The sequence below is a fragment of the Barbus barbus genome, assembly GCF_936440315.1.
Source record: "Barbus barbus genome assembly, chromosome: 29".
Lineage (NCBI taxonomy): Eukaryota > Metazoa > Chordata > Actinopteri > Cypriniformes > Cyprinidae > Barbus > Barbus barbus.
Genome location: NC_136757.1, coordinates 11,183,790 through 11,327,968, shown reverse-complemented (window position 1 = coordinate 11,327,968; position 144,179 = coordinate 11,183,790). Strand labels below are relative to the sequence as shown.

Here is a 144,179-nt window from a genome sequence, read left to right as displayed (position 1 = left end):
AAAATGGTTACACTTTATTTCGATAGTCCACGTTAGACATTCTACTAACTATAAGTTACTTTGTAAATACATATCAACTACATGTCAATTAATTCTCATTAATTTGCAACTACATGTCTTCTAACTCTCAGAGTAGACTTTTAGGTTAGATTTAGGGTTAGTAGAATAAGTTGACATATACTTGCAAAGTTTCTCATAGTCAGTATGTTGTATGTTGTGGACCCATCAAAATAAAGTGTTACAAGATATTAAGCAGACAGTCTACTAATACTCTAATGACTGCTAATTGACATGTAGTTGACATGTAGTTGCAAAATTACTTACTGTTAGTAGAATGTCTAAAGTGGACTATCGAAATAAAGTGTTACCAAAAATATATATTTTTATTTATTTATTTATTTTTGTCCGGACTTTTGCTTGGAAGAAAATATAGAGGCCACAACTCTTAGAACTTTAATTGAATACCACTGACTTTTATCAAAAAGAAATACTTGATTTGTATGGTTTTGTAATATCTGTGTTACATATTTCCTTATGTGTCATGGTAGATAGGACTCTTATTATAGAATTTGATTACAGAAAAACTGTTTTGAACATGGGAATGGATTAAAACATAAGTAACAGGCTGGAGGTACATTCACCTTACATCTTAACACCTCTTTTTTTTTTACAAAGCAGATCATAGATCATATATTTTGTCTATAGCCTATAAAACAGCTTCGTAAATAGGAAGATTTCAGTACATGAGGATTATGAATGGCATTTTTTTAGTGAGCCATTAAATGACTTGAGACTCGAATTGGACTTGAGACCAAAGACTTCAGACTTGACTCGGACTCCAGGTTAAAGACTTCAGACTTGACTCAGACTCCAAGTTAAAGACTCGTGAACAACTATACTGAATTGTCTCTTTTATATATTATGTTTGTGCTATTTTGCACATTGTCCATTTTTGTATATTTGTACATTATTATTTTATAATTTTTTTCATAATCTGTGTCCTGTCATTCTGTCGTACTGTGGAGCTACTGTCACTAAAACAAATTCCTCGTATGTGCAAACATACGTGGCAATAAAGCTAATTCTGATTCTGAATCTGAATCTGATTCTGATTATTAGAAATCACCATGTCCATTTGAACCAAGAGGATGGGTGCCTGCTCAGATCTTTTATCAATTTTTTCAAAAACCCTTTAGAAAACCGTTTCGGGCCGAGTATCAAAGCAAACTTGTAGTCCAATCAGCAGTAAGGGGTGTGTCTACTCGTGATGTGGAGGAGAGGCTGCTCAGTGCACATGACGGACATTAGCCGAGCCGAGCAACGACAAAAAGATAGAGATGGCGGATAAAAAACAAAAGAGGAAAACGTCTGCAGAACAAAAGAAGGCTTACACCGTGTCTAAACTGGACGCAACAGTTGTCGGGATTTGTTATGTCATGCCACGCCACGCCACACCACACCACACCGCATCCAGTGTAACATTAGACAGCATCACTGATTAAAATGAGTTATATAGTATTTTGTTGCGCCGCGCTGCTCGCTTCCGGTGTTACGATAAAGCAGGAAGTAAGACCCGTGTAAATATTGGATCAGCTTTCTAGCGCTGGAGAGAACTCAAGGAGCGAGAAGGCCTGCGACTGGATGCTAAGGTTGCTTGTTTCTTCTCGATAGGTGAGTAACATTGGTTCCTTCTCGGGAACTCGAGCTGCGTCACCACGCTTTGGGAACGCCCCTGTGTGACTGGCTCTGAATCCACTGTATAATCTGTCCAATGGAAGGGCACGACGTCACAGGCGGGTGACGTCAGAGACCAGGAAGCATAAAAGCACGTGCGGCAAAGCTGGCGTCAGCCTTCTGTCATTCAGAACTGCACTCTCTGTGTGTCTGTTCTATTCTATTGTCTTCTCAAGAACTTTCACAAGGAATACATAAAACGGCACTCGATAAGACACTAAACTGGTTTGCATTCACCAGTATCATGTCTAACAGTGGCACTAAGGGCGAGGGCAAGTCACGGTTGTTCAAGCCGTTTGTGTCTCCCTGCAAACGCTTCATCACGGCTGGAGACACACACGAGCAGTGCGTGGCTTGCCTGGGAGCGGAGCACGCGGGGGTCTGATTGCCCCCACTGTGGGCACTTGCTGCTGCGTACGCTCAGCTCCCGAAAATCCTTGTTTGTGGATGGGATTTTCACGAGTGAGCCCCGTGGTTCGGGTCCCGCTGCTGCCGAGGCAGAGCTGCGTCTGCACTCGTGGGGCTCATAGTTCGATCTGGAGGAGGAAATGGAGATGGGCGAGTCTCCGTCTCCAGATCGAGCGCCCGAGGAGGAAGAGATGGAGAGCGTCGATGAGCCGCCCCAATCCCTGCAGTATAAGGAGCTGCTGGAGGTGTTAACTCGCGCTGTTCATAAGCTTAAGATCGATTGACCAGCCGAATGTTTCTTGCGCGCTTCACCGATCTGCATACTGAGGTTTGTAGATCGCGGGGAAGACCGTACTTGGCCTGCCTCTTCATTCCCGCGTCTGACTATTATGGGAATGTCGTGGGTTTGAATGAGCGGCTATAGGGCGATGCCAAAGGTAGAACAGACGCTCGCAAGCTATCTGTCTCCTGACGTGGCATCGTCCTTGAAGGCTCTGGCCCTTGTACTCGGGGGTACTCGGCAGTGGGTCAAGCTGTGCGTGTCTGCACACAATGTCTGTGTTTACAGGTGTACCAAGCTGATCTGCTGAAAGAGCTCGATGAGCGTGAGCAGGTGAGCTCCGATGATATTGCGGAGCTCAGGAGGACCGCTGATTTGTCTCTCCGCGCAACTAAGGAGACCACCCGTGCAGTTGGGCGCTATATGGCTGATATGGTGGCACTGGAGAGACATCTGTGGCTGACCCTGTCAGACATGAAAGACAAGGACAAGGTCTGCCTACTGGACGCCCTGCTTTCGTCTTCTGGCCTGTTCGGCGACGCTGTCAACTCGGTCGTCGACAGGTTTCAGGAGGCGAGGAAGCAAGTGGAGGCGTTCCAGCGGTTCCTCCCTCGCCACTCTCGGGCTCAGGGGGCTGCTGGGCGGTCGCAGCCCTCAACGCGTACCGGCTACACATACAGGAAGGCTCAAAAAGAGAGCGCTGCCTCTCGTGCTCCCCCGCAGCGGGGCCAGAAGCAGCGCTACTCATCTGGAGCTTCGAAGTCGAAGCCGGATCTGAGGTCCGTACTTACGGCTAGGAGGTCCCAGAAGAAATAGTCCTGACACATGGGGGTGCAGGACTTCTGAGGGCAGGACCCTCTGGGGAAGAGAGAAATTACACGGTGCCTATCTCTCCCCAGTGCCCTTTATGCTGCGCTCAGTCCGACGCAAGGGGACTGAGACTCGTGTCACCCCTGAGGGGGTCTATAAAACAGATAGTTCGGGTCCCACTTGGTGGTGCGCCATCACAGGAGTCTGAGCTACCGCCTCTAACACCAGAGGCCAGCCTCGAGAGGCTGGTTCCCTTAGTAGATTATTTAGCAGCGTGGAAACTACTGCCAAATGTGTCTCAATGGGTCCTGCAGACTGTAGAAAAGGGGTATCGAATTCAGTTAGCTTTTCCACCGCCGCGCTTCAGCAGCATGACTCCCACGCTGGTGGGCCCCGAGCAGGCTCTGGTAATGGAATAAGAAGTAAAAACCCTGTTAAGGAAGGAGGCCATCGAGGTGGTCCCTCCTCACGAGAGGGAATCCGGGTTTTACAGCCGGTATTTCATAGTTCCCAAGAAGGATGGCGGTTTGAGTCCGATTATAGATCTGCGTCAACTGAACCACTAAGTCAGTCAGCTGAAGTTCAAGATGCTCACGCTGAGGCAAGTCGTGTCACAAATCAGGTCCGAGGACTGGTTTGTCACGATAGATCTAAAAGATGCTTCCATGTCTACTTCCACGTATCCATCCTTCCATGTCACAGGTAGTTCCTAAGGTTCGCTTTTGGGGGTAAAGCATACCAATATCGGGTTCTTCCCTTCGGTCTAGCACTCTCACCCCGCAACTCTCACCCCGCACGTTTACAAAAGTAGTGGATGCAGTACTAGCTCCGTTGCGGCTTCAGGGCATCCGCATACTAAATTATATCGACGACTGGCTGATTCTAGCTCAGTCGGAGATGGAGGCGGTGAGACATCGAGATGTCGTCCTCGCTCACATGAAACAGTTGGGGTTGAGACTGAACGACAAGAAAAGTGTGCTTTCTCCAGTACAGAGGACCATTTATCTAGGCGTGGTGTGGAATTCGATGCATGCAAGAATGTCTCCTGCTCGGATCGAGTCGATCCTCACGTCAGTCAAAAGAGTGAGAGAAAGCCGGTCACTCACTGTCAAGTAGTTTCAGAGATTGCTGGGTCTGATGGCAGCTGCGTCCAACGTGATACCATTTGGCCTGCTGTACATGAGACCCCTGCAGTGGTGGCTCAAGACCAAGGGATCTTCCCTGAGGAGAAATCCACTTTTCATGACCAGGGTCTCTCGACGGTGTCTGCGAGCCCTAGACATGAGCCCTCGGTACTTCTGCCTAAGTCAACCGTGACCTTTTCAACGTCATTGCGTATTACGACGTCATGAACGTGCATCACAGAACAGAGCAAGGCGAGCATTTGTGCTTATAAAACTTAAACTTTTTTATTTATTGTTTGAAATGACCGATCGTTTCGCTAGATAAGACCTTTATTCATCGTCTGGTATCGTTTAAAGCCCTTTGAAGCTGCACTGAAACTGTCATTTGGACCTTGAACCGTTTGGGTCCCAATGAAGTCCATTTTATGGAGAAATGTTTTCATCAAAAACCTTAATTTCTTTTCGACTGAAGAAAGAAAGACATGGACATCTTGGATGACATGGGGCTGAGTAAATTATCAGCAAAAGTTTTTTTAAAAGTGAACTAATCCTTTAAATCAGAGCCCGGTGCTAGGAGCTCCGTATCGCCAGTTATCGTTAGCGTCGGACGTGTCTCTCACCGGTTGGGGAGAAGTCATGAGTGGCCGCTCAGCCCGTGGTCTGTGGAGTGGTCTTCTTCTCCTATGGCACATCAATTGTCTGGAGATGCTAGCAGTCTATCAAGCAATGAAATATTTCCTCCCAGACCTGAGAGGTCACCATGTGTTGGTGTGCACCGACAACACAGCGGTGGTCTCTTACATCAACCACCAGGGGGGTCTGCGCATGCGCCCGTTGTACAAACTGGCACACCAGATCCTCTTGTGGTCCCAGGACAAGTTCCTCTCACTGAGAGCACTGTATATACCTGGGTACCTTAACGTGGGAGCAGACATACTGTCGAGACAGGGGCAGAGGCCCGGGGAATGGATGCTTCACCCCGAGGTGGTGAAGCAGATATGGAGAATATTTTATCGGGCAGAGGTGGACCTCTTCGCGACTCAAGTGAATGCGCAATGTCCCCTCTGGTTCTCTCTAGCTCCTCCAGCTCCCCTGGGACTGGATGCCATGGTACAGACATGGCCGAGGCTTCATCTGTAAGCCTTTCCCCCGATTGCTCTGCTCCCGGGAGTTCTGACGAGAGTGCGCCGAGACGGTGTTCGCCTACTGTTAGTATCCCGTTCTGGCCGGGCCGATTATGGTTCTCGGACCTGATTTTCCTCCTAGATGCCTAGATCTAGATCTCCTCTCACAAGCAGGGGGCGCCATTCTGCACCCCCGCCCGGAGTTATGGAAACTGTGGGTGTGGCCCCTGAGGGGACACAGCTCATAGCTTCTGATCACCCAACTGAGGTGGTAGAGACCATTCTCAAATGCAGAGCTCCCTCTACAAGGAAAGTGTACGCCCTGAAGTGGAAGTTCTTCACTTCATGGTGCAGAGTTCGCCAGCAAGACCCTGTTAACTGCCTAGTTGGTACAGTTATTGAGTGTCCGCAGGCTAGATTCTCTGCAGGGGTATCCCACTCCACAGTGAAGGTGCATGTGGCAGCATTATCGGCTTACCACTCACCGCTCAATGGAAACACAGTGGGCAAACACCCCCTGGTGATACGCTTCCTCCGCGGTGCGCTGAGGATGAGGCCATCAGTGCGTTCTCGTGTCCCCACGTGGGACCTGGCGGTGGTGCTAGAGGCTCGGTGTAAGCCACCTTTTGAGCCCGTAGAGGTGATTTCAGATCGTCATCTTTCCCTTAAGACTAAGTACTTGTTAGTGATCACTTCTCTGAAGAGAGTGGGTGACCTTCAGGCCCTATCAGTGGCCCCTTCCTATCTTGACTTTGCGACTTATCCGGACTGGCGAAAACATTCCTGTACCCTCGAGCGGGTTACACCCCTAAGGTCTCCACTACTGCACCATGGCCAATAGTACTGCAGGCCTTCTATCCTCCTCCCTTTTGGGATTCAGACAAGGCAAAGCTTAACTGTATGTGTCCTGTGCGGCCACTTGACACATATGTTCACAGAGCTGCCCTGTGGAGAAGGTCGGACCAACTGCTTGTGTGCGTAGGTCCGCCTAGGAGGGATCTCCCTGCTACCAAGCAGACTATCAGCCGGTGGATTGTCGAGACAATCACGGCCTGTTACGAGTCCTCTGTCCTCCCCTTGCCTTTGGGGGTCAAGGCACACTCCACTAGAGGTATGGCGGCCTCTAAGGCCTTCTCTGCAGGTGTCCCTGTTTTGAACATCTGCAACGCTGCGGGTTGGTCCACCCCTTCCACCTTTGTCCGGTTTTACGGCCTAGACATCGGTACTAACCCAGGTTCTTCAGTCCTCTCATCCTAGTTGTTTATGTTGAGACACACAGGGCAGGGATTTGTAAGTCTGGCGGCGTAGGCATCTCTTTCCCAAAGCGTGGTGATGCAGCTTGAGTTCCTGAGAAGGAACGTCTCAAGGTTACGCATGTAACCATGGTTCCTTGAGGGAACGAGACGCTGCGTCACGCTGCCATACTTCCGGCATCCTTGCCAGCGCAGTTCTTCATGATTTGAGGCTGACACCGGCTTTGCCACACGTGCTTTTATGCTTCCTGGTCTCTGACGTCACCCGCCTGTGACGTTGCGCCCTTCCATTGAACAGATTACACAACAGATTCAGAGCTGGTCACGCATGCGCGTTCCCAAAGCGTGGTGACGCAGTGTCTTGTTCCCTCAAGGAACCATGGTTACATGCGTAACCTGGAGACGTTTTACTTTGTTTCACAGGACTAATCACTGCCTGGGTTGTATATGTACTGTATGTGTGGGGCGGAGCTATTAAAATAGGGGCGTGTTTGTTTTGGTGATTTGAAATATCAATATTGGCTACCAGAAATAATTTACCCCATCTTTAATGCAACTTAGATTTTATTTTAGTTTTTTCAATTTTCATTTGAATCTGTGGTAGAAATCAGACCTGTTAACCTTAAGAGGAAACAAAAAAAATACAGGCTTATTGGAAAAACGTGCTTATGACTACATTTTTCCATACCTCCAGAACTTAACTATAGACAAAGTTTACTGTAGTTTCCAGCTAAATAAATGCTAATGACAGTAAAATAATAATTATTTTTATTCCTTTTCACACAAAAATTATGATGGACAGATTATCAATTACTAAATATTTATTTTTGCGTGGTTCTTTAAACAATATATTTTGACATCAAAACTAAGTAATTTGACATTTGCTTCACATCTTCATAAGTTTGGTTTTTCTGACATAGTAAACTTGCTTGGTAGCTAACCTGGTATAGCATTGCACTTGTGATGCAAAGCACTCAGATACGAGTCCTGTGAAACAAAGGTCATTATAAAATAGCTCAAAAGCTTATAGACACACGCTAAAATTAGATGATAACTTCAGCAAATGTGTTTTTATCTCCTTTATCAGTTAGGTTTAGGGTATGGTTTAGTGTAGTTGATGCGTTATGTTTTAACGCAATAGAGAATTAATCTTTTAGTGCCACTCACTGGACATTTCATATCTGAGCTACGGTAGTCAAGTCAAGTCACTATTATTTGTATAGCGTTTTTTACAATGAAAATTGTGTCAAAGCAGCTTTACATCAGCTTGAAATAAAGCTGGGTGGCTGTATATCAGCTTTACAGTATTTAGACAGGGAAATAGTTTGCCGATACATACAACAGCCATAAAATGTCAGATTCACATTCATCTGTTTTGGATAAAACAGAACATTCTTTTAACACAACTCACTCGTCAAATCACTTTGAAAGTGCTATGAAACGTGCAATAAGCAATTCAATATTTTGCTGAAATGTTGCCACAGGCAAATTTTTTCAGTGACCCTATGCTGAACAAAAATTTTACACAGTCACAAAATCTGTTTTGCTTTATTTTAATTTTATATTTCACTTTATTCACAATAATTAAATTCTACTGCATTTAGGTAAATGAGTAACTTTTAAATTTGATAAAAAAAAGATTATTATAATTAAATAAAATGTTTGTCTAAAAGGCCTATTCAAATGTGTAAATTTGGTCAGCCAAATCAAGTTGCACCTTCCACAGATCATTTTACTTCACAATTGCTATTTTCCATGCCACAAAAATGCATGGTGATCACTAATATTTTCATGTATGTTTTAGTTTCAGATTATTCTTGCTAGCTATTTTAAAACTACCAGTACTCAAACATATCTTACACATGTATGATGGGTTACTATGTTTTTAAAGGTGCCATAGAATGCATTGATACAATATTTTAAGTTGTTCCCTGATATCTTCATAGAAGGTTTAGGAAAGGGCAAAAATTCTCCAGAAATGGTTTACATGTGCATTTACAACCCTAGGATTTGTTCCTAGAAAGAAATGGTCTGTTATTGGCTTATTTGGAATGGTCATGAAAAATAATGTTGAGCTCTGCTCTGATTGGGTTTTTCACAGAGCGGCTCATTTCAGTAGCTCACAGGAAGGAAACATAGGGAAAATATATATTTCAATACTTTCTCTTGCAGTTATATCGTCGGGTAATCATACTGTATATAAAATGCGGGCATCAGGGAGCCGCTATTAATTCTGTTTATACTATGGAGCAGCAGTACTTACCACACATTTTACAAGATCAGATGCTTGTCAGTGGTGCTCAGGCCTTGCTTTCCATGCCTTTCTGAATACAGACACCAACCCATCCCTGCACATTACATTCCCTGCACAGCCGGAAACATAACATTTACTTCCATGATCTGCCATTTTCGCTGTTGTCCTCGCTTGTTTCGTCACAATACCTGCAGAACTTCTGATGGTTCGGTTGATGGCTGGCCTGGAAAATGGGTGGGTATATGCAAATGTTGGGGGCGTAACTATTAGTGATCCTGACTGTTACGTCACAGTTGGTGTTATGTTCTGATTTGTATGGAAGCCCGTTTCCGCCACTGAACAAAAAATTAAAAAGGTAATTGTGACTTTTTATGTTACTTTTTTTCTGAGAATTGTGTGATATGAACTCGCAATAGCGAGTTAAAAAGTCATAATTCTGAGATATAAACTCGCAATTCTGAGAAATAAAGTCAGAACTGTGGGATATAAACTCACAACTCTTTTTTTTGACTTTTTTTTCTTAGTATTATGAGACATAAACATATCCGGGGGTTTTTTTCTCCTCAAAACTGGACTTTAACTCGCAATTGCGAGTTTATATCACGTAATTCTGAGAAAAAAAAGTCAGAATTGTAAGATAAAAAGTCGCAATAACCTTTTTATTCAGTGGCAGAAACAGGCTTCCCTAGATTTGCCTATTTTTCAGTGGTCTTTTTTATTCACAAGATTTACATAAGAATGAGGAAACAATGGTGTTTGAGGCTCACGATATGTCATTTCCATGTATAGAACTCTTATTATTAAAGTATGCCAAGGTAAATACAGTTCCTCTTCAGGAACTCGAGCTGCGTCCGAGAATGCTAGGGGAATTCCTTCAGCATGAGCGGCTCTGAATATTGTGTGCAACCTATCCAATGGATGGGCGAGATGTCACGGACGGGGTGACATAATGACCACCTGGTATAAAAGCACGTGCGGTGAAACACGATATTCAGAGCCGCTCACGCTGAAGGTGTTCCCCTAGCATTCTCGGACGCAGTGTCTCGTTCCCTCGAGGAACTAGGGTTGCATATGTAACCTGAGACGTTTTCCATTCTATGGCACCTTTAAGTCTTTGTTTATGTCTTATCTTGCCAAATGCACCAAATGAGTCTAATTGCTTCCGATGGCCCCTCAAATAGGAAGAAGGTGACACACACATGTGTGACTATATATAAAGCCAAATGATGCCTGCATGCCAGTTTGATTCAGTAACCCATCATACATGTTCTCTGCTTTAGTGCCAAACATCAAAGCACAGGTGCTACTGAACAAATGAAAGCACCGACCACACTAGAATAGAATCATATAATCAGGCAAAAACAGTTTGGTTTTCCTAAGGTGTCTACTTAAGGCAGTGTGGGCTTCTGCACAGATTAGGCAAACTGACAGGGTTTGGATTGGGTGGTATGTGATGGGTCTTTGTGCAGGGGGACTCATGCTTGTCACAAACTATTTGGAGCACTTGAACTGTGCTGATGTGGACTGAACTAAAGGCACAGTAGAAGATATCATTATCTGTGTAGGGAGCTGCTCTGAGTGCCTCAGATGGTCTATTCGGTTTATGCCATGATGTGGATTCAACCAGGGAAGAGGCTGTGAGTCACAGACAGGCTGTAAACCGTGGCAGACAGAATATAGAGAGCGAACACCTGTGATGGTGCGATATGTGTAAAATGTGTACTTAAAAAAATAAATTAATAAAAAAGAGGCAAGACAGAAATTCTGCTCTGCTACATTTTGTCAGATGGCTTGAATACAGCTGGCCTAGTTTTGACATTATATTAACAAACATCTGAATGTGTTTATGCCTGTTGCCTCTGATTAGGATGTTGCGTTTAGCTGAACACACCTCAGACATTGTTATACATTAAGTTCCCAGTTCAACATTTCAAATGTTTTGTCTGTTACTCTCTGAATATAAACATTTTACTCTTCTTGACATGTGTATAAAGGAGTTCAAGTTCAACTTCAAGTTTATTTGTATAGCACTTTTTACAATACAAATCGTTGCAAAGCAGCTCTACAGGAAATTAAGTTTCTGCAATATATTTATATATTGCAGAACCTTAATATATTTAACTTATGGCAAAATTTGGTAATTCTGTATGTTGTCTGAGCATTGGCATCCTCTGAGGGGTTGGCATTATCTTTTCTCAGGTATTCGGTCATCTCGGATCATTTAAGGGTTGGATCCAGACTGAAGCTTCTGTAATCCCGTGGCAGAAACAGAGAAACAAATTGAGACATAATTAGCGTAGCTGCTGTTCCATCGAAGCAAATATGATTTGTTCAACCCAAGCTAAAGAATAATAATAATGTACATTTGATCAGATATAACTGCAGTACAAGATTATAAGATGCATTATGTGATTGCTTGGCTAAAGAGATGTGTCTTTAATCTAGATTTAAACAGAGAGAGTGTGTCTGAACCCCGAACGTTATCAGGAAGGCTATTCCAGAGTTTGGGAGCCAAATATAAAAAAGCTCTACCTCCTTTAGTGGACTTTGTTATCCTAGGTACTACCAAAAGTCCAGAGTTTTGCGACCTTAGGGAGCGGGTTGGATTGTAGCGTGGTAGAAGACAAGTTAGGTACGCAGGAGCTAAACCATTTAGGGCCTTATAGGCAAGTAATAATATTTTGTAAATGATACGGAACTTAATAGGTAGCCAGTGCAGAGACTGTAAAATTGGGGTAATATGATCATATTTTCTTGACCTGGTAAGAACTCTAACCGCTGCATTTTGGACTATCTGTAGCTTGTTTATTGAAGATGCAGACAACCACCTAGCAGTGCATTACAATAGTCCAGTCTAGAGGTAATGAATGCATGAACTAGCTTTTCTGCATCAGAAACATGTAGCATGTTTCGAATCTTGGCAATGTTTCTAAGATGGAAGAATGCTGTTTTTGTAACATGGGAAATATGATTTTCAAAGGACAAGTTGAGAACGTAACAGTACATCCGTCTAGTTGCAAATTGTAATCCAAGAGATTCTGTGTACTGTTTTTTTGGTCCAATAAGTAATATCTCTTTCTTATTTAAATTTAATAGGAGGAAATTATTGGTCACTTTTTTATTGGTTAATTTTTTACACAATCTATTAGCTTAGATAGTTGAGAAGTTTCATCTGGTCTTGTTGAGATATATAGTTGAGTATCATCAGCATAACAATGAAAACTAATCCCATATTTTCTAATAATATTACCAAGGGGCAACATGTATATTGAAAATAGCAGAGGACCTATGACAGATCCTTGTTGTACTCCATACTTTACTGGTGATAATTTAGATGACTCCCCATTTAAATTAACAAAGTGGTAGCGATTGGACAGGTAGGATCTAAAAGCTTACCCTTGAATAACAGTATAGTTTTGAAATCTAATAAACTAATTTGGGATCTAATAAACACGTTGTTGGTTTAGATGCACTGATAAATTTATTTAGCTCTTCCTGTCCTATAGTTGTAATGCACTGCAGTTTTTCTTTGGGTGCTATGAATTAAGCTGAAATACTAGACGCAGTAGAATCTACATTTGATATTGTACTTCTGATGTTATCTATTTTTATCAGTAAAGAAATTCATAAAGTCATTACTATTAAACTGTGAGGGAATATTTAGATCGGGTGGCGTGTGTTTATTTGTTAATCTAGCCACTGTGCTAAATAAGAACCTTGGATTGTTTTGGTTATTATCTATGAGTTTGCAGATATGCTCTGCCCTGGCAGCTTTTAGAGCCTGTCTATAGCTGGACATACTGTTTTTCCACGCAATTCTAAAAACTTCTAAGTTAGTTTTTCTCTATTTGCTCTCAAGTTTACGAGTTTCTTTCTTGAGAGAATGGGTATAACTGTTATACCATGGCGCAGTACGTTTTACTCTAACCTTTTTCAATTTGAGGTGGGCAACAGCTTCTAATGTATTAGAGAAGATAGTGCCCATGTTCCTAGTCATTTCGTCTAGTTCATGTGTATTTATGGGTACACAGAGCAGTTGAGATAAATCAGGCAGGTTATTTGTGAATCTGTTTTTGGTGGCTGGAACAATAGTTCTGCCCGGATGATAACGCAGAGCCATATAACTAATATCAATAATACGCAGCATGCACGATACAAGGAAATGATCAGTAACATCATCACTTTGAGGTACGATATCTATATTGGTAAGATCAATTCCATGCGATATAATTAAATCTAGCGTATGATTAAAACGATGAGTGGGCCCGGTGACGTTTTGCTTGACTCCAAAAGAGTTTATTAGGTCAGTAAACGCAAGTCCTAACGCATCATTTGTATTATCAACGTGAATGTTAAAATCTCTGACAATTAGCACTTTATCAACATTAACCAATAGATCTGAGAGGAAATCTGCAAATTCTTTTAGGAAATCTGAATACGGCCCTGGTGGTCTATACACAGTAGCCAGAGCAAGATACAGGAGAGATTTATTTTGCATATCTAACAGTGTAACATTAAGCAGAAGTATTCGAATGAGTTAAACCTCCTGTATCCTGTTTTCTGAGTAACATTGAGAATATCACTATATATTGTTGCAACACCGCTGCCACAACCAGTCTGACGGGGCTCATGTTTATAACAGTAGCTTGGTGGAGTAGACTCATTTAGACCAAAATATTTATTTGGTTTCAGCCAGGTTTCAGTCAGGCAGAGTACATCAAAATTATTATCTGTGATCATTTCATTTCCAATAACTGCTCTGGATGCGAGTGATCTAATGTTTAGGAGCCCAAGCTTTAAAAATTGTTTTTGTTCATTTATTTTGTGTTTTTTTGGTTTAATCATGATCAGATTTTTTCTAGATCCTGCATTAAATTTAGATTTTGACCTCGCTATTCGGGGAACAGACACAGTCTGTATAGATTGGACAACGCAAGTACTTCTATCTTTTAAGTGGATAGAACAAAAGTCATCATAGTAGTTATTTGAGAACTGGCTTACTAGTCAGATGGAGTGTCCTGGAGATGTTGTCCGACAGGAGTTCCGCTCCGACTCTAAAGGATTATTTAGATTCAAGGTCTGGGCGGTTCAGTGAATCAAAGTAACACAAACTACAAAGCATCTCATTCCCTGTATATGTGATGACTGATTTTTTGTTGTACTACTTTTGAGATCAAACCTTCTCTGCAGGTAAAACACGAATAACAACATCTGCATTCCAGCTCAGTTCGAGTGTGATTTGTCAGCACGGAGATGAAACCATGTTGTGAGTATCTTTCACTTCAAAGCAAACACAATCAAAAGATCCTCTAGAATTACACAGTTAAACTGATCTAACTCGTAAATATATTTTTGTTATTGTTGTTGTTGGTGTAATTTAATGAAGTCAGGGTAATTCAGTGATATCAAATCAGTTATATTTGTCTTGAATAAAGTATTTTATATTGACAATTGTTTTTACTCTACACTTTTAATTACATTCCCATAGAATCATACTTACGTCCTTAAATAAAGTGTAATTTCATTTCATTTGGAATACATTTGATCATTTCTATATAACAATTTTTAATTGCATGATTTATTTCCATGATTCGATTAAAATATTATTTTAAATATAAATTGATTAAATATTGAAATAATTAAGTTTCAATTAATTAAATTACAATTGTTTTCAGTGGATCGAGGAAAATGTAAAAAAATCACATAATTATATTTAATGTATTTAAGGCTATCAGTAAATTAAGTTATTTTTGTTAACTAATGCGAAAAAACTTTGTAATCAAATAAGGCATATAAAATATTTGTAATCTTTTAAAATGTACACTGTATTTTTTCACATTTGCAAAAACAATTAAAAATAATATTTCAGTTTTTCTACTTCAAAATGTAATGTTTAATTCAATGTGTTGCTTGCCGTGTCATGTCTTTGTTTGATAAATTTACTAGCAATTTCTGAACTGTTTCTATGCTACATTTGTTTTTCAGTGTCGCCAGCATATTTTAATATCAAGTACTTTATTTTTGCAGTCTGAATACACAATTCAGATTATATACGGTCAGTTACTACCTAGCACTGCTCTGCCTTCACCGTGTGCTTTTTAGTAACAACTGAAACTTTGACTCGAGAAAATCGAAGATCAAACAACAATGTTTGTGATTCCATTTTCCCTCTGGCTGTCAGATGAACTGTGCATTCATTTTACTCCAAGAGATAACAAGAAGGTCAGAGACCGTAAATTGAAATTCATCAGAGTCCTTCCACATACACAAAGAGAGATAGGCAGGATCACAGAGGTCCTCCATGTAGGAGCACATACAGCAGCAGCTGTATACCTGACATGACCTTGTTTGTATGTGCAGTCCTGCAGAGGAGGACAGTTCAAGAGAGGATCACAGTTCTTTATCCGTAGAGTAGAGAGGGTGGGTGTTACAGTAGTTTGTGTGATTATGACTCTAAAAAGGAGTCTTAAGGTTTAAACCTCTGGGGAAAACAAAGTGAGAGCAGCACTTCTAAATTAGGGAGAAAAGTGCAAGGTTATTACAATTCAGAAAGAGTTGCAGAAGGAGAGTTTTCTCAGTTTCTCATTTGGATATTTTACTAATTCTATCCTTTGCTCCAGTACAGCCATGAGCATTAAACCCAGATCTCTCTCTGAACAAGCTTAGCACAGCTTGAGGACATATGCTCTCTCTTCTCTAGTTACAATGCAGCCTGATGTTCACGTTAGATCATTTACAGTAGCAGAACCTGGTTTAATCCACCATCATGGTCTCCTGCCAAATCGAATTCCTCTTATTTAAGAGAACCTGATTGCATTTTGCCTTTATGAAATTACAAAATGATTATATTGGTCTGGTGCAGGACTGGTTAAGAGGGGGAAGTCGTGGCCTAATGGTTAGAGAGTCGGACTGGTAATCCAAATATTGCGGGTTCGAGTCTCGGGCCGGCAGGGATTGTAGGTGGGGGGAGTGAATGTCCAGCGCTCTCTCCACCCTCAATACCACGACTGAGGTGCCCTTGAGCAAGGCACCGAACCCCCAACTGCTCCCCGGGCGCCGCAGCATAAAATGATTAAGATTAGCTTATGGCTCAAGTCATTTTTTGTTCTCTCTTAAATAATTTCTTCAATAAAAGTTTAAGTAGTTTGGCATACTCATTTATTATTATTATTATAATAAAAGACATCACTGAATGGACCCCTGCAGATTGACCACTGACTGGGCATCTCTTAAAATATCAGATAATATACAGTAATTTGACAAGGAACTGTTAGTTTAGGTTGTAAAATGTCATGTAGCATTATATTTATGAATTAATAATTCATTACACAAGAAACACTTTTTTTCTTTGAAGATTTTTACAACATTTTAAAATAATGGTTTAGATCGTTTCTACTTACTCTACCATTCAAAAGTTTGGGGTTGGTAAGATTTTTACAAATTTTGTAGAATTATCTTGTGCTCACCGAGGCTGTGTTTATATGATCAAAACTACATTACAATTTAAAATTAGAATACACTACATTTTAACCTCTTAAGACCCGAGAAAAAAAAGGAAGATTTTAGGAATTTAGGAAGAGAAAAGGATTTTAGGATTTTTTTTTTTTTTTTTTTTTCATGTCTTTAAATTGTTTAGAGCATTTAAAATAGTGTAAAAAAAAAGACATTTCATTCATAAGCTATGCTATGTCCTCGATTGAGGACATCGGGACTCAATTTCTTTGAAAAGCTAAAAAGACATGAATGAACATGCATGGGCAAAAACAATTGAGTTTTTAAATCACCAATACATTTTTAGTTTAAGATTTGTTTTACCAAACGTCGTATAAAGATGATTCTCAACTATGTTATAACAGAATGATTCGATACACCTTTTTTCTTTATGCTAAATGTGTGTAAACGGATTTTCTAATTATATACAATGTATCTATAAACTAAATCTAATTTTTATATTAATGTGTTTTGGGGCAACATGTAATGAAAACAGAAGTGTAATAATGGGAGTAATAATTGACCAGATTTTCATAATAATATAGAGTATTTCATAGAATATTGAAAGATAATTTCTTTCCCTATTCATTTGTTATGTCTCCCAAAATGGGTAATAAACATGCTTTTAGTCCCGGTGTCCTCATATGAGGACATGTATGAAATCAACATCCTGTTTCGTATAAGAACATATAAGAGTATATTTTGATTTGAAACCCCATAACATTTTCTTGAGATGTTGATTTATGAAACACAGTTTAAAAAATTAGACAGATTCAAATGATAATTACAAAATATTATCATATTTCCATAAATAAATACATTTCAGACATTTTTGAAGACCAAGGAGAGGGAGTGGTCATGGTGAAACGTCCAATCATTTGGTATCACTGAAAAACCCTGAATGTGCTCTGTGCAGGACATCCAGACTTAAAACTGTGGCATGTATAGTCTCAGAGAAATTCACTAAAATATAATGTCCTCATATGAGGCCGCAAGGTCTTAAGAGGTTAAAATGTGCTATTGTGATATATTTTAAAATGCAATTCGTTACTGTGATGGCAAAGTTGATCCTTCAGAAATCATCTAATTTGATCTTTTGCTGCTTGGGAAATATTACTTATTATTATCAATGTTATAAACAATTGTGCTGCTTCATATTATTGAGGAAACCATGGAAATGCAAGTTTCTCTGATGAATAGAAAGTTGAAAAAATGCATATAAATAAAGTTTTTTGTTTGTTTTTTTCCAAGAAAAATCTTGAGAAGTACTGTACATGTTTTCAAAGTATCCAGAAACTATTTTACTTTTTTTACTTGGTTACACCACATGCTATTTTTGCATTTATTTATTTTTTCTTGAAAAAAAGTGTTTAAAAAAACAACAACAACACATGCTTCCAACATGACTACAAACTGTATACTTCTATCAGCTTGTAACTTGTTTTAAATTCGATTTTTTAAATTACTTTTTTGTCTTCTTTTTGGACGTCATTGGCCCATATATGGATAGTTGACAAGGCCTCTATAAATGACTTTGAGATGGTGGCAGGTCAACAGCTTAGAAATTATTATATTTATATTTATATTATATATTTATTATTATTATTATTTAGTCATTTAGCAGACGCTTTTATCCAAAGCGACTTACAAATGAGGACAACAGAAGCAATCAATTGTAGTATTAAAACAACTAAAAACAGATCCAAAACTAAAAGCTAAAACTTCATAAATACTACCTACACACATTTAAAAAAAAAATGTAAGAAATTAAATAAAAATGACAAATGCATACAAAAAATTTCAAAAACGTAACATTTAAATGAAAAAATAAATAAATAAAGCTAAAAACAATTCAAAATATTAAAGAACAAAAGGTATAAGAGTATAATAATGATTCTAACATAACACTAAGCCAAACACAAAAAAACAACTATATATATGTATATGTACAACCACACACATGTACATAAATACATATACATACAGTTTGTTGAAGTTTTAAAATAACTCAAATTAAATAAAACTAAAACTTAATAAAAGACCTTTGCAGACATAATAAATTCAGACATTATTTATTTAAAATTAAAATAGATAAATACAAATCACGACAGTATAGTTTATAAGTAATCCTAAGAAATAACTGCCAAACACACATGCTAAAAACAACAACTTACACATAGTAAGAAATGGTTATAAAAACCGAAACAGAAGTGAAACAAGTAGTTGAAAAGAGGAGAAATAAAAAGTGATACTTCTATCCTTTGCCGGTGTCCCGAGCGGTCGATGGTCTTTACACTCTTCGGTCATCACACAAGGAGGCCTTCACACGACAACCGCCAGGGTAAACTAAGCTTTTTTATACCCATCTAACACAATACTAATTGAATTTAGCTGAACACACTTTCCTTATTTTTCCACAACAAATGGCCAAGCAAGCGCAGACACTGACAAGATAAGATACGCGAGACATATTCTTCTAAGAAATATGATACACATAGGAATACGGGTGTCTGTTTACATGCTCTCTATTTTTATCTGCTTTCAAAAGCTTGTGTAACACAGATTTGATATCCAAACCAAAGGCATTTTGAAAACATTCCTACTTATCTGCAGATTAAACTAACCCACTGACTGGGATGCCGCTAATGTTTCTGGCCTGCTAGCAGCTGTTCCAACATTAATATACAACAGATTATTCCCAGTGCACCGACTACATTTTGGGAAATTCTCACTGAGCGTGCCTGCTTGTAAACAAGCTTTGCCATTAAGCTGAAAGTCCATTCGCACCCAAAAACACACCACAGAAATATAATAAAACTGATTGCCCACAAATACTGCTATACAGCCAGAAGATGTTTTCTGCAATATCAAAGAACATCTACTTTCCCTCTTGGCGGTGTGTAATCCCCTTGTGAGTCTACTGGCATAAATTTGGCTCGGTGGCTCACTAGACCCATCAGAGGCTTAATGGCACCAAATTGGTGGTATTCTTACCATGCTGAAATGAAGGACATTGGCCTAACCAAGGACACTGCTAGCCTGACAGATTAGACTCCAGAGGGATTGAAACGAGACAGTAATTAACATAAAAAACCAGATGAACAATGATGCAGCAGGTCCAAACCCAGAACTGGCCATGCCAGCTTTAGCTTCTCATTGCTAGAATCTGTGAAAAGAGCAAATTCCCAGAGTGACAGCCAGCCCATCAGTCAGACTGAACCCATGGCACTTTTGCTACTGAACTCAGAAGACAACTCGAATATTAGAAAAAGGGGCTTGACAGCAACATGTACATGTCTTCATCATCAACTTATAGTCGGGTCATTTTTCACCAGTACGTTGTCTTGTCTTTCAGCAGAGCTGCATTGTGATTAATGAGCGGTCTGGAATGTGTTCAGCCAGTGACATACAGTGAGACTATTATGCCAAGTGATCTTTACAGCCTTTGATGAACAGCCTTTCCTCCCACAACACTGGGAAATTCCATTTTATCTTATGAAATTTTAGGACATGAAGAGGTTATTTTAGCGTTATTATCTAATCCTTCAGCCAATGTTTGTTCTCGTGAACTTCTCTCTGTGATGGGAGCAACTGAACAGGCAATGAACGATAACTTTAACAGTACACCGCATATGCTGCCTGCTGCTGGAGAGGTTAATCTGAGCACACACTCTCACATAGAAACAGCACACTAGTGGTTTTTACTCGGCACCACTAAAACTTTGCTCTAGTTCCCATTTCAAACTTTTCTAATCACTTTATCCAAGGAAAAACTTAAAAATGTTCAACTGAAATTAACGACAGTTCTATTATTTCTCATTAATTAATCATGTTTTGGTTGTATGTGGCACCTTAAAGGAGTTGAATGTCCAAACGAAGGCTCTAAAACTGACAAAAACACATAAAAGTATCCTAAAAAAAATATATGTGCACTATATTCTTACCGGTCACAATAGTGACAGTGAAAAAAGTTTTTCATTTATAAAGCTCTAAAAACCGTACCGACTGACGTTTTAGTGAACTTCCTGCAAATATGGAAAAAAAATAAAGGGTCTCAATTAAATATGTGCAGTTTCACATGATTAGTGCAAATTGTCACATGACCAGAGTAGTTTATTTCCTGTTTGCACCTTGAGAAGATGATGGTTGCATCAAAGCTCCGAAACGAAAGGTTAAAGTATGTTAACATAAAGATATGACAAATATTTTTGGTACACATTATCTTTAGGGTGTTTAGTATTAATATATGCATTCACATATATTCAGTTTTGTTGAGTGTGGTCATAGAGTGAGTAAACATGTTGATGGTCACAATAGTGACCGGTGGGATAACAGTGAACTTTATTTTACAATATAATCCAAAGGCAGTTGCTAGTGGAAATTACAATAAAATGTGGCAATGAAAAAATATTGCACTAAAGTAAAAATTGAAATTTTAGAAAAAAATTACAACAGTGATTTTGTAATACTCGTAGCATTGATATAAAAATGTGATGCTATATTTTAGAAAAAAGTAACAATGGTGATGGTTGAATTTTTTTGTTTTTTATCTCAGTGTTCCTATCAATGTTGCCTTCCTTTTCTTTATGCATAATAGTAACCCTAGAATGTGATTAAACAGTTTAAAATAGCTGAGCTAAGATATATAACAATTTTTATGACTGCAGAAATATGTGATTTCAGTACTCACCTTATCCCATTGGTCACTATTGTGACCGAACATAAAATACAATTTCTCACACACTTTTCCCCAAAACATTCAAAAAATAATTATTGATTATTTCAAAGGGTTACTAATGACACATCAATTGGATATTTTCATGTCTGAGAAAAATGTGGGATTAAATGGGTTAACAACAAGTATAAACTAAAACATGATGCAGCTAAACACACTTTAGTGTTTTGTCTCAATACTATTTGAAGATTTGTAAATGTTTAAGAGGAATCCTCTGAGGGGGGAAATGTCACAACATTGGCATTTCGAGAGCACAGGATAAAAGTTGCCAGAGTGACACTTGCTTTAGGAGATTGCCCTGATCTGAGAGACAAAAATGGGATTTTCACTTAAGATACATAGAAGTCTGTATTTCTATATCTAAATGCATATAAATGCATTATAATAAAACTTTTAATTTTTTTTTTATTTTCTTAAGCTTGTGTTTCCATTATTCATATGGATTATAAATGCCATCAGTGAACAGGCAGTGGTTTGTTGTCAAGATCCTTTGAAGGGGGGGGGGGGGGGGGGGGGGGGTCTTTAAATTAGGTAATCGTTGTTTACCTAACTTAAATGTCATAGAAAGAAAAGAATCGGTAGAAATTTTAAAAGCTCTTATAACCTTATAAGTGACTTAGAACTCAAGGAGGTCAGTAATACCTGTTGAAAGCCACCCATTAACACTCCCATTTATCTCAATGGCACCAGCTCAGCTGGTCCATGGCCCTCCAGACGTACGGTATGCAGTTTGAAATATGGCATCTTTTTGCCTAGGTACTCATTTCTGCCAGACTGTTTTTTTGTTTTTTTTTTGGAGCCAAAAAAATCCGGCCCATCATCTGAACTACACAGTAAATGCTACCTGGCAAATGCATCTAGAGATACAGGATAGTGCCGGCATGACAGTTTTGATTGGTTGATGGCACCAAGAATGTTCTAGATAGATTCTTTCCAAAAATAAATATAATAACTGTCCATTTCACATTATTAAAGATTATTTATTATCTACCAACAGGGCCTAACACTAACAGGGCCATGTTAAGCAGTGAAACCTTGAGTCCTTAGTATAACCAAACACTGCCGAGTCATCGAAAGAATAACAAACTATACTCTTATCTTTGGCCAGGGTTCACTGACTTGTGAAATCCATATTAATGTAACCAGATTCAATGAACAACTGTTTCTAGGACTGAAGGCACATTTTACATGACGTCAGGTTCTCGTCGCCCAGCAATATCTACATCAGACTTGCAAATAGCCCAATTATGATGTTTTCCCACACTGTGTGTCTAATTATATCAGATGATTATGTGCATTAACTTGTCGTGATGATGATAATGATATGACATCTCTCTAGAGATCTGTGAATCTTCAAACCCATGACAAGCATCTGTTCCTAAATAACTTATCTTAATAATCCAGCCGGAGGAGCTAAAAATTGCCCCAAACCCCTTTGAAAACCAGCCACACATCAGCCAAGCCAGGCAGAGAGACCATGAATGCTTCTTGAATGCTAGGTATCCTTCAAATTGTGTAGCAGCTGCTCAATTGCAAGAGCAGTTACTGACCTCTTGTCAAAAGTTGCATTTATCCTTTGCCTTAAAACTTATTAATTAGCCATAGTGTGTTGAGTCAGCTTGACTCCCTGTTTGTTCGCGCTTTGATTAACTCATCCGTCGCCAGATCATTTAACATATGGGCTGGAGCGCGTAACAGGGGCACGTGCGCTCGCTTATGCCTCGCTTCTTAGGAGCGCACTGCCTCCGCCAGAGACAGAAGTCTGTCCGTAGAGCTCCGTCGTCTGAAGTTTCTTACTGCCGTTGCTTGGGAATTTCATTTCGGAGATAAACGGGAGCGGGAATATCCTATAGAGGAGCGTTGCTATAGTGAGCCAGACGTTTCAATTGTGCGTCCTTTGCGAGAGTAGAACATCAGCATTGGGAAATATGCGTCTGTCCACACGAAACCACCACGAATAAACGGTTTCTACGGAAACCTGGGGTTTAGTTCCCATCCTGAGCGGAATAGAGAACTTTCCCTCTTTAAATGAGGCTTTGGATTATTTAGACGGGAAAAGGAATCATGGTCCGACAAACGCTGGATACAATTTGGGATTTTTAAGGTCATAGAGCGTTTAGGGCAGCATCGGTATTTTAAGAGGACTAAGCAGAATACAGTCTTTTGGAGGGAACATATGACAGCACCTTTTAACGCACGCGGACTCTCCATCAGAAACAGAAACATGTATATCTATATCTACGGCTTTCTGCTCTTTTTAGGTAAGTTTTTGTTTATATTCACAGCCTTTTTCAGACGAACTGAAAGCAAAATCTCCTCATGCTATTTAATTCATTTAATCTTTAGGTCAATTTTATTTAAATGGACTTTTCTCCAGTGAGTAGCCTACGATAATGAAATTAGGGAATTGCATCATATATTTGATACCATGATAGTTTATGAAGGTGAAATTAAGGTGAGGTCAAGTTCGATAACGAGCAGAAAAACAACGATAATCATTCATTAGGCTACATTTTTCATTTATGGAGATGGGAATTGAAGACATCTGAACTTGTCACTACATGAAACTCGCATATTTAAATGTATGGTAATTATTTAATGCAAGTAACATGAGCTGCGTTTCATTCCTTCCGAATGAAGGTAACTGATCACGTTATTTTATAGTTTTACATGACGGCTAATTGTGATTAATTAGTATCCTATAGTTCAAATCCCACTCATTAAGAGTCAGTGCATAGAAAATGACTCCGTATAGAAAATGTTTCAGTAAAGGTGAGATTAATCAAGGTCACTTTGTATATTTATCACTGGCCATTGCACGCTGACAAGACTTGATCCTTTCTGCGCACCAAATGATGAAACTTAAGCTGAATATTTAAAGAGTCTGCCGAACATATTAACCATTCAGGCATTCTGATATAGATAGGCTATTCATCCGCCAACAATGCTTTAAATTAATTTTAATTTTGTAGTGTAATTATATAAATGATGATGTGAAATTTCCTTACTACAGTATATTAATATATAATACAATGTAATGTAAAGTGTTATCTAACTACTTTTCAGATTTTCACATTTGCATTCTTAGAGCATCTTGCAGTATTACTTAGTGTTTTTATTTCTGAAAAAACATGCAAAGCATTCGCCAGTGATTCGTTGTCCAAGGGTGTGTCTGAATCTTTCATTCTGGTTCTGATGTGCTCTGAACAGTTTTAGGAAAAAAAAAAAAAGCGATTGGTAAGTATGCTGATGTATTTACACCTGTAGGTGTCACTGGTGGGTTGCACCTCCATTATAATGACCCCATGACCAAAAAATTAATTTGCATACATGTACCAAAAATTTCCTGTTGCACTCAAACACAGAAAGAAGTGTAAAAGGTTATTATTGTGAAAAAAAGCAATAATAAAGCATTAATATGAGGAAAGTATAAAGAACATTTGCCAGTTGCTAATTAAATCCATTTTTAACAAATTCTATAAAAAAGACTGTTATTTACTGGTGACTCATGTCATGCTAATTAGAAGTCTTTCGTGTGGTGTATATGATATTTTACTCTTCAAGGCATGTTTTTCATACTTTGACAGCATTCTGAGCTGTCAAGTGATCCTTGTGAGTCATTAAAATGCTTTCACAATCATCTGGTCTTTGCTACTGGCTTGATGGTCTTTAAATTGCACTGTATGGCTGTATTAGTCATCGACTAAAATAATATTTTTTAATGACAATATGAGTGGATGCAGTCACTGATGTCTTTATAGATTCATTTGTCAGAGATATTTTATTTGTTAAACTTTTACCCTGTTATTCTGTTGAAGACTAGTGTTAGTTGGGCATCAGTCCATACAGTATGTAAAAATAAATAAATAAATACCTGAACCTCCATTCCTCTCCACCCTCCTTCATAGATGAGCTTGTGTTCTCCATGTCGGGCTCTTCTGCTCTATCTGAGTCTGGGCACCAAGAGTCAATGGACTGTTTAAGAGCCACCGAGAAGTGTAACCAGGACCAAAAGTGCAGCCATCGCTTCAGGATCATGAGGCAGTGTCTGGCAGGCAAGGACAGGAACACCATGTTGGCCAATAGGGATTGCCAGGTAGCCCTGGAAGTGTTGCAGGAGATGGCTCTGTTCGACTGCCGCTGCAAGAGGGGAATGAAGAAGGAAATGCAGTGTCTGCAGAGTTACTGGAGCATCAACATAGGCCTGACTGAAGGTAAGAGCTCTGTGGGATAACAGATCCATGAACAAATAGTCTGGTAGTTACACATGATTGATCCCAGAAAGGCAGTATAGGGGAGATTGAGAAATATTAATGTGTGACTAGTACTAGCCTCAGAGTAGATTTATTTTATGGTGATTTTCTGTATAGACACCAAAGTCTTGCCTACATCAAAGCTACTGAACTGAACTGAACATTTCCAACTTTTTTATTTATCCAGCATTAACAAACAGGGCATGTTGTTAATTAGTAGCTTGTAATAGGGTTTCCACAGAAATTTTAAATTAAAAATATATAAATATTGTTCTGATAGAAATAATAAAAAATTATAGAAATTACATTGATGAAGAACTACATATATTGAGGGCCAAATTACTCTAAATTAAATCATTAAATAAATGTTGAAATATATAAATAAATAGTTAAATACAAAATTAAATGCATGAATAAATACATAAATATTCATTAATTCATTCATTTGTTAATTTATTCGTTCGTTCATTCATTCATTCATTCATTCATTCATTTATATATGCTATGTATGTCCCGACAACCGTAACCCTGAAAATGAAATGTGGAGGAAATAAATTAATGAATGACTGAATGAATGAACGAACAAATGAATGAACAAATGAATGAATAAATAAATATTTATGCATTTAATTATTTAATTATGCATTTAACGATTCATTTATATATTTCAACATTTATTTAATGATTTAATTTTGAGCACGTGGCCCTCCATACATATAAAATATACAGGTGCATCTCAACAAAGTAGAATATCGTGAAAAACTTTTTTTACTTACTTCAAAAAATGAAACTTTCATATATATTTTACATTCATAACATGTAAAGTAAGACATTTCAAAAGTTGTTTTGTTTTTTTGTAATTTAGATGATTAGAGCTTACAACTCATGAAAGTCAAAATCCAGTATCTCAATATATTAGAATATTTATATTTGAGTTTCTTTAAACAACCATCTCTACAGTATAAATTCAGGGTATCTATTGTTCTTTGAAACCACAATAATGGAGAAGACTGCTGACTTGGCAATGATCCAGAAGACAATCATTGACACCCTCCACAAAGAGGGTAAGTCACAGAGGGTCATTACTGAAAGTAGTGGCTGTTCACAGAGTGCTGTATCAAAGCATATTAAATGCAAAGTTGACTGGAAGTAAGAAATTGGGTAGGAAAAGGTGCACAAGCAACAGGGATGACCGCAAGCTTGAGAATACTGTCAAGCAAAGCTGATTCAAACACATGGGAGAGTTTCACAAGGAGTGGATTGAAGCTGGAGTCAGTGCATCAAGAGTCACCATGCTCAGATGTCTTCAGGAAAAGGGCTACCAAGCCACTTCTGAACCAGAGACAACATCAGAAGCGTCTTACCTGGGCTGTGGAGAAAAAGAACTGGACTGTTGCTCAGTGGTCCAAAGTCCTCTTTTCAGATAAATTTAAATTTTGCATTTAATTTGGAAATCAATGTCTGGAGTCTGGAGGAAGAGTGGAGAGGCACAGAATCCAAGCTGCTTGAAGTCCAGTGTGAAGTTTCCACAGTCAGTAATGATTTTGGGAGCCGTGACGTCTGCTGGTGTTGATCCATTGTGTTTTAACAAGTCCAGATTCAACGCAGCCGTCTATCAGGAGATTTTGGAGCACTTTATGCTTCCATCTGCTGACAAGCTTTTTGGAGATGCTGATTTGCTTTTCCAGCAGGACTTTAGCACCTGCCCAAAGTGCCAAAACCACTTCCAAGTGGTTTGCTGATCATGATATTACTGTGATTGATTGGCCAGCCAACATGCCTGACCTGAACTCCATATGGAATCTATGGTATATTTTCAAGAGAAAGATGAGAAACAGTCGATCCAACAATACAGAGGAGCTGAAGGCTCAATAGTGCCTCAGCAGAGCCACAGGCTGATTGCTTCCATGCCATTCCTCACTGATGCTGGAGTTTGTGCTAAAGGAGCCCTGACAAAGTATTGAGCGCATAAATTAACATACTTTAAAGAACTTGAACTTTTCTGCTTTGCTGATACTGTATATATATATATATATTACACAAAAATATTAATCTAAAAATATAATTTTTTTCTTGCCATCAAAATAAACTACAATTTGAAATACATTGAAATTTATTATGAATTGGATTATTGTGTGTGTTTGTGCGTGTATACACACACACACACACACACATATATATATATATATATATATATATATATCAGAATGAGCTTTATTGGCCAAGTATGTTTACACATACAAGGAATTTGTTGTAGTGACAGAAGCTCCACAGTGCAACAGAAAGACAGCAACAGGACACAGCAAAGCAGCAAAAACACAATATATAATATAGACAACTTTGTATGTACAGGTCAAGTATGTGTAAATCAGAAATGAGAAAATAAAAATAAAATAAGTGAGTGTGGTGAATGGATAATGTATTATAGTTGTGTGTTCTACGTTTATTGTTGAGTGTTCATGAGATGGATTGCCTGAGGGAAGAAACCTGTGTCTGGTCATTCTGGTGCTCAGAGCTCTGTAGCGTCGACCAGACGGTAACAGTCCAAAGAGGGAGTGTGCTGGATGTGAGGGGTCCAGAGTGATTTTACCAGCCCTTTTGCTCACTCTGGATAAGTACAGCTCTTGGAGAGTGGGGAGGGTTGTACCAATGATTCGCTCAGCAGTCCGGACTACCCTCCGTAGTCTTCTGAGGTCAGATTTGGTAGCTGAGCTGAACCAGACAGTTATTGAAGTGCAGAGGATGGATTCAATGGTGGCAGAGTAGAACTGTTTCAGCATCTCCTGTGGCAGATTGAACTTCCTCAGCTGGCGAAGAAAGTACAACCTCTGCTGGGCCTTCCTGACAATGGAGTCTATGTGAATATCCCACTTCAGGTCCTGAGAGATGGTGGTGCCCAGGAATCTGAATGACTCCACTGCAGTCACAGTGCTGTTTATGATGGTGAGTGGGGGGAGAGCAGGGGGGTTTCTCCTGAAGTCCATGATCATCTCCACAGTTTCGAGTGTATTAAGCTCCAGGTTGTTAAGACTGCACCAGACAGCCAGCTCCTTAAGCCCCTGTCTGTAAGCAGACTCGTCACCGTCCTGGATGAGGCCGATCAGTGTGGTGTCGTCTGCAAACTTCAGGAGCTTGACAGAGGGGTCTTTAGATGTGCAGTTGTTGGTGTAGAGGCAGAAGAGCAGTGTGGAGAGTACGCAGCTCCAGTGCTGATGGTACGAGTGCTGGATGTGAATTTACCCAGCCTTACTAGCTGCTGTCTGTCTGTCAGGAAGCTGTTGATCCACTGACAGACAGAGGTGGGGACAGAGAGCTGGGTTAGTTTATTCTGAAGGGTTTCCGTGATAATGGTGTTAAAAGCGGAGCAGAAGTCCACAAACAGGATTCTTACATAAGTCCCTGGTCTGTCCAGATGCTGCAGGATAAAGTGCAGTCCCATGTTGACTGCATCATCCACAGACCTGTTTGCTCTGTAGGCAAACTGCAGGGGGTCCAGTAAGGGTCCAGTGATGTCCTTCAGATAAGCCAAACCCAGTCTTTCAAATGATTTCATGGCTACAGACGTTAGAGCCACAGGTCTATAGTCATTAAATCTAGTAATTTTGGGTTTCTTTGGGACGGGGATGATGGTGGAGCGTTTGAAGCATGAGGGGACTTCACACAGCTCCAGTGATCTGTTGAAGATCTGTTTGAAGATTGGGGCCAGCTGGTCAGCTCAGGATTTCAGACAGGCTGGTGACACACCGTCTGGGCCTGGTGCTTTCCTTCTTTTGTTCTTTCTGAAGACTTGGCACACATCTTCTTTTCTAAGAGGTGTTCAGGGGGGTGTGGGGTGATTTTTCAAAACGACAATAAAACTCGTTCAAGTCGTCTGCCAGTTGTTGATTCTCCAGAGTGCTGGGGGATAGTGTCTTGTAACTGGTGATATCTTTCATGCCTTTCCACGCTGAAGCAGGATAACTGGAAGATAATTTTTTCCTTAGCTTGTCAGAATAATTCCTCTTTGCCACTCTGGTCTCCTTTTCCAGTGTGTATTTGGCCTGTTTGTACAAGACTTTATTCCCCTTTCTGTAAGCATCTACTTTGGCCTGACGGAGCCGTCTGAGTTTTGCAGTGAACCATGGTTTGTCATTGTTGTAGAATAGATGAGTCCTTTTAGGAATGCACATATCCTCACAGAAAATTATATATGATGTTACAGTCTCTGTGAGCTCGTCCAGATCGATGGCAGCGGCTTCAAAAACAGACCAATCAGTGAGAGAGAAACAGGCTTGTAGATCCCGCTCTGTTTCATTTGTCCATCTTTTAACAGATCTTAATACAGGCTTTGCAGATTAAATTTTCTGCCTGTAGGTTGCAATAAGATGAATCAAACAGTGATCAGAGAGTCCTAAAGCTGCTCGTGGAACCGAGTGATATGCGTCCTTTATTGTTTTGTAACAGTGATCCAATATATTACTGTCACTATATTATATCACTGTCATATACACACACACACACACACACACACACACATGTTGTTTTTTGTGGTTTATGGGGACTCTCCATAGGCATAATGGTTTTTATACTGAACAAACTGTGTGTGCTATTGCCCTACACCAACCCTACACCTAAACTTAGCCCTCACAGGAGACTTTGTGCATTTTTAGATTTTCAAAAAAACACCATTTAGTATGTTTTTTAAGACTTTTGAATTATGGGGACATAGGCAGTGTCCTCATAAACCACCTTCATATTGTAATACCTCTGTCATACCCATGTCATTATACAAATTTGTGTCCTCATAAACCACATAAACATGCACACACACACACATATGTGTTGTAGATATATATAGTATATAGATATATATTATATGCAGAGCTGGGTAGATTACTTAAAAATTGTAATCCGTTACTGATTCCAGATTACATGACAAAAATTGTAGTCAGTAACGTAATCCGTTACATTACACATTTTAGGTAATATAATCAGATTACTTTTAGATTACTTTTTAACTTATCACATTGATTTAAATAGCATTATCTTGTACCATAATGATGTAAAAAATTATAATTTACAACATGAAGTGCATTAAACATTATATTTAATTAAGGTCTCCCAAAAGGGTTCGTAAAGGAACTGCAGGGGGGTTGTGAATTTAATGAAAAGCTGACAAGTAATTAAATCTTAAAATATTACAATTATAATAAATCATTTTAAAACAAACTCCCTTTCGAGGAAAGCCTCTTCACTCGGCAGCCATATTTTTAACGCCTCCGGGCAGCTCGTACAAGACCTTCATAAATGGGGGAATCCTGAAATCTCAAAAACTTCTCGCTGAACTCACCATTAAATTACATATGTCGAATCAGCAACAAAAATCTAAAATTAATTGCCCCATGAATGTTGTCTCTTATGCTCAAATAGCGTTTAAAAAGCTTATTTTTCAGGCTAGACCAGCCAATGCGCATGCGGAGTCATAACGTGCTTAAGACTGCGCATGTGCATTGACTGGTTTCTATGGGAAATTTGGCTCTTTCATTTAGAAGATGGGACTATTTCTCCCATTCATAAGTATAGGAGTGAACCGTCTTTGTATTTCTAAAGTCTTTGTTTTAAAATAACAATTAAAATAAAACACTTACTAAGAAAGATGCCGTGTGATCATTAATCAACATCAAAGAAACCGTAAACATGCAAATGTGATACTTAATTATTGAAATATTTATTTTAAAATCTCAGGGGTACTTAAAGCAAATACATTTGGTAAACAAAGTTTAGATGACAAAAAGTTTTGGAATGCCTGCATTAAATGTAACTAAGAAATAATGTGAATATGTGCATTTTAATTAGTTAGCCTATAATAAATAAGACATGGTTAAAAAACCTGCAGAGTAATAATTAAAATAAAAATTAATGTGTTCATCAGTAGTTGAAGCAATGTTGAAACACTACTTAAACCTGAAATTATTTTTGTAAATCCAGTGGTCAAAACTGTAGCCGCCTGACTAATGACTGATCCACTATAAAAAAAAAAAAAGAAAAAAAAAGTTGAACCAACTTAAAATTGGCTCAACTTTTTTTCTTTTTTTTTTTTACAGTGTGTGAATATCCATAAAACTGGACTATATATGGTAGCTGACAAATAAAAATTGGACTGTGTCCTATGGTGTGACATAGCAAAAATGAAAAACAAACAAACAAAAAAAAACATACAAATAAAATGAGAAAAATGTATCTTCATTCTTAGAGTTACATGAGAGAGGTTTATTGTCAACGTTAGAGTTTGTCAAGTACCCATATACATATATAATGAGTATATAATCGGTAGGCTATTTTAGAAAGGAAAATTTTAAAGATGAAAAAGAGAAATTAAGGAGAATCAATGAATTATGAATTATTTATTGTTATTGTGTGAATAATATGTAATCATGTAATCCATAAAAAAATAACTGTAGTCTGATTACGAGCATTTTAAAATGTAATTTACTCTAATTACAAGTACTTAATTTTTGGAATCTGATTACGTAATCCAGGTTACATGTAATCAGTTACTACCCAGCTCTGATTATATGTATATAGATATATATATAGGAGTTGTAAAATTATTCTCATTATTCAAGATTCTGAGCTAGCTTTCTGAATCCACTGCTAGAGAAAGCACGTTTGTGAAGTTACTAATGTCCCCACATGACAAAGCAACCCCGGTCTGTCACAGAGTGTGCAAAGTACATCAATATTCATATATACAGTGCAATTTGAGAAAACTAGAGTCCAGTGGCAGTGGATGGGATGTACATTAGCTGGTAGTGCTGTCAGCCCATGAATGAGAGAAAGCTGTCCTTGTGTACTGACATTACTCCTCGCTGGGGTAACAGCCAGAAGTAATGAAGCGCAGGCAGCATGAGGAGGGTGAGGACACAGCATTGTGGTGTCATGTTTGCATGAGCTGAATATATATGACTTGATCAGCATTAGCTAAACACCTCAATGTGATGCTGCCGTGCTGCTCATTATTCAGTTCTAAAGCAAACACAATCCAGTTTGCATCCTTTTTTTAGTTTTGATATTCACTCAACATTACTTGTATGCTGGAATGTAATTTCTGATTTGTAGTCAAGCAAGATTTGGATGTACGAGAGTGTTTCCAATATTCTCACTGATGCATTTTTTCATGAATATATTATGATTTCGCCTATTAATTTTTTTTTGTCCACTGTCAAACTATCCATACATTAGAAAGCACTGCAGTAAGACTGCTTGGAAATCATTTTGGGCCTGAACAGAGGAGTCATTCAATGCCAGGATATAGCAGTATGACTCAACTCACAGCAAGTTAGCTGTGCGTATATTCACTGTGATGAATGCACAATGCCATTCCCTCTGGTTATGTGAAATGCAATGCAATGATCAATTGCATTTAATCTAAAGCTGCATAGCAAGAAACATTGCAGCCACTCTGAGCAGTTATACAGTTACCGACACTTTCACAGAAAAAGAGTCATTCTGTTTTGGTAGTATATCTCATGTGCCCTGTGGTTATGGAATATTCTTTATGTCTGCACTGATCATGCAGATGGGAACTGAGCCGTGCGGAGTCAAACCGATTAATTGACCTCCTTTTGAGCAGCCGTGCATACAGTACCAACCCCCATGTGAGCAGAGCGTTCCAAGCTTATTGGCTTTACTCCCTCAATACTGTTAACAAGATGTTGTTATAGATTGTTTATGAGATGAAGATGCATCCCTTAATGCCTTGTTGTGCACTGCTCTTGTCCTCTTCCATTTCATCAGAGGTCATATCCTAGTGCAAGCTTACATTATAAATATAAGCTAAATCTTTCGGATGGGGATATGAAAATATCCAATCAGTAACCTAAATGTTTTTCATCTGGCAACATTGCACAAATAAATGGATTAATTTGATTTCTTTTAATTCTATAATGAATAAAAATATTTTTTAAAATATATTATAAAAATACAAATATATTTTAGTTATTTTTTAAGGAAGTTTCTTATGCTCACCAAAATTGCATTTATTAAAAATAAATAAAGAAAGAATTATATATTATTATTATTATTACAATTATTATTATTATTATTATTATAATTTTTTATATATGTTTATGTATGACATTTCCGGATTTCGGGTTGTATTAGAAATAAGTGCAGGGTGTTTATCTGCAGATTCCCCATGTCGGTTTGGAATTATTTGAATAAACAGTTTTGTTGTCCCACTTAAGAACTTAGTTGCTGAGTGTTATCATTACAGCAGCTCATTTTCTGCTGAATGTATTTTATAAATCTTATTTTTTGCCATGACTTCATAGGGACATTTCCCAGCAGGGCAAAGCAAGTGAAACATGTTGAAAATGCAGTCATGTGCAGCATTATGCACAGGGGTGAATAAATGTAGTCTAAACCAGAGACATTATAAAAGGGAGGAAATGGACCACTTGTAGAAAAACTAATGGGAGAAATCTTAATTTGATAATAATTTGATTGCTGAATTCAAATATGTTACCTGCATAGAAAATAGCTGCCCGAAGGTGTTGCTTTACCATAAACGTCTTTGTTTGAACATAGTGCTGAAAAGAATATGTGCACATTTGTCAAGTTTCACTCATTATTTGTTTTTCTCACTCTCCATGTAGCCATCTTTACAGCCATCCATCCATTCATCCATCATTGTATCAGCTAAGCCTTAATAAGCATGAGAACACTCTGTGCTAGCGTAAAAGGGAAGTGTACTGTTTACCTTTGGGTCCTGGAGAGCCGAATTCATTCGATTCTCCACCAACATCATAACAATAGATTAGATAGTTGACAAAGAGTAATTGCTTTCTGCGGTATGTGTGCAATGGTGAGGTGGAAAAGCAGTACAGAGGTATGACCTGATATGGGAATAGTATTCGATTTCATTTAAAGGCTCCAGTGTTTCAAGGCTGCGTATTCTCTGTAGGATGAATATGTGTGAGCAGTTCAATGGTACTGGCAAAAAGCTCCCTGTTGCTATGTAAGGTTATGTAAGCTCTGTTCTCTTGTATGCGGTTTATCATGAATACCTTAAATTTAAACACTAGGAAGTGTGATGTTTGCATACAGAACAAGCGTGTCTAAATATCTCCAAATGGCATCACATAACTACTCAGTCGAGTGAAAGCTATCTGTTAGCATTCCCATTCATCTCAGTGATGGAAGAACATGTGAATTTTATGTTTTGTGCAGATATTTTCATGAATACATTGGCCATCAATGAAGAAAGATGTTTTTTGTTGTTGTTGTTGTTTGCTCCCAGAATGTATAGAGAATCTTATCTCTCCTTCTAACCAGGCATTAAGAAATTCCATGATTCTTCCATAACTTTTCAAGTGGCTTATGATGGATAAGGATTTTTAATTAACATCAATTTATAGCCTATTCATGTTCATTATCAAAATTTCTATTCCTTTTTACAGGCCTGAAAATGACAATTTTCAAATGACTTAAAATGAGACAAATTTACTTCATCATCTAAATAGAGTGCTGCATGCATGATGTATATTTGCAAGCTAAAACCCAGAAATGAGTTTTAGTACTTTAGCACTTCCGATTTTTTGTATGGATTTTGGTTAAATGCCTAAAATAAGGCGTGTGGTTAACACAAGCACAAGATATGCTCACGTTTTATTCAACAACATAAAATACATCAGTAATACTCCTTTGTAATTTTTAAAAAGTTTCTACTTGTCTTGAAAAAGGCATTCCTAACAAGTAGCTAAATGACATGTCAGATGTTGTCGAGGACATAAAAATTTAGGAACAGAAAGATTCATCTACTCTGCACACACCAAAAGCGAAACGAATATTTGCATGGCGTTTACTCACTCTAGATTACACGCAGAATGTTTTTCGTGTTTCTTGCTTGATTAAAAACATAAAAACAATAAAAATTGTTTTCTGATACAACCGGACGTGTCAACAAGCTCTTCTCTGATTGGCTTGCGTGATAATGTGCCATGCAAATTTTCTACTTGAGTTAAACATTTCTGAACTTGTGCGGATTACGTGATTGAGGCAAATATCGTGCATTCACGGCAAATGTGCCAGCCAATTAACGTCGCCTGATTCGAATTCGCGTCTATTCCGTCTTTGCATTGACTTTGTATATAATCTACTCGCGCAAATAATTCAATTCGCTTTTGGTGTGCACACCGCATTACAGCCTTGTTGCGTTTATAATCACACTCTTGCAAGCTATTCTAACTCTCAGGAAAAATGTTTTTAAATAAAGATTGAAAGAGGGAGCTTATTGGTCATGTGACAGTGGTGTAGTTTGTTTATAGTCTACTGAACATTTAGCTCAAAGACAAAGCAGAGTACTACAAATAAGTACACAATTGTGATCAACATAGCATGCATTATGTGTTTTTTTAATTAAGACTGAATATTGATTGAGTACAGTTATCACCCACCGCTGCTTGAGTTGTGCACTTGTGGACACTGTCAGTATGGCACGGAATCAGTTGTAATTAATTTTGAACCGTTGTGCAGTGAACCAGGTTTAACTTAACAGAAGGCTAATTGATTTTGACACAAGATCCCTCGGTTGTCTTACCAAAGACAAACACTTTGTAAGTAATTTTACCATAGGGAAAACTAAAGAAAGCCACTGAGCGGTAGAAAAGGCTTGTGATCTGAGTTTATACCTGAAGGAGATTCTGTCTTAAGATACAGGCGAATGGGGTTGAGGGAGTTACTGAGATCATAGTACTGTTCTTCAAAGTTGAGAACCTTAGTGAGAATCTACTAAATGTTACATTAAATTATTATATAACATGACAAACTTACAGATGCCAAGAAGCTATAGAGAACTGGAGAAAAAGTGAAGATTTAAAGTTCAATTCAATTCAAGTTCATATAGTGCTTTTAACAATACACAAAGCAGCTTTACAGAGAATGCTTGTTTCAGTGTTACCATCAGAAAATCAGCCACAGATGAGTGTCAAAGTAATATGTCAATAATATGCTGTTATAAGATAATATGTTATGTGGTTAGTAAATATTATGTAGTCAGTAAAGCAAAATCAACAATGTAGCTCATAATGTTTGACAGTTTTTACAGTGTCGTTCTGGGTGTGCAGTCTAACAGTTCTTTTTAACTGTTTTGTCTGGAAGTTGTTTATCTTTAAACAGATAGAAAACGATACAATTTATTAAAATACTAATTTATTTAAGGACCGATTTATAAGAAAAGCTAAAACATATATTTTGGCATTATGTGATTCCAAAGTGCCTCAAAGTTTAAACTCTATGACATGAACATAATATGCTTCATTTGAATGACATATACAGTTCTGGAAGAATTCCATAATTATGTTCCAACTTCATAATTATGTTCCTTTGATCTTTTGTTTCAATTTTATCGAACCTGACTTCTGCTCAATTTAAATGTCAGTGTTAGACTTAATTTTATCCTGGTTCCCATGGATACTCTTGATTCTCTTTGTATATGTATTACATATCTGAGGAGACGGCATCACATCTTGTAAATTAAATATCTTTAATTTCCTGTAACTGTCAGGGAACTGTTGTGTGTGTGTGTGTGTCATGTGTTCCCGCCTAATGTTTCCTTATTTGGTTTGTTTCCTGTCCTTGTTAAATGTAATCATTAGTTAATTCTTGTCTAGCCGTGTTTGTCTCGTTAGCTATGTTTTACCTGTGTATATTAGTCCTGTCTGTTTAGTTAGATGTCGTCTGGTCGACTCGTTACTCCCCGGTGTTCCTGTTGATGTCTGTGTCTTACCCTGCCTTGCCTTGCCTTGCCTTGTCTTGCCCTGCCTTGATGTCCTCAGTAAAGACATATTTGAGTTTATATCCTCGTCTGCGTGTTCCTGGTTCCTCCCTCGTGTGTGCACCGTGACAGAAGACCAGACCAAAACAGTAAGCGGCGCCCCTTCACCTTGTTTTGTTTTCCGTTTTTGAAAAGTTTTTTTTGTTTGTTCCTGTTTTGTTTGTCCCTCGCGGCATGGAAGTCGCCACTCGACATCCCGCTTTAGCCCACTGCAAGTCGGCGTGGGAGTTCGGCAGGATTACCGCGAGTGCCGCGAGTCCGCTGGCCGCGAGCCCTGCAGTCTGACGATCGCGGGAGTTCACGCCGCCGTCCGCGGCACACCGAGCCCGCCATTCGCGGGAGATCACGCCGCTACTTGCGGTTCACCCAAGTCCGCCGTCCGTGGGGAAAGCCAACCCACCGTCGGCGGCTTCACCGAGCCCGCCGTTCGCGGGAGATCAACGCTGCCGTCCGCGGGGAAAGCCAACCCGCCGTCGGCGGCTCCCCCTATTCACGCCGCCGTCCGCGGCTTCCCTGTGCACGCCGCCGATCCGCCTCTGACTCAATGCCCGCCGGCCAGCCTCTGACTCAATGCCCGCCGGATTGCCGCTGACTCAAGCCCGCCGGATTGCCGCTGACTCATGCCCATCGGCCGCCGATACCCTCTCCGTGGATCAAGTCCACATGTCACGGCCAGGAGTGCCGTGTGTACGTCTCGTTGTGCCCACAGGAACATTTTAACTTGCCTTGTCTTGTCTTGTCCATGGAGACTCGTCTGGGGCAGGCGGCTCGTTGAGTTGTGGCCATGGAGGCCAGTCGCAGCCGCTTGCCCCCCCTGTCGCAGAAGTGGAGGAGGTTGCTGAGGGACCCTGTGAGGGCCCCTGACTCCTCGTCATGCCCAGAGGAAGACTCAGCTTCCTAGCCAGCCCAGGAGGGCTTCTGGTTCCTGTGGGATGTCCTGTCCTGTTTGTCTGACCCTGGAGGGTTTCTGTCGTGTCTTTTCGTGTTTTGTCTGTCTAGCCCCGGAGGGCTCCTGATACCCCCTGGATTCCCCATGGAAATTTTGGGGGGGGGTAGTAGAGCTCTGGGTGGAGTGGGTGGGCCGAAGCAGGATGCCATGGCCTCCTGAGCTCCCTGCTCTGCCATGGGTCCTGTCTGTCTGTTCCGCTCTGGAGGTCCCCGTCCTGTGGTCCGTGTCTGTTCTGAGAGGCCTCCAGAGCGCCCACCCCCCCTCCCTGATGGAACTGTTAAGGCTCGGGACGAGCCTTTCGGGAGGGGGGAGTTATGTCAGGGAACTGTTGTGTGTGTGTGTGTGTCATGTGTTCCCGCCTAATGTTTCCTTATTTGGTTTGTTTCCTGTCCTTGTTAAATGTAATCATTAGTTAATTCTTGTCTAGCCGTGTTTGTCTCGTTAGCTATGTTTTACCTGTGTATATTAGTCCTGTCTGTTTAGTTAGATGTCGTCTGGTCGACTCGTTACTCCCCGGTGTTCCTGTTGATGTCTGTGTCTTACCCTGCCTTGCCTTGCCTTGTCTTGCCCTGCCTTGATGTCCTCAGTAAAGACATATTTGAGTTTATATCCTCGTCTGCGTGTTCCTGGTTCCTCCCTCGTGTGTGCACCGTGACAGTAACCCACTGGTCCATAGTAATAGATCCATCACCAGAGGGGACGTCCAAGACTAGATGGAAGGACATCTCATGGCTTCCTAAATATTGTTTATGAGATGTACGTTCTAGTTCATTTTAAATTTCAATTTGAAAGTGAAAGATGGATGACTTTTGCTCCAAGGTCACTGTATTGAGAGGTTGACAGGTACCTGAGCAGGTGAAGAAGCCGTGTGAGCAGCAAGGTTAAGCCACAAGTATTGAGTGCACATTCAAGGTCGAGGTTACAGGATTGCAATGGAAATGTAATGGCATAGGGTTCCCACAGTCACACTGTATTTTTTTATCAGCATTCTTTATCTTGTTTTGAGTATCAATATTGAAAAATCATATAACACAAGCAATATGTAATAAGATATTGAGACCTGTTTATAGAAAATTATGGAAGCCTGTTTCCGCCAAAGAGTAAAAGAAAATGTAATAAAATAAGTAATGTAATAAATGTAATAAAACGTAATAAAAACACATATAAAGACTTTTTTCCTGGCAGAAAATTGCCAGTACTTTTTATTTTTTATTTTTTTATCATGTATAAACTCACAATTCAGAAAATTGTGAGATATAAATTCACAATTGCAAGAAAAAAAACTAAAAAGTCATGATTACCTTTTTTATTTTGTGGTGGAAATAGGCTTCCACAGAAAATAGATCTTAAATCAACATTATTTGCAACAACTGGTTAATTGTTTTGTTATTGTTGTTTTTGTTTAATTTAATATATAATTAAATTGCCTTGCACAAATTTTCCTCTTAAGTAAATATCGCTTCTTTGAATGATGTTTAGATACTGGTAACTATGAAATATCAAATCATTTGAATATTGCCATTTCCAGGCCTGGAAATTAATACAATTCTTAATAAGCTAAGTGAAGGTTATGGAAATCTCTATAATGAACATACATTTTTCTATTTTTGTAAAATATTTAATAGGCTAGAAATTGCTCTGTGTGAGTGCAGTCTCTATAAAATTATTATTAAACATCCTTATCCATCACAAACTGCTGAAAAAATCATGCAAATTAAAAATTCGTTGATTAAAAATGTATGGGAACCGTGACAGCTGGAGACTTGTGAGTTCAAACCCTAGAGGGTCTGTGGGACCATAGCAAGTCAAAGAAAAAAGCAAACAAACAAAAAAAAAAACATACAGTATGTATTGCTTTCTGGCATTTTTTCTCTCTCTCTCTGTATGCAGGCTCTCTGGAGCTATGATACCAACACCAAGCGCAAAGTATCTTTCGCCAGAATCTAGCTATTAACTCTATGACCGATAGCAGCAGTCAAAGTCTATTACCTCAGTCATCCACTTTCATAAGGACAGGCTGGCCACAGGGAGGCGATAGGACGCCTCACCCCCACCTGCTCTATTTGTCCTCTGCTCCCTCCCTTCTGCCCCGACCCCCTGCTCCCCCTCTCCCCCGTCCACAGCTACTAAATCATCAGTGCTGGCCCTAGGGCAGCTCAATAGCTCTACACTGGATCACAGACGGTTTCTAAAACTGCCAACCAACCGGGTGGACCCACATCCACACACACACTGCCACATTTTCCCTACAAACATTTCAGTGTGTGTGTGTGTGTTTTTGTGTGTACAACAGCGGAGAAGAAATATGATGACAGGCACAGCACTTATATCTTCTTGTGAATCCCTTTTTAATGATTTCCATTACTGTAAGTACAGATGCAGTGAGACAGTACTGTAAGATTGATGAGGCTCTAGGTGTAATGTTAAAACAGTCTGGGCGCTGGGCTAGGACTCGGAGTGAAAATGCCAGGGTTTAGACTGGGGAAATACCTTATGACTGTACAGCACTGTGCATCCAAAACCAGCAACTCCTGCAAAACTACAGTCATAGATAGAAGAACACATTATATTCCCTACTGAAAAGACCAGCTTAGACCAGCACCATTATCCAGACAATGCTGGTTAGCTCTTATTAAGTGCTGATAGAGTTATGTTCAGTTTTATATATATATATATATATATATATATATATATATATATATATATATATATATATATATATATATATATATATGAATGAAGAATTCATTTGCAAAAACCGATAAACACCACTTTATAAAAAAGGAGCTGAGTGCCGTACATTATAACTGAAGCAACTGAAGTGACATACTGCCAAGTATGGTGACCCATACTCTTTCGTGCTCTGCATTTAACCCATCCAACGTGCACACACACAGCAGTGAACACACACACACCGTGAACACACACCCGGAGCAGTGGGCAGCCATTTCTGCTGCGGCGCCCGGGGAGCAGTTGGGGGTTCAGTGCCTTGCTCAAGGGCACCTCAGTCGTGGTATTGAGGGTGGAGAGAGCGCTGGACATTCACTCCCCCCACCTACAATCCCTGCCGGCCCGGGACTCGAACCCGCAACCTTTGGATTACGAGTCCGACTCTCTAACCATTAGGCCACGACTTCTGAACCCAATCTGAACCCTAAACACGTTTTGTCAAAAAAGCCGATATTGTCCACTTTCAAGGCATCTTAAGTTCACATTTTACTGCAGAAGCCGACAAGCGCCCTTGTTGTCTTTGAACAGAAGCCGATAAGTCAATATTAGCAAATCAGTGCGCTGTATTCAGGTCAGGTGACAAGGCTACTTTCACTTTGAAAAGACATACTAGGTGAGAGGAGTTTCATCAAAGCTGACTAAAAGTGATCAAGGATGGATAATTTCAACGAACTTGATGAACCTGTGATATCTTCTTAAAGGAAAATAAAAGCTGAAACGTTTTCACGGAGACTTGCAAAAGCAGCGTGTTACAATGGTGAGGGAAAAGCTCCATGTATTGTGTGTAATCACATCATAATCTATGATCACAACAACAACAATGTTTATCAGGCATCTACATTGTCATCTAAAGATTAACAAATATTAAACAAGTTTTTTTTTAAAACATGAAATGTGGAGTTATCTGCTTTTGCAACAAAACAACTGTTGGAGTTATCTGCTTTTGCTATAAAACAAACTTTTAATATATATAAAAAACATACTTTCAATGAACTTTAATTTTGTAAATTACCTGTTTTTGTATGTTATTATTACTTAATCAAAACAACCCAACTGCAGTTTGATTGATATTACCTGGAATGCGCAATAAAAAAACGTGATTTCTGAAAAAAATAAAAATGGAGTTATCGGTTTTTTGCAAATTAACCCTTCATATATACACTCACCTAAAGGATTATTAGGAACACCATACTAATACTGTGTTTGTCCCCCTTTCGCCTTCAGAACTGCCTTAATTCTACGTGGCATTGATTCAACAAGGTGCTGAAAGCATTCTTTAGAAATGTTGGCCCATATTGATAGGATAGCATCTTGCAGTTGATTGAGATTTGTGGGATGCACATCCAGGGCACGAAGCTCCCGTTCCACCACATCCCAAAGATGCTCTATTGGGTTGAGATCTGGTGACTGTGGGGGCCATTTTAGTACAGTGAACTCATTGCCATGTTCATGATTCGAGCTTTGTGACATGGTGCATTATCCTGCTGGAAGTAGCCATCAGAGGATGGGTACATGGTGGTCATAAAGGGATGGACATGGTCAGAAACAATGCTCAGGTAGGCCGTGGCATTTAAACGATGCCCAATTGGCACTAAGGGGCCTAAAGTGTGCCAAGAAAACATCCCCCACACCATTACACCACCACCACCAGCCTGCACAGTGGTAATGGCATGATGGATCCATGTTCTCATTCTGTTTACGCCAAATTCTGACTCTACCATCTGAATGTCTCAACAGAAATCGAGACTCATCAGACCAGGCAACATTTTTCCAGTCTTCAACCGTCCAATTTTGGTGAGCTCGTGCAAATTGTAGCCTCTTTTTCTATTTGTAGTGGAGATGAGTGGTACCCGGTGGGGTCTTCTACCGTTGTAGCCCATCCGCCTCAAGGTTGTGCATGTTGTGGCTTCACAAATGCTTTGCTGCATACCTCGGTTGTAACGAGTGGTTATTTCAGTCAAAGTTGCTCTTCTATCAGCTTGAATCAGTCGGCCCATTCTCCTCTGACCTCTAGCATCAACAAGGCAAGTTTTTCCCTTTTCACACCATTCTTTGTAAACCCTAGAAATGGTTGTGCGTGAAAATCCCAGTAACTGAGCAGATTGTGAAATACTCAGACCAGCCCGTCTGGCACCAACAACCATGCCACGCTCAAAATTGCTTAAATCACCTTTCTTTCCCATTCTGACATTCAGTTTGGAGTTCAGGAGATTGTCTTGACCAGGACCACACTCCTAAATGCATTGAAGCAACTGCCATGTGATTGGTTGATTAGATAATTGCATTAATGAGAAATTGAACAGGTGTTCCTAATAATCCTTTAGGTGAGTGTATATATATAAGTGCTGTCAAATGATTAATCGCGATTAATCGCATCCAAAATCTAAGTTTTTGATAACATAATATGTGTGTGTGTGTGTGTGTGTGTGTGTATATAAAACACAGTAAAACCAGTAGTAGTAATGTGAAATAGTATTACAATTTAAAATATATATATACCTATATATTTTTATATTAGTTATATTAATTTTAATATTTAAAATTAAACTGCATTTTATTCAGATGCAATCTGAATTTTCAGCAGTCATTACTCCAGTCTTTAGTGTCACATGATACTTCAAAAATCAGTCTAATATGCTGATTTAATGCCCAATAAACATTTATTATTATGCGTCATATTTTTGTGTTATCCTTACTATTGTTTTATTATTTTTGATGAGTAGAACGTTTTAAAGAACATTAAATGTATTTAATACATTCTTGCTAAAAAAAATAACTTATTTTCAAGAAAATTACATTATTATTATTATTATTAAAATCCCAATCCCAAAAATTGGAACAGTGTTGGGGTAGTTTTTTATATTGTTTTTTTTTACATATTTTATTTCAAAAGGTTATCATTATACTGGTCTTGACCAATTGCTTCATTTGTGATCATGGTTTCAAGTACTTGTTTCAATAAACACTAATCTCACACACCATTCATGAACATTTATGCTGTTTGGTGTAAAGCAGTTTTAAGGAATTACCTTACAGGCAGCTGCAAAATAAACGCTCATTAGTGTACACTAGTGGTGTATTTAATGACTGAGACAACTGGAAGAACTTTATCCATCAAATCACCAAGAGTTGGACACGACTAAATGAATAAAACAACAACGACAATAATATATACCCACCCGTGCCCCCAACATAGCGATGAGATGGGAACTCTTGTTTGCCAGTTAAAATTTCCTATTTCAGTTATGCCTTTTGGCACTTTCCATTTCAGAGAGTCTCCCTCCTGCTGTTCAATAGTCCCACTCATCTGGAATGATGTAGTTTGAGGAACAAATGCCACCACAACACGAGTGAACATGGTTGCCAGGCAAAAAGGACAAGAAATCTTGCTGGGAGGAATATAGGCTCACAGGTAGAGGATTGTTTTAGCTCCATTAAACTGGAAATGGATGTGCTCTTAGAAAATGTAATGAAAGAAAAAGGCAATTATTCTGCAATATGCTGAGGGTTATTCTTCACCTCACTATGCAACTCCTATTTGAAAAAATGTGGAATGTGGAAAAAAAAAGAAAAAGAAAATGTTTAGTAAACAAATGAGAAATCAGTGTATGAACATGCTGCTCTGAAAGGAGCATTGAAACCCAACTCAATTATACCTGCTGGCCAAAGGTAGATGTTAGTAGGTGGCCTAATTATGGTTTTGAATAGCTGAATTGTTTATGTTTTTCTCTTTTTTATTTATATGGCCCCATTATAAAAGTCTTAATCATGAAGTTATGTAGTTGTGGTGTTTGTATTTTGGCAGGTAACATAATGTTAAACACTGGCTGTCAATCATATCAAAGGTCTGAAATAGTTGGTCTCATGGTGCAACAACTGTTTTGAGTTTTTAAAAACAACAGCAAATACAGCCAAATCCCATATTTACTCTTTCCAAAAGAACCATGTAAAAGCAATTGTACTTTGTGTTTCCTGTTTTAGATTTTAGTTTAGAAGTAATCTTCTAAAGAAATACCTGCAATGCAGTTCTTCAAGTCAATACAAGAGAAACTCATGTAAACTCTATCAACAATGTTGAAGTACAACATTATTTTTTGAAAATAGTTGTTTTGAGATTTGTGGGCCTAGGTTTTTTTATTTTGATTTATTTATTTATTTTTTAACCGTTTGAGTGCTTTCACAATATTATTCATTTTTAATACACCATTGCTTGTAGAGCATGATTAAATATGCCCCAGAGTTGCGTACTACAATGAAATGAAAATGCCATGAATAAATAAAACATGTTAATCAAAAATGTCATGATGTTGCCAACCCTTAGTGTGGTTAAGTACTAATAAACAGCTAATATTCTAGTAATACACATGCTAATTAGCAAGTTAAAGGGTTAGTTCACCCAAAAATGAAAATTCTGTTATTAATTACTCACCCTCATGTCGTTCCAAACTCATAAGACATTCGTTCATCTTCAGAACATAAATTAAGATATTTTTTATGAAATCCGAGAGCTCTCTGACCCTCCATAGACAGCAAGGGTACTACCAGTCAAGTCAAGTCACCTTTATTTATATAGCGCTTTTAACAATGTAAATTGTGTCAAAGCAACTGCACAATATCAAAAAAGGAAAATAGTGTGTCAATAATGTAAAATGAAAAGATAAAAAAAAGATTTTCAGTTAAAGGCCTTTCATTATTGAATTCAGTGATGTCATCATCCAGCTCAGTTCAGTTTAAATAGTGTCTTTGCAATCAGGTCGACGATATCGCTGGAAATGAAGTGTCCCCAACTAAGCAAGCCAGAGGCGACAGCGGCAAGGAACCAGAACTCCATCGGTGACAGAATGGAGAAAAAAAACCTTGGGAGAAACCAGGCTCAGTCGGGCGGCCAGTTCTCCTCTGGCCAAATGAACCAGCAGTTCAATTCCAACTGCAGCAAAGTCAGATTGTAAGGACTCAATTGGTTCCAGTGGTCTTTCCTGATGGCTGTCTAAGTTGCGGGGTCCTCACTGGGGATCTGTCTCTGGCGCTCATCTCGGTGTCCTGGTCTCCGCTGATGTTCAGGGCTGTAGAGGTCATCTCTGGGTGCTGATCCACCATCTGATCTGGATACTAACTGGATCTGGTGACTGCAGTGACCATTTGGGCTGGATACGGACCGGATTGGGTGGCTACGGTGACTGGGGATATGTCCCCGGGGCTCATCCAGGTGTCCGGCCTCCGCCAACGATCAGGGCCACATACATCATCTCCCGGCGCCGATCCACCATCTGATCCGGACACGGACTGAGAAACAGAATAGAAACAGACAAATGTTAGTGTAGATGCCATTCTTCTTATGATGTAACGAGTACATCATGTGTTATGGGGAGTGTTCCCGGTTCCAGTTGATCTAATTAATGCAGCCTAACAATCCTTTAACGGATTTGAATAATAGAAGTGTATCAGTGTGTTATGAGTAAGCCAGGTTAAAGAAATGTCTCTTTAATCTAGATTTAAACTGACAGAGTGTGTCTTCCTCCCGAACAGTATTAGGTAGATTGTTCCAGAGTTTGGGTGCTAAATAGGAAAAGGATCTGCCGCCTGCATTCGATTTTGATATTCTAGGTATTATCAAATGGCCAGAGTTTTGAGAACGCAGCAGACGTGGAGGATATGAGACGTGGACCATAATGTGATAAGAGCTCGCTCAAGAACTGAGGAGCTAAGCCATTCAAGGCTTTATAAGTAATTAACAAGATTTTAAAATCTATACGATGTTTGATGGGAAGCCAATGCAGTGTTGACTGAACCGGGCTAATATGGTCGTACTTCCTGGTTCTAGTAAGGACTCTAGCTGCTGCATTTTGGACCAACTGTAATTTGTTGATCAAGCGTGCAGAACAACCACCCAATAAATCATTACAATAGTCTAACCTTGAGGTCATAAACGCATTAATTAGTATTTCTGCATTTGACATTGAGAGCATAGGTCGCAATTTAGATATGTTTTTGAGATGGAAAAATGCAGTTTTACAGATGCTAGAAACATGGCTTTCAAATGAAAGATTGCTATCAAACAGCACACCTAGGTTCCTAACTGATGAAGAAGAATTGACAGAGCAGCCGTCAAGTGTTAGATAGTGTACTAGGTTATTACATGTGGGGTTTTTAGGTCTGATAATTAACACCTCTGTTTTTTCACAATTTAGCAGTAAGAAGTTACTCATCATCCAGTTTTTTATATCGACTATGCATTCCATTAGTTTCTCAATTTGGTGTTTCACTGGGCCGCGAAGAAATATAGAGTTGAGTATCATCAGCATAACAGTGAAAACTAACACCATGTCTCCTGATAATATCTCCCAAGGGTAACATGTAAAGCGTGAAAAGTAACGGCCCTAGTACTGAGCCTTGAGGTACTCCGTACTGCACTTGTGATCGATATGATACCTCTTCATTCACTGCTACGAACTGATGGCGTTCAGATAAGTATGATTTGAACCAAGCTAATGCACTTCCACTAATGCCAACAAAGTGTTCTAGTCTAATTAAAAGAATGTTGTGGTCGATAGTGACGAACGCAGCGATAAGATCCAGTAGAACTAATAAAGAGATACAACCACAATCAGATGATAGAAGCAGGTCATTTGTAACTCTAATGAGAGCAGTCTCAGTAATATGATACGGTCTAAATCCTGACTGGAATTCCTCACAAATACTATTTTTCTCTAAGAAGGAATATTATTGCGAGGATACTACCTTTTCTAGTATCTTTGACAGAAAAGGGAGATTTGAGATCAGTCTGTAATTAACTAAATCTTTGGGGTCAATTTGTGTTTTTTTAATGAGAGGCTTAATAACAGCCAATTTGAAGGTTTTGGGGACATATCCTAATGACAGCGATGAATTAATAATAGCCAAAAGAGGATCTATGACTTCTGGAAGCAGCTCTTTTAGTAGTTTAGATGGAATAGGGTCTAACATACATGTTGTTGGTTTAGATTATTTAACAAATTTATACAATTCTTCCTCTCCTATAGTAGAGAATGAGTGAAATTGTTCCTCAGGGGATCTATAGTGTACTATCTGACGCAATATTGTAGCGATATTGCAATAAAAGTTTGCAGAATTTCAACACCACTAACATTAATTCCATGTGACAGTATTAAATCTAGAGTATGATTTTGACAATGAGTAGTTCCGGAAACGTGTTGTCTAACCCAAATAGAGTTCAGAATGTCTATGAATGCTGATCCTAATGCATCTTTTTCATTATCGACATGGATATTAAATTCGCCAACAATTAAGACTTTATCTGCAGCCTGTACTAACTCAGATAGAAAATCAGCAAATTCTTTAATAAGGTCTGTGTGGTGCCCTGGTGGCCTGTATATAGTAGCCAGTACAAACATCACAGGGGATTTATCACTACCACATGTTTCTCTAGATAATGTTATACGCAGCACCATAACTTCAAACGAGTTATACTTAAAGCCTGCCCTCTGAGAAATACTGAGAATATTGCTATAAATTGTAGCAACACCTCCCCCTTTACCTTTCGGACATGGCTCATTTTTATAGCAGTAATCTTGGAGGGTGGACTCATTTAAAGTAATGTATTAATCTGGTTTTAGCCATGTTTCTGTCAAACAGAGCAAATCTAGATTATTATCATTGATCAAATCATTTACAAAAAGTGCTTTTGTAGAAAGGGACCTGATAAGCTTTATCAATTGTTTCTCTGTATTGTAAACATTTTTTATTTGTTGAACATCAATTAAATTGTTACTCTTAATTTGGTTTGGACGTTTTCTGTATTTTCTAGTTCGGGGGAACAGACACAGTCTCTATAGTGTGATATCTGGGTGAAGGAGTCTCTATGTGCTGAGAATTAACTGACTTCTGTGACGTAAGACGGCTTACAGACGGTCGGTTTAGCCAGTCTGTCTGCTTCCTGACCTGGGCCCCAGTTAGTCAAGTACGAACTCTAAGACTATGTGCCATATTTCTAGAGAGAAGAGCGGCACCCCCCCAGGAGGGATGAACACCATCTCTTTTCAACAGGTCAGGTCTGCCCCAAAAACTCGTCCAATTGTCTATAAAGTCTATGCTATTCTGCAGGCACCACTTAGACATCCAGCCATTGAGTGACGACAGTCTGCTATGAATCTCATCGCCATGGTAAGCAGGAAGCGGACCAGAGCATCTTACAGTGCCTGACATTGCACTTGCAAGTTCACACACCTCTTTAACATTATTTTTAGTGATCTCCGACTGGCGAAGTCAAACATCATTAGCGCCGACGTGGATAACAATCTTACTGAATTTACGTTCAGCATTAGCCAGCACTTTTAAATTTGCCAAGATGTCAGGCGCTCTGGCTCCCGGTAAACAATGGACTATGGTGGCTGGTGTCTCTATTTTCACGTTCCGTACAATAGAATCGCTAATAACAAGATCTGAAAACAAAAGACAGACAGGAAGAGAAAGGCACAAAAACAGTGAGCATCTCAATTAAAGACGTTTTGGACTTTTTTGTCTCGTTCCCGTGATCAAATAGCCTCTTTTTTTCTTGCATTCCTGGTGTCTACAGTGAGCTTAGACATATCTCCTGTAAATCCTGACTTGAGCCTGATTAATACCCCAGCTGTGAATGAATCGGGGTGGAGTAAAAAATTATCACTGGGTTGAACAGGAGGAGCGGCTCGGTGAAATTAAATTAACTCAAACATGTCAGCCGCAGAGAGACTGATTATTGTCCTCACCCCTCTCACAAATCTCTCAGTTGCCTCTGTTTGCTGCAAACAGAAAAATGGACAAAGGGGTGAGATTCCAATTTAATCCTCATCTCTCTGGAAGAATGTAAAGACCCTGGTATTGTTGAGGTATTTCATGAATCCATAATGTATTACTGAATATAATGCAGTTCACCCTTAATGAGGTTTAGCTGATCAAAGGTAATGCATATTAATTTTCACTTCAAATCGAAACAATGGTATAATTTTGAAATTAGTTAGATGAATACACTTTTGAAGTACTTTGAAGTACTTATAGTGTGAAACATTATTTTAATATACAGTATATAGTGTTTTCATGATTAACTCTCTTTGTTTATAAATATAATCTTGTCTGGCCATTTGAACAAAATTCATATATTAAGGGTTAAAGAACACAATTTGGATTTGAGTTTGGAATATGATGGCCCTGTGGAGATATTTGGGTTAGGAAGACAAAAAGATTGGGAAACACTATGCAATCCTTTGAAAAGACACTGCAATGCCTTACTCATAGTGAAGTATAACTCTGATTCATGAATACTTGTCTCCAGAGGGAGTACACAATATAGTTTAGAACTACTGAGTATGAATCAATCACATGTTTATGTTGTGTTTATTGATGCAGGTCTTTAGAGTCACTCTGTACTGTGTGTTGCAGTGGAAATGTGGCGGCTGCTAGTGATGCGCGGGTCGTCTCGTAACCCGCGGACCCCGCGGGTAACCCGCGGGTCGGGTTGGGGCGGGTAAAGAAATTGTCACTTTATTTGCGGGGCGGGTTGGGGCGGGTCATAAAAAAAAAAAAAAAAAAATCCATGTATGTTGCGTGCAATTCCCTATAGCCTATATTAAATATTTGGGAATATCTATTTTCATGTTTTATTAAGTTCTTTGATAAGGTTACGTCACGTGACAAGTCACGAAAGCGCCAAGCAGCTACCGCTGCCAGTCACAACAAAAACTTGTATCCCAGCCACAAGCGCATCAAGCGAGCGCACATTCAGCTCTGCTGGCCGGGTGCTGGAGTCCAGGCGAAATAGATTAAACCCCGGTACAGTGGATGCCATTCTTTTTTTGCACAGCGAACGTAAAAACGCTAAATGAACATTTCCGTGTGATAAATGAAAAAAAAAAAAAAAATGTCAGTGGTTATTTAGCGTAGGCTGTAAACTGTAGGCCTGCCCTATTCAAATCTAAAATAAAAAATTGTTTAGCCTAGATTACAAACGCTGCTTTGTAAATGTTTAAAATGTGTATCATTATCTTGTTATTAATATGACCTGATTTATCGTTCATATTCATAATCATATGTTGTTGCCAGTTTACAGGGCGATGTTTCCAAGCACTTTCAGGCTGAAATAAAGGCTGTTTTCATTTGAATTACAGTGCCTAGTATGTCTATTTAATGGTCGCGGGTGCTGGGCGGGGCGGGTTGTAAAAATATATACAGTGGTGCGGGGCGGGCCAAATAATTTCATAAAAGCGGGACCCGCGGGTTGGAAAAATACCCGACCCGCGCATCACTAGCGGCTGCACTATTCCTCAAGAACTCTCTGATCTTTACCTCCTAATTACCATCTTGATTTCCCTAGAGGAGTCTTGGCTGAAGTGCCTAAATGCTCTTGATAAACAGAGGTTTGCGTCTTTAATTAATGTACAGATTTTTGCAACACACAATAGGCATTAATGCAGCTGTGATAGTGGTTCTTTCGATCGTCTCGCAGGACTTTTCGGAAGTCTGTATTAATATAAGCTTACAAGTATTTTATAAGTGCAATTTATAGGAAATTCTGCCTTGTCTTTTATGTTTAGTCAGCTCAGTTTAGTTGCTTTTTTATCTATACAGTGCAGTCTGGGATTTTATTTTTTATTTTATTTTCAGAATTTTGTTCATGATTTTAAAGAATGAGAGGATGTCATGAAAACTCTACATCTTGGAATTTGGATACTTTTTATGAATTTAGATGAATTTGCACTATGATATTGTAAAATTTATTTTCAAAAGTGTATATATTCGGTGTGTGCTGTTATATGTTTAGATTAATTTTGATATTTGCATTTAAAAGTGCTTTTAAAAATTGAGGACATAATATAGACTTAAATTGCCATATATATATATATATATATATATATATATATATATATATATATATATAAATCTAATCTAAATATTTTTCATTATAACTATTGTAAGTATAATTACTAATTTTTGATTTCCAATAATAATAATACTAATAGTAATTCTACTACTAATACTACTACTGCTACTACTACTACTACTACTACTACTACTAATAATAATAATAATAAAATATTTACTGTATTTATTAATAATATACACCATTTATAGCAGCGGTGTGGAATGTTGATCCTGGAGGGCCGGTGTCCCTGCAGAGTTTAGCTCCAACCCTAATCAAATACACCTGAACAAGCTAATCGAGGTCTTCGGGATACAGGTAGGTAGGTTTTGTTTTTTAAGTTGGAGCTAAACCCTGCAGGACAGTGGCCCTCCGAGATCAACATTCCCCACCCCTGATTTATAGCGTATTGTAATTAATGGCATCTTTGTATGTCCCTCAAGGGGGTCACCGTGATTTTTCCAAGTAAGACATGTTCCAGGATCAACTTCTTTGTCGATCCTGGATCAACATTATTGTCTAAAAATACATACCTAACCCTATTCATACCCCTAAACCTAACCCTACCCAAAATGTATCCCTAAAATCAGAGGGAAATTATGTTGAATGTCATTGTTTAATAACAAGGGTGTAGAAGCACCTAACTCTGGTTGTAAGGCTAAAATTGACATTTCCTGTAAACTTATTCCTCAATTCTGATTGGTTGATTGGAATGTTGTTCCAGGATCAACATGGACATTGATCCAGGAACATGCTGCACTTGGTGAAATCACGTTCACCCCTTGCAGGGATGTTTTGCCAGTTTTAGCTCACTTTAGGGCACATTTTTACTATCCAGATGAAACACACACACACACACGCGAAAAGTGGGGACATCCCAAAGGCATAATGGTTTTTATCCTGTACAAACAGTATGTGCTATTGCCCTACACAAACCCTACACCTAAACTCAGCCCTCACAGGAGACTGTGCATTTCTACTTTCCCCTCAAAGAACTCACTCTGTATGATTTATAAGCATTTTGAAAAGTGGGGACATGGGGCAATGTCCTCATAAGTCACCTCCTTGTAATAACTTTGTCATACCTGTGTCATTATACAAATTGATGTCCTCATTTGTCACAAAAACGCACACACACACACACACACACACACACACACACACACACACACACACACACACACACACACACACAAACATAGGTTATGTAAATTCAGGAACTTTGTAAGTATCCTAACAGGATGTCTCTAAAATAAACTATTGGACATTGTGGATTGAATCTCAGTCTGTTTCTGTATCCCGTGTCTGTTTTGGAACCAGAACAAAGGCTTTGTTCAGTCAGGTTGGTATTGAATGTCTTGGCTGATGCTTTAGAGACATTAGTGCTTGCTTTGCTTGAATTACTTGTATCCTGCTGACCTAATGGAGTATTAACAGGATAGCCAGGGCTTATTAGACACAGTTTGTGCTCCAAACATCAGTGTTGTGAACAAAAGCGGTGGTGACAGCACTGAAGAGAAATGTGTTGCGTAAGGATAGCTGTTAGAGTGTTAACTACATTCTAATGCCATTGAAGTAAAAAAGAAAATAAAAAAAGAAATGGATTACAGCTAAACATACAAGGAACCAAGCAAATCTGTTGTTTTAGTATAAACTCATTTCAGTATTTGTATGAAAAGGGTCTGCAGTGTCTAATGGCGTGACATTATTTGAAAATGTTGTCAGGAGATGTTGTAGAGGTCACACATGTTTTGAATGTCTAAGGATAATGGTGTGGTCTCCTCATTATTTGGTCCTTCACAAACAATTATACAAAAGCAATTATCCCGCATACATCAGTGAAGCGTACCACACTGTGATTTAGCTGCAGAAATTCGGAGCTCTGCTGCTATCATCATTTTGTTCCATTCTAAAAATCTCACTGTCTGTATTTTTACGACTAACTACACAGGCGAATCACCCTGTAGTTGAAGCCTGACTTCAAAAATTAGTTTTTGTGATAAGTGCTCTTTCAACAGAGGAGCTGATTCTTGAGCTTACTTACTCCATTATACTGTGCTCATCGATTATGTGTTTAGTTTTCACAGCGAACAGACTAGGGTAGAAAGTAGACTGTGGAGGAATGATTATTTACGGTTATGGTCTTCCAACAAATATCCATCAAAGTGGTTGCTCCCTGCGCAGGAGAGATTTTATATATTCATCTTCATCACCTTAGGAATTTAGCTCTTTTTTAATGGTTTACAGTGCATATCTTGAAGCAAGGAAAGGCAAAACAGTACAGGGAATCCAAAGCACAGGATGAGCCTCACCTGTATCATGGTATATATATCATGTTATGTATGCATCCATATTTATATATATATATATATATATATATATATACACACACATACTCACTGGCCAATTTATTAGGTACACTTTGCTAGTTGGACCCGGTTTTGCCTTCAGAACTGCTTTAATTCTTCGTGTGCATAGATTCAACAAGGAGTTAGAAACATTCCTCAGAGATTTTGGTCCATATTGACATGACAGCATCACACAGTTGCTGCAGATTTGTCAGCTACACATCCATGATGCAAATCTCCCGTTCCACCACATCCCAAAGGTGCTCTATTGGATTGAGATCTGGTGACTGTGAAGGCCATTTGAGTAAAGTGAACTCATTGTCATGTTCAAGAAACCAGTCTGAGATGATTGCATGGTGCATTATCCTGCTGGAAGTAGCCATCAGAAGATGGGTACACTGTAGTCATAAAGGGATGGACATGGTCAGCAACAATACTCAGGTAGGCTGTGGCGTTTAACCGATGCTCAATTGGTACTAAGGGGCCCAAAGTATGCCAAGAAAATATGCTTTTTTTTGCATATTTGTCACACTTAAAAGATTCAGATCATCAAACTAATTTTAAAATTACACAAAGATAATGCAAGTAAATACAAAATGCAGTTTTTAAATGATGATTTCATTTTTGAATTTTTTGCCTACCTGGCCCTACATAAAAATCTATTTCCCCCTCCTGTTAAATCATGAAAGAACTGTGATTACTACATTATTTTAGAAAGCCGCGTTAAATTTCACAAGCGAAACCCAAGCATGATTACTGCCAGACCCGTTGAATCAAGAAATCACTTAAATAGAAAGAGCAACACATCATGCCGCGATCTAAAGAAATTCAAGAACAGATGAGAAACAAAATAGTTGACATGTATCAGTCTGGAAAGGGTTATAAAGCCATTTCTAAGGCTTTGGGACTCCAGCGAACCACAGTCAGAGCCATTATCCACAAATGGAGAAAACTTGTATCAGTGGTGAACCTTCCCAGGAGTGGCCGGCCTACCAAAATTATTCCAAGAGCGCAATGACATCCAGGAGGTCATAAAAGAACCCAGAACATCTAAAGAACTGTAGGCCTCACTTGCCTAAGTTAAGGTCAGTGTTCATGATTCAACAATAAGAAAGAGACTGAGCAAAAACGGCATCCATGGGAGAGTTCCAAGGCAAAAGCCACTGCTGACCAAAAAGAACACAAAGGCTCGTCTCACATTTGCCAAAAAAAATATCTTGATTACCCCAAAGACTTTTAGGCAAATATCCTGTGGACTGATGAGACAAAAATGTAACTTTTTGGAAGGTGTGCGTCCCGTTACATCTGGTGTGAAACCAACACAGCATTTCATAAAAAGTCATACCAACAGTCAAAAATGGTGATGGTAGTGTGATGGTCTGGTGCTGCTTTGGAGCTTCAGGACCTGGATGACTTGCCATAATTGATGGAACCATGAATTCTGCACTCTTATGAGAAAATCCTGAAGGAGAATGTCCGGCCATCAGTTTGTGACCTAAAGCTCAAGCACACTTGGGTTGTGCAGCAGGACTATGATCCCAAACACACCAGCAAGTCCACCTCTGAATGTCTCAGGAAAAACAAAATCAAGATTTTGGAGTGGCCAAATCAAAGTCCAGATTTAAATCTGATTGAGATGCTATGGCGTGACCTTATACAATCCATTTATGCTCAAACCCTCCAATGTGGATGAATTAAAACAATTCTGCAAAGACGAGTGGGCCAAAATTCATCCACAGCGATGTGAAAGATTCATTGCCTGTTATTGCAAATGCTTGATTGCAGTTGTTGCTGCAAAGGGTGGCACAACCAGTTATTAGATTTTAGGGGGCAATTACTTTTTCACATAGGGCAAGGCAGGTTTTGACAGCTTTTTTCCCTTAATAAATGAAATCATTATTTCAAAACTGCATTTTGTATTTACTCGGGTTATCCTTGTGTAATATGAAAATTAGTTTGAGAATCTGAATCATTCAAGTGTAACAACACAAAAAAACAAAAAAAAAAACAGGAAGGGACAAAAAGTTTTTCACGCCACTGTATATACAATATACACACACACACATATTTATATAGCATGTGTAACGGCACCGATGAGACGAGAGACGTGTGGATCCATTTGCAAGGTTTTATTAATAAACATAGAAAAATAACAGGCAGGGTCAAAACACTAGCAAACAGGTATGGCATGGGCAAGACAAGAGTAATCCTAGGGCATGAGAAGAGGGTTAGTCCGATAACCTGAGCAATAATCCAAACGAGGTATACACAGAGTCCGAAACTGTGAGACAAGGGTTAATCCACGATACAAGGGCAAGAAACAGGAAATGAGACTATAAACAAACTAAACTAAATTTAGACTTAGACTTAGAGAACACAGAATGACTCAGGCAGCTAAGACTTGGAGAGTGTTAAACGCAGAACCAGACTCGGAGCTAGACATAAACACAGAAGGCTCGGTAAGGCAGCTAACACTTGGAGAGTGCTAAACGCAGAACCAGATTCGGAGCTAAACATAAACACAGAATGGCTTGGTAAGGCAGCTAACACTTGGAGAGTGCTGAACGCAGAACAATACTCGGCAGAGAGGAAGAGGAAGTCCATGGTTTAAGTAGGGTGAGTGATTGTGTGATAATTCTCAGGTGTGAGCGTGATTAGTGTAATCAGCTGTATATGTGTCGTCAGTGCAATGGATGATGGGAATTGTAGTCCGAGGGTGAAGTGCAACAGTAGTGTGGTGACCATGGACCGGATTCGTGACAGTATGTATGGATGCATTAAATCAGCGGTTCTCAATTCGAGTCCTCGCGTCCCCCCCGCTCTGCACATGTTGTATGTTTCTCTTATCGCTTCAGACGTTTGTTCTATTCGAACATAAGTGCCCTGCGAAGTGGACATCACAGGATATTCCGCCATGATTCCAGTTCGAAGCGAACGTATATGTTTCATTCAAAGTGCATTAAAGTGTGCAAGACGTGAATTTCAATTGTATTTATTTACAGATGTATATGATGTCCACTCGTCTGTGTGTGAAGACGCTGCGTAGCGCAAATCCATGAATGAATGTTCCGAAGTGAAGTAAACTTCAACCGATTTCCCCTGCTCAGGGAGTAGGGAGCAATGGACACTGTGTAGGGATCATGTAAATCGGAACACAGTTCATGCAAGGAGCTCACTTCTAACGAGCAAATTATCTGAATCAGGTGTGTTAATTAACTAAGAGAGACATGCAAAATATGCAGAACGGGGGGGGCGCGAAACTGGAATTGAGAACCGCTGCATTAAATTGAACAAAAGTGACAGTACAGACTTAATAGAATGATTTATGAAGGATCATGTGACACTGAAGACTGGAGGCCTTCGGAACACTTGGAATATGGAAAGAGTTGCATGGGATAGTTTTATGCTTGTAAAAAGATTGAAAAAGTTTACAATATATTAAATGGACAAATGTAAGCTTTTTTTTTTATATTCTTTTGTGAAAAACAAAAGGTAGCCTAATATGTTAGAACAGCATCAGGTAGACTAATCACTGGTTGTGAAGGGAAAAAGACAGTATAAGTCATTATAATCAGTAATTATGTCCCCACTGGATGCAACAAATGCCTCGTTTATAATGGGTTTTATTGTTTTTGTGTCGTTGCGCATGGCATCACAATGCGGTGAGGGACGTAACATTTCCTTCTCGCGCTTGAGGTATTCGGCCAATCACAACGCACTGGATAGCTGGCCAATCAGAGCACGTCTCGCTTCTGAAACGCTTCGATATTTACTAAGCTCATCATCTTTGTAAATATTGAAGCGTTTCAGAAAGGCGGGGCATAGAGGTGCAACAATAATGTAAAGTATGTGGAAAATAATGTATTTTTTTTTACCTTAAACCGCATAAACACATTGCATTACACCAAATACACAAAATAATGTTCTTTTTAGCAACGCCATATGACCCCTTTAAAGGATCTTTATGAAGCCATTTAGACAATTAGACAGTGAGATATTTAGACTTCTGTGGCATCGTTAAGCACCTTTATACTTTAGAAAGCGCATTTATACTTAAAGATAAATTCTTTTAAAAAACTGTTCTTAACAGAAAAAAACATTTGACACTAGGGCAAAGATGGATAAGTGTCGAATGATGTGAGAATGATTAGCTAATGTTGAGCAAGAAACCTTGAGAAACCATCGCTATGTTTGCCCCATTCGCTCTTTTATGTCCACTCGCAGTGTTGAAGCAGAAATCCAAATCTGTAGTGGAATGCTGTGTTAAAACTCCTGCCAAGATTGGCCGCGTGCAGCTGTGGAAGCCGAGAGCAGTTTGGCATCCTTCACCTGGCGCTACAGTGAGATGCAGAGTGTTCTCTAGTAGAAAACCATCAGACAACGTTTGCCTGTTCAGCTGTCACCTCGGCACTCCTGAGCTGGGCTTTCTGACAAAAAGAGATAGACACATAACAGAGACAAAGAGACAGAACACAAGAAAGAGCGAGAGGGAGAAAGACACGAGGGGAAAAACAGCGACAGACTCCCTGTGGACTCAGGTAATAGGCTGTCTCTCCAAATGACCATCAGAGTTCACTTCACATTGCGATGATTGCAGGTGAAGGATCGGCAAACGGAGAGTGAGTGAAAGATGGAGCTCTTATTCAGATCGAAATGTCACTCGGGAAAGACATATGCTAATTCAGATGTTCTGTGCATTTAGTAAGTGCTATTTAAAACAGCTTCACACTGTGCTTTGTGTTGTCAAGTTCAAACATAACTATGCAGTCACAACAAAGAAGAAAAAATAAGAGTCCCAGAGGAAAAGCTGATTGCTTGGTGTTTGCTTTGTCACAACTCAGGATATATAATGGAGTTCTCATGTAACTCTGGAGTATCAACTTCTCAGATGCTTCTCGTAAAATTACTTGGGGAGAAATAGAAATAGACACAAATGAGACCATTGTTGACATGCAGTAAGTGTAACCAGATATAAAATGAATCAGGAAAGCATAACTAATATAATTTATATATTTTAGTTCATGTTAAGTCTGCCGTTTGGTTAAAGCCTTGAAGTTTTCTTGACATGTGACATTTTATTTTTTATTTTTAGGAGAAACATCAGAGAAAGCAAATGTCTCTGTTTGTTCTCCATTTAATCTTAATGTCTAGGAGAAACAATTGAGATATTAAGGAAAAGATATTTGTGATTTTTCTTCCCTGTGGGATGTCGCTTACTCTTGTGGTTTCTGGAGTGTCTCTGACACAAATTATAAAAGGTCTTCAGTCATCCATGCTCTGCTGATATTTAAGACTTTTTATGACCTATCATGTCTATTATAATTTGGCTAAAAGTAACTGATTTTCCATAATATTTTTAAATAATGCCACAACTCAAACCCTGCAGATTATGTTTAATTACAGTTTTCCAAAATATTTTATATCAGAATAAAATTGTTGGTATGCCCTTGTATATTAAGCTTTAGGGTCAATGACATGACACATTTTTGTCTCGATATAGTAATTCATTTATCAACTATATGATATACTAATGTTTTTCATTTCTGAATTAAAATTCAGATTTTTTTTTTTTTAAATAATGACTAAAATGTGTTTTCACAAAATAATGATTAATATGTTGCTACATAACATGATATTTTTAGAGTCATTTTAGAGTCAAACGATCTTGACATGTTGTATTTGTCATTGACCCTTTAATATTTCACATTTTCAGTTTATCTGCAGTACTTTCTTGTGACTTTGAATAACTGGAATGACAAATCTAAATGGGTTTCCAATCCTTTTCAAATTTATAACTAACTCTTTTTGCTTTTTGACTTTACTGTTCCAGACATTTTATACTGTGGTCTGTTCATTTAAGTTAGGATAATTCACGCCGTGCTGTCTGTCTGTCTAACTGCAGAGAGAGTCCTTGACACTCGGTCAGCAGGTGGAGTGATGTTTAATATGCACTGTTCCATGTTACTGATCTAATGTGAGTTAGGGACAGTCTGAAGATATATGCCATCTGGTATCACATCTCTACATGTGCACGCGTCCACACATAGCCCATCCGCCTCAGAAATCGCTGTGTGACAGTTGAGCTCACGGTATGATAAAATGAAACTGACACAGCTTAAATACTCCAATGATCCGCATTCCCAAACAGAAAAGAGGACCCGGGTGCCCCCTGCTAGTGTGCAGGTGGGTGAATCACATGGAATGATTGTGAATTTTAAATTCTGAATTAAAGCTCCCGGAGTCAGAAGGGAGAACCACAGGCAGAGGCTGGCTAATTTTTAATTTTGACAAAAATTAAGCTTCACACACTCATCGCTGAGGGTTTTCTCTGCCTCTCTCCAACTCAGTTCAAGAGTCAAAAAACTTGCTTTGACAACTAGTATTCACAGAACGTCCAGTAAAACAGAAAAGTTTGACTGCACTGGGTTCAGTTGAATATACAGTTTCACAATTTTTGAGATAAAGGTTTTTACAGTTTTTACATAATTACCTTACCAGAAATATGGTATAGTCAACCTTGTGAAAAAAAATGCACTTAATTTTATTGCATGTGCACTTTTAGTGTACAGTACTTCAAATCTTTATATATTTACATATATGCATATATATATATATATATATATATATATACATATACATACACATATATATATATATATATATATATATATATATACATACATATACATATATATATATATATATATATACATATATATATACATATATATATATACATATATATATATACATATACATATATATATACATATATATATATACATATACATATATATATACATATATATATATACATATACATATATATATATATATATATATATATATATATATATATATATATACCCTCTGGAATCCCTTTGTCTAGCTTTACAGTAGACTAAATGAACACACTATCAAGCATAATAAACACAGTCTTAAATTCGTGATTCCTAAAAAGACAGTGAAGAGTTGGGAGAAAATCAGACATTTTAGATCCACGACATGTGCATCAGGTTTTAAAGAGACAGCACTGCTTTTAAAGTGAAACCTGCTGCATACTGTGTCATTTATGTAAATAAAAGAACAAAAGAAAAAGAGAAATCACTCACTGCTCTTTGCCGATTAATTTTGTCGTTTGAAAAAAAATTGTATCTATATTCTAAAATTGAGGGGGAAAAATGCATTTAATAAAGGCATTAAACATGTATTTAACATTATCTACATTAATTTGGAGATTCAATATGAAATTATGACAATATAAACTACATAGTATAAATATACAATTAATCTCGATTAATTACAGAAAAATGTGTGATTAATTTATTTTTTTAATCGATTGAATGCACTAATTTAAATACACGACATACGTTTGAATAAAAACTAAATTTATGTATATTTTAGTTTACCAACATTTTTGTCAGCACATTTGGCAGTACATAAATTTTAAAGACTATAGAAGTCATTATGAAATTGCATAAAAAGATGCTTTTACGTCTTAAATATGTGGGTCAAAAAAGTTTGATAATATTACATTATTAAATAAACAATATTTTTATTTAATTGTAATTAACATTTAACAATTAAGTATCTGAAAACATTACATCTGTTTCATGCTCAAGTATATTCATTTAAAGTATATTTAAAGTACTCCTTTTTAAGTATAAAATGTACTTTTTCATATATAACGACACTACTTGTTTTATTTCTACACTCTAAAAAATGCTGAGTTAAATACAACCCAGCGGTTGGGTTACTGTCCAAAAGGTTGGGTTAAACATTTAATATAAGGTGGGTCCTAATTCACATACTTTTGCGCAATTGTATACCATTTGCACTATTGTACAGTAGGAGCAAAGGCGTAGTACCTGGATGATGTATTTCTTCAATGGGGGGAAAAGTGTGAAATGTTGGACACCCAATAGTGTAACTAAACATGCTAAAGCTACCAGCAAAACAAGAGGTGCCTTTGAAACACTCTTCCTGCAGACAGAAAAAGGCACCTGCTTTTGTGTAGTAAAAAAATAAGTTCTCCATTTGGTATGACACTATCCTCTAAAATGTATAAACTCTAAGTACATACTGTAGTATGTAACCCACAATACAATGCACTCTACTTCCATTTTTAATGTGATGAATGAACTGTAAGCAATACTTGTTGAGATTATTGTTTTTGGCTCATTTTATCGGACAGCATTTTTAAATCGGATTCAAATGCAAAACTCTCCCCGTTGATAATTGGATGTCAATCACTGCACTAAACATACAGCATAATGAGGTCACGTGACAACAATGTAGCATACAATGCCATGTAGCATTTATAGTCATTGTATAATATGTAGTTTTACACACTATTTTTAAGAAAGAAGTTAAAGGTCAGAGGTCATACAGTGAGTATGTACAATTCTAAACTGATTTTAATATCTTGATTTTGTTGTTGTTTTTTAGGTGAGGACTTTTATGAGCCGTCTCCTTACGAACCCATGATGCCTCACCGACATTCAGATGCATTTCGCCTGGCGTCAATCATCTCAGGTAAACATCAACATTTTCATTACGATCTATTTTTGTATTATGTATACATGTTTTTTTGGGGGGTTTTTTGCAATGCACTGCACTGTTTGTTGTGGGCTTCTTTTTCATTGCCCTCTCTTATATGAAACTCAGTAAATCCAGCACTAAATGAATTATTATTATGTTCCAAGACCAGTAAAATAAGTTTATTTTCTCTAATTTTTGCTTTTAGCTCATTCCAAACTATGTACAAAGTGAAATGAAGATAAATTAGTCTTTTTTCCTTTCTAGGAAAAAGAAACAGGAGCAAGTAAAATAAAAACCACTCTCGGCATTTGTCACCTCGGCATGACTTAAGTTTAATGTTTAATTCACTGGCAGCAGTCATTACAGACAGTAGAGGACATACATATTGCCTCAAATCCATTATCAAAGCCTCACAGAGTCAGGGACAACCAGAATATTTTTATTCAGATTTGGGGAAAAAAATAGCCAGTGAATGACGAATCTCAAGCGCATTACAGAAAATAATGGATTCAATAGGGTTGTCAGATCAATCTTCTTGCCAATTTGTTGCATAATACCATTTTTGTATCTTGAAAGGCCTGCTGTGAGTAGCAGCTGAGGTTTAGAGTTTGCATATTTTCCTTCTTTCTTTATACAACATAAAAACATCGCAGCTGGGAAATGTGGACACACAAACAACCTCCATTAGCTGCTGGTGTAAACATTAGATGACCGTGTAATTCCACTAAGAGGTGAGTTAAGTAGCATTTAATGTCTTTGTTGCATACTTGTATGTATTGTTATGGTTATCACATCTTCAGTTGATTAAATATGACAACATAAAAGGGGAAAATGAGTTTTGGATAAATTAAAGACTGATTTAATGGGATAGTTCACCCAAAAGTGAACATTCTAGTATCATTTACTCACCGTCACACTTTTCCAAATCATTTTTGGATTAACATTTTTTTCATAATCAGGACCATTTCTTTAAATCAAGACAGTGATCCAAAGGCTGTGGTTTCTCTGTAATGAAACCTTTAAAATAGTTTCAGAGAAAAAGGAGGCCTGAGATACATCTCATTCCGTTTCGCTCACAGCCCTCACAGATTGAGATGGCACCTTTTGATTTGAAGTGACAACTCAAGTCATTATTCCAAACCGGCTGTGTCTGTTCATTTACTACAGAGGGTGAGAGGAACAAGTGAACCGCAGCACTAACACTGACATATTGAGGGTAAAGCTGGTGGACCAACTCAGCCTGTATCCGCTCCCTGGCGGGAATCTCTCCCAATCTGGAAGTGGAACAGCCTTGTGTGCCATATTTAGAATCAGGCAACATTAATTGTTGTCCCTTTGTGGTCCGGCTGCTGCGATACAAAGCCTTGGATTAATATAACAATGGGGGTCCTACTGATGTTTCTCTATAGTTAGAAAGTTGATCGTATTGGCAAAGAAAAAAAAAACTTAAACCCACATGGGGGAACTGAAAAAGAATGAATTGTGCATTATTATTATTTTTTCATTAATATGATGAGATATGAAGTTAAATTACAAGAGACAATTACAAGATGTAGTTACACTGTGATCACAATAAGGAGAAACAAATTAAATTTTTGATATGCAAAATCATATTGAGAAGAAACAAAGTCACATTTGTAAGATATAAAGATACAATATGATTACTTGAAAAAAAGAAAAATTGTAATATTAATATTAAAATATTATAAGTCATTTTGAGATTGTACACATTGGTTTGTTGTAAAAACACATTCTGAGATATGAAGTCAAATTACAAGGAACAAAGTCACAGTTGGGCCCTAATTTAATGATCTAAGCGCATTGTCTGAAGCGCATGGCACAGTTGCATTTAGGGCGTATCCGAATCCACTTTTGCTAGTTTAACAACGGAAGAAAACGGTCGGTGCGCCAGGTGCATGGTCCAAAAGGGTTGTACCTATTCTCTGAATGAGTGTGTTTTAGGTGTAACGTGCAAAAAACCAATCAGAGTCTCATCTCCAATTGCCTTTAAAAGCCAGTTGCGCCCGTGCCATGACGGATTTACATGGCGGAATTTGACTGAAGAATGAACGCTTCTCCAGAGAGGAAACAGAGTTGCTCGTGCGCGAGGTTAAAGCATACACAATAATAATATTTTACATTGTTTCCTTTCATTTTTAATAATTGGCATGTTTGTGTGCTGTTGCCCGACCCTGTGTGTGTAATAAGCAGAATGTATTCACGTTGTGCACCCACCTATAAATCACATATTACTAATGTGCCCTTCAAACGAATAAAAAAATACTGCGCCTTTGGGCCCTATCATACACCCGGCACAAGTGTTTTTGCTAGTTTTCGCGTTGTTTAAATAGCAAATGAATTTGGTGTGCTGGTCTAAAAAAAGAGGTGTGTTCAGGCAGCACACAAACATGCCAAATATTAGGCTACATAAATATAAAAATGTTATAATGGATAGTCATTGCATGTATCAGAATTAGCCTACCTATTTGCTCGTGCATGAGCAGATCCGTTTCCTCTCTGGAGACGTGTTCAGTCTTTGCACCTTAAAATTCCGCCGTTTAAATAGCGAATCCGCCACGGCGCGAGTGTAACAGACGTAGGCAAGTAAGTGCTGGTGCGTGTAAACCTCACTCCCCTGATCTCAAAAAGAGGCGCTCTGGCAACTGACGCTAGAGGCCGTGGCCTTTAGCCTCCTCGTTAGAGCGCCCGCCTCCCGTGCCGGAGACCGCGGTTCGAATCCCGCTCGGAGCGAGGCGAAGTAGAACTGGTTACATGAGTGCAACTCGCTCTTAAAGGGAATGGGAGATGAGACTCTGATTGGTTCATTGCACGTTATGCCCCATGTGCTAAGATCATAAAAATAGGGCCCTTTGACCAGGTTTTAGTTGGTCGATGGTGAAATCGTTTTCAGTTGCTTCAAAATAGCAACTCGCCAACAATGCGCCTGAAAACACCTTGTTTTCAGACCAGTACACCCATGGGCGAACAGATGAATTTGCTATTTAAACAATGTGGCACTGGACGAGAAAATGTTAACTGCATCGGGCTGAAACTAGCAAAAAACACTGATTGGGCCCATAAAGTTACATTGTGATTTATAGTCGCAATGACATGAGACAAATCGCTATTGTGAGATTAAAAAGACACATTGCACTTTTACACACTGGTTTGTTAATCACATTTTAAGATGTTAAATCAAATTACAAGAATACAATTCAAAATTGTTAAATATAAAGTCACATTGAGATTTTACACATTAGCTTGTTAAAAATCACATTCTGAATTATAAGGTCAAAAGATACAAACCAAGTCACAGCTGCAAGATATAAAATTGTATTGTGATTAAAAAGTTACAAGTAAGAAATAATAAGTTCACAATTGTGAATTTAATAATTGGGAATTTTGGGAAGGCACATTGAGATATAAAGTAACGATTAGTAGAACTAATATTGCAGTTAACTTATTTATTTGGTTACATATTTATTTATTTATTTAGAAGCTAGCAGAATCGGGCTTCCGTATAATTAATTACTTCTAAACGAATAAGATCAAGAGACTGATTTTCAGCTGTAAAATTGTCCCATAATGCTTTGAATTATATTTGTTGTGTTGAATACACCTGTAAACATTCCCTGTAAACGTTCACACTCTGTGTTCAATTTGATAGATATCTGGCCAGGGTGAAAAATATTTGTCTGCCTGAAATATGACTGCTTTTTATGACATGACATAAGACTCTCTTCATGGGTCATTTCAGGTGGCGATGAAGACTCTATTAACAGGAGAATCTTCTCTCCAGCTTGTTCACTTTCTTTTTCACTTCTTTTGACAAATCCCTCAAGCCTGTCAAGCAGAAACACTTTCAAACAGAACCAACCACTAGAAAAAGAAAAGCAGATAAATAGAAGAATAGAAAAAAAAAAGTAGATTATAAATTAAATGAACCCTTTCAGGCACAGTGGTCTGTGAGAATATTTTTTTTCATCTTTCAGTATGCTTCATAGTTTAAAGCAGGAATCTTTCCATTTTGTGAAATTTTGTTTCTGTAAAGTTGGGTCTCTTGGAGCTTCTGAAAAAGAAAAGAAAATAGTTAAACTATTTCTGCATGTGTTATTAAAGAAAACTTGTTGAACAATCAGAATTGATAAAGACAATGATAAACGGTTGCAATTTTTATAAGAGAAATAAGGTGGTTTTGCATAAAAACCACTGTGGATATACAAGAAATACCAAATCATATGACAAAATGGTGGTAAGCATTCTGTGTTTGATCAAAATTAGCAATGTCAAACTATTTTTATTTGTATGCCACACATTTGAAAGATCCCAGCCAACACATCCATGTGGGGCCCATAGGGGTTGCAATTGGGCCGATATCTGGGGCCCACCTGTGCTAAACAACTGGGACCCATCTAATTTTGTCCTCAGTTTCTATGGTGGCCCTACATGGCCCAACCCAGATGGGCTGATGATGGGCTCCATATAGGGCCCATATGGGTTAACCAGGTAGCTCACATTTGGTGCCTACATGAGTCTGCCTACATGGGTTAGTGATGGGACCCAGCTAGGTCTTATGTAGGTCTCTTATGGGCCATAACAGGTATTCACATGGGCTAACATATTTGTCTGCTTGGGTTACCTTATTTTACAGTAAACCCCTAAACACAAACATTACATTAAATCCACTAAAATGCTAAAGGTATTCAATAAACAGGAACCAGTACAGTAGTTCATGCTTTTAAGCAAAGTTTTTTGAGAATAGTTTAAACATGACTATCATAACTTGTACATTTACAACTTTATAAAACACAAGTATCTATTAAAAAAAAAAAAAAGTTATTTTTAAACTTCCTGAAAAATGATATAACTTTTATTCTGAATGCTTTAAGCAAGGTTTCGTTGGAATAATTTGAACATGACCATTAAAACTTGTATATTTACAACTTTGCAAAATATAAGTAGGTTTATACTTAAAATAAATCTTTAAGATAGAGTTTTCATTTGTCCATTTATGAGCCAACAATAATGTAATAGGAAGAATGACACCGTGACTGTCTACCACGGTTGCCTCTATCAGCCTGTAGGCTCAGTTGTGTCTGGAGGAGTCGGGTCCGAATTGACATGAAAATTCACAAAATGTGACGTCATGCGCGTTCTCGTCTACAGCGGAAATCGCTAGCGGTAGTGTTTGAAATGGACTCTGTGGACGGAAAGAAGCGACCAGCCTCCAGCACAACCCAGACACCCACGGAAACTCCTCGTAAGCTTAAAAAATAAATAAAAAAGCCTTATCTAGTGCGCACCGAGAACGAGCATGAGACTGGCTGCAGTTCCTCTAACGGCCACTAGTGTCAGTAACTGTTAGAAATTTCAGAACTGACGCAGTGCTCCTTTAAAATTAAAGTGAAGCTCCTGACAAAGATTATTTGGCATAACTTGTATCGTTTGTATATTCATATCTGAAAACTCTAAAATGCATTTCACAAACAAACAAACCAACAGTGCAGTCCCTCACTCCTCTGTCCTCGCTCTCACAACGGCCCTTTGAAAAGACAACAAATAATCAACCGCTGTGCCACTTTTTCAGTTAAAACAGATGTTTCTTGTCTTTTAAAGATTGTATTTCCATTTAAAAATCAAGAATATCTTAAGACTTACCCATCTTGCTCTCCACTACGTGACTTCGCAGAACAGTTTCCTCCCGTCACCGATTAACCACTTTGACACTGACGGATGTAATATTCTATCATAAACAAAAGATTTCTGTGTAAACAAGGGCACAGGGCAACATTTAAAGGCATAGTTCACACAAAAATTAAATGCCTCATTTAATCACAAATGTAAAAATCTGTTCATCTGAAATTCTTTTAAACAATTATAATTTTAATCAGGCAAATATAGGTCCTTCTCATTTCCATTACAGTGAAATAACTGAACATAAACATCAGAGCCTGATCAAAATGTTTTTAGAAGAAAATTTCAGATGGGTTTTCATCAGATATCTTCATTTATTCTTATTTTAGTATCACTTCACTTCTATTAGTGTAGACTCAAAAAAATGCTTAGTTAAATACAACCAAGTGCTGGGTAAATATTGGACAGAACACATGCTGGGTGTAACCCAACCGCTGGGTCTAAACAACCCAATCACTGGGTTGTATTTAACCCAGCATTTTTTTAAGACTGTACTTGTCTTTAATAAAGTTTGAATTGTATTATTTATTATAAACTGAGTATTGTGATCGGTACACCACACATTAGCAGTTACTTATCATTAAAATAAGCAGTACACCTGGTCCATATTCTCATAATTTGGGGTATTGTTTGTCCAAGTATGGACAATTATTTGCATACAGTCAAACTCTCGCTTTCCATGCCAGCCAACAAAACTGAACTCTCTTGATAAGGGGTGGTCCAAAAGGAAGGCTATCATTCTTCTTGTGGCTTCATCCACAGTACTCCCTCCAATTTCTGCCACCACAGCAACCTAACGGAAAACAAGATTATCATTATTATGGGAGACAACACAAAATAATTAACCCGAATAATTGCAATTACATTTCCCCTAAAATCGTGCAGCCATAGGTTAATCGATGGTGCACTGCTATTTTACACTGGAAGTTGTAATCTACTATGTGCAACGAGTCCATACATATATATATATTACTCACAATTCATATGGAACACTCCTATAATTCCTATGCAGTTGCCTCTGTAGCAGAAAAGCTACAGGACTGTGAAAATGTCTTAGGCCACCATTATATTTGTTGTTTTAGAAATGGTATAATGACTATATAATTTTATTAGAAAACAACCAAAAAATACAGGAAATTTTTAGGCAGTTTTAAAAAACAGAAAGAAACAAAATGGTGGCCTGGACTTATGCACAGTAAGTTACTGTAAGTGCAAAACCGTTAACATTCAGCCCTGTGAACCTACTAAATGGTCATGTTAGAACATACCTCTTGTTTATGGAAGGTGGGGTCTGCCAATTTCTGCTCCACTGCATCAACATCCGAGACCGGCCAATTACTTTCTGTAAGAAAAATGCGTATTACTTATTACTATATAGCGCGATCTGAGTATGAAATATAACGACACAAAAATGCAAACTATGTTTCGGTTAACATTATGGTTGGTAAACAATATAATTATATTTTCAGTTTTAATTTCTTACCTTTCTTCTCTGGAAAATTAGTGAGTAGTAATGGCGTCAGCGCGATGCAGCGTGTGGGGGATGGGAAATGTTGAATGAGATCTCGCGGGATCCACCCTGCGTGCAGCTTGAGGCAGGGCTGCATCTCGTGGTAGTTTGATGTCGTGGGGGATGGGATCTCACGAGAAACTCGCGTGTCAGCACAATTAAAGTGGCTGAATTTTATTTATTTTATTGTATTTTTTCCTAAATGTCAGTGTAAAATTGGGTAAAAATGCATGAGTGTTGGAATCATAGACTGTAAAAAAGGAGGGGAATTTTTAGATTTTGATTAAATTAAGTAATCCAAGTGTCAAAACAACAACAAAAATAATTTTAAAGACACATGTGCACTATAAATCCATGTAATCACCCTATATGGGATTAATTATGTTATCACTTGTATATTTGATAAAAACAAATAGGATCCCATGTGTAGCCCATTTTGAGCCCATGCACACATTTCCCATTAATTACCCATCTGGGAACCACATGGAGAGCCCACCTGGATTCACCCATGTGGGTCCTAGCTGGGTCACCCAAGTGGGCCCCAGATAAAATGCCCATCTTGAGCCCATGCCCACTCTGTACCCCTGTAGCCCATGTGAAACCCATGTGGGCCCCACATTCACGTGTTTGCTGGGATATTTCAGTCAGTGCACAAAATATAGCAAATGTAGTGTTTTAGACCAAGAAACCACCTCAAAAATGCCTGCATTAATCAAATCCAACATCATGGATTTTAGTTTGAAGGTTTGCTACTCATTCAACCCCATACAATTGAATGTTTGAAATAAATTCAGTGACTGTGTCTGAAAGGCTAGTTGCAAAATAGCAGAAAAGAGATTATGGTGGCATGAGACCATAATCTCTGCAGGTTCAGAATAACACAGTCACAGCCATTTTATTATACTGATAGTGTGTCTTCTAGATTTACACTGGCTCCTGATCAAATATTCTGTGCCAATAAAACAGCGTTTGGACTGACAGGTTGAACGATGGCGGTCTCTTTCATAAACATTCCTTGCATAGTGTCTCCGTGTAGTGATTATTCGCTGCACTGTGTTATAATGGAGGTCCACTCTTATAGTCACTGCCAACCATTACTGTCAAAACAGGCCGAAGAAGAAGGTAATAATATAGTGAGTAATAAAAGCGAGACTTTATGAGATTTCTGCTCATAATCAGAACATGCAGTGCCTAAGTGCACACATGCACACAAATTCACACCCCTATATGTGTGTAAATGGAATTGGGGCAATGCATGAGTGAGATTGATGATTTTATGATAATAAACTTTACTTTACGCATAATGGAAAATGTAAACAAGAAATTTAAATATTGCTGTTTGTTGTTAAGTTTGTGTTGTGATTGGATATTTTATGCAATTTACATGTTAAATACACCTTATAATATTTGGGATTCACTTTGTCCATATCGCCCCAAGCATTTTTCTATTCTGAGTTTAGCATTGGAAATGATTGGGTGTATTTGCCAGGCTAAGTCCTTAGGGGAGATGAAGCGATAGCTACATGCAGCGATGCTCTGAGACAGCATGCAGAGCCAATGATAGCACTGAGTTCCTCACACCTGGCAGTGAAAGCTTTCTAGAGATTTCTAGCTGAAATTAGCATAGACTATATGTTCAGTTCCTGTAGCTTAAAAAAAAAAAAAAAAAAAAAAAAAAAAAAAAAAGTTGAATATCGAGCTTATAAAATGTTGATTTTAAATTAATTTGTTGTTATTTTTTTGTGTTTTTTTTCACTTTACATTACTAGTAGTTGGACAACTGATGTATGCATGTATGTATGTATGTGTATGTATGTATGTACTGTATGTATTTGTTCATTTATTCATGTATTTATTTATAATTAAGAAACCGTTAAGAACATCTGTAATATCAGTGACAATATCACCAGTGAAGAGTTTCGTTAAATAAAAAAAGACATAAATAAAAGACATAAAATTACCTTAAAACACTTAGATCTGATCAGATTATAATTAAATTATATTCACCAAGTAATTTTGCTTTTAAAAAATCACATTGTTGGACACGTTTAAATTTATCATATATTTAAAAATGGAAAATAATAACTCTTTCAGCATGGTGAGAAAATTGCCATGTATTTTTATTGTAATAAAATTTTATTACACTAATAAATATTATTGTAATAAACCATTATTACAATTATTACAATAATATTATTACAATAAAAAAATCAATTTTAATTTTAATATTATTACAAAAATCCAAAAATGGCAATTTTCTCACCATGCTCACAAAGGTTACATTTATTTGATCAAGAATACAGTAATAACAATAATATTGTAAGTTAATTATTTAATAAATATTACATACATATTATAATATATATTAAGGGGGTTCTACTGTTACAAAATTATGTCTTTTATACTGAGTTCTTGACTACCATATTTAATGTACATTTAAATAATTCATGTCATGACTGAAAAGTCAATATTTTGATGACCTCAAAAACGTGGAAATGTGTATTACACTTCTAATTTTCATTCTTGCAGCATGCATATAGTGCTACAGAACATTACGTTTTATGAAAGCACAAGCGTTCTGGCAAACTTGTGCAAAACTGTAAAGATTTTTACAAGTTAGAGTGTAAAACATAACCTTCAGCCACTGAGACCAATTCCCTCTTTCTCGCCACTGTTAAACACATCCAATGCAACCTTAGTTCAAGACATTGTTATCTTCTCTCTTCTTCCTATTACCTTACGCATATATTGTTTCTTTCCCTTTACTGCTGGCTATATTAACTGTAAAAGCACATTTGAAATTCATACTTCACTGTTGCCTTTGTGCCCCTTCAAGGGAGAAATGTAATGAGACTTTGTTTACCATGTGGCATCCCTGTCAGTAGGGAATGAGATATGGTCGGCATTATACAAACAAGCCTGGGTCATAGCCGCTGATTATTAAACCAACAACAAGACTGCGGCTTTGCGGTCCGTGCTGATGGCTATAGTTTGAAAGTAAACAGGTTTTAGACTTCAGAAGTGTCCACGCAGAATCAGATGAGTCACATAATGAGAAATACATTTTTCCTAGATGTTTTGGGATAAAATAAGATCATTACTGTAACTTCCAGCAGTCAAAACCTCCTCCCCAATAAAAAAATAAATAAAAAAATCAAGACAGTTTAGCCTACTGAAATTCACAACAAAGGCAACTCATTCTGTACTTCTGCAACAGATGAATCCATTTGAACACACAATCACCTACCTTTTTTACCTCAACAACACCTACTCTTTTGGGAAACTCAGCCTGTATCGTCAGTGTGAGGTAATATAGAGGAAGTAGGATAGATGCTATTATTGTACTTGACACTGTGTAGCACCTACAGCTCTGCAGATTCTTCAGAAGGATCCCAGTATCCTTTTACCAGGTACAGGTGAATCTCAAAAAAATTGAATATCGTGAAAAACATCTCAGGTTACGTATGTAACCCTGGTTCCCTGAAGGGAACGAGACGCTGCGTCTAAACGCTAGGGGAACGTCTTCCACCGCGCTCTGAATCACGTGTGTAATCTGTCCAATGGAAGGGCGAGATGTCACTGGCGGGTGACGTAATCGACCAGGAAGCATAAAAGCACGTGCGGTGGAACCGGCGTTTGCTTCTAGGAATGAAGCAACCGCTCGCAGGGATGCCGGAAGTATGGCCTTGAGACGCAGCGTCTCGTTCCCTTCAGGGAACCAGGGTTACATACGTAACCTGAGACTTTCCCTTCAAGGAACTTGAGCTACGTCGAAACGCTAGGGGAACGAGATGCCCATGCCTCCAGACTTCCAAGTCCCTGCCCTGTGTGTGTCCCTCAGGAGCACAACGAGGACGAGAGAAAAAAGGCCTGCGCTTTCCCAAAGGCCAACTTCTGAGAAGTGAGTCTTGATCCCGAGAAGGGGGAGAGCAGAGGACTCGAGTCTATGTAACAGCATCCTGATCCACCACATAGCATAAGCTCTCTCTCAGCCTCTGGAGGAAACATGTAACTAGGGGGTGCCTACCCACTGAGAGGCCACCGAGAAGGGCGTGGTAGGCCGATAAAGCCGCCACGTAAACCTTCAGGGTGGAGTGGGTTACCCCTGCAGAGAAACGGGCCTGCAGAAACTTCAGCACTGCACCAATCGGGCAGTTAACTGGGTCGAGGTGACGGTCTCCGCACCATGAAGCGTACAGTTACAGCTCTGGATTGGAGGATGGTCTCAGCAGCCTCGGTTGAGAGACCAGAAGCTATGAGCTGTGCCTATAAGCTATGAGCAGCCCCCCACCCCCCACCTATGAGAGGAGATCTCTCTTGACAGCAATCTCCCATGCAGAGCCGCCGAGGAGAGAAATCAGGTCCGAGAACCATACTCGGCCCGGCCAGAACGATGCTACCAGTAGTAGAATGACCTCGTCCCAGCGCACTCTCGCCAGAGCTCCCGGGAGCAGAGTGATCAGGGGAAAGGCGTACAGACGAAGCCTCGGCCAAGTCTGTACCATAGCATCCAGTCCCAGTGGAGCTGGATGACCCCGGGCCTCAGCCTGTTATTACATGTAAAGTAAGCCATTTCAAAAAATTTTCGTTTTAATTTTGATGATTAGATCTTACAGCTCGTGAAATTCAAAATCCAGTATCTCAAAATATTAGAATATTTCCTAATATCAATCAAAAAAAGGATTTGTAAAGCAGAAAAGTTCAAGTTCTTTAAAGTATGTGAATTTATGCACTCAATACTTTGTCAGGGCTCCTTTAGCACAAACTCCAGCAACAGTGAGGAATGGAATGGAAGCAATGAGCCTGTGTCTCTGCTGAGGCACTATTGAGCCTTCAGCTCGTCTGTATGGTTGGATCGACTGTTTCTCATCTTTCTCTTGAAAATATACCATAGATTCCATATGGGGTTCAGGTCAGGCATGTTGGCTGGCCAATCAAGCACAGTAATATCAATATAAGATGGCTGCATTGACTCTGGACTTGATAAAACACAATGGACCAACACCAGCAGACGTCACGGCACCCCAAATCATCACTGACTGTTGAAACTTCAAACTGGACTTCAAGCAGCTTGGGTTCTGTGCCTCTCCAGTCTTCCTCCAGACATTGATTTCCAAATGAAATGCAAAATTTTTATTTATCTGAAAAGAGGACTTTGGACCACTGAGCAACAGTCCAGTTCTTTTTCTCCTTAGCCCTCCTTGCTTCTGACGTTGTTTCTGTTTCAGAACTGGCTTGGTAGCCCTTTTCCTGAAGACATCTGAGCTTGGTGACTCTTGATGCACTCTTGATGCACTGAATGAAGGGGTCCGGGAGGGAGGGGGAAGGACAGACTTGATGTGGTGCATGACGAGCCGTTCAAAGCACTTCATGAGGATAGGAGTAAGTGCGATTGGATGGTAGCCATTGAAGCAGGATGGAGATGACTTCTTAGGGACTGGAATGATGGTGGTAGCTTTGAAGCATGTGGAGACAACGGCCTTATTTAGCGAGATGTTGAAAATGTCTGTGAAGACATCAGTGAGTTCCACTGCACAGTCTCTCAGTACACGCCCAGGAATGTTGCCAGGACCCGGAGCTTTGCGTGCATTGATCCTGCTGAGGGATCTCCTCAAACTGTCCGGGGACAGTGTCATCACCTGGTCGCCGGGAGGAGGTGGAGTCTTCTGTGCAGTGGTGCTGTTTTGTGCCTCAAAGCGAGCAAAGAAGGCATTCAACTCGTTCAGCAAGGGGATGGTGTTGTCACAGGTCTGTGGTGGGGGCTTGTAGTCCATAATGGTCTGTATCCCCTGCCACAGGCTCCGAGTGTCTCTGCTGTCGGTGAAACGATGAGCTATCCTCCTGGAGTACTGTCTCTTGGCCTCTCTGATGCCGCGGAAAAGGTTGGCCCTAGCTGTCTTCAGGCCCTCCTCATCCCCAGCTCTAAAGGCAGCGTTCCGAGCCTTCAGAAGTCTGTAGACCTCCCCTGTCAGCCACGGCTTCTGGTTGGCCCTGACAGTGATGTTCTTTGTGACTGTTACATCATCAATGCACTTGGTGATGTAGGCAGTGACAGTCTGTAGTGTTGTTGTATGTGGCAGCCTGTTTAAACATATTCCAGTCAGTGGTGTCAAAACAGTCTTGAAGTGCCTCTGACGACCCTTCCGGCCACACTTGTATCTGTTTGTGTATTGGTTTGATGACTTTAACGAGCAGTCTGTATGCAGGCATTAGCATGACAGTGATGTGGTCTGAGGCAACGAGGTGGGGGAGGGCCTTGTAAGCTCCTCTCTGGGTGGTGTAAATAAAGTCCAGAGTATTTTTTCCCCTTGTTGGAAAGTCTATGTGTTGGTGTATTTTTGGGAACACACTCTTTAAGTCTGCGTGGTTGAAATCCCCAGCCAAGATGAGAAAAGCATCTGGGTGGGCTGTCTGCTGCTCACTGGTGTGCTGATACAGATCATTTAGTGCCTCACTCCTGTTGTTGTAGTTGGAGCTGGGAGGGATGTATACAGCAACGAGCAGTATGGCTGTATATTTCCTCGGTAGATAGAACGGCCGGCACTTAATAATCATAAACTGCACCAAGGGTGAGCAGTGTTTGCAGACCACAACAGCGTCGCGGCACCATGCATCATTGATGTAAACACAAAGCCCACCGCAGCGGATCTTACCTCCCTCGACGACAGCTCTGTCAGTTCGATAGCATGTTAGCTGGTCGAGCTGTATGGCGCAGTCTGGTACGCTGTTGTTAAGCCATGTTTCCGTAAACACAAAAACACAACAGTCTCTTACAGTCCTCTGAGTAGAGCGAAGTAGTCGGATGTAGTCCAGTTTATTGTCCAAAGAGCGTACGTTCGCCAGTACGATGGTGGGGATAGCTGGCTTGTGTGGGTTGGCCGCTAGCCTAGCTCTGATACCTCCGCGCTTACCCCTCTTCTGCTTCCTCTCATGCCGCTTGTAGCGCCTCCACTGTGGGCGAGATGTAGTAGTGGGGGTCGGTAATGGAGTAAGCTTTCGGAGCAGACCGAGGTCCCTCAGCTCTTCGGCGTGTGCTGAGTTTAACTCTAAAAACGTGATTCTGCCGACATCGAGCAGAAACTCACGAAACTTAAAGACAGGTAGACTTGATGAAGATGTACAAAAACATTGCGATTTACAAGACAAAAAACACAAAAACACCGTTCTGTCGGGAGATAGAGGAGCTGCTGCGTCTGTGCGCGCCGCCATGTTGTAAGCCATGTTGTGAGCTGTAAGCTCTAGTCATCAAAAACTTTTGAAATGCCTTACTTTACATGTTATGAATGTAATATATATATGAAAGATTCACTTTTTGAAATAAGCTACAAAAAAATGCAATTTTTCACAAAATTTAATTTTTTTGAGATGCACCTGTATTACTGACTGAAAATTTATTTTTAACAAGGTCCCTGTACACAATTTGTGCTCTGCATCTGAGTATTTGATTTTGAGAATTAGCACAGAGACTGTTATTGAGGGACCCAGAATTTGCAAATAAGAGTAATTTCACATAAAAAGAAAACGTTTACACAGTTATTTTCACGGCATGGCAGCAATACAATTAATAAACAAAATAAACATGTTAGTGTAGCACATATTGACATATGACTATTTGTAACACTTTACAATAATATTCTGTTTGTTATCATTATTAGTTAACAAGAAAAAATATTTAAAACATTTATTAATCTTACTTACTATAGTTACAGTAGCCATACTTTAATAAAAAGTTGTATATATTAATATCTAATGTACCTGACCTAACATGAACATTTTATTAGCTATCATTAACAAATATTAATAAATACTGTAACAAATTAATGGATTAGTTAAAGGAATATTTCACTTTAAAATTAAGGTTTTCTTTTTCTCACTCTTAGGCTGTCCAAGATGTTGATGAGTTTATTTCTTCATCTGAACAAATTTGGAGAAATTTAGCATATCATCACTTGCTCACCAAATGATACTCTGCAGTGAACTCATATGTAGCCTGAATCAACTATTTGAAGCTGAAAACATCTTAATGGCAGATTTGTTTATTACAAACACACAACTTGTGGGATATTTACATTTAATGTGGATTATTGTGATGTTTTGATCAGCAGTTTGAACTCTTATTCTAGTGGTTCCGATTAGAGCCCATTTATAATATCAAGATATCATGCTAAAATGTATTGCATGCCACATTTCTCCAAATCTGTTACGATAAATAAACAAACTCTTCTACATCTTTGATGGCCTAATATTTCAATTTTTGGGTGAACTGTTCCCTTAATGCATTGACTAATGTTAACTAATTGGACCTTATTATAAAGTGGTACTCATGCATTTTTTGAATTGTATAAAAAAATGATAAAAGCTATTAAATTCCTCAGGTCAAAAAGATGGTAGAATCTGCTCATAAAAAGCGTATTATGAGGTCTTTGTTGCAGAATTGTTTTACTAATATTAAAAGTATAGCAGACTGAAAAAGTTTGGATCTCTCTTTCTATCGCTTCTTCTCTCTCTTCCTCTCTCTCCCAATAAGTATTATAATAGAAGGAGATAATGAGTAATGAGAAGTAAAGAAAGGCTTCCCATTCTCCTCGCAGTAACAGTAGAAGCTAAAGACTTTCTAACGAGCTCACGCACCTCAGAGGAGATTACATCTAAGCTGTGGCACTTCTCCTAATTGTAATCAACGCAGGCAGTGCCAATAGCTGTGAATAACCCAGACTGAACCTGCTGTCCCTTCAGCCATCCATTATAAAAAACAGCATATTATTCACACATTATATGCCTGTGAGTGAAAAGGATACACTATATAAAAAAAAAAAGATTAATGGAGTATGTTTTACAGACTAAAATACTATTTTAGTCTTTCTATTTTGAAATGTCATGTTTAATTTGATGTGTTACTTGCCTTTTGTTTGTAATTATTCGTTTAATTTACTAGCAGTTTTTGAGTAAAAATGTACTAAATAAATCCTACACCAGTGTAGTAGATACTATATGCTTAGCACATTAAATAAACCCATATGCCCTATCAACTCACACTAGTTCATCAAACTGTACTGGTTCCATCAGACAGAAATTGTGAACTGTGAGCTACCAGTAGGGTGTATTGGTCACAATTTGTTTTACAGGCTGTGCCCCCATCCAGAATTCTTGCTGAGAGGAAGAAAAGAATGAAAAAAATGTAAATCCTTTTTATTCCTTTGTCACTTTCACTTTTTGTTTATCTGACTGTGGAGTTTTTGTGACCCAAATGGTCCTCTGCAGATATCACGGACAGGTTTATGGTTCTCTATTTCTCTCAAATAACATTCATAAGTAACAAATAAGTGTGTTATTTGATTAGAATTTAAGAAATCTTTTCATTGAATTCAAACTTGTACCACTTTTATTGTGGACTTTGGGCAACTGCGAATCACTGTCTATAAAATATTACAGGATATCTGAACATCTCCCAGTATTTTGTCCTGTTTGCTTCTGTTTGGTTCCTATCCCTTCTTTAACCAAGCAAATATTTGTGCATGCAGAACGCAGTCTGTGCTGCAGCATCCTCTGACCTCCAGACGCTGGATGTTTTTTTATGTACATTCTCACCATCCAATTTCATACCTCATTTACGGCTTCTTCCTCTACTGTGAGACACACCTAAAATTGCTCTCTCACAACACACACACAGACTCACACACACAGGACAAGAGAGCTTGAGGACTACTGAATCAAATTTAGAAACACTCTAAAACCACACAGTATTTTTAGATCCGGGTAACCTTTGCTTGCCATGCATTCAGATCGTTGCAAATAGCTTTTGTCGACTGAGAGAAAGAACTTTTAAAGGAATATTATTATTATGGAAATGCAAGATTGCACCAATACATTTCCAACATTATGTCATCTCACTCTAAATAGCCACAGGTTGCATTGCAAAATAATGTTCTTAGTTGATATTTTTCTGAGAAAAATATTTGAAAGAGGGCCTATTATGCAAAATTTACTTTTACATTTGAACATAAATGTTTGTTGGCAGTGTGTGTACACAACCACCCTATAATGATAAAAATACACTCGCTCCTTTTTTTTAATCCCCATAAATCATAAGCAGTGTCTTAAAGCAAGCCAATCACAGAATCCGTAAATCCGTCAAATGTGACGTAACATTTTATAAGACCCACCCATGACTGTTGATGTACACTGCCGTATTATAGATTATACATTTATTATTCATCAACATATGTTTGTTTTTAACATAAAATTGTGTGTATTTGACAGTTTAAGCGCAATAAGACATGAAAGAGATTAGCACTTACGTACCGTGTGGTAGACACTTTCTGTGCACATGCTTCAGATTTGTGCGCTCAGGAAACCGTATATCAGATGTTTGAACTACTATTGCTTTAAAACACATGATTTCAGTGCGATAAACATGATAATCTAAACCAAACAGATGTTTTTTTTTAGCAGAGTATCTGAGGTACATGCTGTAAAGGCACAGCCCTATCCTGAAAAAGGGGGCGGGGAGCAACAGCTCATTTGCATTTAAAGAGACATGCACAAAAACAGCATGTTTCTGCTTCCCCTCAAAATAGGCATTTTCAAAATGATATAATATATGATCTTTGGGGTATTGTGAGCTGAAACTTCACAGACACATTCTGGGGACACCTGGGACTTATTACATCTTGTAAATGGGGGCATGATAGGTGCCCTTTAAAAAAAAAAAACATCTAAACAATGTATATATATATATAAGTATATATATATATATATATATTGCTGTTACTCGTGAGGTATTTAGTGGTGGTTGTATTTTCAAATTTATTTAAAATTCAGAGAGAATATTTAGATGTACTTCTGTAGTTTTTGGTCCTCGGGGAGCAAAACTTTTTAAGCCTATAAAAGCTCAGGGAGTGACGTTACCAGGAAGGGAGGCTTCACTTGCTCTGAATTGTATTGATTCCTTGGAGGAGTCCCTCCTGTATTTAACTGTAGTGATACTTGAGCTTGGAGGCAATCTATGTTATTTCATGATAAAATATATGACAGATCCTTTTATTTGCATCAAGCAGGGATGCTGAAGGTAAAATCACAAGTCCAGATCTCCATAAAGTATATAAATCCGTAACACAGATGAGGCCTGTCTTTACTGAGGAAGGATTTTTGATGTAAATGTAAATTTCCATGTCTTATTAATGATAAGCATCTGAACATGCGTTATTAATCATTACTTTGTAAATACACAACCTCTGAGCAATGATGTCTTCTCTGAAACCAAGATAACCCCTACAAACATCAAGATAGTTATTAATATCAATCAGTCTCAAAATATCTTCAAAGGACTTCATAAAAATCCCTAATGTTTCTCTGAGTTCTTAGCTGCCATAACACAAGGTAATTTATATGCCTACTCCCTTTTTATTTACATAACTATTATATTTCCACTCATTTAGAGTAAACAGTTTCGACATTTAGATCATTAGCACTTTATTCATAAGTAACAAAAACCCGTTCGGAATGAAATTCATCTTTTAGTCTCCACAAGGGGTCTGATAAACCATCTGTTCTCAAAGTTATACCAACACCCACTGGGTTTTATTAGTTTCTCTCGCTCCCTCTCTCTCTCCAATCACCAGAGCAGCCGTCAAGGCTGGAGACGCCATTAGGGCAACATATCAATGCCGACCTTCATAGACTTTTAGAGGTCCAGAACTTCCCCACTGTCTCCAGCTGATAGTTCCCCAATCCCCTGAACGCTTCGTTCAGCTGCCTTCAACGCAACACTTGCAGACGTCGCACAGCTGGATACATGCCCCTGTTTCCCATTTCCCACTTTTTCTTTATCTTGAATGTACTTATCAGTCGTTTGCACTGTACACTATTACAGTATATATACACCACTTGAGGGATCAGTAATGCTAAAGTTTACAGCTAATGATTCATAGCCATTCTTTTGTCAGGACCTCATTCTGCAAAAGGTCGGGATTACATGGAATTATCCACAGTGAAAGTGCTGTGCCCATGTAAACTCAAAATGAATTGGCACATTTTTGAGCCAGAGGAATTTTGAGTGCAATTTATTTATATATATATATATATATATATATATATATATATATATATATATATACACATACACTCACACTGGGGTTGACAGATTAGCATATTAGAAAGATTTCTGAATTTATTTAATGAGAACACCATAAAAAGAGTAATAATGTGAAATATGATTGTTTAAACAACTGCTATTTTAATATAATTTAAAAGTTATTAATTAATTTATTTTAATGTTGAAAAGAGTTTTTGCTGCTTAATATTGTTGTGGAAATTGTGATACATATACATAAAATTTGAGAAGATTCAAATTAAAAAATTAAAAGATTCTTTCAGCAAGGACTCATTAAATTGATTAAAAAAACAATGTAAAGGCAGTAAAGATATTTATAATGCTACAAAGAATGTATCATGGTTTCAAAATGTGTTTCAGCATTGATAATAATAAGAACCATTATTAATTTAGCACTAATAATAATTGATAGTCATTGAGCAAAAATGTGCATATTAGAATTATTTCTGAAGGATCATGTGAGACTGCAGACTGAAATAATGATGCTGAAAATTCAGCTTTGCCATCACCCCCCCCCGCCAAAAAAAAAAAGTTTATATAGCACTTTTCTTATTATTATATAATATTGCTGTTTTTCTATATTTTTTCAGCCTTGTTGAGCATAAGAGATTTAAAAAACAATAAAAAAAATCTTGGAATTTGTGTATGTGTGTGCGCATGCTTGTGTGTTTGACCTACATTATGAGGGCCAGTGAATACAATATAGCGTGTATTCAGGTTTCAGGCTAGTTTCCCTAGATTTCGAGGACATCCAGCTGTCCCATAATTCAATTTTCTCAATTTTTTTTTTTATTATTAAAAAAAGTATAAATGCTGAATGTTTAGGGTGGAGTTATGGTTAGGGGAAAGAAAATATAATTCACTCAGTATAAAAAAACATTACGCCTATGGAAAGTCCTCATAATATGTGTACCAACATCTGTGTGTGTGTTTGTGTGTGTGTGTGTGTGTGTGTGTGTATTTCGAAAGCGTCCCAATCGGCACACTGACTTGGAAACAGATCTAAAAGTTCATTGTTGTGCTGGAGTTGTCCTATTCATCTGACAAGGAGTGTATGTGGGACATTGCAACTCATGGTCTCTTTTTTCCTATGCACACCCACTCTCAATTGCCCTCTCGCTCTCTTTATATCATTCTCACAAACACCCTTGCGTTCAATCTCACTTATCTTTTCCTGCTCTCTTCTCGTAGGCATACATTCTGGCACAAGTAAAGGCCAGCCACACTGCTCAGATCCCAGCCGCCCATGCAACCCCTGTCTGGACGCCACCAAAGCCTGCAACCTGAATGAAAACTGCAAGCGTCAGCGCTCCAACTATATCTCCACCTGCACCCGTGCGCAGACCCAGGGCCAGCAACCCTCACAGCCTCAGTCACAGGACAGCTGCAGCAGAAAGCGCTGCCACAAGGCCTTGCGTCAGTTCTTTGAGCGTGTTGACTCACAATACAGCTACGGGCTGCTCTTCTGCTCCTGTAAAGACCAGGCCTGTGCTGAGAGAAGGAGACAGACCATTGTACCCTCCTGCTCCTATCAGGACAAGACCAAACCCAACTGTCTTCAGCTGCGCAGCACTTGCCGTCTTGACGTGCATTGCAGGTAGGCGAGTCAATGCGTTTCATGGTAGTCTTGAAATAAATTTACATTTATTCATTTACCAGATGTTTTTTATCTAAAACCACTTACCATAGTGATTCATCTTAAGAAGACCATATCACAATAAGTTACAGTTTCCATAAATCTGTAACTCTTGAATCTTTATTTATAACCATGGCTTTTCCACAAAGTCGCCATGGAACAGCAACCACAAACTAATTACAGAGAAAATTCCCTTGGATCTGGGGTTATATGTATAGTTCATCCAAAAATGAATTTTCTGTCATCATTGACTAATGTTATTCCAAATCTGAATGACTTTCTGTCTTCTGTAGAACACAAAAAGAGACATTTTTAATAATGCGCTAGTCGCTCTTTTACATGCAATTACAATGAATGAGGACAGATGCTTTTAAGCTTAAAGAAGACATAAGAGCAACATAGAAACACAAACGTTTAGATTTACATTTTAAATGTATTTTAAAAGTACACTGAAAATGATTTACAAGTTTATCTCAGTTATTTAAAGTAAATTTCACGAACAATTACAAAATGCTAAGCAACACATTTTGAAGCAGAAAACCTGAAATAGTATTTTTTTTACCTCAATAATCTTTGTTGTATTTATGCTGAAATACAACTTGTGTGCCATATTTGATATTATGTATTATACTTTTATAAGTGTTACCAGAAGTCATTATTCACTGAAAATCTTATAAAATAAATAATGTCATATGGCTTCATAAGATGGCTTACAATTTTAACTCTGTTTTTATATTTGGTGCTTTTGTTTTCTTTTTGTAGCTTGAAAGCTCCAGTTCTCATTCTTTCAAGCTTCAAAAGTACACAAAAGCACAGTAAAATTATTATAAAATATCATCCTCCATTCTTCACATAAAACAGCTGTATTGACTTTAGAAGATATGGAGTAAAGACACTTTAGAGACACCTTATTCACTTTCATGATATTAAAAAAATCGGCCAGTATATTGTGCAAAAAACTGCCCTCTTAGGTTTTAAGGAAGAAAGAAAGCCATATGGGTGTGGAAAGTCTTTTTGGATGAACTGTTTCTTTAAGTGCTTCGCTCAGGGGCTTTAGTAGTAATGTGCATTGTGCTCAAGGGTCCAGTGGTGTTGGCTCATGGCTCACCCTTTGCTGAACCAGCCACATTCCAGTTAACTGCTCTGGACCTTAACCATTACAACACCCCAGAGAACAGACACTACATTTGAATACCTGCTAAATTGGATGTAAAGTTTATATTTGGTGTTTGCTTAAGCATACCTTGCACTCATTTTCCATTTAATTTTAAGGTTATACACAATGCATTTAATGTTGCTTTGAAATTAAAGCAGGCTCTTTCCCTCCACCATATTCTATTAGGGCCTTGAGCCTTTGCCAGGAAAGTAATTGCAGACATTTTAAGAACCTTCTATTAGAAACAGAAGACACTTTCTGCTTAATTGACAAGACAGTGTTCAATTAGGCTGAACTGAACATTAGTACATCACTTTTACTGTGTTTCCCTGTGATTTAACAGCCAACCATTTTATTAACACAAGCTTATCCACTGCCACTTACCAGGGGACCATTGCTGGATTACTCTGTCAATACCTGTCAAGAAATCAGGCCCACACACAAATGAATATAGTTATGTATTTTCTCATTTCAATATTTCAATTTAATATTTATTTTAATTTTAGTATTAGGACAGCCATTGTTTGAAAACAATTACATTGGTTGTAAAAGTTTCACAATTCTGTTTTGTTTCTTCAAATAATCTTTTATATTTTGAAAGATGTAAAATCTGAATTTATTTTTTCATGCAATTCCATTTGTACAATTCTAAATTAACATTGCAATGTTGAATTTATATATAGTGTACCCCCCCCCCCCCCCCCCCCCCCCGCAGAATTGCAAGTTTATATCTCACAGTTGTTGTGACATGAAAATAAGAGTTTAAATCTCATAATTACAAGGAAATTCTAAGGTATAAACTTAGAATTGCAAGAAAAAACATCCAAAATGTGATAATTTTTTTTTATTCTGTGGCGAAAACAGGCTTCCATAGGTTTCTAATATATCAAATATAATATATATATATTTTTTTTATTTTATTTTTTTATTAATACGTTATTTTTAATGTCCATTTTTATGCATTTTAGTTCGTTTTGGAGTCATAAAAATGTATTTTTATTTTAAATGCTTTTAGTTCAATATTTGGTGCTGAAACACCAAAGGAACAGAAGCCTGATCATTCACAAACCTGAAAGGGTCATGCATGCAAATTACAGAAGCAGCATCGAACATTGATTTGCTTTTAGTCTACAGATAATATGAAGCATCCCGACGATTAATCCGTGGCTACGCTGGTAGATGTGGGTAGACGAGCAGTTATCTGTAATTTTCGGCTATTTCAGAATATTGCATTTCAAAGAAAACTATTAATTCGATTTGATACACGTTAATGTCTTCAAATTCTGAGACAATTTGCTCTTGTTAACATGGCCTTTGGTAGTAATGTGCATTTAGCAGTGACTGATAGGTTCATTGAACACATATGCATAACCAAATAATCGCTGGAGCATTAATGGAGACCAATTATACAAATACTCCCTCGAACGATTGAAAATAAATAATCACGCAAGGACACACATGCACACATTTATTATAGGACAGAACACACTGTTCCTGTTGTTTCTTTAACAATAAGTGGATGCGTAGTTCAAGTGCTCGATCTGGGAATCATCTGTACGGCATGTATCACTGCTGATTTTTGACTTTGAAGCGGTATGAAAGCACTTTGAAGGAGAGATCAGAGATATAAGTTAACTGGAGATATGAAGCAGCATTAATGAGGAATTTTAAGAGGACTGATTGGTTCTTGTGTGGCATAAATGTGCTATGTTTAGCATTAGGCTCTTTGGTAATGAATCTGTGCTGCTCCTGATGTATGCAAGCAGTCATATAGTCTCCATGTTTGTGTGATTTCAAAGGATGGACATAAATCTCTTCTTTGCTCTGTGTGGAGGCACGTCTGTGGCGGTGTTGACGTGGGTATGTGTTTATGTGAAATAGAAAGACAGATAATGTAGGCGAAAAGGCATCTCTTCCCTCTGATGACTGCTTCGTGTTTAGGATCGATATATCGCAGGGTTTACTTTTTCACACTGTTGTGCAAAACATTAGTGCTGCCAACTATATGTATAACGTCTCAGGTTACATATTTAACCCTGGTTCCAAGAAGGGTACGAGACGCTGCGTCAAAACGCCAGGGGAGCGCCTTCAGCGTGACCACGCTCAGAATCACACGTGTAATCTGTCCAATGGAAGAGCGAGACGTCACAGACGGGTGACGTAATCGACCAGGAAGCATAAAAGCATGTGCGGTGGAAACTGCGTTTACTTCTAGGAATGAAGCAACCACTCGCAGGGATGCCGGAAGTATGGCCTCGAGACGCAGCGTCTCCTTCCCTTCAGGGAACTAGGGTTACATACGTAACCTGAGACTTTCCCTTCTAGGAACTTGAGCTGCGTCAAAACGCTAGGGGAATGAGATGCCCACGCCACCAGACTTCCAAGTCCCTGCCCTTTGTGTATCCCTCAGGAGCACAACGAGGGCGAGAGAAAAAAGGCCATGAGTGGCTAAAGTGAGCGGGCCTGCGTCTCAAAGGCCAACTTCTGAGAAGTGAGTCTTGATCCCCGAGAAGGGGGAGAGCAGAGGACTCGAGGCTATGTAATAGCATCCTGATCCACCACATAGCATAAGCTGTCTGGCCGGAGGCCTCAGCCTCTGGAGGAAACATGTAACTAGGGGGTGCCTACCCACTGAGAGGCCACCGAGAAGGGCGTGGTAGGCCGAATAGCCGCCACATAAACCCTCAGGGTGGAGTAGGTTACCCTTGCAGAGAAACGGGCCTGCAGGAACTCCAGCACTGTACCAATCGGGCAGTTAACTGGGTCGAGGTGGCGGTCTCCGCACCATGAAGTGACAAGTTTCCACTTCAGGGCGTACAGTTTCCTCGTAGAGGGAGCTCTGGGTTGGAGGATGGTCTCAGCAACCTCGGTTGAGAGACTGGAAGCTATGAGCTGTGCCTCCTCAGAGGCCACACCCACAGCTTCCACAGCTCCAGGCGAGGGTGGACAATAGTGCCCCCTGCCTGTGAGAGGAGATCTCTCTTAACAGGAATCTCCCATGGAGAGCCGTCGAGGAGAGAAATCAGGTCCGAGAACCATACTCGGCCCGGCCAGAACGGTGCTACCAGTAGTAGACTGACCTCGTCCCGGCACACTCTCGCCAGAACTCCCAGGAGCAGAGCGATCGGGGGAAAGGTGTACAGACGAAGCCTCGGCCAAGTCCGTACCATAGCATCCAGTCCCAGTGGAGCTGGATGAACCCGGGACTCGGCCCCTGCCTCGACAGGATGTCTGCTCTCTTGCGCACAAACACATGGTGGTCTCTAAGGTCTGGGAGAAAGTGTTTGAGTTCTCAAAGCACGGCCAGCATCTCCAGACAGTTGATGTGCCATGTGAGATGGCGACCCCTCCACAGATCGTGGGCAGGGTGGCCACTCATGAATGCTCCCTAACCGGTGAGGGATGCGTCCGTCGCTAGCATTACGCGGCGACCAGGAGCTCCCAGCACCAGGCCATGAGACGAGAACCGAGGACGTCTCCACATGTCTAAGGCACGTAAGCATTGCCACGTGATCTTGAATGCGAAGTGGGTTTCCCCTCGGGGAGAACTCCTTGGTTCTAAGCCACCACTGTAGGGGTCTCATGTACAGCAGGCCAAAACATATCACATTGGATGCAGCTGCCATCAGACCCAGCAGTTTTTGAAACTGCTTGACAGTGAGTGACCGGCCTTCTTTCACTCTCTTGACTGACGTGAAGATTGACTCAATCTGAGCAGGGGACATGCGTGCCTGCATCGTGGTCGGATCCCACACCACGCCTAGATAAGTGGTTCTCTGTACTGGAGAAAGCACACTTTTCTTGGCGTTCAGTCTCAACCCCAGTCTTTCAAGTGCGCGAGAACGACACCTCGATGTCGAATCGCCAGCTGCTCCGATTGAGCTAGAATCAACCAATCGTTGATGTAAAAGTGCGGGGTGAGAGTGCAAGGCCAAAGGGAAGAACCTGATATTGGTAAGCTTTGCCCCCAAAAGCAAACCTCAGGGACTTCCTGTGAGTGGGAAGGATGGAGGCGTGGAAGTGTGTCCTTTAGATCGATCATGACAAACCAGTCCTCTAACTTGATCTGAGATACTTACCTGTTTGAGTTTTGAGCATCTTGAACTTCAGTCTGCTGACTGAGCGGTTCAACTGATGCAGATCTAAAATGGGATGCAACCCTCCATCCTTCTTGGGAACTATGAAGTACCGGCTGTAGAACCCGCACTCTCTTTCGTGAGGAGGTACCACCTCGATGGCCTCCTTCCTCAAGAGAGTACTCTACTTCTCGTTACATTACTAGAGCCTGCTCGGGGCCCACCAGAGTGGGAATCACCCCGTTGAAAGGCGGCGGTGGAGCGCCAAACTGAATATGATAGCCTTTTTCTACAGTGTGCAGGACCCACTGAGACACATTTGGCAGTAGTTTCCACGCTGCCAAATAGTCTACTAAGGGAACCAGTCTCTCGAGACGGGCCTCTGGTGTACCTAGAGCTGCTAGCTCGGTGCCCTGAAGAGGAGGACCGGCAGGAGATGGCCAAACTAGCTACTCTAGAGACCCCCCGCAGGGGTGGCGAGCTTCTCCTCTCCGGGCAGAAATAACTGAGAGAAGTGCTCACTGGAGCCAGCTGCACCCTGAAACTCTGGCAGAGTTGGCAGACTGGTCTCCCGAGGGCACTGGTGGGAGACGGACACCGTATAATAAGGTGTATCCCGCTCTTCCCCAGAGGGGCCTGCCCTCATAAGTCCTGGGCCATGGGCACCAGGACTGCCTCAGCCGTAGTCTCCTATTGAAGCGACTGTCTTCAGACCTCCATCTTCTTCAAGGAAGATTAGACTGGTAGAACCGGAGCCTGCAAGGCAGGACCCAATGAGACACGCTTGGCATGGGCTCCCACATCGCCAATTGCCTACTGAGGGAACCAATCTCTCGAGACTGGCCTCTGGTGTACCTAGAGCTGTTGGGGTCACAACGCTCTGATTCTGTGCCTCTCTGATGAGGAGCTGTCACACGGCGAGGGCTGCTCCGGCCCCCTGAGCTAGAGATTGGTAAGGAAGGACCCGCTGGAACGCCGCCACTTGTGTACGGGCCTCCTGGTACCTGTCGACGACGAAATTGACGGCGTTGCTGAATAGGCCAGAAGGCGAAAGCGGGGCATCCATGAGGAAGACTCTATCTTCTCCTTCACGTCAGATAGGGTCAACCACAGCCATCGCTTCTACAGAGCTCAGAGAGAGCAGATTTGAGCTCCTCTCCCTCATCTAGCTCTTTAAGCAGGTACGTCGGCTTGGTACGCCTGTAACACCGCCATGGTGTGCAGACATGCACCAGCCTGACCTGCAGCCGCAAGCCTTCAGAGATGACGCCGCGCCAGGGGACAGATAGCTTGCGAGCATCTGTTCCATCCAGGACATCGCTTCTGATATGAATGAGAAAGACGTAATGCACATGTTGCCTCGGCGCTGCAACAGCGAGCTCTCACTCAAAGGGGGAAGAACTGCACCACGGGCTTCCAGCCCCGAGCGAGAGCGCTAGATCTGGGGAATGCAGGAGGAGATAAGGCGAACCATCTCCAACCCGTCCGCCAGATCCATGTTGCGATCCCAGCGATCTCACCGAGATCGTACGGCAGGGAGAAGCACCATCAGCCCTTTATCTTGAGCTGACAGCGCGAATATAATGATGTCGTCATTCATAATACGCTTGTGCAAACACTGCAGCTTTACAAAGCTCACCGACATCCATCACGTCCACATCCTCAGCTTATTTCAAGTGATTGTGCTTAGGGACAAACAACACTAAATAAGACTCACAACTAGGGCTGGGTATCGAGTTCGATACTTTTTAGGCACCGACCGAATTGCCTCGATACCACCGAGTATCGAAAAACGTCTTGTCGTTCGGTACCAAATTTCGATACCTAAGGGGCTAATCTCATTAACGTCAGTGAGCCAATAAGCCTGCAGCACTATGTGTGTTTGACTAGAAGTGACGCGGTGCTGATTGATCTGTGTTTGACATCCGCGAGAGCAATTCGAAAGCATACGGAGCAGTCTGCTCTCTATATCACGCAGTTTCGCTTACTAAACACAGACTGAAGCTCGCGTGACATTTCAGCGTCACTAAATGAGGACATAAACACATGAACAACAGCTCTAGAACTGCTCTGAGAGTCACTTCATGAGCATTTTACCCTTTGATTTGAGTAAAACTTGCGTCATATCATATACACACAGAACTGTAAAGGTATTCCCGGAAACCCGTCAAAATAAAAGTTTGGATTAACTTGGAAGACACTGCGGCAGAAATATATTAATATTGTTCAGCAGAGTGTACATACTGCTACTACTAGGCTACTATTAAAATTATTAAAACTCTTATTTTTTAATTAATGATCACACAACATTTCTTCCATGTTTTAATTTTAATAGTAAAATTTTGTTTGCCAAAATAAATAAAGTTTTATTTTCAATAATTTAAAAGAAAAATGAAATTAATGTTTTATGCCTTCATTTGAAAACCAGATACAGAACACAGAATTTCTGAGGAAAAAGAAAACATTTCATAAGCCTGTTTTAAGAATAAATTTGAATAAACTAAGTAGTTTTTATGCATTCAAATAATTAGACATACTACAACATAGAATTGAATAACAATAAAACATATTGTGAAAGAAAATAAAACATCCACTTATGAAAGTGGATAAAGATTTTACATTTCTTGAAGTCTTTAACAACCTAGAATAAATGAATAGAAATGATGATTCTGTCTGAGCTATGCGTTTTAAAACAAGCACGCACTAGTGTAAACTGAAAACTATTTGAGCTTTATTAAAATTATTTGTACTGATTTATTGTGTTGGCTATATTTTGTTCCTTTGTGCAGTGGCTCAGGAGATGAGTCTTTGAGTCTGTATACATGTCAACAAGCTGAAAAAATAAAACCAAAGTTTTCTGAGATAATGTAATCTTGTTAAAACTGTTTTCATAAAATTGGTATCGAAAAAAGTATCGTTCAGGAACCAATATCGAACTCAAGGTATCGGTATCGATATCGAACATTTTTGAACGATACCCAGCCCTACTCACAACACAGATAGACAGACAGACACACACACAGAGTAGCGGTTGCTGAATGACAAAAAGCAAACGCCGGTTCTACCGCACGTGCTTTTATGCTTCCTGGTCGATTACGTCACCCGCCCGTGAGGTCTCGCCCTTCCATTGGACAGATTACACATGTGATTCAGAGCGCGGTCACGCTGAAGACGTTCCCCTAGCGTTTCAACGCAGTTCGAGTTCCTGGAAGGGAACTATTAATTACAGTAAAAAAAGGTCAAAATTGTCGTGCATTATGGGATAAGAGTGTAAATGGCTGGGTTTTGTTGGAATTGGGAACCATTATATATATATATATATATATATATATATATATATATATATATATTCACTACTGTTCAGTAGTTTGGAGCCTTTTTTACAGTGTGACAATATATATGTGCGACTTTCATAGCAATACAAAAGATTTCTATTTTAAATAAATGCTGTCCTTTTGAACTTTCTATTAATCAAAGAATCCAGAAATGAAATATAGCATGGTATTCACAAAAAAAAATAAAAAAAAATAAAAGAGTATCCAATCATATGACACTGGAGACTGGAGTAAATGCTCCTGAAAATTCTGTTTTACCATCACAGGGATGAATTACATTTTAAAATATATTTGAATAGAAAAATTTCTTTTAAATGTAATAATATTTCATTTATCCAAAGCATCTTATTGCTTAAAAATATGCAAAGTTCTGGCATGAAATGCTTTATACCGCAGGCCGATAGATCTAAATTTGATATCACATCATTATTCACATAGCGCAATTGATTTGTTTCTTTTTACATCTGCAGCCAATGAGCTCACTGCTCAATATTCAAATAGTCGGCTAGTGCTTGCTGTAGCAGTTGCAGCACACTTCAGAAACCCTCCACCTTCCCCAGCTCCACCTGTATAGATATGCTCAGAAGCAATGTCATGTAAGTTAAATATGGGGTTATTTCATATGTTACATGTGCAGCAGCAGAATTTCCTACATTCTCACAGCAGCATGTCTATATTGGCAGTAGAAAGCCTTGGTATTTGCTCTGCAGCTGCAGCATTGCAGATATATTCCGCCAAGACCCTCATTAACATTGCCATGTATATTACTATGCTAAACTCTCAGAGAGTTGTCATGATAGAAATATTTTTGTAAAATTTGACTGTGAAAAGCAACTAGCAGCCAGGACTATTCTGGAAAATCACAATAATATTTTACAGTGTAGCCTATGCATTTGTGTGCGTTCACACAAAATTTCACATTTTCCATTTTTATCAGTTCGCCCATCTTGAATGACAGATTTCTGTTTGGATTGACGTTATTAAACATGAATGTCACAGTCAGCTTAATACAGTGCTTCAACTGTACCGGGCTGACTAACAATAAGCCTGCCTTCCCATCCATCTCCACAATCCCCATCCGTCCTCGCCTCATGACTTGAATCCATTGCAGTGGAAATTGGCCTCACATCATCTCTCATTGGCTGCGGCTGCGGTCGGAACTGTGAGGGATGGCATTGTCTGAGCAGAGGAATACATGATGAACTGGGTAATGAATGACACTGCGGCCTTATACAGGGCTTGACTATTTAAAGCCACAGGAGGCTCCACGAACTCACTGATTCAACACTGTTTGAGCCAATCTCAATAGCCTTATTCACTGTCAGTATCTCATCCCAGTCAAATGTCACTAGAGGTCAGTGGCTTTGGGCCTTGGCAAGGAGCATCAGAAATGTATGTACATTGTGTTAGGGTGACATGAGTTTGAATCTGGTTTCTGGTTTCATTCCTCTTTCTTCTTCCCCTCATTTTCTGTCTTCTCTCAGGGCTTAATTTGTCGGAACAAGCCAGATCTGGATTTTAGTTTATTCCCCTCCTCATATGCCTCTGAAGGAAACTTAACTTATAATTACTCATACATATGTTCAATGAAAAATAATGCACACTGTATTATAATTTATTATAATATTTGTCAAGAACTTTCAAGAATTTTCAGTGAGCAGTTTATAGTGTACAGTATATTTAACAAAGTGACGAAAAAAAAAAAGAATAAAATAAAATAATCAGAATCAACCAAGTCAGTTAAATGGCATTACATGTCTTTCCTCTCTTTTTGTGAGTCTGTTCTCTTGCTTTCATAAAGCATGTTGAGCTTGAGTTGACTGCCCCTAACCATGCCCTATTTATGTCAATATGACACAACAAATGAATCCATTTGTTTTGTTAGCCCAAATCCTAGTCCTGGTATTATCCATCTTATGTAATAGTTTCCACAGCAGAATAACTGAGCTTTTTAGCTAAACTTATTCTTTATTTGGAGTTTCATTCTGAGCAGTTCAGCCGAGTGAAAGTTCATGGCGTATTTAATTTCCAGAAGCAGCATGACTACTGATGGGATTTGTTTGCTAAGTTCTAATGTTCAAGTTCAAGTGAAGAAGTGAAGTGACATACTGCCAAGTATGGTGACCCATACTCAGAATTCGTGCTCTCCATTTAACCCATCCAACGTGCACACACACAGCAGTGAACACACACACGGAGCAGTGGGCAGCCATTTTATGCTGCAGCGCCCGGGGAGCAGTTTGGGGGTTCGGTGCCTTGCTATTGAGGGTGGCGAGGGCGCTGGACATTCACTCCCCCCACCTACAATCCCTGCCGGCCCGAGACTCGAACCCGCAACCTTTGGAATACAAGTCCGACTCTCTAACCATTAGGCCACGACTTCCCCAAGTTGAGCTTTATTGTCATTCCGCTACATGTGGGGACATACAGTGGAACGAAATGTCGTGCCTTGCAGGACCACGGTGCTACATAAATACAGACATACAACAATGAAGTAAAAAAACACTATAAACCTATACACAACTAACCTACTGACAGATTTTAACTATAAGTATACTATATATTAGTATTTCCCCTCTACAAACTAAAAAATAAAAAATACAAACTATACAAATGCTTCACATAAATATGTACCCTATACAAACTAAAAAATAAAAGATAAAAAATACAAACTATACGAATGCTTCACATAAATATTTACCCTATACAAACTAAAAATGTATGTTCACATACTGTCTCAATGCCACTTATTTTCAGTGCTGTTTTATTTAGTGTTAGTCTCTGTAATATTCAATGCAAGTTATCATGGTTTTATTAAAGGCAAAACCACCCGACTTTTAAAGTCTGTAAAGTAGTCACAGTCCTGCTTAAGTGAGAAAAAATAAGACTGCTGGCTTGAACTGGTATAATCAGCCTAAAAAGTTTGGATAATATTCTGACAAGGTTCTCTCATATTTAAAAAAAAAAAAAAAGAAAAGTGAAAATTGACATGACAAGTGGCCCGGACTCAGAATTTGTGCTCTGCATTTAACCCATCCTAAGAGCACACACACCATGAACACACACCCGGAGCAGTGGGCAACCATTTATGCTGCAGTGCCCAGGGAGCAGTTGGGGGTTTGGTGCCTTGCTCAAGGTCACCTCAGTCATGGTATTGAAGGGGGAGAGAGTGCTGTACATTCATTCTCCCCCACCTACAATTCCTGTGGACCTGAGATTCGAACCTGCAACCTTTGGGTTATGAGTCCAACTCTCTAACCATTAGGCCACAACTGCCCAAACAAGCTAAATATACCTCTTATTGTTAGGAGTTACCCAGAAGCTGGTTGTTACAGCCATGGCATGCCCCAACTGGTTGTTTTTTGATTAAAGCAACAATTCATGAACAAACTTTTCTCCAATTATATTAACAAAACGTTTGATCAAAGTTATCAGGTCTTTAAAAATGTTCTCAAAATATTAACACAAAAACATTATTTATACATTGTTCATGGAGTGTTTTTTTCCTCTATGCATTTAAGTTGTATGTACATCTAAAAAAAAATATTATACTACTTGTTACAGAACGGCCAGAAAATATTCAAATGTAACGTTCCCATAATGTCTGCAAAATGATCAAATGGACTGTTCCTTTAACATTCCAAAAAACTGTTTTTAGAACATTTAAAAGATGGTTTGAACATTCAGAGAATCTTCAGAAATAAAGTTTTCATGACTTAACGGGAATGTTAACAGAACGTTTTTAGACCATATTTTTGTTACTGGGTTAGCAGACTGGTCTGTACCTCAAACCCCTCTAAAACCAGCAAACCAAACCAGTCTGACCAGCTTGTCTTTGCTTAAGTCATTCCGTCAGGTCAGATGTTTCAGTGTCTCCACTTCTGATGGATTCAGAGGTCTGTTTTCAGGATGATTGTTGTTGTAGCTTATGCTCTTTGCTGTTGTGATTGGGAGCATTTCAAGCCTGCCATTTTCATTTCATGTTTGAATTTGTGTCTATTGTGATGCTATACCTTTGCGACAAGCCGAATCAGAAACCAACTGTGACATTTTTTTTTTTTCTTTTTAGAATGAAGAATGTAGCTTAAGGATATCCTTATAGCACCATTTGCACTGAAGCACTTGCTTGAGTCATCCCCCCCAAATACACGCAAAAATGTATAGCTCTGATTTATAGTACAGGAATGTTGTTTATCTGTTTTGATGGGGACTGGTGGGAGGCCAAATATAGGAGCAGACTGGATTGGAGCATACAGCCCAGGCAAATAAAGCACAGACTGACAGGGTTAGCTATCGATCCCTCCACAATAGGAGCCGGGTCAGGGTTCTGCTGGAGAAGTATATGGATCTGACAGGCTTTCGTGCAGTAGGATGTGGTTTGTTTTCCAAATACGGGTAAAGCCCGGCTCACACTGTGCGATTTTGGCCACGATTTGGTCGTCTGAGACAAATTTTGAAAATCCTAAAATCCTAAAAGATTCCTATAATCCTAGGCTAAAATCAGTTGTCTAGATCGCTGGTTTGACATGTTCACCGACAGCCGATTAATGGCCGTTGCGATCAATTTTTTCCTCCGATTAAATTCTGGCAGTGTCAGAAGATTTCAGACACTTTCCTGCAGTGTGACATCTCCTACGACGACCGTCAAACCAAGAACCAATAGGAGCATTGAACTTGATGACGCAATTAGCATGACAACTTCAAACCATTCATTATTTGTAAAAAAAAAACAATATAAATACAAAGTAAAGTTTACTTAAAGTTTATTTATCAAGGGGCAGGATGTTTAAACTCGAATAACAAAATTACCTCAAGTTCGCTCTGTAGAACTGGAAGTCCATAAAGTCCTCTTTTGCCCAGCCATGACTTGCTCCACACACGTCGTCTTTTTCGGTTTTTTTTTTTAACATCAAGGCATGTAATTAATAAAACTAACGCTACACGTTGCTATTGTTTGCTAGCTACCATTATAGTGAGAGAACGCAGGTCACGTATTGATGACGTAAAACTCCGGACAAGTCTTCTTGAGTACGTCCGTTTTTATCGCGTCTTGACTGTCGTACAGTCTGACATTAAGACAACTGAGATCCTACAGTCTGACATGGGGATCATGTTCGTACAGTGTGACAAGCAACAATCGCAAAAGACTATTAAAAATCGCACAGTGTGAGCCCGGCTTAACATGCCAAATGAGCAGTCTGTCCCACTGCTGAGTTTATTTATCTTTGTGCAGTAATGCCAGATGTGAGAGAAATGTGAGAGGTAAGTGAATAACAGAGGTATCAACACATTTTCAAAGTCAATTTTCTGTGTTGATCCTTGACACACTAAAATGCCACAATCACTCCCAAGAAATTGCATAAATGAGATGTGTGCCAAAATGTAGAGAGGTGCCTTGATGCCTATTGTCTACATAAGGGACTTTTCACAGAGAATGTTTTCTCGTGTTCATAAATGTGGGACGCAGCACAGCTGAATAAAAATAAGTTCTTGAGACATTTTAGCTTGTTTAACATAAAAGTGATTCTCTCGCAGCCCTTGTGAAAAAGAGGTTTAACATGCTGTACTTTGAAAAAAAAAAAACAGTTCTTATAGTGTAATATATTTAAAAATATACTTTAATTTGCTAACTGTATTTTTTCAGACACCGAATTGCATGATAATTGCAATTATATAAATTGGATTGGATTGGATTGGATTCAATTTATTGTCATTGCACATGTAGGTACAAGGCAACGAAATGCAATAGAGAAGAAGAAATACAGCATAACATGAGGAAGGAGAGGAGAAAAAAAAGTGTCCTCGCACTGCGTTCTTGGAAGAGAACACAGCGCGAGAACAGACAAAAAACCTCAGCATAAAGCACAATCAACACAGGAACATAACTTGCATAGTAATCCTAGTTCAGACGAAACAGCCATCCGGCCAGCAGCCATTCAGCGCAAACACACGGACCCGTTATCACCTGACAGGATGAAGCGACGAAGGCGTGGGATGGGGGTAGGAAGGTGTATGAGTGTGTGTATGTGTAAGTTCGTGTGAGTTCGTATGCCTTGAAATCCGTTTCGCCAGCACTCCAAACCAGTCGACTCAGTTCGCAGGTTGTGATGCGACATAGCAATTGCCATGGAAACGTCCTTGGACAGAGCACAAGCGCCCGACAATAACAAGGTGTTTTTGGGAGGAGGGAATGGAAGAAAGAGCGTCTCCCTGCAGTATTCACTGGAGAGTTGATACCAGAGCGGCCTTGCCAAGCCGATCTGTTGTGGGAAGCCGGAAAGAGATAAGATTGTTTTGTCTTAGTGCGAACAGCTGTCTTCCAGTTTCACAGCTAATTCTCATTGTCCATTCTGATCTCCATTTCCGTCGATTTTTCTTTCCAAAGCCGAGAGCTTAGCCGTGATTAAATCCATATTGCGGTTAATCGCCTCAGTCTCCGAGGCGACCGCTCTGCCCACAGACTCCATCATGACGGGCAGCCGTGAGAGGTTTTGGACAGCCAGTCCCGTCTCCTTAATTTTCTGATAATTTAGGGCAACGCCTAATCCAAATAGCAGAAACCCAGTTATCATTGTTCCGAATAAGAAGATGTCTTCAATGTCCTCCACGGAGAGAGCCGCTAGGCACACGAACCGCCATCTCTCCCATGCGTCCATCGTGTAGCCAGCAGCAAACGTCCCAGCGGGACATTCCGGTTCTCCAGATCCCGCTTTCCTAGTCGAGAAGATGGTGTCAATTGCATTTAGAGACCAGTTGATCAGATCCATAATTTCGGTTTTGCAAATAGTGCAGCGAGAGTCTCTTAAGAGGACAGGACAATACAAGAGAGCAAGCAGGGAAGTTCAGGAGGGAGGGAGGGAAGAAAAATGCGACCGCCTTCGAACAGAGCCAAACGAGAATGTAATATAGTATGTAATATAAATGTAATATAGTTTAAAATTACATTAAATTAAATGACCTAAACTTTCAAGTAAATTTTTTTAATAATTTACTATAGGTAGGACTTGCAGTAGATAAGACTTTTGTCTTTGAAATATGGTACTGCTGAATAAAGTCATTTCTATTTACACCTCCATGTCATGAATTTAAATATATTTGGCTATAATGAAATGTAGTACATTTAAAAAATATATTAACCCGAAAAGTTCAAATAACACAGTTGTCAGAGAGTCAACACAGTCACCGCAGTCTCCACCAACGACACTCACCAGATCCCAATCCCCTGATTTCTGCCACTATAATTAATTATTTGATACTTTCTCTTCCCACTTCATGGAGGTGTTTGGCCTATCTACCGGCTCGCTCTCCATTGCCGACCAACTCATCCGCCTCCATCAGGGACATTCTTTGGCCAGTGACTATACTCTGCAGTTCCAGACTGTGGCAGCCTCGTGTGGATGGAACGAGGCAGCGCTACTCACTGCTTACCGTCAGGGCTTGGATCCACAGATCAGAGCCCAGATGGCGATCTGTGATGACACTGTCGGTTTGGAGAGCTTTATGCAGAAGACCGTTAAGATCTCCCAACATCTCACGGCTTGTCAGCCGGACATAACCGCTCATTCTCCGTCCTCACCAGCTGCCTGTCCTCCGGTACCAGAACCTATGCAGATGGATATTAATTGCCTCTCACGCACTGAGCGTGCTCGACGTCTCGCCACGGGGCTGTGCCTTTACTGCGGAGTTCCGGGGCACTTCATTCGGGTGTGCCCCTCTCGTCCCCCACACCCAGCGGTGAGTACCCTCAAATTGGAGCCTGCTATCTCTACCCTACCACTGCTAATGGTACAACTGCTCACCCCACGTCATTTCATTTCAGTACCCGCCCTCGTGGACTCGGGATCCTCAGGAAATTTCATCTCACAAGCCCTCCTAAAACAGCTTGATTCACCCTGCCAGAGACAGGCCGAGCTGAAGATGGAGACCATACAAGGAAAACCGCTCGGGTGTGGGTTCCATCAAGTTCCGGTCTCCGCCGATCACTCTGCAAGTAGGCTGTCTTCATCAGGAGAGGATTTCCTTTCTGGTACTGGAGGGATCCACCGTCGATATCATCCTGGGATGCCTCTGGCTATCTCAAAATTCCCCGAAGTTAGATGGGATACCAGCGAGTTCCTCCGATAGAGATAAGAATGTCAAGGCAGATTCCCTCTCACGTATCCATGCCCCCGACGAACCCCCCACACCTGAACCTATACTCCCTCCAACCGTCCTTGTGAACCCCATCTGGTGGGCCCTGGATGAACAGATCCGCATCGCCTCCATCACCGAACCCGCTCCGCTGGGAGGCCCGGAGGGCAAAACCTACGTGCCCTCCTCCTTGAGGACTTCCCTTCTGGGTTTCCTGCATGCTTCCCCCGGGCTCTGGACACCCAGGCAGCCAGCGTACACTCTCTCTCTCTCCTCCAAGCTCGGTACTGGTGGCCCAGTATGGCCCAGGATGTCTCCCAGTATGTTCGTGGATGCTCAGTCTGCGCCATCTCCAAGACTCCACATCACTTACCCGCTGGAAAATTAGTCCCATTACCCATTCCACGTCGCCCCTGGTCCCACGTCGGAGTCGATTTCATCCCAGATCTCCCCAAGTCAGAAGGTTATACCTGCATACTCATTGCAGTTGACAGATTCTCCAAAGCCTGCAAGTTAATTCCCCTCCAGAGTTTACCCACAGCCCTCGAAACTGCAGAGGCCCTCTTCCATAATCTCTTCTGCACCTTCGGCATCCCGGAAGACGTCGTCTCCGACCGTGGGCCACAATTTGTCTCCCGCGTCTGGAGAGCATTCTTCAAACTCCTCGATGTCACCGTCAGTCTCTCCTCAGGGTATCACCCCCAGACTAATGGCCAGACTGAGCAGAAGATTCAGGAGATTGGGAGATATTTCCGGGCCTACTGTCATGACAACCAGCATAGCTGGAACCGCTTCCTCCCGTGGCCCGCTTATGCACAAAATTCCCTCAAGGCCTCACCCCTTTCCAGTGCATACTCTGCTACCAACCCACTCTTTCCCTGGACAGAAGAGCCCTCCGACGTTCCAGCTGTTGACCACTGGTTCCGAGCGAGAGAGGTTGGGACTCAGCTCATGTTCAACTCCAGAAGGCAGTGCGGAGACACAAGACCTTTGCAGATGCCCTTCGGTCTGCCACCCCCGTCAATCTTCCTGGAGATAAGGTCTGGCTCTCCACCCGGGATCTGCGTCTTCGCCTGCCCTGCCGGAAGCTGAGTCCCCGCTATATCGGTCCCTTTTCCATCGAGAAGCAGATAAATTAGGTCACCTTCCATCTCCAACTCCCTGCACGGTATCGTATAATTCCAGCATTCCATGTCTCACTCCTTAAGCCTGTCTTTCCCTCTGTCACAGAACCCAACAAGCCTGCAGTACCTCCTCCTCCCGAGATTATCGAGGAGCCCTTAGTCTACAGGGTTCAGGATATCTTGGACTCTCGGCGACGGAGTGGTCGTCTGGAATATATTATTGACTGGGAGGGATACGGGCCAGAGGAAAGACCCTGGGTGGCCCAGGATGATGTGCTTGATCCTTCTCTTCTGGCCGAGTTTCACCAGAACCACCCAGTCCGTCCTGCACCCAGAGGGCGTGGCCGACCCCATCGCCGTAATAGGGCATCAGGAGCCGCCCCTGGAGGAGGGGGTACTGTCAGAGTCACACCACTAGAGACATTCCCATTCCCCTCCTGCTTACCTGGACATTCTGCTCATCTCTTTCCCCTCTGCTACTACTCAAAAAACCTGTTGATTGTATTGCACTTACCTTTGTGTCTATCTGCTGACAACAGTACAGTAGAATTAATTACTTTGCATGTGCTTTAGTATGCTAATCACCACATCAAAACAGTGTCGTTTTTGCAGTGATTTAAATGGGCACCAAGAACTATACAATCAACTTTTCTCTGGCGTCTTCTACTGATTTATATATGTACTAAGCACATCACAGTGCATTCTGCTGAAGTATGGAAAGATTTCTTGACCTGGCCAAGTGAAATGCCTTTTATGTGGAGTGATAGGAAACCTAGACAACCAAATTGGATGTAGCCAGTCACATCAGTCTGAGTGTGGTATACATTGAGGTAATGGATTGCAGGTAGAAGGGCACCAAGCCAGTGACTGCATTGGCTGAAAACAGTGTCTTGAATATGACTTTGGCAGCAGCTGCCAGCGCAGAAACTTGAGTAAAGATGTAATGTGAAAATAACTGGAGGTTTTAATTCAAATAAAGTCAAGGGTTTAGGATGCAGTTGATGGATCGTGGCGTAAATGCAGTTTTGTTGGCGAGAAGTGAGTTGCATTAAACCACTCACAGAATAATAACCACCTGGACAAGGAGCTGAATTAAAATAGTGTCATTGAAGGATCTGGTGGTATTTCTGTTGTGTAAGCAACATGATTCAGCTGTTGCCATAATGTGCTCCACAAAACCAGGTCACCTGTGATAATGCAGGGATTTTACACACCTGGAAGCTACTACTGGGGAAGTCGTGGAAGTCGTGGAAGTCGCTACTACTGGGGAAGTGGGGAAGTCGTGGCCTAATGGTTAGAGAGTTGGACTCGTGATCCAAAGGTTGCGGGTTCGAGTCTCGGGCCGGCAGGGATTGTAGGTGGGGGGAGTGAATGTACAGCGCCCTCTCCACCCTCGATACCACGACTGAGGTGCCCTTAAGCAAGGCACCGAACCCCCAACTGCTCCCCGGGCGCTGCAGCATAAAATGGCTGCCCACTGCTCCGGGTGTGTGTTCACGGTGTGTGTGTGTGCACGTTGGATGGGTTAAATGCAGATCACGAATTCCGAGTATGGGTCACCATACTTGGCTGAATGTCACTTCACTACTGTGTACCTTTAACTAAGATGGAGAGACAGTGAGAAGGTAAGGCCTTGGGAGAAAGAGAAGCGTCCCTGTCGAGGTTGAGATTGTTTGACAAATGTCTCAAATGCTTAAGTGGTTACAAATAAGACCAATGAAATGGTTACATGAGACAAAGGGACTGACATTAGTTAACATTGTTATAACTATGATAAGAAACATATGTCTGTTCCATAACCTGCCTCTCTACCTTATTGTCTACAAAGGATGTCTTAGAAGGCAGCATTAATCTTCTATCAGGGAGCCTATAAGTAAACAATTTGTTCTAGCTAGGTAGGCTCAACACGCAATTTCAGTGTAGTTTGATGTTATCATGTTGCTAAGCTTACAGTATTATATTCTAACAAGCTTAAAAATATATAATAGCCACAAATTGCCATTGTTTTAATTAAAAGTATTTTAATACTATTCAGTGTTGAGAGATATATGTTCATTCTAATTCAACATTGTTCTCAAATTGGAGTTGAGGCCCGTTCACACCAAGAACAGTAACTATAAAGATACCAATAACAATAGCAATATTATCATCCACGCCAACAGATGACAGACATTCTTTTATTACAATAAAGAGTCATATCTATTCAGTTCTATTTTATCTGACTTTTAATTATAGCTGATTTATTGAGTAGTTGTTTGTCTTATGGCTGAAATTTTGGCTGACAGCACATTGTTCAGCCATTGTTGTTATATAAATAAAGTTAAAGTAGTTGAAGCATGCGGTGCAGTTATGTCTGACACTTTTATTCCTCAAGTGGGTTCTGACAGACTGTCAATATATACAGTATATATATATAATTTTATTTTATTTTTTTCATCAACTAGAAAAAGTGATAGGATTGTTCTTTCTAAAAGTGATATTGACATTGTTCCTCTGTAGACTTTACTATTTCCCACAGAATTAGAACAATTGTTCAAACGTTATAGTTATTGGTATTGTCCTTGGTGTGAACAGGCTTTTAGGCATAATGCATTTTGGGATTCCTTCCACAAAAGATGTGTGTGATGGTTCCCTAAAATTTACAATTCTAACATTCCAAAACTAGGTATCTGCCATAGGCTAGATGACTAGAACAGCCTTTGTGTTGGGAGTGTTCCAAAAAAATGAAATGCCTCTGTAGGCAGCTCACTAGGTTTTGGAGCAGAGCACATTAAATGACAGAAGCAAGTGATTTGGTGTAAATATAGAATAATGGAGTAAGCATAGACAAACCAAGAAAAATATCTCTGCCACCATGAATATCAAGAGTGACTGGCCAAAACAGACATGTCCAGAACTATGGACCATTTAATAATCATTCTTCATTACTTCAGAAGGGAATACCTGAATTATTTAACTACAATCTCTGTTTGGGCATTAAGGCTGTGTTAAAGTATCACAACAGATGAGTAAGAAGACCCATAAAAGACACAAAAGACAAAGGAGGCACTTTAGCATCAAATCATTTGGCTTGTTCAGCTCAGAAGCTCTTTCGTGTATAGATGTGAAGCAGGATCAATGCGACATATCAAAATGTTTAAAGTCTCCACTTTGTTGTTTTTCCTCCACCGTATCTGATTTGTCTGAGAGATTTGGATAGGCTCTCATAGGGAGAAAGCAAAGAACAGATCGATTTTATCACAGGTACCCTGACCCACTTCTCTGCTCTAACATAACCCTGACTAGGATGAGCAAGATATTTGTAAGAGTCAGGACTTCATATGGAGAGATTAAGGATTAAGTGAAGCAATGTGTTAGTGGCAGGGATATCTTTGGTAGAATAAAAACCTGAATTTTGAAGTGGCTTTGTTGCAAAGTTTTGTGGCTTTGAATAGAATAGAATAGAATAGAATAGAATAGAATAGAATAGAATAGAATAGAATAGAATAGAATACAATGGCCATCTGTCCAGTAGGAGGTATAGGAGGGCATGCAATTTCAGAAGCAGCCACTGTCTTTATGAGTGAGCCACTGAATTATTCACTCAACTGATTTGTTCCGAAACACTGTGTTGCTCAGAGATGTGCAGTGGTTAATTTTAAATTCGTGTCAAACTATTTTGAATCTATTTCACTTGTAATTGTGCTATGGACAGAAAGAGTTGAAATGTTCTTCATAATCAGAGTTGGGGGTAATGCATTGCAAGTAACGCAAGTAACGTAATCAGATTACTTTTTTAAGTAACTAGTAAAGTTACGCAGTACTTTTTAATTTAGAAGGAATTATCAAAGTTACTTTTTCAAATAAGTAACGCCGGTTACTTTGTTTCCAATGTCTTACTGACAGCTCTTGTGTTGCCATGTTGAGATAAATTTGGACTAAGTGCAGAGGTGTTGTGTGCGTGTGTGAACATGATGCTTACTGTAGTTCTAGACTAAATATGAACATGTATTTACTCATCTCACTAGCACAAAAATTCAGTATTCCTCAAAATGAATCAAAACAGTCAAATGCAAAAAACTCAGTATATTATTCAAACCTGCAGCAATTAAATATGTTACAAAAGACAAATATAATTTATGTATTTAATTCCATTTTATTAACCAGTTTGCTACTGACCTTCGATGATCCAATTCAACCATACTCAGCAAAAATTACACATTTGTGTTACATTTTTGCTATTGCTGAATAGTATTGAACTTTCTTCTCCTGCGTCAAATTCTTCATGCAATTTGCTTGAGCTGTGCCCTCTACTGGACAGACGTGAATTTACATTTTCTTTAGCTTGCGGTGTATTAATTTCATTTTTGTTGTGAAAGGGCTTTTACATTTGTTAAATAATGCATTTTTTATATTAAAAACAAACAACCAAGCCCTGCCCAGATTTGAAAAAAGTAACTCAAAAGTATCTCAATTCCTTACTTCCCATAAAAAATAACCAAGTAACGTAATTAGTTACTTTTTCAAGTAGGAACTCAATGTTGTAATGCATTACTTTTAAAAGTAACTTTCCCCAACACCATTCATAAAAACTTATTTTGTGAAGAGACAGAAACACAGAGGTAATGTACTTCTATCCCCATAGCCTTGTTTCATTTGTGTTTAATTAAACATGCTGTCTACTCTACAGTTTCTTAAGCCCACAATCATCTAGACTGCAAAAGCAGCACTGTCTCCTTTTAAGTTAAATATTTAAAGTTTACTATATACAATGTATGAGGAGAAATGTTTCTCTTTGAGGTGAATCAATAAATCTGAACATGCCCCCCTCATTGCTGGAAGATGAATCTAATGTAATAAGGCCCAGTAATGGCCCTCAACATTGATAAGTCTGAAATTCAATAGAGATTGGACCATTTCAATTGCTTTCTTTGAGAAAGGTGCTGGGCTCTTTTGTTTGTCAGTGTCAATCATTAGTATCAAAGTGGCTCAGCTCTTTGTCCTTCAAGCCAGCATCAGGAGAGCTCTTACAGGGTGACTCCATCATTTGCCAATTGAGAGGCATAGCTTCAGGCGCTCCATGTGCAATGAAAGCAGATTTTAATCTTTATTCACAAAACAACTTCAAAAAGTTGGAAGAAAACCTGGCCTCTGTGCCATTAGATTACGTAATTTCTTCTCACTGTTAGATAAACAAGTACTGTTTGACCCTATTAGGGATAAACATGCAGTATGTGCAGTCTGTTCAATAGGATGTACTGCTGCCAGATATTTTGAGGTATGTTTAAACTGTTTTTGTCTATACAACGAAAGTCAATGGGGTCCAACACACTGGACAGAGTGCAAATTTACGTCTGTCCTTCACAACCTCATTTTCATTCATGTTAAATAGCCAACAAAGGTCCATCAAGCACAAGAGTAAAGCAAACAGACATACATATTCTAGAAATTAAAAATAAGTACAAACTACTGCTCCGTTTTAATTCCTGTACACTTTGAATTCTAAGATAAATGCTACTTTAGTGTTGTCCACAGCAACCAAAAGTATTGTTATAAAGATATCCATTTGCCTGAAGAGCACGGGATCAAAATTCATTATCACAAAAACTGACCAAATTACAGTATTTGAAGCATCTTTTTTTTTTTTTTTTATGAAAGAACTGTTAGTGGTGCTCATTTTGGGGTTTTCTCAGAGAATAGAGAATCTAAAAGGACCTTTCTAACCCTTCGAAGGTAGACAGGCAGTAATTTGAGCAGTGAGTGGTCCGCTCAGGTATAATAGAGGAGTCCTAGCGAGAACTGAAATGTGCTTTATCTTGATGCCAGAGTACTTTCTGCCCAAACAATCGTAGACAGCCTTTTCTAAACTCAAGTGTGCGGTAAATTATAGCAGTTATATTGTCCTCACCTGAAAGGCAAAACTTGCTGCTACAACCTTTCTATCTTGGTCTATCTTGTCTCGCTTTTGCCATGAAAAACAACTGTTTGGTAGGTACTTGCATATCCTCTGCTAATAATATACATTTCAGTTACCAACAGCTCAAATAAGACGTAGAACAAATAAGACAAGCATTATTTGCTTCATTAGCTGGTTAATGCAGTAGAAACTAAAAGAGGTCCAGTTTCAGAGTCTTTTGTCCTCTGATAATGTTGTAGCTGTAGGTGAGGGAATAAGAAATATTACTATTGATTGAGTCTAAGACAGGCAGCAATTTCAATTCCTGATCACATGGGGGGAAACAGTGTTCATCACTTGTCATTATGCCTGTGAGCATCAGAAGATGAAGCAGAAGAACAGGATTGTTGTTTCCCAGAAGGATATATAGGTAAAATAATCAACAATACAAAAATAAAACAAATATTATAAAATAAGAGATCAAACAATGAATAAACCACTCTTTTCTCTAAAATAACACTCTTTCAGAGGGAGACTGCATCTCTGTTGCCTCTTTTTGTTTTCTTACTGAGGAGCATAGGCCAAAAATCAGTGCATCCTCGTTTTTGTGATTGGCTACATTTTAAAAGAAGAAGAAGAATCTGTTCGTTTTTATGGACATTTCCATGAAGTTTGAAACACAACAGAAATAAAATGCAACATCTGTTGTTAAAAAAAGGAAATATGGAAAATTCCTACAGGTACATACAGGCGCATCTCAGAAAATTAGAATATGGTGAAAAAGTTAATTTTTTCTTGTAACTTATTTCAAAAAGTGAAACTTTTTTAGATTCATTACGTGTAAAGTAAAACACCTCAAAAGTTTTTCTATTTTTTTTTATTTTGATGATTAGAGCTTACAGCTCATGAAAGTCAAAAAACAGTATCTAAAAATATTAGAATATTTCCTAAGATCAATCAAAAAAAGTATTTGCAAAACAGAAAATTTCAAGTTCTTTAAAGTATGTTCATTTATGCACTCAATACTTTGTCAGGGCTTCTTTAGCACAAATTCCAGCATCAGTGAGGAATGGCATGGAAGCGATCAGCCTGTGGCTCTGCTGAGGCACTACTGGGACTTCAGCTCGTCTGGATTGTTGGATCGACTGTTTCTCACAGGGGCGTAGATTACGCGGGGGACGTGTCCCCCCCACTTTTTATAAAAAGTAAATATCGTCCCCCGCACTTTTTCATCAGACAGTTGTGTTCTCGACATGTTGAGGTTTTAAATGGAGCAATGTATATAAATGCAGAATTATTTAAAATTCAAAGAGAGAAGATATACATGACGTTTATGTTTCCATGGCAATCAGTCACTCAGTTTGTGACGTCACGACATGCCCAGGCTCGCGCCCGCGGTCCCGCGCTGTATCCATCATTCATTAGAGGTCGAGATGAGTTCAAAGCGGCAAAAAAACTCTTCACTCCTCTTTTAGGAAGAAGTCAAGCAGCGTAAGTTGGCATGTGGGATCCGAATAGTGTTGCACAATGTTGAGTGACTCTGCTTATTGCTCTTGTTGAATAATTAGCAAGTTTTGATGTTCGTTATATGGAGGGGAAAAAAAAAAACTGCCTGGACAAACATGCACTTATTTTTTCAGTGTATTTTTCCGTAACTCTTTTGTAACGTCTTTTATTTTAAGACGTATGTATGTTATCAGAACCCTTCAAATAAGAATAAAGATAATGTTGAACTGAGATTTTACAGCGTTTGCAGCATTGTGACACTCTGCCAAATCTACATGATGTATTTCAATCAAGTATGCAAGCACTGATCTGATACAGGACCGATCTTCATTTAGGGGTGCTCTGTCATTATTGCACTAATTTGACGTTTTTATGTGTTGTCAAGAATGAACAAGAAATGAACAAGAAACAGTCAGCCTAGGTTTGTTAGGACAGAAAGCAAATCAGCATCTCCATAAAGCTTGTCAGCAGATGGAAGCAAAAAGTGCTCTAAAATCTCCTGGTAACACGGCTGCATTGACTTTGGACTTGATAAAACACAATGGACCAACACCAGCACCCCAAATCTTCACTGACTGTGGAAACTTCACACTGGACTTCAAGCAGTTTGGATTCTGTGCCTCTCCAGTCTTCCTCCAGTCTCCAGACCTTGATTTCCAAATGAAAAGCAAAATTTACTTTTATCTGAAAAGAGGACTTTGGACCACTGAGCAACAGTCCAGTTATTTTTTCCTTAGCCCAGGTAAGATGCTTCTGACGATGTTTCTGTTTCAGAAGTGGCTTGGTAGCCCTTTTCCTGAAGACGTCTGAGCGTGGTGACTTTTGATGCACTGACTCCAGCTTCAGTTCACTCCTTGTGAAGCTCTCCCAAGTGTTTGAATCGGCTTTGCTTGACAGTATTCTCAAGCTTGCGGTCATCCCTGTTGCTTCTGCACATTTTCCTACCCAATTTCTTCCTCCCAGTAAACTTTGCATTTAATATGCTTTGATACAGCACGTATGGTCATTTATTGAAACTCAAATATAAATATTCTAATATTTTGAGATACTGATTTTTGACTTTCATGACCTGTAAGCTCTAATCATCAAAATTAAAACAAAAGTGTTTTACTTTACATGTAATGAATCTAAAATATATGAAATTTCACTTTTTGAAATGTTACAAGAAAAAATGAACTTTTCACCATATTCTAATTTTCTGTGATGCAACTGTACATTGTGCCCTATTTTTGCAGTGTTTAAAAAAAAAAAAAATGTGTGTGTGTGGAATTAATTAATTATGAATGTGATAAAGACAGTTGATTTATTCACAATGTTGAAACCACATGATGAAATGTTGAAATGCATGGATTAATACCCAATGAGTATAAAAAAAACATTTTTTTTTTATATGTTTTATTTAAAAAAAATGGAACGTTAATATAAATACGTAATAATATTCTAATATTAATTGCTTGTTGTAGTACACTCTCAAAAGAAAAATTACAATTGTCGCTAGGGTGGTATTCAAAATGTACTAATGTATACTGTACAACTATTTCGGTACTAATATGTACCTTTAAGGGACTAATAGGTGCGTAGCATTTAGGAGTAAATAAGGTACAAAGATGTATCTTCTAGCTTTTATACCACCACAGTGACAGGTCTACCTATTTTTTCTGAAAGCGTAGTGTAAGATAAATAGTGTTCCATGCACTATGTACCTGGGAACTTTGTAAAATATCAAATGTAACCAATAAATTAATTTACACTGGACTGAAGATAAAACAAACACTGAGAGGGAACTTTGCCTGTGAATTTCAGAAGTTTAACAACACACACCGCTGCTGAGCAATGTGTTTCAACTTAAAGGTTCATTCACAACAGACTGTAGCACTGTTTTTGTTTTGTATTGTCTCAGGGCAAAGAGTAAGGCTTGATTTTTCACAGAAACCATTACAATAATTTATTTAGGATATGGGCTTTTGCATTATTTATAAGTGAATGCATTGGAATAAACTTAGCTTTTGCCAAAATTGTGTCAAGTATATATTTCATTTGACATTCTTGGTTTTGCTTTGAAAAACAAAAACATTGTAAATGTATTGCAGGATATAAAACATCTTGCCTGTTTATTATATTGTGCAATAGTAGAAAAAAAAAAGTTAAAACAAGGAGCTTGGAAAGTTTTGTGAAGTTTTATGACTTCCAGCCCCTATTCTTTCAAGTATTTATATCATGTTGGGAACCCAACTGGTACATCAATATTTTTTGCACTTCTCCATTTGATTCCAGCAGCGAACAGATGTAATTAGACATGTAAATCACAGCAAGGTTTTTAGCTGTATGCTAATTAAAAGGTGCATTTACAAAGGAGGGAGGGAGTATGAGTTAAATACACACCGGATGCCATTGGGACCGTATCTGTGATTAGTAGTACTACATTCCACAGAGACCCACTTCTAACTGTACTTTCAGTCTGACTCAAAGTTTAGAGTGCAACAAAGGGCACTCGAACAACATCGTTTGCCAAGTGGTTTTTGAAAGAGTAGTTTTTAAGACTGGAGATAAAATACAATAATGATACTCTGATTCATGCAAACTTTTGTAATCACATTTTAATAGTAGGGTTGTTTGAGAAACCATTCTTCTGTGGCGATACCTTAAAATGAATGACACAATTGCAAGGCTGATAAATCATTTGTGCAATTTTTATTTTCAATGTGACACTTTTGAAAAATAGTGCACACAGTTATAGTATACAGTACTTATTACGGATTGTGGTTGTAGACAAAAGGAACAAACGATCAGGAGAACGAAGTAGCATCAACTCACGAAAATCCATTTATTAAACATTAAACTCGGACAAAGACAAGGGCAGAACTGAGGACTTATAAAGGAAATGGAACTGCGGGTGGGATACTTGCGTTGGCCGCTGATGGCGGCTGTCTTGTGTTGGCCACGAGCGGCTGTTGGCTGACGTTCCAAGTGCAATTCATGCAGGGAACTAACCTCAGCCTCATCTTCAGTATTGGTTAAGGTTAGGTTTAGGGGTAGGCTCAGGGTTAGTACCTAGTTATTACCTAGTTATTGTAATTACTATAATAAGTACATAGTATGCACATGAGAAACTGTAAAATAAAGTGCTACCTAAAATGCATTATAAACATTTGGACATCTCTATCATCATCGCTGTTTTAGAGGCTGTCTATATGTTATAATATATGCGTTAGTCTCTGGGAAAATGTATGGAAATGTATGTGCACTGGAACAAACAATATATACAGTATGACTACTAATGCAGAGTTCTGTTATAAACTGTTCAGATAAGCAACCAAACAGCAAAGAAATAGCTGTAAATGTAAAGGTCAGATGATTATGTGTTGTGTGTGTGGTTGGACCGGTGATGTCTGTGGGTGTTGAGAAACGTCCGCTGTGTCTGTTCAATTGTTGGGCCACACAGCAGTGCTCCCAGATCTCCTGTAGGAGGCGGACAGAAATACTGCACATCAACGGCATCTGTAAACTTGTCTGACAATGTTTAAAATTCTCTGCAACAACAAATTGCCAGTGGTTTATATATTGCCTTAAACATAGAGAGATTGGAAAGCTAAACTATAAGAAGACAGTTGAAGTATTTGTGGAAGCTCTTGTACTGTCTCATGCTACAGAGAGGATGTCCTGTCTTCTGCCTGATCCCAAAGATGCCTCTGAACCACAAACATGCTGTGGTCACGGTCAGCAACGATGACTAAATAATGGACAGAGGAAAAATGAAAGAGAAAGAATGAAAGACAGCAAAAGAGAGAGAACTGGTCATGATTTCGCCTTATCTTGAAGAAAAAGCAGTGATGTGTGAAGCTGAAGATGCCTCTGAACATGCACAGACTCAAACTCTGTCCTTTGTGGATTGCAGCTGGCATCTTCAGGCATAAACACATACGCACAAACTTTACCCAATTTTTCACCCCTAGGCAAAACTATAGACTGACTGCACTTTGTTTTTCATGGAAATTAGTTTCATGTTGGCATGCTGCTGTTGTGTTTTTGTGCCAAGGTCACGACTGGCTGATTTCCACACAAACTGTCAGATGACCCCTCACTCCATCAGCAGCTGCCTCAATGATGACTATCAGGCCTGCCTTGCATCTTACACCAGACTCATCGGTGAGCTGAAGAAAGTTTTATTTTAGTTTGGGATACACAACATAAATAAATGCAGTTAATCATAATTTATCTATCTATCTATCTATCTATCTATCTATCTATCTATCTATCTATCTATCTATCTATCTATCTATCTATCTATCTGTCTGTCTGTCTGTCTGTCTGTCTGTCTGTCTGTCTGTCTGTCTGTCTGTCTGTCTGTCTGTCTGTCTGTCTGTCTGACCTCAATATCTAATATTTATCAATTGATAGATTAATATGCATCAATGATGCATTAAACTGATCAAAAGTAAAAGTAAAGACCTGTTACCAATAATTTCTATTTCAAATAAATGCTGTTATTTTGAACATTCCATTCATCAAAGAATTCTGAAATAAATGTATCATGGTTTCCACAATAATAATAATAATAATAATAATAAAATGATGATAATATTAATAATAAAAATAAATAAATATTAAGCAGCACAACTGTTTTCAACATTGATAGAACATTGATTAAAAACTATGCTGAAAATTCAGCTTTGCATCACTGGAATAAATTGCATTTTAAAATATATTAAAATAGAAATCAGTTATTTTAAATTGTAAAAATATTATTGTCTCCACAATATTAAAGTACATTTGATTAAACAAATGCAGCTTTGGTGTGCATAAGATATTGCTTTAAAAAAAACAATCAAATAATTTTTACTGACTTTTGAACGGCAATGTATTGCATAATATTAAAAATGCCAACAGAACATGAAAAAAGTACTATTTTAACAAACTTTTGTGCACCATCTTTAGTAAATATAAAGAGTACATCAAATATAATTAAACTGAACAAATATTTGTTTTTTGACTCATTCATTGATCAATAATAATATAGACAAAATAGACAATAACAAAAAGACAAAAATATTCTAAATTTTACCCCTGAAAAGTAATGCTGATGCTCATATTCATTTAATAATTTACTGTGATACATATTATTCAGTAACCTACAATGACTTATTTCGTTTGATTTGTTCTCCCTATAGGCACAGACATGACTCCTAACTACATGGACTCAGGTCACTCAAACTTCACCATCTCCCCCTGGTGTACCTGCAGAGGAAGCGGGAATCAGGAGGAAGAGTGTGAGAAATTTCTACAGGACTTCAGAGAAAACACCTGTCTCCGTAAGCCTTTCTTCTTTTGTTATTAAAGTCTTTCTTCTGTAAAGTATGTCCCTTCCAGCTTCACTCACCACTTAGCTTTCAGCATTCGCATTCAATTCAGAATTTATACTTTTTGATAAGTAATTGAGGATGCGGGTACTTATATAAATATGCAGTTGTTTAGAAATAGGTTTATTTTTACCTGAATGCTGCACCTACGGTGACAGTGTTTGAAACCTACCATGTTTTGTGTTTACTTTCCATTACAAAATTCATTCCATGTGTGGAAGCTCTACCCACCTCCAGAATCATAAATGTCTGATTGTTTTGTAACTAATGTCATGCTTGCTAGCAGAAAGTAAACATGTAGGCTGAGGCTAAATAAGGCTTCCAGCCTGACTTGTTAGCATGTGGTGCAACAGGACTTCGTTTTTGGCATTTCATAGTGATTTTCATGTGTCAGTCCAGTCATTTAAACAGACTTGTATGGCTTATTTTGAAATGCTAATCTAATTAATTAATTAATTAATCATCTAGATTTAAATATTTTAGATTTAGTTTAACGTGTTCATTCTTTATCATTAAATACAAATTTGTTTTTTTTGGCTTTTAATCTGTGTTAATAATTTACCTTTGTTCGACAATTTTTTGAGGGAGAAATCCAGTCATTTCAATAGGAATGCAAGCAGCTGGGAATTTTATGTGAGGGCGATAGATTTTGCCATGCAGATTTTGCAAAAGGTTCAAGTTGGTTAAGTTTATTTGCCTTGTTGACCAACAGAAATTTGTTTGGTTTGAAAGAGACAATTGACCATTTTTGTCCACAGAATTCGCTAATGTGAACTCTCTAGTAAAAATGTAGTATATTAATTATAATTTTTATATCAGTAAGTCTCAAGCAACATGCCAGTAAATATGTTAACAGATTTGATTTATACTTAGAATGAAATAAATGCATTTTTAAACTTTATTCAGGGCATCACTTGTGCACAATGCACAGTTCTTAATATTAAGCCTACAATTTCTACTGTCGGGCCAAAAGTGGGCGTGCTAGTGAGGGCCAGTCGCAGGGGTGGTGCCAGGGCACCTCAGTCGGGGGTGGGGGGCATTTAAATTTATGGGGGGGGGGGGGGGGGTAGAGGGGGGGGCAAATCACGTTGAGTGGGAGGTGGAATGCAATCTGTGATCGCGTGCAGTTGCTGACACTCGCGAAAGCGTGCAATGGCTTTCGTATGCGCACTATTTTTTCCGATTTCACTTTCACATTCGAACACGTTCAGCAAGGAGGGGAGAGGATGGAAAGGGATGCCCCACAAACCATTTCTCATCGCGCTTTGTGAATAAAGAATGAACGGCGACTCAAAACTGCTGTATGAGCATATGATACGCAAACTACAGCTCTCGGCTGGAAAAAAGAAGCCAATGTCATACCAGTAGCCTAAAGTTTTGATGGACGACGATTGTAATCTAGGAAAAGATTATTACAGTAACATACTGTTACAGAAGCAGACAGAACACTCGGGATGTAATAAAAGGTAAGGTTTATTATACAGATGAGTGAAGGCAGGAGATAACAACAGAAGTTTCAGATGCAGAGATGATGTATGCTGGGATTGAGATTCTCACTGAACCGTGGTGTTCTTCGACAGGAGCTCGTGGAAGAACGGGAACCACACACCTCGACGCTTCGTCTTGAAGCTCCGGGACTGACAAACTGGGATCCAGGACAAGGACGACAACACTCGGAGGAAGGACAAGAGGTAAGTTCACAGGCAGCTAAGTAACAGGTAAATATCAGCATATACTTGCAGGAGTCCACTTCGGATAAACGAGACCGGAGGAGTGGCTGTGGTGAGGTGTGTGGTTTTATGGGGAGTCTTGATGTGGTGGAGATGATGTGCAGGTGTGTCTAATCAGAACTCGGGTGAGGGTGCTCGCTGTGATTGTCTGGGGTGAGAGCCTGGTTGATCTGTGACATTACCCTCCTCTCCACGGCCAGCTCCAGAGGGCCGAAAACCCAGACGTCGTGGTGGCCTACCCCTTCCCCTAGGGGCCGGACGGTCAGGATGGGTCGCATGGAATTCCTCCATTAATGTGGGGTCCAAGATGTCTTCTCTGGGGACCCATGACCTCTCCTCAAGGCCGTAACCTTCCCAGTCTACCAAGTACTCCAGGTGGCCACCACGGCGCCGGGATTCCAAGATCTCCTTCACCTTATATATCGTGCAGTCCTCCAGAATTAGTGGGAGAGGGGGTTCCTCGCTCGGACCAGGCTCTGTGGAGGAAGAGACAGGAGAGTGATAAGGTTTAAGGAGTGACACGTGAAAGGTGGAATTGATACGATACTGTGGGGGTAATTGCAGCTGGAAGGTGACCGGGTTGATTTGCCTTAAGATGGTGAAGGGACCAACATATCTGGGACTCAGCTTCTTGCAGGGCAGGCGCAGCTTGATGTCCCTTGTTGACAGCCAGACCTTCTGTCCTGGTTGGTATTGCGGGGCCTCGGACCTTCAAAGGTCTGCTGTCATTTTGCGCCTGCTTACTGCTCGCTGGAGCTGATGGTGAGCATTGTCCCAGACCCTCTTGCTCTCCCGGAACCAGTAATCCACTGCAGGCACTTCCGAAGGTTCCCCTGACCAGGGGAATAAGGGTGGCTGGTAGCAGAGCACGCACTGAGTCCAGTAGCAGCCTGACATAATGAGTTCTGGGCGTACTCGGCCCAGCCAATAAACAGGTTCCAGGAGTCCTGGTGGCTGTGGCAGAAGGTTAGCAGGAAGCAGCTGATCTCCTGGATCTTCCTCTCCGTCTGCCCGTTGGTCTGGGGATGATAACCTGAAGACAGACTCACGGGCACATCTAGGAGTTTGAAGAAGCCCTTCTATACTCGAGAGACAAATTGTGGACCACGATCCGACACAATGTCTTCAGGAAAGCCAAAATACCTGAATACATGATTGAAGATGAGTTCCGCCGTCTCCATGGCCGTGGGGAGACCCTTAAGGGGGAGTAGTCGACAGGACTTGGAGAATCTGTCCACAATTACAAGGACACAAGTATTACCATCCGATGCTGGTAGGTCAGTGACGAAATCAACTCGATTTCGACCATGGACGATTGGGAACGGGCAGCAGGAGGAGTTTGCCTGCTGGCAAGTGGCGAGGGCTCTTGGTCATGGCACAATCTGCGCATCCCTGGACGAACCGTCTCACGTCCCTAGCCATGTGGGGCCACCAGTATTGATTTTTCAACAGCGAGAGGGTACTGTTGGTCCCTGGGTGGCCAGAGCCCAGAGATTCGTGAGCGGAGTGGATGATGGAAGTGCGTTGTAATCTGGGAATGTATTGTTTACCCGGAGGACAGCCTGGCGGAGTGGCGGTGGAGGCATTGGCAGGAGTGGCTGGTTCAGGGATCCACTGGATGGGGCAGGTGAAGATTTTCTCTGGGATGATGGTTTCGGGAATTCGGGACAGGGCATCTGCTTTGGTATGCTTTGATCCAGGATGGTACGAGATTGAAAAGTTGAAACGGGTGAAGAAGAGGGCCCAACGTGCCTGACGGGGGTTGAGTCGTTTGGCCTTCTTCAGGTATTGTAGATTTTTATGATCTGACAGGACAGTGAAAGGATGCTGAACACCCTCCAACCAATGCCTCCATTCCTTGAGGGCGAGCTTGATTGCCAAGAGTTTCCGATTGTCGATGTCATAGTTCCTTTCCGCCGGGCTGAACTTCTTGGAAAAGAAGGCAAATGGATGGAGTTTGATCGGATTCCCCTGCTGGTGAGAAAGCATGGCTCCTACTCCTGAAGTGGAGGCGTCAACCTCCACAATGAAGGGTTTATGAGGGTCAGGATGCACGAGGATAGGAGCGTGGGTGAAGGCTTCTTTCAGTTTCTCGAAGGCCTCCGTGGCAGCTGGAGTCCAGGACAGAGACTTGGGCCTATTTCTGAGCAGGTTAGTTAGGGGACTGGTAATGGTGCTGTAATCCTGGATGAATCTTCTATAAAAGTTGGCAAAGCCTAGGAATCTCTGGAGCTCTTTAACAGTGGAGGGTACCGGCCAGGTTCGGATAGCCTCCACCTTTCTCTCGTCCATTCGGATGCCACCGCTATCGATGATGTAGCCCAGGAAATGTACAGAGGGTTGGTGGAATGAGCATTTCTCGGCTTTGAGGAACAGATGAAATCTCCTGAGTTGCTGTAGGACCTACGCAATGTGGTGGCGATGTTCGGCCAAACTCCGGGAGTAAATGAGGATATCATCGATGTAGACTAGGACAAACCTGTGGAGATACTCCCGGAGCACCTCGTGCATGAAGTCCTGGAATACGGAGGGGGCGCTGACAAGGCCATACGGCATCACCAGGTATTCGTAATGGCCGGTGGGTGTCACGAAGGTAGTCTTCCACTCGTCCCCCTCACGTATCTGGATGAGGTTGTCCCATACAGGATTAGGCATGCGTTGTGTCCATTATAATGATGCGCAAACGAACCATGTATGTGCGCTCTCTGTGCACTGATCACTATAACAGATTTCTACTTGAATACAGCTCAGTATATCCACGTAGTTGAATGCAGCGAGTGTTTTATAATGGATGCTCGCGTGTTTTGGAGAAGTTTGCGAGGATCAGTGGTGTTTATGTACATATGGGTATCAGCGTTCTGACAGAGGAACTGTGGTGTCAAGTTCAGAATGGTTTCATTTTTCGTTTGTATTTTGGTGTGTTTAATGATTCTGAATAGACCCATATGGACCGTATTTTATATGCAGTCCTTTGGAATCTCCCTGCGGTATTGTTTGGTATGGCTTGTTGACTCATGCTTATATTTTAAAATGACTGTATAATTGAGCTTTACATACTTTTAAGTTGTATAGAATATCTGCAGTGACATTTTAGCAAAGTATATTTGCAAAAAAGAACGGAATATTTTAATATATTTTGAATTAGTTTTATTTAAAATACATGTAATTGAAAATGAATAACAAATACAAAGGGTTTTAGTGAATAGAAAGAGTTGGAGAGAATAGAAAAAATAGTGAATAGAAAAAAGGTTGAGAACCACTGCTTTGTAAACGCAGGCACAGTTAGACGTGGGTCCTTAGAATTGAACATTATTTTATTAAAAAAAATTTAAATAAAAAATTAAGTGAATGCAATATAAAGTTACATCCCAACAAGCTTTTTTATTTGTTTTTTTATGTATTTTATTATTTATTTATTTTTCACTTAGTAGATCTCTGCAAGATTCTTTTCATTTGAAAAGTAGATCCCCACACAAAAAAGTGCAGGCACCCCTGTTGTAACCCTATTAAAGCATGGGATGAAATACAGTGAGTGAGTCTGGTAAATGGTGAATTAGCTGTCATCATCGGAGGTCGTGCAGCCAGCCGCGCTGGAGAAACTACGATGACCGTAACATGCGTCTGCTCGCGAATCGCTCTTGCGGTAGCCTACTTTGATAGGCTATACTGCTTCAAGTCAGATGCTGATTGATCTGTAATTTTAAGATAGCCTGTGTGTGTGTTTTTGTCTGTGTGTGTGTGGTGAGTGGATGTGAGTCTTGTTTTGTTTGTCTAGCAATTAACTGATTTAAAATCGGCAAGCGTTGCAGAATTAGCAATTAGCTGAACTGCTGAACCCCCAAATAAAGTTAGCTATGCCTCATACCTAACAAACTTGGAGAAGATGACGTTACTTTTCTCCTCAAGGGATCTGGCGAGTTAAAGTCTCTCTGACTTTCTGACTTCCTGCGGAAACATTCTCTTATGAAAATGTGCTTTGAATCATTTTGTTTTTCCTTTTCTTTTCCCACAGGAAATGCTATCCAGGCCTTCGGCTATGGGTCGTTACCCAAGTCTGATCCTCAGCCTACTACAGGTTCAGTGAAACCTGACCTTGAGCCCACTGCCAACATCCCTAAAACAACAATGGAACCTGGGGAGGAGCCCTGCATCATATCGTCCTGTGCGAATTTGAACGTAAGTCAGATTTTATGCAGCCAAGTAGTAGTAAATTAATTATATATCTGTACCAATCTAATGTTCAGCTACTGCACTTAAAATAAATGTAAACGATGATACATTTTCATTTAATTGCAATTAACATGCAAGTGAGTGTTGAAAATATTACAATATGCTCTATTTTAAATTATATATATATATATTAAATATATATATATATATATATATATATATATATATATATATATATAAAGTTTTCAACAAGGATAAGCTTAGAACGAAATGGAGGTGTCTTAGTCACTGATGCAGAAAGTAAAAGAAGCAGCTGTGTGAATGAATTAAAATACTGAACATGTTGCGTTGTAAATATTTAGATCTCACCACTAACAAAGCTGCATTTACAGAGCATCAGTTACATACTTTACTCATTTATTTTAGTCATACATATTGAAGTGAAAAAAATGGCAACATATTTACACATATAAATATTGTATGCCTACTGCCACTTTGCATTTAATTAACATTTGATTGAACTAGTTGACAATAGTCAAGCTATGAACAGCTGTAGAATAAACAAACAACAAGAAATAAATTAGTTGACATTTGTACCTTTGTTTGGTTAATTGTGCGCGCACACACACACACTGCTTTGCAGAGTTTTTCACCTGAGTGCAGAATATGTTGACGGGCTCATAATTAACATATTAAAGTTGAAAATGTACAATGATTGAATGTACCCCTGAAAACAGCACAAATAGACCAGACAGAAAAATGTATCCTCACAATTTCCCAGTGGAGCCACAAAACTGCATGTCACTATTTACACTGCATGTGTTTGCGTGTGTGTGTGTGCGTATCTGTACGTGCTGAGCCAGTAGAGCAATGCTTAATTTATTGTAAAAATGACAATTAGTGCATTACCCAAGCAGGAAGTTTATAATTAGAGACTGCCTGAGGGGAAACATTGTCAAACTTCCCTATTCTCTAGCAATTCAGAAACGTGTCAGATGTGCATCACAGATTCACCCCATTGCTGAAGCTCATATTTTTCTTCTGGTCCCACTCAAATAAAAGACAAATAGTTTGCCATGGGCCATTTTTCTCATTCTGACAGGTAGGGAGAAAATGAGCAAAGTCTCGCTCTGTTTACCGTGTTTTAATTCCAGGCAGGGTTCGGCATCACAGTAATTTTTGGAGGTGAAATTCAAAGGGGGTGCTTTGCTCAATCTAGCAGGTCCAATAGCACTTAAAGTGTGCCTGAGGCAGCAAGGATGTTCCTTCACAGAATCTTCATGTAGATGTGACAAGACTTGCTCATGGGCACAACTGAGGCAACGATTCTATTCACCCAAAGCTATAAATCGTTTCGAGTGCTCCATTGGTATGAATTATCAGATATCTAGTTATTCACACTGTTCCTGCTGCAAAAAATAAATTAAATCAATAGATAATAAAATGCAATTTCATTGGAAAAACAAAGAAACCGTAATTTTTATCATATTGTTAGTGATAATAATTTGCTTGATCAGTGTATTTGTAACTGAAATAATTTGGCAAATTGATATGGAACTGTAATGAGGTCGACAGAGATTTCTTTTGATGCCTATAACTTAACAAGTGCACATTAACTTATTCTTTAGCCCTAACCATAACCAAACTAATTCTAATAAGAGTTAGTTGACATGATAGAATCAAAATTACAAAAGTCATAGACATATATACATAGGTCCCTCATTAGTGGCTGTTTCTATAGGCCTCTATATGCAAGCCATACTGGAACAGTCAAAGCCGGGCCGTGAACACTCAAAAGCAAGTTGACTATTCACCTGCAACCGTAATTATGCATGTATGAATATCTATATCTGCAATAGGCATCAGCAGATTATTTTGCTAAACTACCACAATACAACAAGACGAAGTTGTCAATGCAAGAAGTTAATACATATAAAACACAAACCAACACACTCGCACCTGCAAAATGTTTTACCCATTCCTTCGGGAATTTAAATCTCTACGGTTTTAAAACCAGTGACTGCGCATAGTGTGGCATTTTGGAAATGTCATTAATTATTACTGTGAGTAACGATACGTAGACCGTTCCAAGATGACAGGCACGTTGACGTACCTGGAGCAGTTGAATAGTGAACTATGTATACATTATTTGTCTAACGTGGACTATTGAAAGAAAGTGTAACCACAAAAGCACATCTTAGAATGTTCGTCAACCAATCAGAATGGAGCATTCAACAGCCTTGAGGTATGATGATTACAAAGGATCTGTTTGATTATTTCATGATATGCATTTTTTTTTTTAAGATAACTTACGACAGATTTGTGAACTATTAGCATATTACTTAATCATTTGTGAATGTATAGTCATGTTTTTGTAAATTAGTAGTTCATCATCTAATCACTTGTAAATGATTTATAAATTAATCTACACAACATAGATAGAAATAATAAGAGATACTATGACAAAGAATTTGTTTTAATGCTGTCAAATTGACAAGAAAGAACTACAAAATGATGCTGCCTTCAAGTGCACCTGGGAACTTCTTATCTTTGAGGGAATTTGTTATTACGCCCTGTCACACATTCATGTCAGAAACATAAAACGCAGGTAGCCTAACCAAAACAAACAAAAACAATAATTATATTGTGAACAATAAATCCTAATAACTACGTCTCAATTCAAAATTACATCTCATTTTGACAAATAATTAATTATAATTAACACATTCAAGTTAGAAATGCCCATGCCCAGTCTTACAATAAAAATAAGGTTGATACGAAGCATGGTTTGGCTGTGTACCAGAAAGAATGATTTTGCGAGATTTTTGTGAGTATTTGTGTGTTAATTTGTTTGATCAGGGTTGTCCAGCGGTGCAAAGCTACACAGCAGTGTCTTTCTGTGCGTTTCTGTGTAAACAACATGGACAAGTATGAGAGTTCTAAAGCAAAGAGCTGAGATGTGAATGAGTGGAAGAGAAATGGAGGGAGATGTTGAGAAGCGAAGGGGAGAGAGGAGGGCATTAGCAGAGCTGTGAACAGAGATCTGGGCTGATGTCAAAAGGCAGCTGACACACATCACCGCTCTCGCTAATTAATTGGCTTTTAGTCACTGTCCTCTGTTTCTCTCACCCCCACCCCCCACCAACATCCCCGCCTGTCAACACACAATTTCGGTCCCTTCCTCCATCTCTCGCTCTCTCTCTCTCTCTCTCTCTCTCTCTCTCTCTCTTTTGCTCGCTCCCTTTGCCAGCTGCAGTTCTGGCAGTTATGGCTTTTGCCTAAGCCTGCATCTAATTATGTATGTTTACACAGGAGACGCTGAAAGTTCACTGCATGAGCTAATGCTAATTCAACACAATCACTACATTCATAGATCAGGTGAAATGACATAAAACAAAATAAAGAGATGTACTATACACGAACACTGATAAATAATTAGATATTGGTAACTTTAGTAGTTTTTCCTTCACTTGAACTCACTATTAAGTGAATAGTGCATTTGCAGTTATGGGCATGAACAGGAAGATATAAACAAAATCAGGTAAATTTACTAAAATTGAATCACACCTACTGATAGTGTTGTTTATTTGCATGGGTAGTTTTAGCACCCGATTCACTAAAGGAAATATAAAAATCATTATGAAAATCAGGCAATGGTGCAAAAACACATCTGTGCTAAACTCGCAGTATTAGCACAGTACGCCAGTTGTCATGTTATATAGAAGCAGGGAGAACACAGGTGGCATGAAATAGCTTCACATAGTCTTTAATGACAAAACGCAGGGACTAATCCAACATAGAAGATGTTCCAAACTCACAAACATAACTAGTGATAAAGTAGACCCGACAGAGAACCAAGAAACAGACAGGAACTAAAATACACAGGATAATTAACAAATACAGGTGCCAGGAATCATATTAACGGACCGAGGAATCATACAGCAATCAAACTAAACAAGAACAGGAAAAAGAGTATATAAAAAAACCAGGAGCAAAGACAGGGGTAAAAGAAGGTAAAACATGTCCAAAACCCTGACATTACCCCCTCCCGGGGGGTTGGGAGTAGACACGGGATGCCTCCAGGACGGAACAGGGAGCTCAGGGAGCTCAGGGGGCCATGCATAATATGGCCATGGCAGAGCAGACAGTACAGAGAGCTATGGCAGATCAGGGGACTCGGGGCGCCATGGCGGAACAGGGAACCCAGAGGCCATCGCGGATCCGCCTCCGAGGCCACAGCCCCAGTCCCCATCCCGGCTTCTACGACCAGAGCCCCCCCCCAAAAAAAATACTTGGGGTAAATCCCGGCATAGGAGCAGGAGCCCTCCCTGGGCCTCTCTGAGGTTAACTGGGAGTTAGGAGACCTCCCTGGGCTTAACTGGGGATCAGGAGTCCTCCTTGAGCTTAACTGGGGATCAGGAGCCCTCCGTGGGCTAAACTCGGAAACAGGAACCCTCCGGGGGCTAAACTGGGGATCAAGAGTCCTCCTTGGGCTTAACTGGGGATCAGGAGCCCTCCGTGGGCTAAACTTGGAAACAGGAGCCCTCCGGGGGCTAAACTGGGGATCAGGAGCCCTCCCTGGGCTTAACTGGGGATCAGGAGCTATCCTTGGGCTTAACTGGGGAATAGGAGTCCTCCGTGGGCTAAACTCGGGGAACTGCAGCGCTTACTTGACTCTTGTCAGGGGCTGGAGCCTGCACTGTACTCTGGTCAGGGGCTGGAGCCTGCCCTGGAGCGAACTCCGGGGCTGGAGCCGACACTGGAGCAAATTCCAGGGCTGGAGCCGACACTGGATCGAACTCTGACACGTAACGAGACTCTGGGCGCTCAGCTGTGACGTGACGTGTCTCTGGACGAACAGCTGAGACGGCCGCTCCCCGGCATCGGAAGCCCGCTCCGTGGTTTCTTCCCTCCAGGGAGGCGGCTCGACGCTTCTCCTCTCTTCCTCTGAGGAGGTTGATGTGGAGAGCGTCGATGAGGCTTCGCACACTCAGTTGCCCAAATATGAGGAGCTAGTCAAGGTGATTACTCGAGCGGTAGCCAAAATAAATATCAGCTAGCCCGCCGAGACTCCGGTCGAACCGCAGAGAAGTAAACTCGATGAGAGATTTCTGCGTGTCAGGCCGCCACCTCCACATCGGAGCCTGCCGTTTTTCCCCGATCTCCACACCGAGGTGTCGAGATCGTGGGATAAACCTTTCTCGGCCCGTCTCTTCATCCCCGCCTCACTGTACCAATCAGGCAGTTAACTGGGTCAAGGTGGCGGTCTCCGCACCACGAAGTGAAAAGTTTCCACTTCAGGGCATACAGTTTCCTCGTAGAGGGAGCTCTGGACTGGAGGATGGTCTCAGCAACCTCGGTTGAGAGACCGGAAGCTATGAGTTGCACCCCCTCAGAGGCCACACCCACAGCTTCCACAGCTCTGGGCGAGGGTGGACGATAGTGCCCCCTGCCTGTGAGAGGAGATTTCTCCTGACAGGAATCTCCCATGGAGAGCCGTCGAGGAGAGAAATAAGTGAGCGAAGTCTGCCCTGGGACCACACACGGATCTGGTGTGCCAGCTTGTACAAGGGGAGCGAACGCAGACCTCCCTGGTGGTTGATGTAAGAGACTACCGCTGTGTTGTCGGTGCACACCAACACATGGTGATCTCTTAGGTCTGGGAGAAAGTGTTTGAGTGCTCGAAACACGGCCAGCATTTCCAGACAATTGATGTGCCAAGTGAGATGGCGACCACTCCACAGACCGCGGGCAGGGTGGCCACTCATGATCGCTCCCCAACCGGTGAGGGATGTGTCAGTCGCTAGCATTACGCGGCGACAAGGAGCACCCAACACCGGGCTCTGAGACAAGAACCAAGGTTGTCTCCACATGTCTAAGGCACGTAGGCAACGCAGCGTGACCTTGATCATGCGGAGCGGGTTTCCCCTCGGGGAGAACCCCTTTGTCTTGAGCCACCACTGCAGGGGTCTCATGTACAGCAGGCCAAAAGGTATCACGTTGGATGCAGCTGCCATCAGCCCCAGCAGTTTCTGAAACTGCTTGACAGTTTCAGTTTATTTCACTCTCTTGACTGAAATGAGGATTGACTCGATCCGAGCAGGAGACAAACGTGCCTGCATCGTGGTCGAATCCCACACCACGCCTAGATAAGTGGTTCTCTGAGCTGGAGACAGCACACTTTTCTTGGCGTTCAGTCCCAACCCCAGCATTTTCATGTGCGCGAGAACGACATCTCGATGTTGAATCGCCACTTGCTCTGATTGAGCTAGGATCAACCAATCGTTGATATAATTGAGTATGCGGATGCCCTGGAGTCTCAAGGGAGACAGAGCAGCATCCACACACTTCGTAAAAGTGCGGGGTGAGAGTGCAAGGCCGAAAGGAAGGACCCGATATTGGTAAGCTTTGCCACCAAAAGCAAACCTCAGGAACTTCCTGTGAGTGGGAAGGATGGAGACGTGGAAGTATGCATCTTTTAGATCTATCGTGACAAACCAGTCCTCGGACTTGATTTGAGACACAACCTGTTTGAGTGTAAGCATCCTGAACTTCAGTCGCATGACTGAGCAGTTCAACTGATGCAGATCTAAAATGGGACGGAACCCTCCATCCTTCTTTGGAACGATGAAGTACTGGCTGTAGAACCCGGACTCTCTTTTGTGAGGAGGGACCACCTCGATGGCCTCCTTCCTCAAGAGAGTGTCTACTTCCTGTTCCATGATCAGAGCCTGTTCGCGGGCCAACGAACGTGGGAATCACCCCGTTGAAAGGCAGCGGTGGAGCGCCGAACTGATTACAATAGCCTTTCTCTACAGTACAAAGGACCCACTGAGACACATTTGGCAGTAGTTTCCACGCTGCCAGATGGTCTACTAAGGGAACCAGTCTCTCGAGACTGGCCTCTGATGTACTCAGAGCTGCTGGCTCGGTGCCCTGAAGCAGAGGACCGGCAGGAGACAGCCAAACCAGGAGCTCTAGAGATCCCCGCAGGGGTGGCGAGCTTCTCAGCTCCGCTACACTTCGGGGCGGAAGAAACTGATGAAACTGAAGAAACTCAGGCCTGAAGATTTTTCTGAGCTCCGTAAGACCACTGATTTGTCCCTCCGCGCCACCAAAGAGACCGCCCGTGCCATTGGTAGGTCTATGGCAGCACTGGTGGCTGTGGAGAGACATTTATGGTTGACCCTGTCCGATTTGCAAGACAAGGCCTGAGCTCCTCTCCCTCATCTAGCTCTTTAAGCAGGTCGGCTTGGTATGCATGTAACACCGCCATGGTGTGCAGACACGCACCAGCCTGACCCGCAGCCGCGTACCAGCGCTGATGTCGTACGCAGTGGCTTGGTAGGCAAGGACGGAGCCTTTAGAGACGACGCCGCACGAGGGGACAGATAGCTCGCGAACGTCTGTTCCACTCGGGGCATCGCTCTATAACTGTGCTCACTCAACCCCTCTTCCTAAGGTCCCCTCTTCTATACCACGGCCTGTCATGTTGCAAGCCTTCAGTCCTCCTCCCTTTGGGGAGCCCGACCAGTGGAAGCTTAATTGTATGTGTCCAGTGCGGACACTGGACGCATACGTCCACAGAGCTGCCCTGTGGAGAAGGACGGACCAACTGCTGGTGTGCTTCGGTCCTCCCAAGCGGGGTCTGCCTGCCTCTAAACAGACCCTTAGTCGGTGGATCGTGGATGTCGCTGTCGCTTACGAGTCCTCTGGTCTCCCCCCGCCTCTGGGGTCAAGGCTCACTCCACTCGAAGTATGGCGGCCTCCAAGGCCTTCCTGGCAGGCGTTCCTATGCAGGACATCTGCAACACTGCGGGATGGTCCACGCCCCTCACTTTCGTAAGATTTTATGGCCTAGACATGCAGGCCACCCCAGGCTCTTCCGTTCTCTTGCCCTTGTCGTGCTCCTGAGGGATACACACAGGGCAGGGACTTGGAAGTCTGGTGGCGTGGGCATCTCGTTCCCCTAGCGTTTTCGATGCAGCTCGAGTTCCTGGAAGGGAACGTCTCAGGTTACGTATGTAACTTGCTTTTATGCTTCCCGGACAGTGACATCACCCGCCTATGACGTCTCGCCCTTCAATTGGACAGATTACACACGTGGTTCAGAGCGCGGTCACGCTGAAGGCGTTCCCCTAGCGTTTTCGACGCAGCGTCTCGTTCCCTTCAGGGAACCAGGGTTACATACGTAACCTGAGACGTTTTCACACACTGCGGCCACACAACTGTGTTCAAGCACCTTATAAAAGTGATTTTTGTATAATAGGTCCCCTTTAAATTACAAATAAACTAAACTAAAATGACATAAAAAGTTAAATAATAATAATAATAAAATAAATGGTTTGCACCAGATTAGAATGTTAATATAAAATAATATAAAATAAATGTAAAAAATGAAATAACTAATTTAAATGTATAATTTTCCACAGTTCACAAATTAAATCAAGGAAGATAGCTAACATGAAGCAATCTAACAATATTAAATACAGCAAAATATACAGCAATACAAATATTTGTCTACATATATTTTATTAAAATATTTTAATAGACTACATGCTTTCAGTGAACATTTTGAATGATGACACAAAGGAATCAGCGTTTTGAGTGAATGCATTAGATCTCCACTCGAATCGGTTCTTTAAAATGAAAATGTGCACTCAACTATACCAAACGTCTGTAAATACATGTGATTAAAACTCCATCATACGATCACCATTTGAAGAATATACAAATTAAATTAATAAATAGCACAGAATTTTTTAAGAATATGGCACAATGTGGCTAATTTACATAGAAGGAGCCATGTATGACTGCATGGGAAATACATTTTATAAATTATTTAATTGCAATGATCTTGCAACATTTTGTGCTTTCTTAAACTAGTTTGTTCATAAATAAGACACAAGGGTTTGCAGTGAAATCCCCCACACATTTTAGCAGCTCATATAATGCACTTACTTCAAAACAATTCTAATAGTCCTTCATGCTTTACCTTTTAATCAGAGGAGGAGAGATTAAGATCGATTGAGTCTCGGGTAAATAGCATTGTGTGGAGAGAAGGCTGACTAAGGGAGCAGCACACAAATTGAGGCACTAAATCCCAATGGGATACAGTCTCTGCCTCCTGGCCATTGTATGTGTCATGTGGCCTTTGGGTTTTCTAGACTACAGCACCTGATTAAACCAGCAGCTTTGTGAGAGGCAAACAGATGCAGGATGTTGCTGCAAGAATGTGATTTTAATTATAAAATGCTGAGAGGTGTTCTTGATATCTTTAGAAACAATTCAGCGCTGACACCAGGAGTTGGCATTGTCCACGTGCTACTTCTGTCCTATCTTGAAGGTGTCTGGAAATGATTACATCTCCTCTAAGCCTCAGTGGTCTTATTGCAAATGCCAACCTGGCCACGCGGATGTACTCCAGGCCCGGCTGAAAGGTCTCAGTCTTTATTCTAACATAATTGAAAACAGATTTATTGGATTAGGGCGAGTTTTCGTCTGTGCGAGTGCACTAGTTCAATCCCACCCATCTTTGTCATAAACAATGCCGCAGCCACGTCTTGACAAACAAGCTTTGGTGACCTTATTTGGGGGAACAGAATTTTACAGCGTGTGATGCAGGAATGGATGTATGGTTATGAGTCCGTATGAATGGAATGATTTGCACCTCCTTGTAAAGACCTTCATTAGTATGAGGCCTTGTGAAAATTCAGCCAATTAAAAGAAGATGGCTAAAAGCGGTGGCTTAAAACAAGATGTTCAGAATGGGACAATATGTACGGACAAGCTATGTGGATGTCAGTCTGTATAATACTATTGGTGGTTTATTTACCACAATTTTTATAAGTTATTATAATTTATAATAAGTTTCAGGAGATATAAATGGTAAAATTTCTGGGTCTTAGTGAAAAGCAGATGCCATTTTTTTCTGTTTTTTAAAGGGTAAATGGCAAAGTTTAAAAGCACAGATTTTCAACTAGCTTTGTATTGTTACAATGTCATAGTGTATATAAATTAACAATGTGTATTCATTGAGTTTTTTTATATTCTTTTATATATACAGTATATATATATATATATATATATATATATATATATATATATATATATATATATAATAAAAATGCAGAAATACAATCTTTTGACAGCTCCAGGGCTTTTTCAATATTTTTTTTTTCACATGGTGAGGGGAAAAAATCTGTAGCAAAAAAAAATTAAGTCAAAAGGAAAGTTATAATGAAAATAATAAAATAAATATATGCTCATTAATACCTGAAAGTAAAACACTGAAATGTACAAACAGTATTTTTGCATTATTGTATGATCGCTCACAAAGAGTTGGATCGAACCCAGTGCATTATGGGTAAAGTAAAAATTTAAACATTCATTATTTACTTACCATTCATCATACGGACTACTTGTATGGTTGTTCTATAATTTATTATAAATTCTCCTTCACAAAAATTGCAATATACCAGTTTGACATTAAAACAATCTTAATAACAAAAATCTGATTCCCTCTGATTTTTTTTTTTCAACTCTGCTCAAAATGACATCTCTTTGAGTGCAAGCTTAAAAAGTGACAATGACATTTTCTGATTGATATTCCTGTAGTTCAGATAAATCATGCTGCTGCAAGAGCCTCATCAGTCCCTTTATTACCCTTTACAGATCTGTGGAAGAGCCCCATCAGAGCAGAAACTAACATTCTCACACATGTAGAGGATTGCAATGCATTTGCATGTGTTAATATGCACATTTTGGAGGCTAATACAAATGTTTTGAAATTATACTTTGGAATCTCTTAAAACTTCTTCCTGTCTAGAAATTCTTCTCTCAGACTGCTTATATTATTGAACTGCGCCGCTATATTCTGGAGGTTCTGACCCCAAAATATCTATAAAAGAAAGAGATATCAGTGATAGCACTTCACATAAGACTCATTGTCAGATGATAGATAAGATAGACATGCATTACAGAGAGATACTGTAGAACTCTCAAACAAGACACCATCGTATTATACTTAATTCCATATCTGAAGGATAACCTTATTTCCTTACAGGGACTTGATTGCTATCCATCAAAAGACTACATCTGCGAAAGTGAGGTAAGAAGTGCAAAGATGAAACTTTCCAAGCCAGTGAGTTCAAGCATTATCTGTAAGCATCTCCTGCTTGTGCATGAGGGGAAAAGGCTTAATGAATATTGCGTCCAGAGACAAAGCACCACTGCACGGCTTTATTGTAAATGTGTTGTAATCACACATATCCCTTGTATGGTTACTTGCTCAGCTTGTACTGCAACAGCTTGAGAGGGTTTAGGTGAACCTCACAAGCCCTGTCCAGAATATTTCCAGGTTGTATTCTACACCAAAACTGAGAAATATGTAAGAACTTTTGCATTTATATTTTCATCTTGAATTTTGACATTATTTTCAAGATTAATAATAATAATAATAATTTTTATTTCTGTAATATAAGAAAATATTATAGTCATGTAATTGTAATGAGTACAAAATGACAAGCACCTTTGAAAATATTGAGAAATATTATGGTAGTATTTGTCGACTATATACTACTATATGTAGTTTCATAAAAATAATGTCAGTTACAAAATAAAAACAAATTAAATATGTTTGCATCGTGACATTATTTTCATGACCAATAATAATGATAACAATAATAATAATTTATATTACTGTAATGCAAGATATTCAGAACCATTATGGCACCATTTGTCAACTACTGTATGAATATGAAAATAATGTCAGTAAAAAACGTACAAATAAAATACATTTACATTTAATATTATAATGTACATTATTATTATTATTATTATTATCCCAAGAACTCATTCAATTAATGCAATACAATAATGTGTTACATTAAAATTACATTACAAATTTTAAAATTACAATACACATACACATGGATAATTTTTTATTGTATTTTTGTTTTTGTAAAGCATGACCTGGGCTTATTTTCATGATATTCACCTGTTTGCGCAATGTCTGGTGTTCCATATCATATTATTTTGTTTGTTTGTTTTTTCTGACAGGTTCCTGGCAGTCCACCTAACACAAGAGTAGAGGACCCCAGAAATTCAAGTCCAGCCCTATCTGATGTTCTGATGCTCGGTCTGTTGTTTGCTCTTGGAAACCTTGCTATGTAGACCTACCTGAGCTTCACAATCCAGCACAGTGAGGACAAGGCTGATGGAAACCCCCTCATGATCATCTTCAGACCAAACTCACGCCTCTCTCCTCTACTGCAGCTTTCTTTCTTTCAGACAAACACCAAACAGAAAGAACACAGAGACACATATCGAAAAGACTGCTGCATCCATGCCATGGCCGAAACAGAACATTGCATACCGAATGAGCGAAAGGCCAAGATACAGAAATTGCGTATTTAGCCGCTTGAGTCCAAAGTCTGGTGCCTGATTGGTGGACCTGCAACTAAAGACCCAGGCACAGAGCTTTTCAGTCTACTGTACTACTTCCTGCCGCCCACACCACCCATAAATGGCGTCTCGCAGCACCCATCAGGCCTGAATTACCCGTTGTCTGGCACTGGATTACACCATCTCTGAGATTCATTCTCCATCCCGGCCCACTGCCCATTTATTGGATTTGCCGCGCTCTTCTTTGACAGCTGCTTTAGCTTTCTCATTGTGATTATTCCTTTTCGGTTCCGTCTTTTTTTCTTCTTTTGTCCACCAATCGAACAGGAGTAATTACTTTCCCGTGGTTCTTTTAAACGTGAAGTGTTTGAAGTTTAAATCTGTACCCTGTCGACACGGTGGATGTCACGGGCGACAGCTCTCTTAGTCACATTCTGTATTTAGTTTGACGGATTTGAAAAAGAAAAGAACGTTGAGATGAAGTTGATGAAAATGTACCAGTGGATCAACAGGAGAAGTAGATCTTTACAAACGGCTTTCTTGTGGGTTTACAATGTCAATGGGCTGCCCACACATGTATAATTTTGTCTGTGAATATGAATGTTTTTCTTTCCAAAAGTACCGCTGTTAATTATTATGTGTTGTCTTTAATTGAACGATGATGAGACTTTAGAGAAAGCAGTAGGAGTGACAAGAACTGCATGACTGAGGAAGACCTGGAGGTGCTCATACCACTAACCATTATTAATCACGTCATAATCGGCCTCCGGTTAAATGGAGTTCTACACCCTGCCGAGGACGGCTAGCATTTTGGGACATTCATCGTCATGTGAATCATTGTGTGCAATTTATGATGTGGCCTTACTCTTTGTTTTTCCTCCTCATTATTTTCTAGTCGCTGTGTGGAGAAAGTCGATGCCGAGTTTTGATGTTCGGAATGTTTCTAAAAATGTGCTCACCCCGATTCACAGGTTCAGTAAATGCACTAGAGACATATGACTCTTTTATCACCATTCCAAAAACTGACGTTATGAACAAGACAGACATCGATATATATATATATATATATATATATATATATATATATATAAATGTAAAAGTTCAAAACTAAAAAGATATATATATATATTGTGTCCTAGGCTTGTTACATGCATACCATTGCAAAGCAAATGATAAATATGAACATTCTTTGTGTAAATATGGCACTAATGGGAAATGGAAACACATTAAAGTTATGTTGTATCAGTGGGGATCTATCTGTGAAAACATTAAAACATCAACAGGCAAACTTTTTTCATTAAAAGATGATTCAAAACTTTATAGTACTAAAAGATTTATGAGATTAAGGATCCAGTGATGTAATAATCAGCTCTATTTTGCCAGATGTGAATGGTGTGAATGTTCCAAGATTTTGTTCAAACATCTGGAATATATAAATATATAAACAGTATATTTTTGAAGTATGCTGCTTTTTTGAGGGAGAAAAAAAACATATTTTAAGGGGGCTATTAAGTCAAAAGGCAGGTTTGTCATTGTTGTCAAATGGTACATTGTAATTTTTGCTTTGAAGTGATTTTCAAAAATGTGCTCTCATATTCAGTGGGAACAGAAGCAAAAAAACTGTGCGAATTCTCTGAATGGTGTCAGTTTACATTTAGTCTTACAACCTTTTAACAAAAAAAACAAAGAATCAATTAATTTGAATCTCAATGTACCTGAGAAGAAAGCATCCACCATATGCTCCTCAAAAACAGCGCTGATACTATGTCAAAAAGGATAATGTTGTGACAGAAGTGTGATTGTTAAGTGTGTGTGTGTGTGTGTGTGTGTGTGTGTGTGTGTGTGTGTGTGTGTGTAGCCTACATGTACAATACGTTTCTGTATCAGATTTTTAGCTATGGTTGGGTGGGGAGGGGATTTGGTATCAGGGAGAGACCATTTGAATGACAAATGTAAGCTTCAGATGCAAAGAAATGAACTATGAAAAAGAGTAGCACTTCACAGAGACTTTCAATGATGCTTTTGCTGTGTCACATGACTTTGATAAACCATTGTGATTTGATCACCTCTGGAATTAGCAGAGCTCTACGTCATCTCATCACTGCTTTGATGTAAGGGTCACCTCCCTTTGTAGACTGCTGTGAGGTCCAGATATGCTAATGCTGTGCTTGTTTCCTGATCAATAAAGCCACTTCAATTTTTACTGCTTTCCACATTTGTTTTCTCAGTGTGTTGAGGACATCCACCATGGTACCTTTTGCAATTTAAAATCCAGTGAATGGCTCAGTTTTATCCAAAACAGATGAACATGAATCTGGCAATGGTTTATTATTGGTTTTGGTACGTATTGCTGCAATTTGGAAATGACATGTCTGGTGAGTGGGACTAAAAGGTTAATGATCTTTTGTGTTTGAAAATCCCGTACCAAATACACTAAACCCTAACCAACTGTGTTAACAAAAATAAACAAGAAATAAAAACACATTTGCTGAAGCAACCGTGTAATTTTAGCTTGTGTCTTCAAGTATTTGAGCGCTTTAATCATGGCTCATACCATCTGGTACACATTACAAGTGCAATGCTGTACCAGGTGCGCTAACGAGCAAGTTTACTATATCAGAAAAGCCATACATATGGAGCTGGTTATGTGATGCGGACAACAAAATTTAGTAGTATACAAATCACGCACTATACATAAGATTGTAATATGCAAGGAACCACTCAAAAGCAACCCTTGTTAATTGAAATTATTAAATTATTAATTTGTGTGAAAACAAACAAACAAATAAAAAAGTCATTGATGTTTTACATTAGCATTTATTTCCACTGCAGTAAACTGAATGGAATTTTTTTTTTTTTTTTTTTTTTTGCAAAAATCTAGTTAGAGGCACATTTTCTAATAATTGTGTTTCTTTCTAATTTACATTTATGATTTACATTTTTTTCAAAAAGAAAAACATTTCGAAACACTTCCTAAACATTTCCCCACTAATTAATTGGTCATTCAAACAAATAACCCTGCCCCAAATTCACTCTATTGGTTGAGCTGCTGCTGTTGTCAGGCAGGTCAGAATATTCAAACAAACTAAGGAATGTTATGAAAATACCACAGTATCACAATATAGAAACACTTTCTCTCTCTGCATATTAAGCTGGAATAAGATACATTTTTTTAAGCTTAGCATGTGAGTTAACTTTAATATAGAATAATAACCCTATTAGTTAAACATTATGAATACATTTTCTTGTCATTAATATTCCTGTTTTCAGTCAAATCACTGGAATTGCCTGATAGGATGTGCAGAATTGTTCATGATCGATTTTAGATTTGCCAATGTCTGCCACCAGTTCCGAATTATGTTTTATGACTGCTGGTCTCAGCTTTTTATATCGCACTGATATAGAGCAATATATGCCTCTGAGACAGTCCCATCTAGTTAAACAAAGAACAGATTGCATCCCACTTTCCTTTATATCCTCCAGCTCAATAAGCTTTATCGCACAATGTTAAGATGTTATCAGGTCATTTTGTCCAAACTTCATCTCAAGAGACATTTTCATTTGTGAGCAATTTCTTCGTGGGGGAAGTCGTGGCCTAATGGTTAGAGAGTTGGACTCGTAATCCAAAGGTTGCGGGTTCGAGTCTCGGGCCGGCAGGGATTGTAGGTGGGGGGAGTGAATGTCCAGCGCTCTCTCCACCCTCAATACCACGACTGAGGTGCCCTTGAGCAAGGCACCGAACCCCCAACTGCTCCCCGGGCGCCGCAGCATGGCTGCCCACTGCTCCGGGTGTGTGTTCACGGTGTGTGTGTGTTCACTGCTGTGTGTGTGCACGATGGATGGGTTAAATGCAGAGCACGAATTCCGAGTATGGGTCACCATACTTGGCAGTATGTCACTTCACTTCACTGGCCTTTTTTTTTTCTTTTTCTTTGCACACACAGTTAAAATCAAATTTGACATAGCTTTGAGGATCCAGCCTCATTATACAAAACTCGGTCTGAGAAGGGTCTATACCTTTCAGTAATTAAGCCTAAAAATGGATAGCTTGTACTGTATGTTATGGTTATATATCCTTTGTCCTTTCATTTCACCATTTTATCCCCAAAATGAAATACATCTGCAAGCAAAACACCCAGACTGAGGCTTACACACTTCTCAAATATCAACAAAGCACTTTTTGATTTCCAGCAGAATTCGAGGCCTTTTCATAAATGAGAGTCTAATTAGTTTCTACAGCATACAAAGTGTATTCATACACTGTTCGCCCATTGTGCCTGACGTGTACGTGACGCCCTTATAAAGCAGCCTGTTGATACTCCAGACAGCAATACTGAGGAAGAGATAACACTCTTGTAAATCAATCAAATCTAAATATGTCTTGGAGAGTGGAGACGAGAAGCGTGAGATGCAAAACTTCCAATCTGAATAAGAGTTGATATTTTGCCTGTGCTTGAGTTTAATGGCATTGTCAAAACAGATCAAACAAGAGACAAAGCAATCCAGACCCCCCTGCTGTTCAGGATGTTTGGTTCAGCGTGTGACAGCTGCTTTTTTCACTTTGAGTTTCACTCAGTTTCTATCCAACATGTCTGTGCATTCGCCACGTCTGATCTTAAAGCACAGAGAATATGTTCAGAGATGTTTCAAGAATCTGAAAACATTCCAGTGCTGCCAGTAACTAATTATTTGATACTGGCGAGCGTTGATTGACGAGCTTTAAGACTTTTCTAAGATGTCTTACCATCTAAGCAAAGATCTGCATGGATCTGCCTTTGCTCTTTGCCAGCTTATAGACTTTGAAAACTCTGTAATTTCCATGTCTATTTCATCTTCTCTCAGACCTGCCAGAATGAAGCTCTGGAGCAAGAGCAATTCATTTTGAAACAACTGTGTAAATTTACACGGGTTATTTACTTGTATATGGATTTCTGTTAGCTAATATTTATTAGATTTGCACTTCTTTATCTGATTGAAGCACATACAGAGACCTTTGTTATTGTGATGTTGAATCACAGATGAAGATTATGGTGCTGATTGGCTGAGCTGAAGTGAAATTGTGTCTCCGTTCAAGTGTAATTGCTTGGAAAGTGTTTAGCATTTCTTTTAAAATCCAGGTTTTGTTCCTCCTAGAATAATTTGAAGGTCCGACACTTTGAGTGTTCAGAATGTTGCTAGTCAATTTGTTTCCTCCAAATAGACAAAATTCCAAAAACATTTTTTTTTTTTTTTTTTTTTTTTTTACAATCTCCTGAAAAGCCTGTGGTTCAATCTTTGAGGTAATTTGTTCCACTGGCATAGCCACATAACAACCCTCAGCATGCTCCTGAAAACACATTATGTTCATAATAGAGATATTTTTATTCATATTTTTACATTATATAATGTATTTTGTCTGTGAAATAATTCTGATGATTATATTTTCTATTTAACTGAAGCCCAACTCAATTTTTTCACAGCATGATAACATGATGATGGTGATGATAATTAAAAAGCTATTATAAAAAAGCTATTTTTCAGATAATGATAATAATAATAATTATTATTATTACGTTGTAAAAATAAATTTGGGGTTCAGGTAGAATGTGATATAATACACACTAGCAGTTTTTATAAAAATACAAATTATTTCTGTTAATAAAATCTGAATTGTATACAGTATATAGTGATGTAAGATTATGATAATTCAAAAATTTGTTAAGAACTGATTATCATGACTTTAAATACTTAGCTTCCTATACTGAATTCATCAGACAATCTACAGTATATTGTTTCTTGGATGACTGAATTTTCGTTTCAGAAAACAACCTGCAAGACTGTATGTAGCGTTGACAGGGAGCAGTGTTGTGTGGGGAACTGCAATGTTGTGGCTTTAATGAGTGTTTATGAATATGTGCTAACGCACGTGATTAATGCAGTGGTATTCTGGGTAGTGAATGGTGCGGACTAGGCATGTTTTATCCAGTATATATCTGAACTAATTAGCACTTCATCTGCCCTCTGAAACCATTGAGCTGAGTCAGACAGATACACACACAGTCAAGATATACAGTAATGTGGCAATTCACACACACACACAATCACACAAGCTACATTAACACACATATGCAAAAATCAGCAGTCCTCTATCAGGCCAATCCACTATCTAAAATACTGACAGACCAAAAGTGCTGAAGCCCATTTCAATTACATTACAAATCACATAAAATAGTGTGGAGAGGGTGATTAAATAATGACAGACTTCTCATATTTGGGTGAACTATCCCTTTAATACAGTACAAGCCTTTAACCCTTCTGTGCAGAAAATCCTTCACCTACTGTAGTTTTGTGTTCCTGGGACTAGCAAGGACCAGCCTTTTAAAATGACTTGTAAATCTCTCATTATGCAACATTATCACCAAATTGTAGCTCGTTTTGTATTTCATTTTAGAACTTATTGGTAGGCAATACTCATCTAAGGCCCTGTTTACAAGATGTGTTTTTGTCAATCCAATCACTAGTGCACAACGCTAAATACAGAGGTCTGAAAGGTTTTGAGCTTGTCCGTTTTTAGCCTGTTCCAGAGGTAGTTGAAAACACATTTGACCAAATTGCTATCGTAGTGAAATGTGGTTGAATGCGTTCAATACACATAATGCCACCTCCTTTCTGTCAACTGACCTAATTCCTAAACATTGCGAGACGTGTTGTTCAAGGACACTAGCCAGACAGGAAATAAACTTGTGCTTCGTTACTTCGTAAAGCGCAATGTTCTCTTACTGGTCCTGATTCTAACAAACACATTCTACGTAGTTTTGAGGCTATCAGAGCAGAAATGAAAGCTGCTGCTCTCAGTATCGTTTTCTGTTACTCCTTTCGCATTCATAAGTAAACTGTGTGAGCTTAATTCACAATATGAAATCTAAAGATCAAAAAAAGCCCATACATGCATCCGCCCATAGACCCTCCCCTCAAAGAGGTAATGATTCTCCATCTTCTACTTGTGATCTGACCAACCAAAACACATATTAAGTGTAAACATGACCTCAAGTTTTTGAGTGAAAATAACACTATTTGATAATTTTGGCAATGTTCACTCAAAAGTAGTACATAATGTCAGATCAACGAGGCCTGTAACTAATTAGTTCCAAAAAGAAAAACAAAACAAGTGAAAGAAAACAATAAAAAGATTGCATCCAATATTTGTTAATAATATAGCATAATAAGAAATTTATAAGCAATTTTTTATAGGCCGTAGATAATTTTTAACCCAAAGCACCACAAGTGCAACAAGGAGGGGGAAAAAATTACAAAATAGTACAAAAATTATTGGTATACCTTGTGTGAGTATGTTTTAGTCCAATGCAATAACATTATATATTGTATGCGTGTTTCCTGTAAAATCCCGCACAGCTTCATTTCCTGACCCACACTGCTGATATATCAGCTGACAAGGATGACATGTATCTCGGTATCACCCATTTTTGTTCGTAACAACCAGAGGAAGGAAGGAAAAGATCCTCTTGGTTCTCCACCTGTAATGTCACATAAATGTCTGATGACATCTGCAAAACAATAGTCCTCTTACTGAGGGCGTTCCGGTCTCAGTTGTGAATAATTGATTTGCGTTTAACCCTCATGGGAGGAGTGTGTGTCATGAGTTCTTTTAGCTCTGTGAGCTAGAAGAATGTAAGATGCATCAGCGTGTAACTAGAGTCAGCCATCTAGTGCAGAAACAAGGAGATAAGCCCTATCATGTCCCGCTTACTAAACACATTTTCTCTTATTTACTTTATCTTTGTCTCCTTTGTAGCCCCATACCCCTGATCCGCAACATACCACATCAGTGACGCTCTCTTGTGTCTGATAGCACAGTGTGACCGTGGTGTTTTTTGGGGGGGGTGGGACTGCACCTTAAAAAAAAAAAAAACATTTAATTTCAAATGCCAGGCTGAGGCTAATTGCACATCAAACCCATCCGCTGAAAACAGGTTCAATATGCTGCTGTAAGTTCTAAACCTCTGTGAAATACAATGTGTAATAGCCAATGTGTGTTAGCTTTAAAGACATCTGCATTTGTACTCCTTAACATTAGCAGATAATTTGCACACAAATTATACACACAATAAAAAATTCACCATTTGAAATCAGGCATCTTCGGAAAATGACTGTGAAACTCTATTTCACACATTTAAGTCTCCCAAAAGAATCATCAGTATAAGCCTTAAAAAAAACAACAACAAAAACATTTCCTTTAGGTTGAACGAATGAATGAATGAATCAATCAATTCATTCATTCATTCATAATTATTAAGAATAAATTATCCTAAGAAATTAATACTTTAATTCAGAATGGAAACATTAAATTGATCAAAGGTGACTGTAAAGACACTGTTACGAAATATTTATATTTCAAATAAATGCTGTTCCTTTTAACTTTCTATTAATCAAAGAATCCAGAATCACAGTTTCCACAAAAAGTATTAAGCAATATTAGCAGCAACTGTTTTCAAACTTAACAATTATAAATGTTTCTTGAGCAGCAAATCAGCATATTAAAATGATTTCTGAAGGATCGTGTGACACTGAAGACTGGGGTAATGGTCCTTTCAACTTCAGGAATATATAAATTATATTAAAACAGAAAACAGTTATTTCAAATTGTAATATAATTGTATAATATTACCGTTTGTATTGAATTTTTATTGTATCCAATAACTGACGCTTTTGTGAGCAAAAACTGCACTCATCAAGCGATGTTATAGGGCTTTTAAAAACATGCACTATAACTGCTGTTGGACATTTTCCCACTTGGTTTCACCTGTGACTTACTTTGGCCATTTTGTGTCTACAGCTGTGAACTGGATACGGGCATTAATGGCATTTTGGCGTGGGCGTCATGCCAGAGCGTTTAGCTCTAACTGCACAAGGATCTTTGCTGAGTGTGTGTGTCAGCACTGAGCTGAACGGGGCAGACGTGCAAATTATCGAGCCGAGGCACAGGAAGGGCTTGTAAAGCCTGTAAGCTGGCACAGAGCAGGAGCACAGAAAGGCAGAGCCTGGCTGGGATGGTAATACATCTCAGTGAAGTCAGATCCGTAAGAGCTGCCACCCACTGCTTGTCAGTATCAGAGACGCAGGTGACAGCACAACACAGCACTAGTCAATAATACACCTCTGCAATAAGATTTAGCAACAAAGCCTCTCACTTCTCATGTGACAGGCAAGGTTATTATAGTTTTGCATTTTAAAAATGTTGATTTTATTTAAAAAAAATAAATATTTACTTAGATTTATGAAAGATATACACAGAAAGGTTCATATACACAGTAGCTATAAATAATTTATTTCACAAATAAATAAATAAGAAAACAAAAAGAACCTCGTTCTGAACCTTAAAGCATCAGTTTATAGTAAACATTTATACTAAGTGCATCCCAAGTTCAAATCCCGGCATTTGTTACGTTCCAGTCCTGAAAAACTTTAACTTTAACTGTAACTAAAACTTTAACTGTGTGGAAAAAGTTGACACAACTCAAAAAATTTAATGAACATAAAATGTGTTTAAAGTCATTGTTTGAGTGATAAAATTTCTTCAATTTTACTGAATAAAATTTATATAACCTTTTCAGTTTGCTAAACAAGCTAAAACACAAGTTAGACGAGCTCTTCCTTTAAAGCAGAGTTCAATAACCTTTTTAAGCCCAAGATCCCTGACCTTAGCCTTTATGAAAGACAAGATCTACCTATAGAAGGACTGATAGAATAAGACGGCCTAGATTGTACTACCAACTTGAAGTCTTTTATTTAGCATTTTAATACTGCTACAGTATTTTTTCCTCATCTTCAGTGTCCTGTTTACAGACTCAGGCATGATGTATTTTTCTGTATCACTGTTCCAGTAGCTCCCGAAAATAACAGAAAAATAAGTATTTTTGTTATTTTAGGAAGCTACTGGGACTGTGATTAAGATCTACCATGCACTGTTATTGTTGTTATATGCAGTAGTTCACCCAAAAATGAAAATGTACTCACCTGCAGGCCAGAATGAGAGTCCCAACAGCTAATAGAAACAATAATCCACAAGCAATCGACTCCAATGCATCAGTTAATGTTTTGTGCAGAGAAAAGCTGCACATTTTTAATAAATAAATCCATCATCAGTCCATAATCTGTAATATTGCTTCTTCCAGGAAAAAGTAATCTTGTCTGAACCAGGGGAGAAATATGCACAGATCAAGCATTATTTACAAGCGAAAACAGCTCTAAACATTTCTGTCAGTGGATTTTGATTTGAGAATAGATCAAGGAATGGACTTTTTCAATGGAGGAAGCATTATTATAGATTTTAGACTTGTATTTCGGCACTGTTTAAAGTTAAAATATCTTAATGATGAATTTGTTCATTACAAACATTTCACTTCACAGGACATTACTTGTGGACTATAGTGATGCTTTTATCAGTGGTTTGTTTGGATTCTCATCTGTCATTATTTATTACTTTTTTTCCCCCAGCAAATTCTCATTTTGGGGTGAACTATTCCTTTAAGATGAGTGCAGCAATGTTAAAAAATAAATAAAAAATAGATTCTTGATTGCAGAGTGAAAAATGCAGTCATCAAACACAGCCTGAACAGCAGGGAGCCTAAAGTTTTATCAGTTTTGACAGCACCTTTAAACTGCTTCAAAATCAAAACCACAACCCATATTCAGATTTGTTGTGTGTATGTATGTATGTGTGTGCGTGTGTTAGTGTAAAAGTGTCACTCACTGCGGTTTCAGAGGGCAGGTGAAGTGCTTAGTGTTCATTTCAGATATATACTGGATAAAACATGCCTAGTCCGCAGCATTCACTATCCATACCCTGCATTAATCACACATGTCAGCACATTTCCATAAACACTGATTATAGTCACAATATTGCACTTCCTCACGCAACACTGGTCCTTGTCTTGCTGTGAGGAGTTTTTTGTAAAGCTTTGCTCGATTTTCATGATGAAAAATAAAGATGTTTATATCATAAAACATTATATTGGATATTGCATGGATTTTCATAATCACAGATGACTTACTTGTTCCTGTAAAATGGATGCATATCAAACTAATTTGAAACAATAACAACAATAAAATTATTTTAGTAAGTGGCATATGGCTTAATGAGGAAGGTGTGTGGAATAAATTCAAACTTGATAGATAGATAGATAGATAGATAGATAGATAGATAGATAGATAGATAGATAGATAGATAGATAGATAGATAGATAGATAGATAGATAGATAGATAGATAGATAGATAGATAGATAGATAGATAGATAGATAGATAGATAGATAGATAGATAGATAGATAGATAGATAGATAGACTGATTTCTGAAGAATCATGCGACACTGAAGACTGGAGTAATAATGCTGAAAATTCATCTTTCTTATCAAAGGAATACATAAAATTTTAAAATGCATTAAAACAGAAACAGCTATTTTAATTTGTAGTAATAAATGTTTTTTCAGCAGAAAGAGAAAAATCAATAAATAAAATCAATAAATATAGGAATATTATAGGTGGTTTTAGTGCTGTTTGGGAACTTTGCTTTGCTCTGAAGAGAAAATAATGCTTCCAAATCAAGTCATACAGTGTCTTACGGGCC

At 39.3% G+C, this 144,179-nt stretch overlaps 1 protein-coding gene across 1 annotated transcript; it reads left to right on the top strand.

The window, feature by feature from the left end:
• The first annotated feature begins 23,002 nt into the window (after positions 1–23,002).
• Positions 23,003–134,752, top strand: LOC306849350 (GDNF family receptor alpha-2-like). The gene is made up of 9 exons (XM_079384307.1): positions 23,003–23,474; positions 25,122–25,427; positions 62,648–62,734; positions 83,248–83,653; positions 112,931–113,040; positions 114,063–114,203; positions 119,994–120,157; positions 131,217–131,261; positions 132,212–134,752. Exons 1-9 carry the CDS (start codon positions 23,390–23,392, stop codon positions 132,323–132,325), a joined length of 1,458 nt encoding a protein of 485 aa, XP_079240433.1. The 5' UTR covers positions 23,003–23,389; the 3' UTR covers positions 132,326–134,752.
• The last annotated feature ends 9,427 nt before the right edge of the window (positions 134,753–144,179 follow it).

What these genes read in the sequence shown, in the direction of transcription:
- LOC306849350 (XM_079384307.1), top strand. Translation starts at nt 23,390, where the DNA reads ATGACAGCACCTTTTAACGCACGCGGACTCTCCATCAGAAACAGAAAC. An exon ending in CGGCTTTCTGCTCTTTTTAG is followed by an intron (nt 23,475 to 25,121) that starts GTAAGTTTTTGT and finishes CCTCCTTCATAG; the next exon opens with ATGAGCTTGTGTTCTCCATG. An exon ending in CGTCCTGTGCGAATTTGAAC is followed by an intron (nt 120,158 to 131,216) that starts GTAAGTCAGATT and finishes ATTTCCTTACAG; the next exon opens with GGACTTGATTGCTATCCATC.